The 103,438-nt window shown below is 46.3% G+C and overlaps 1 protein-coding gene across 1 annotated transcript; it reads left to right on the top strand.

Annotated features, from left to right (window-relative positions):
- The first annotated feature begins 25,692 nt into the window (after positions 1-25,692).
- On the top strand, positions 25,693-81,408 carry mfsd4aa (major facilitator superfamily domain containing 4Aa). The gene is given in 12 exon segments (XM_055654869.1): positions 25,693-26,377; positions 50,117-50,165; positions 50,168-50,205; positions 50,207-50,295; positions 52,130-52,392; positions 58,143-58,302; positions 69,551-69,666; positions 72,368-72,541; positions 74,030-74,177; positions 76,241-76,311; positions 77,887-78,010; positions 79,379-81,408. Coding segments are annotated over 12 exon segments (1,527 nt in total). The 5' UTR covers positions 25,693-26,135; the 3' UTR covers positions 79,432-81,408.
- The last annotated feature ends 22,030 nt before the right edge of the window (positions 81,409-103,438 follow it).

Below are 103,438 nucleotides of genomic sequence, written 5' to 3'. Positions count from 1 at the left end.
AATCACAGAGTGACAAAGTGTGGAAATTGGCCCAACTTGACCACACCAGCCAACATGTCCCAGCTACACCAGTCCCACCTGCCTGCGCTTGGTCCATATCCCTCCAAACCTGTCCTACCCATGTACCTGTCTAACTGTTTCTTAAACGTTGGGTTAGTCGAGTCACGTTATTCACATTACTCCATTATCACGTATCCGTACATTGTGGATGAGTCGATTGTAATCATGTATTGTCTTTCTGCTGACTGATTAGCACGCAACAAAAGCTTTTCATTGTACCTCGGTGCACGTGACAATGAATTAAATTCAAACTCAAACTCAAGGAAGATCCCTATCTAAAACGCCACCTATCCATGTTCTCCAGAGATGCTGCATGGCCCGCTGAGTTACTCCAGCACTTTGTGTCTTTTTTGTGTGAAGTGGCACCTGTAGTTCCCTGCGTCACCTTTACCTTTTCCTCCTTCTCAGAGAAAAAGGACTCTCTGCAAATTCATAGCAAAAGGATTTGAGTATAGGAGCAGGGAGGTTCTACTGCAGTTGTACAGGGTCTTGGTGAGACCACACCTGGAGTATTGCGTACAGTTTTGGTCTTCTAATCTGAGGAAAGACATTCTTGCCATGGAGGGAGTACAGAGAAGGTTCACCAGACTGATTCCTGGGATGTCAGGACTTTCATATGAAGAAAGACTGGATAGACTCGGCTTGTACTCGCTAGAATTTAGAAGGTTGAGGGGGGGATCTTATAGAAACTTACAAAATTCTTAAGAGGTTGGACAGGCTAGATGCAGGAAGATTGTTCCCGATGTTGGGGAAGTCCAGAACAAGGGGTCACAGTTCAAGGATAAGGGGGAAATCTTCTAGGACCGAGATGAGAAAAACAATTTTCACACAGAGAGTGGTGAATCTCTGGAATTCTCTGCGACAGAAGGTGGTTGAGGCCACAGTTCATTGGCTATATTTAAGAGGGAGTTAGATGTGGCCCTTGTGGCTAAAGGGATCAGGGGGTATGGAGAGAAGGCAGGGATGGGATACTGAGTTGGATGATCAGCCATGATCATATTGAATGGCGGTGCAGGCTCGAAGGGCCGAATGGCCTACTCCTGCACCTATTTTCTATGTTTCTATGTTTCTAAAACAGGGGGGTCTCTTATGAGGGCATCGCTTGTTAACAACAAGAGGATAAGAGTTTAAGGAGAAAGGCTAAGAACCAAAGGCCACTGACACTCCATAACTTGGAATGCACTGCTGGAGATAGTGGCATAGTGACGTAGAACTGGTATCTCCCTGCCCTTTGTACCTGTGTTCAATCCCGACCTCTGGTGTTGTCTGTGCTGACTTTGACTGTGTCTCCCTGTGACTGTTACTATATTTCTCCGGGGTGTTCCCATTTCCAACCACGTCCCAAGACATGCAGATCGCTAGGCAAATGGGCTCCTGGAAATCACCCTTTGTGTAACAGCTGAACGGTAGATGATGAGGAAAGTTGATGGAAATATGTGAAGAATAAAACAGTGTCAGTGTAGGATGGCTGTTCCAGACTTGATGGGCCAAAGGGCCTCTTTCCATGCTGTATAACTCGGTGATTCGGTACAAAGTGACAACCAAAATGGAATTGGAGTGGACAAAGACACACTTTGCGCAGATTTCGCAGTGGAGTGGAGTGATCAGTCTGAAGAAGGGTCTCGACCAGGAAAGTCGCCCATTCCTTCTCTCCAGTGATGCTGCCTCACCCGCTGAGTTACTCCAGCATTTTGTGTCCAAAATGGAATTGGATATTTACTGAAAAGGCAAAAGGGGGTCTGGATGAAACAGCAAGGAGTCAGACAAAGTGGAGAACACTTTCTATGGCCTGCCTCAGTCCCAAGGCACAAAATAGCCTCCCACTCTGGCATTTAACTCCACAGACAGGATAATCATGACCCAGTCTGGCCGGGATAGATACAAATATGTGAGTGCCTCGTGCATCAATTCTGCCTACAGGCTAATTTCACTCCTCAAGGATCTATATCTGGATCCTTGTATCTGTAGATAGTGACAACATGCTGGAGTAACTCAGCGGGTCAGGCAACATCTCTGGGGAAAAGGAATAGGTGACGTTTCAGAAGATGGGTCTCGCCCCGAAACGTCACCTATTCCTTTTCTTCAGAGATGCTGCTTGACTCGCTGAGTTACTCCAGCATTTTGTGTCTATCTTTGGTGTAAACCAGCATCTGCAGTTCCTTTCTACACATTGAACCTACATTAGTCTGATTCCCTCTCTCATAGCCGGTCCTTATAAACGTTAATATTCCTTCTTTAATATATTTATTTGATTTAATTTTCTTAAAAGTCAAGATCACGTACTTTATGTAGAATGATCATTGCATCTACAGTTCCTTCCTGCATTCCTTGTCTCTGTATCCAGCTATCACTTGCCAGTCTGAAGAAGGGTTTCGGCCCGAAACGTTGCCTATTTCCTTCGCTCCATAGATGCTGCTGCACCTGCTGAGTTTCTCCAGCATTTTTGTCTATCACTTGCCAGTCTTTGTCTGCACTCACTTCTCTTTTCCAGCGTTTTCCCCTCAGACTACTATCAGTCTGAAGAAGGGTCCAGACCTGAAGCCTCGTCTGTCCAGTCTCTCCACAGATGCTGCCTGGCCGGCTGAGCTCCACCAGCATTTTGTGTCCTGCACAAACTGTCCAGCAGAGGGCATTGAACAGTAACAAGGGTAGAGGCACAAAAAGCTGGAGTAACTCAGCGGGACAGGCAGCATCTCTGGAGAGAAGGAATGGGTGATGTTTCGGGTCAAGACCCTTCTCTCGACCCGAAACGTCACCCATTATCCAGAGATGCTGCCTGTCCTGCTGAGTTACTCCAGCATTTTGTGTCTATCTACGGTGTAAACCAGCATCTACAGTTCATTCCTACACAGTAACTAGGGGAGGAATTTTTTCAGCATCAAACTCCACCTATTCCTCTTCCCATTTCCTTTGCAACCCTCAAACCTGATGCCCAGCATCATTTATTTCCACACGGAGGGCTGGGTTTCCGTCTGGTAAAGCACTGGGGTGAGGTGGAAGTTTGGCAGAGGTGATGTGTTGTCCAGCCTTCCTTTCCCTTCCTCTCCCTTTGTTTTCCCATTGTTTTTGTTTCATAAAGAGTAATGCTAAGAGAAAATAAAATAATTGATCGATTGGTCGATTGATCGTGGAAGCAGGCCCTTCAGCCCACCAAGTACGCGCTCATCATAGTTCATACTAGCTCTGTGTAATTCCACTTTCTCTCTACTAACTTGGCACAATTTACACAGGCCAATTAACCTGCGAACCCACGCATTTTTGGTATGTGGGAGGAAACCCACGTGGTCACAGGGGGAACGTGCAAACTCCGTACTGACAGCGCCAGTGGTCAGGATTGAACTCAGGTCTCTGGCGCTGAGAGGCAACGATTCTACTTTGAACTTTCCAAAAAGGGAATTGATTAAAAAGAAATACCTCGTACAGGTTTAATAATAAAACGTAACCGCAGATGCCTCAACATATTACAGAGTAAAGCGTCTGAATACTTATGTAAATGTGATATTTCAGTTATTTCTTTTTAATCACTTTGCAAAAATCTCTAAACACCTGTTTTCACTTTGTTATTATGGGGTATTGTGTGTAGATTGATGATAAAAAAAGGAAAGAATTTCATCCATTTTAGAATAAGGCTGTAACGTAACAAAATGTGGAAAAACGGGTCTGAATATTTTCTGAATGCACTGTATGTATTAATCTAGATCCTGTATTTGCAGTATTAATTGATGTGTTTGTGCAACGTATTATCTGTTCCTATTACCAACCTGACAGGAGAGTAGGGTGAAAGTTTGTAGGATTACTTTTATAAATCACACGATAACATAGCACCAGAGACCCGGGTTCGATCCCGACTACGGGTTTTGTCTGTACAGAGTTTGTGCGTTCTCCCCGTGACTGCGTGGGCTTTCTCCGAGATCTTCGTGTTCCTTCCACACTCCACACTAACTGGCTTGGTAAAATTGTAAATTGTCCCCAGAGTGTAGGATAGTGTTATAGAGCCTCAGCATTACATCCCTGTTTTTGTATACAAGCCCCATTGGGTGTGTGTGTGGGGGTCGCTGGTCGGCGCGGACTCGGTGGGCCGAAGGGCCTGTTTCTGCGTGGTATCTGTAAGCTAAACTAAACCCCATCATATCCCCAAAATATCCTCATCAGAAAAATGATCATTGTGTACGATTCAATTTCTTCATAATTTCCACTTGTCAGATTTAGTTTAGTTTAGAGATACAGCATAGAAACAGGCCCTTCGGCCCACCGGGACCATGCAAACCATCACCTGTTCATGTTAGTTTTAGTTTCTCACGTGTATCGAGGTACAGTGAAAAGATTTTGTGGCGTGCTATATACTCAGCGGAGAGACAACACATGATTACAATCAAGCCATTTACAATGTATGATACATAATAAGGGAATAACGTTTAGTGCAAGGTAAAGCCAGCAAAGCCCGATCAAAGGTAGTCCGAAGGTCACCATTGAGGTAGATCGTAGTGCAGGACTGGTCTATGTTATCCCACTCTCGCATCCACTCCCCATACACTCAACTAACCTACAAACTTGCATGACCCTGGGATGTGAGAGGAAACCGGAGCACCCGAAGGAAACCCACACAGTCACAGGTAGAATGTGCAACCTTCACACAGACAGCGCCCACGGTCAGGACCGAACCGGGGACCCTGGCGCCGTGAGGTAACAGTTCAGCCAACTGCGCCACTGTGTGCCGATCATGTGATACAATACGTTCCGTGTCCTCACCTCCGGCATATTATCTCATGACATTGGAGCATGTGCCATGTTATTCTGAGTCATTTCTTTACATAGGAACTGATTAAAGGCAGGTTTATCACTCAAGATCAGCCTAGGCTATGGGTGATTCATTCACCCTTGGGGAAAGTGACAAATACCTGTTTACCTCCAAACTAGTACAAGTGAAAGTCGAAGGACTTATTTTTTGATCACCTCAACTGACTTGCACAGAAATGCTAAATGCAGTCACTAGGAGCTACAGCGGCGCGACTTGGTAGAGTTGTTGCCTTACAGCACCAGACCCAGGTTCGATCCTGACGATGGATGCTGTCGGGACGGAGTTTGGACGATCTCCCTGTGTGATTTTCCCTCCGGGTGCTCCAGTTTCCTCCCACACTCCAGGGACCTACACGTTCGTAGGTTAATTTGGCCTCGGTAAAAATTGTGAATTGATCCCATATAACCATATAGCCATATAACAATTACAGCACGGAAACAGGCCATCTCGGCCCTACAAGTCCGTGCCGAACAACTTTTTTCCCTTAGTCCCACCTGCCTGCACTCATAAATAACCCTCCATTCCTGTCCATATGCCGAATTTTATTTTTAAATGATACCAATGCCTCCCACCACTTCTTCTGTGGCAGATAATCCCACAGATTCACAACCCTCTGGGTGAAAACGTTCTTCCTCATCTCAATCCTAAATGGCCTACCCCTTAATTCTTAAACTGGACTCCCCCAACACCGGGAACATTTTTCCTGCATCTAGCCTGTCCGATCCCTTTAAGCAGTTCCCAAGTATCTCCCATCTAGCCTGTTACTTAAATACAAACTTATTTTTCTAATGTTCCTTTTAGCGAGCCGCTCTCGGACGGTCGGGTAATATCAGAGACTAGTTTTGTTTGTCTTGAACGTTGAGTAAGTACCTGCCATCGGATTTGAAAGGGAGATTACTTTTGCCCCATGAAAGTAAATTGTTGTTCCCCTTGGCTGCACTGTTTTTGCACAAGTCTCTGTTGTTATTCAAAAGAATAAATCACTTAACCTTTGCTGCTACTCTGAAGGTAAACTAGCGTGCTTGGTTCCACTGTGGAGGCACTAATCAGTCCCTCTCTCTCCATCCCTCCCAGTTCACCCACCAGTCCGACACTCCTCCTGATTGAATGTTATCTCTGTATGCTTCGTTGTCACCTTCCCCCGGCTAACAATTCTGCATTTACCTTGATCTTCGCCCCTTTTAAACCATGTTTCACACCTTACCCTTCCATATCTCCCTCTCCCCTGACTCTCAGTCTGAAGCAGGGTTTTGACCCTCGTCTGTACGGAGTTTGCACGTTCTCCCCATGACCACGTGGGTTTACTCCGGGTGCTCCAGTTTCCTCATGTGTGCAGGTTTGTAATGTTAATTGGCTTCTGAATCGTCCCAAGTGTGTGTAGGATAGTGTTTGTGTACGGGGTGATTGGTGGTCGGCACGGACTCGGTGGGCCGAAGGGCCTGTTTCCGCTCCCCATCTCTGTAGTCTGAAAGGCCTATGAACCTCGCCCAGTGTCAACAATATTGGTGCCTTTGTCTAAGGGTCTTGACCCAAACTATCACCTATCCATGTTCTCCAGAGATGTGCCCTCACCTGCTGAGTTACTCCAGCACTTTGTGCCATTTTTCTGTTTTTATAACGTACACTGTCATCTGTGTTTTAAGATACAACGTCATAGTGGAATGGGTTACAGTTTGATTTGGACACCACTCTGTCCACATGAAATTGAAAGAGAGTTGTTTTCGCAACCAGGTCCATCACACAAACCAGCCTTGCTGTGCCCCCAACCACCTTCCCCTCCCCGTCAACTCCATCTACACCACACTACCTCACAAAAGCAGCCAACATAATCAAGATCCACTCACTGGTCCTGGTCACTCCCCCTTAGTTTTAGCTTTTCACTTCCTATTAGAAATAAAGTGAGGATACAGGCCCTTTGGCCCACCGAGTCCGCACCGACCAATGATCAACCACACACTAGTTCTATCCTACACACAAGGGACAATAAGCGAGTTCGGTATTCCGACTGCGCACGCCCAGGTCATAGGTCACTCGCGATAAACATTCACGGCAGCTGAGCTGCTGCGTGTGAACAGACCTGCGTTTCATCCTCGATGTCGGCTCAAACCCGGGTCTCTGGTGCTGCAAGCGCTGTTGAATTGCTACTGGACCATCCACGTCCCCTCTTGAGTGTCCCATCCCTGTCCGGGGTGACCCTGGACTGACGGGACACTGGCCCGGAGCAGTGGCGACCCCAGGCTTACAGCCAGCGTGGACCGTCAATCCAGGGCCAGAGGGCGGAGCTTGAAGCCGCAGATGAACTTTTTAAAGTGGAGATGAAACAGACCTGGCTGTGTGGCTTTAACACTAACATATGCCCCAGTCCCACTTAGGAAACCTGAACGGAAACCTCTGGAGACTTTGCGTCCCACCCAAGGTTTCCGTGTGCGGTTCCCGGAGGTTGCAGGTGGTTGCCGGAGGTTGCAGGTAGTGGAAGCAGGTAGGGAGACTGACAAAAACCTCCGGGAACCTCCGGGAACGGCACGGAAACCTTGGGTGGGGCAGAAAGTCTCCAAAGGTTTCCGTTCAGGTTTCCTAAGTGGGACAGGGGCATTAGGCCTAGCTCTGGTATGTGGTGTGTCTGGCACTAACACCCAGGAGTTTACTTGTGAAAAAAAAAGTATTCACAGAATTGGCCCCAAAATATCTTCGAGAAAATAGTTTACATCGAGAACAATACTTTGCAACAGGACATGCAAGGTTCCCACAGAGTTGAATGCACCTGCCATTATTTGACTGGGCGCTACTCCAGGAAGGCCTTACCCCTTACGGGCACAAATCTCAAGGTAGTCAGACAACAGCAACACAGGGAGAAGAAGGCGATGGTGGTGGAAAAATTTCATAGGAATCTGAGGGGTGTCCTTTTCACACAAAGGGTGGTGGGTGTATGGAACGAGCTGCCAGAGGAGGTACTATTGCAGTGCTTGAAGAAGCAATGATACAGGTACAAGGAAAGGACAGGTTTAGAGGGATATGGGCCAAACTCAGGCAGGCGGGACAGGTGTAGTAAGTGGGACGTTGGTCAGAGTGGGCATGTTTAGTTTAGTTTCGAGTTACAGCGCAGAGACAGGCCCTTCGACCCACCGGGTCCGCGCCGACCAGCGATTCTTGCATATTAACACTACCCTACACCCACTAGGGACAATTTTTACATTTACCAAGCCTATTAACCTACAAACCTGTACGTCTTTGGAGTGTGGGAGGAAACCGAAGATCTTGGAGAAAACCCACGCAGGTCACGGGGAGAACGTACAAACTCAGTAGGGGCAGCGCCCGTAGTCGGGTTCGAGCACGGGTCTCCGCCGCTGCGTTCCCTGTAAGGCATTAACTCTACCGCTGCGCCACCGTGCCGCCCGCCCATACTGGGAGGCATCCACCTGTACCACCATGCAACCCCCTCCACTAACCACACACAGCCAGCGTAAGTTTAGGTTTAGGTTCATTATTGCCACGTACAGAGAGGTACAGTGAAAAGCTTCATTTTGCATGCAATCCAAACAGATCAAATAAACTATAGATAAGTACAATCGTCAAATTCCTGCAATAGGTAGGGGAAAGGGGAAAGGGGAAGATGCAGAGAGCAGAATATAGAGAACATAGTTCTCAGCATTGTAGCACAGCAGTTCAATGTCCATAATGGGGTGGAGGTGAATCGGACAGTACTCTAGCTTATGGAAGGACCGTTCAGAAGCCCGATAACAGAGGGGAAGAAGCTGTTCCTGAGCCTTGTGGTGCACACTATCAAGCTTCTGTATCTTCTGCCTGGTGGAAGCATGGAGAAGTAGAAATTACTTTGGTAAAATTGTAAAATTGTCCCTAGTGTGTAGGATAATGCCAGTGGACGGGGGTCGCTGGGTGGAGTGGACTAAGTGGCCTGAAGGTCCTGTTTCTGCACTGTATCTCTAAACTAAACTAAACTAAACTAAACTAAACTAAACTAAACTAAACTAAACTAAACTAAACTAAACTAAACTAAACTAAACTGGACTGGGCTGGGACTGGACTGGACTGGACTGGACTGGACTGGACTGGACTGGACTAGAGGACAGCAGCTTCGGCGGCTTCGACCGCCCCCGGCCGTGGAGTTTGAACCGGCCCGTTCGCGGCGTTTGGATTCAGCCGCGGGGCTGTCATTACTTACCATCGCCCAGCGGGGTCATAACATCTGAAGCCTGGATCGCCTCGGCGCAGAGGAAGAACAAGGAGGGAAGAGACAAGGACTTTAAGGCTTTTGCCTTCTATCACAGTGAGGAGGTACCTGGTCAACTCACTGTGCTGGATGTTAAATTTGTGTTTATTGTGTGTTTTTGTCATTTTTATTATATGTATGACTGCAAGGCAACGAAATTTCGTTCAGACCGAAAGGTCTGAATGACAAAAATAAAATTCAATTAAACTAAACTCTAAACTAAACTAAACTAAACTAAACTAAGCTAAAAAGCTCCTTTGTCATAGAGCCATACAGTACGGGAACAGGCCCTTCGGCCCAACTCATCCATGCCGACCAAGTCGCCCCATCTAAACTAGTCCCATTTTCTCGCGTTTGGTCCAAATCCCGCTAAATCGTTTTGATCCATGTATCTGCTCATTGTTAGATCTGAGTTGACATTGAAACATGTTGAATGCAAGGAGCATAAGCCTCATTTATCTGTTTGTATAATTCGGGGGGGGGGGGGGGGGGGGGGGGGATTGCTTGTTCTGTAAAGTGATCAGGAAAGAAAGTAAAGACTGCTCGTTAATTGAAGTGCAGAGACAAAGAACTGCAGGTGCCGGTTAATGTACAAAAGGACACAAAGTGCTGGAGTAACTCAGCGGGTCAGGCAGCATCTCTGGAGAACATGGATGGGTGACGTTTTGGATCGAGACCCTTCTTCAGCACTTGATTTAATTGCCCTGGTTCTTGATGTATGAGTATTGAGACCACACCTGGAGTATGAGACCACACCTGGAGTATTGCGTACAGTTTTGGTCTCCAAATCTGAGGAAGGACATTATTGCCATAGAGGGAGTGCAGAGAGACGGTTCACCAGACTGATTCCTGGTATGTAAGGACTGTTTAATGAAGAAAGACGGGATAGATTGGGTTTATACTCTCAAAAATTAAGGAGATGGAGGGGGGATCTTAAAAACCCGTAAAAAATTCTTAAGGGTTTGGACAGGCTAGAAGGAAGATCCCGATGTTAGGACCTAGCCCAAGGGGTCTGCTTAAGGATAGAGGGGAGAAAAAAAGTAAAGAGAAGAACTTCGTTACATTGAAGTGCAGAGACAAAGAACTGCAGGTGAGGCCGGTTAATGTACAAAAGGACACAAAGTGCTGGAGTAACTCAGCGGGTCAGGCAGCATCTCTGGAGAACATGGATTTTTGTATCGAGACCCTTCTTCAGCACTTGATTTAATTACCCTGGTTCTTGATGTATGCTCTGAAGAAGTCCACCATCTCTCAGTCTGAAGAAGGGTCTCGACCCGAAACGTCACCCATTCCTCTCCAGAGATCCCGCTGAGTTACTCCAGCTATTTGTGTCGATCCACCATATTTACATTGGCAATACATTGCCCAATTCGGCTCCTATCACTTGTGACCTTGGAAAGGAAAACACAACATCACAGAGAGAATGTGCAAAATCCACAAAATGAGTGCCAGAGGCCAGGCTTGAACTCCAGGTTGCCGGTGCTGTGTGACAATAGACAATAGACAATAGACAATAGGTGCAGGAGCAGGCCATTCGGCCCATTGAGCCAGCACCGCCATTCACTGTGATCATAGCTGATCATCCACAATCAGTACCCCATTCCTTCCTTCTCCCCATATCCCTTGACTCCGCTATCTTTAAGAGCTCTATCTAACTCTCTCTTGAAAGCATCCAGGGAATTGGTCTCCACTGCCCTCTGAGGCAGAGAATTCCACAGATTCACAACTCTCTGGGTAAAAAAGGTTTTGCTCATCTCCGTTCGAGATGGCCGGCCCCTTATTCTTAAACGCTGGCCCCCGGCTATATTAGCCGTGCCACCACGCTACCTCTGTGACTCTACATTCATAATATTTGCCTGGTGTCATGTTTCACTGCGTTGCACCTTGCTAAACATAAGTTGTCTGCCACGTTGTCTAACTTGCAAATGCGGAAGCACATTCTGAAGTAATTGTAATGAAGGTTTTGAAGTGATGAAATGTGCTGTCAATTTAAATGTCTTTCTTCTCCTTCTGCATATACTTTTACTTTCGTACTTCAGAGACGCAGTCCGGAAGCAGTCCCTTCGGCCCACCGAGTCTGCGCCGACCAGCGATCACCCCGTACACCAGCACTAGCCTGGGGGCAATTTGGAGCCTTACAATTTTACCGAAGCCAATTAACCGACAAACCCGTACGTCTTTGGAGTGTGGGAAGAAACCGGAGCCCCTGGAGAAAACCCACAAGGTCACAGGGAGAATGTACACGGTCACTGAAGATGGACACAAAGTGCTGGAGTAACTCAACAGGGTTGGCAGCATCTCTGGGGAGAAGGAATGGATGACGCTTTGGACTGAAGAAGGGTCTCGACCCGAAACATCACCCATCCCTTCTCTCCAGAGATACTGCCTGCCCCACCGAGTGACTCCAGCATTTCGTGTATATGGGCTGTGCAAACATTCTATCTACCAGGCAAAGAGATTTACTCAGGGGAGAGAGGAAAAAATTCAAGGATTAGACTTTAAATTTACAGCGTGGAAACAGGCCCACCGAGTCTGTACCGACCAGCGATCCCTGTACACTAGCACTGTCCTACACACTAGGGACAATTTGCAATTTTTACCGAAGCCAATAGACCTGCAGACGTGTACATCTTTGGAGTGTGGGAGGAAACTGTGATCTTATGATCTTATCCTTCCACATCACAAATACTAACTGGTAATCAGGTTAATTGGCCACTGTAAACGACCCCTAGTCTAGGTGGCTGGTGGAAACATAATGGGTAAAAGTGGACATTGCCTGAGGAAAAAATTAGCTCTTGGAGCTAATGGAATCAAAGTATATGGGTATGGGGAAAAAGCATGAACAGGGTACTGATTTTGGATGCTCAGCCATAGAAACATAGAAACATAGAAAATAGGTGCAGGAGTAGGCCATTCGGCTCTTCGAGCCTGCACCGCCATTCGATATGATCATGGCTGATCATCCAACTCAGTATCCTGTACCTGCCTTCTCTCCATACCCCCTGATCCCTTTAGCCACAAGGGCCACATCTAACTCCCTCTGAAATATAGTCAATGAACTAGCCTCAACTACCTTCTGTGGCAGAGAATTCCAGAGATTCACCCCTCTCTGTGTGAAAAATGTTTTCCTCATATCGGTCCTAAAAGGTTTCCCCCTTATCCTTTCATAGCCATGACCATATTGGCGGTGCTGGCTCGAAGGGCCGAAGGGCTTACTCCTGCACCTCATTTTTATGTTTCTAAAATGAATATTGGAATGGGATAGATGAGATTGCACTGAGAGCAGGTATAGGTTCAATGGGCCAAATGGCCTATATCAGCACAATAAAGAAATACAATCACAAGGTAGAATTACTTCACCTTGAAGTCAGCGCACCCAAATTAAAGCTTGGTCCTTTGTTGGAGTTTCGATTAGAATTGTTTAGTTTATTGTTATGTACACCAGGATGCAATGACGTTTTTACACATGAAACTCCCAGAGTAAACAGTGTAGGTACAGTAATGGTACATACAGCATAAAATACAATGTTGAATGTAAGAGCAGAATGGTGACACTAGTAGGGCAAAATCTGAAAAGTACAACAATGGAATAACCAAATTAAGTGGAGCACTTTTGGGAATGGGGTGTGGAAAAGGTGATGGCTTCAGGACCAGGGGAAGTACAACGGGATCTGGGGGGTCCTTGTACACCAGTCTATGAAAGTAAGCATGCAGGTACAGCAGGCAGTGAAGAAAGCAAATGGCATGTTGGCCTTTATTACAAGAGGAATCAAATATAGGAGCAAAGAGGTCCTTCTGCAGTTGTACAGAGCCCTAGTGAGACCACACCTGGAGTATTGTGTGCAGTTTTGGTCCCCTAATTTGAGGAAGGACATTCTTGCTATTGAGGGAGTGCAGCGTAGGTTTACAAGGTTAATTCCCGGGATGGCGGGACTGTCGTATGCTGAGAGAATGGAGCAGCTGGGATTGTACACTCTGGAGTTTAGAAGGATGAGAGGGAATCTCATTGAAACATATAAGATTGTTAAGGGTTTGGACATGCTGGAGGCAGGAAACATGTTCCCCATGTTGGGGGAGACCAGAACCAGGGGCCACAGTTTAAGAAGAAGGAGTAAGCCATTTAGAACGGAGACAAGGAAACACTTTTTCTCACAGAAAGTGGTGAGTCTGTGGAATTCTCTGCCTCAGAGGGTGGTGGATGCAGGTTCTCTAGATGCATTCAAGAGAGAGCTAGATAGGGCTCTTGAAAATAGCGGTGTCAGGGGATATGGGGAGAAGGCAGGAACGCGTACTGATTGGGGATGATCAACCATGATCACATTGAATGGCGGTGCTGGCTTGATGGGCCGAATGGCCTACTCCTGCACCTGTTGTCTATTGTCTATTGACCATAAGACCATAAGACATAGGAGCATAATTGGACCATTCGGCCCATCAAATCTGCTCCACCATTCAATCATGACAGATCTATTTTTTCCTCACACCCCCATTCTCCTGCCTTCTCCCCGTAACGTTTGACATTCTCACTAATCAATTCCCGTTCTAAAAACACCCAATGTCTTGGCTTCTACAGCCGGATGTAGTAATGAATTCCACAGATCCACTCTGGCCAGAGAAATTCCTCCTCATCTACATTCTAAAGATACATCTTTTTACTCGGAGGCTGGGATCCCTGGATCTAGACTCTCCGTTATTGGAGTCAAAGTCAAAGACAAATTTATTCGTCACGAAGCATCTTTTCCGATCGAACTCTACCTCGATCTTTCATTGTTCAGGAGGTTTCAATGGGATCAACCCCCACCCTTCTAAACTCCAGCAAGTCAGGCCCAGATCCTTAAAATGCACATCATATGTTAACCCTTGGGTAATGCTTGGGTAGTTTACACCCCAGCAGTATGAACATTGACTTCTCCAATTTCAGGTAGTCCCTGGTTTCTCCTTCTTTCCCCTCCCCTTCCCAGCTCTCCCAAAGTCCACTGTCTCCGCCTCTTCCTTTCTTCTTCCTGCCCCCACCCACTCCCACATTAGTCTGAAGAAGGGTCTCGACCCGAAACGTCACCTATTTCCTTCGCTCAATAGATGCTGCCTCACCCGCCGAGTTTCTCCAGCATTTTTGTCTACCTTCAATTTTCCAGCATCTGCAGTTCCTTCTTAAACACCATATGCTAACCCACTCATCCCCGGGATCATTCTCGTAAACCTCTTCTGGACTCTTTCCAAAGCCTGCACATCCTACATCAGAAGATAGGCATAAAAAGTTGGAGTGAGTCAGAGGGACAGGCAGCATCTCTGGAGAGAAGGAATGGGTGACATTTCGAGTCAAGACCCTTCTTCAGACTGGTCAGGGGAAATGGAAACAGGATATGGACGATAATGTATTGAGATAAAGAACAATGAATGATAAAGGTCCCGACCCAAAACATCACCCATTCCTTCTCCCCAGAGATGCTGCCTGTCCCGCTGAGTTACTCCAGCTTTTTATGAATATCTTCAACTTTAAACCAGCATCTGCAGTTCCTTCCTACACATCCTTCATCAGATATGGGGTCCAAAACTGTTCACAATATTCCAATTGTAGCCTCACCAGCACCTTATAACCTCAGCTCATGAGTCTCAGGAGTCGGATAGCATAGGGAAGAAGCTGTTCTTAAGTCTGGATGACCTAGCTTTCAAACTCCTGTATCTACTCCCAGAAGGTAGAAGAGAGGAAAGGGAATGGCCAGGGTGACTGGCATTCCAGATATTTTCCATCCATCCTGATTTATTGCTATGTTTCAGTAGAATTAATCCAAGACGTGGGGAATTTGTCTTTAATGTTTAAGATATTAGCTCTTATCAGTAAAGTGTAAACTGTAGAGAAAATATATAATTGGGTAAAGATTAATGTAGGGCATTTGGAGTTCATTCTAGGTACATGGAATGTAAAAAATTGCAACACATGATAGTATTTTTGAAAACAGATATTCCTTGGGGTGACTAAAGAACGATAATGAAGCTAACTTCAAAGGGATATGTCACGTGTCTGTTTCGTGCCTGTGTTTCTCTGAGTTCTGAAGATAATTGAAATATTCCAGGTGAAATGATTGATTCAATTTATTGTCATTGTCAGTGTACAGTACAGAGACAACGAAATGCATTTTTAGCATCTCCCCTGAAAGGGAGACACAGGGCGTCGCGGTGTGCCCGCGCCTGCCGCCGTAATTAAATAAATTTGATTCAGTCGAAGAGGGGTGCTGCGAGAAGGGAGAAAGATTTGGCATGGGGGGGGGGGGGGGGGGTCACTGAGAACTGAAGAGGGGGGGGGGGGGGGGGGGGAGCCACCCGAACCACCAAAAAAGGGGCCATTGGGGACTACATTGAACAAACACTTTGTAACTTTGTCTGTTCCCTTTATGTGGCAACTCTTTGCATACCTTGTGAACGGGGCTCAGAACAAGGATTCCACCGTGACGTGTCACACGTGATGATAAAATATCAATCGATCAATCAATCAACCAAATTCCTTGTGCGGACAAAATGAAACTATTTTTCCTGGGGTTGTGGGTGAGATGGGGAGGGGTGAGGGGGGTGATCAGTGAGGGATCGCTTGGTGGAAGGGTACCAGTAGGCACCACTGTCAGACACTCCTGAATAATGGAAACGCAAAGAACTGCAGATGCTGGTTTACAACAAAAAGAAGACAGATGAAGATGCAGGGTCCCCTCCATGTTGATTGGGATCAGGTGTGATGTAGAGGAGTGAAGTTAAGGGCCTGTCCCACTGTACGAGGTAATTCAAGAGTTCTCCCGAGTTTCCCCTGATTCGAACTTGGAGAATTACGGTAATAGCCGCTCGTAGGTACTCGGGGCTCTCGTGGACATTTTTCAACATGTTGAAAACACCTCACGAACTTACCACGTTTCCCGAGTACCTGCCGTTAGCGTTACGAGCTGCTAAGGGACGTCCCGAGCTCTGATGTACTGGATGTAATGCTGAGGCTCTATAAAGCACTGGTCAGGCCGCACCTGGAGTACTGTGAGCAATACTGGCTCTGGAGAGGGTCCAGAGGAGGTTTACAAGACTGATCCCAGCTATGAGTGGGTTAACTTATGATGGGCGCTGGGCCTGCACTCGCTGGAGTTTAGAAGGATGAGGGGGTACCTCATTAAATCGTACCGTATAATGAAAGGCCAGGATAGAGTGGATGTGGAGAGGGTGTTTCCACTGGTGGGAGAGTCTAGGACGATCATAGCCTCGGAAAGGACGTTATTTTTTGTAAAGGAGACAAGGAGGAACCTCTTTAGTCAGAGGGCGGCAAGAATTTCATTGTCCTATCAGGGACACATGACAATAAACTCTCTTGACTTGACTTGGTGAATCTGTGGAATTCTTTGCCTCAGAAAGCTGTGGAGGCCAACTCAATGGATATATTTAAGGCAGAAATAGATAGATTCTTGATTAGTACAGGGGTTATGGGGAGAAGGCAGGAGAATTGGGTTCGGAGGGAGAGATAGATCAGCCATGATTGAATGGCGGAGTAGACCTGATGGGCCGAATGGCCTAATTCTGCTCCTATCACTTATGGCTTTATGACTTTATGATCAAGCAGCTCACTGTTTAGTTACCTAGCAGCAGACAGTGTCGTTTTTTTTTGCTCTGTGGCTGCCTGTTATAGCAGTGCCACGTCGTACACCACTGGTCTGGGCCCTCCTCCCTCTGTTCATGCATTGTTTGATCCTGCAACAGGGAAGTGCTTCGGAGAATAAAAGAATCCCGCAATCTGTCTTACATGTTTAACAAGGTTGCACAATGACAGACGTGTGTGAAAGTTAAGGCGGAGCGGAGGAATGTTAGCTGCACGAGGTTGCTGGTAGGCTGCTATTGGGGCGTGCTCAGTCGTACTGTGCCTGAAGCAAATGGAGTGGTTGCTAGGTTGCTATGGCATTTGAACAAGCTCTCAGTGACCTTGGCCGCCCATGTTTGGCCATTGAAATTCTTGCAGCAATCAACTCAATTGGGGATTTTACTCCATGAGTGTAGGAAGGAACTGCAGATGCCAGTTGAAACCGAAGGTAGGCACAAAATGCTGGAGTAACTCAGCGGGGCAGGCAGCATCTTAGGAGAGACGGAATGGGTGATGCTGCGGGTCAAGACCTTTCTTCAGTCTAAAGAAGGGTCTCGACCCGAAACATCACCCATTCCTTCTCTCCAGAGATGCTGCCTGTCCCGTTGAGTTACTACAGCATTTTGCGTCCATCTTTGACTCTATGAGATTGTCTGGATGGATTCCCATCTACTGGTGAAACACATGCAGATCATGGGTGAACTAGCATACTCCGTGAAGACAGCACCCTGTAGCCAGGATCAAACCCAGGTCTCTGGAGCTGTTAGCACTGTAGGGCAGCAACTTTACTGCTGCACCACGTTGCCGCCCAGCTCATCTCTCCCAATTTGCACTCCCCTACCTTAAACTCCAATGCATGATCTGAACATCTCATAAGGCACTCTCTCCCATGCTTTGGTGTATTTACATGTGTGGGTTTTCTCCGGGATCTTCGGTTTCCTCCCACCCTTCAAAGATGTAGTTCAGAGGTTAATTGGCTTGTTATGAATGTAAAATTGGCCCTCGTGTGCGTAGGATAGCGTTAATGTGCGGGGATCGCTGGTCGGCGCAGACTCAGTGGGCCGAAATGGCTGTTTCCGCGCTGTATCTCTGAACAAAACCAAACTAAACCCACACTAGTTCTATATTATCTCACTGTCCCGCTATACCAGGTGGGGGAGGGGGTTGCATGGCAGATGCGTAGGGTAAGTGCTTAAAGCTAGAGATGAAAAGTAGACAAAAGAGTGTTAGATAAGGAGGAAAATAACGCCAGAGAGAGGGATATAGGTGGAAAGGGACTGCGTGGGAGGATGAGGGTCTGGATATACAAAAGCAGGGATCTAATGCTGAGGGTCTATAACTAAGATATTAGAGCGGATCTTTGGTCTACAAGGCGCTGGTCAGGCCACATTTGGAATACTGTGAGCCAATTTAGGCTCCGTATCTGAGGAAGGATGTGCTGGCTCTGGAGAGGGTCTAGAGGAGGTTTACAAGAACGATACCAGGAATGAGTGGGTTAGCATATGACGAGCGTTTGGCAGCACTGGCCCTCGTTTTGAAGGTTGAGGGGGGACCTCATTGAAACTTACAGGATAATGAAAGGCGTAGATAGAGTGGATGTCGAAAGGATGTTTCCACTGGTGGGAGAGTCTAGGACCAGCGGTCACAGCCTCAGAATTAAAGGGCGTTCTTTTAGAAAGGATGTGAGGGGGACCTTCTTTAGTCAGAGGGTAGTTAACCTGTGGAACGCATTTCCACGGAGTGCTGTGGAAGCCAATGATTGAATGGCGGAGTAGACTTGATGGGCCAAATGGCCGAATTCTACTCCTAAAATTTGTGAAGTTGTGGCTAGTGGGAGAAATGGGTGTGGACTGAGGTTGGGGGCCACAGGAAAGGGAGCGAAAGAAGGGGGGAGGTGGGGGAGATTACTTAGAATGGGAAAATTTAATGTTTCATACTATTGAGGTCAGATACCAAAGTGGAATATGGGCTGTTCCTGCATTTTGCATATGGCCTCACTCAGGCAATGGGGGGGGCCCAGGACTGAAAGAACGATACGTTAATGAAAAGAGGAGTTAAAATGGTTAGCAATCGAGAGCTTTAGCAGGCCTTGGCGGACTGAGCACAAGTGTTCTGTGAAATGGCCATTAAAACATTGTAAAGACAGCACAAATATGCCGTTAATGGGCACTGTGTAACTGGGCATTCACAACGATAACCTTTATTGTCCTCATTTTGTAGTTTTTATTCATTTTCTCTCTCTCTCTAAGTCTCTCTTAGACATTGAGTGGATGACCTCTGCAAGTTTTCCCAAGGCAATCCTGTTCTCTCTCCACCGGGAAGACCAGAGGACACAGGTTTAATGTGAGGGGCAAGAGATCGAGGATGAGAGGGTTGTTGCCGTCTAGAAAATGCTGCTTAAGTGGGTGAGCGGCACGGTGGCGCAGCGGTAGAGTTGCTGGCTGACAGTGCCGGATACCCAGGTTGGATCCTGAGCACGGGTGCTGGCTGCACGGAGTTTGCACGTTCCGCCCTTGTTCTGCGTGGGTTTTCTCTGGGTGCTCCGGTTTTCTCCCACATTCCAAAGCCACGTAGGTTGGCTGGTTAATTGGCTGCTGTAAATTGAAAATCGTCCCTAGCGTGCAGGACAGTGCTCGTGTACGGGGTGATTGTTGGTCGGCATGCACTCGTTGGGCTGAAGGGGCTGTTTCCACACTGTATCTCTAAAGCCGAAAGTCTAAAGTAATTGGTAGGAATTTCATTGTCCTATCTGGGACACATGACAATAAACTCTCTTGACTTGACTTGACTTGACTTGGTAGAGGCAGAAATCCTCACAACATTTAAGATCTGCACAAGTACTTGAACTACCATGTGCAAGTAAATTGGATTAGTGTAGATCTATTTGATAGTTAGATAGACACAAAATGCTGGAGTAACTCAGTGGGACAGGCAACACCTCTGGAGAGAAGGAATGGGTGACGTTTCGGGTCGAGACCGTTCAGACTGATGTCAGTGGAGGGTTTTTCTAATAGTTATTTGACAGTAAGCCAACTATTTGATAGCATAGACTCGATGGGCCGATGGGCCGTATGACTCTATGATCTAAATGCTCCCTAACTATCCCTCCTTTACTTATGCCACAACTTAAAATTAACTTATTTTCTCTCCATCCCAATTCTTGCATTGGCCTGAAAAGTTAACTCTGCTACTCATTGCACAGATGCAGCCCAACCTGCCGAGTGTTTTTAACAATGGGGCGGCACAGTGGTGATTTCCAGCGCCAGAGACCCGGGTTCGACCCTGACTACGGGCGCTTGTCCGTACACAGCTCGCACGTTCTCCCTGTGACTGCGTGGGTTTTCACCGGGTGCTCTGGTTTCCTCCCACACTCCAACAACGTGCAGGTTTGTAGGTAAATTGACTTCTGTACAGTGTCCCAGGTGTATGGGATAGTATGGGGTGATCGCCGTTCAGCGCGGACTCGGTGGGCCGAAGGGCCAGTTTGCACACCGTATCTCTGAAAGTAAAACTAAATGTTATGTTTTTCAATCCTAATCTTCCATTTGTTAACCCTCTAATTTAGCTCTGTTACCCGACCCTTGAACTCATCCCCATTTGTAAGATCCCCCCCCCAGTAGAACGTTGGCGATAACACATCGTACATCACACTAGTGGTGGTCGTGGCCTTAAGACTGAGGAGTTTCCTGGCTCAAATCCTGGTCAGTTTGAAACAATACAATACAATGCGGTTTTATTCGCCACATTGCACATAAAGTGCAAGTGGAATGAATTTGCCAGCAGCGGTACAATGAGAAAGAACACACAAAAACACAATAAAAATTGAACACAAACATCTACCACAGCATTCATCGCTGTGGTGGAAGGCACAACATTTGGCCAGTCCTCCTCCATTTTCCCCCGTGGTCGGGACCTCAACCCTCCGCAGTCGCCGCTGCAGGCGTCCAGATGAATGAAAGTCACGGTAAGTCCTGAATCAGTGCCTCCCCCACCGGAGACCGCGGCTGCAGATTGGTGTAGACCGCAGGCCAGCGGTCGGTGATTTAGAGTTCGCGCCGCAGCCAGAAGCACGCGACCAGGTAGGTTCGAATCCTGGCAAGCCGCGAGTGACTGGTGTGGGAGTTTTTTGGCGGCATGGTGGCGCAGTGCTAGAGCTACTGCCTCACAGCGCCAGAGACCCGGGTTCAATCCTGACAATGGGAGCTTATCTGTACGGCGTTTGTACCTTCTCCCCGTGACCTGCGTGAGTTTTCTCCGAGATCTTCAGTTTCCTCCCACACTCTGAAGACGTACAGGTTTGTAGGTTAATTGGCTTGGTATAATTGTTGCCAGTGCGTGTAGGTTGTGCGCGGGGAACTCTGGTCTGGGTGGGCCGAAGGGCCTGTTTCTGCACTGTATCTGCATGTAGGGTAGTGTTTGTGCGCGGGGATCGCTGGTCTGGGTGGGCCAAAGGGCCTGTTTCTGCACTGTATCTCCAAACTAAACTCCGCTCCGTAAACGCGTTTGAATTAAATCCAGATCATTTCAACCTTGCTCATTTCGCAACGAGTAATGATTGACTGAACTGAACATTTCCACCTCCTGAAGTTAAAAGTTATTCAAGGAAGAAGATTTAATCATCAGTGTTTATGGGTAAGGTAATATCGTTACAGAATGATGATCCATGTGCAACACCAGCGGACAATGGGTACATTTTTTGGTAACTCAGTCACAATTAGGAAGGTGCCAACAGTTAATCTCTAATCCAGAGTTAGGTGTATACGCCTGCCTCACAACCAAAGGCAGGATATGACACATGTCATCTGCCCTGCACTCCCTTGTGCCAAGTGGACCTAGCGAAGAGCTGCAACGTCAATGGAAGAGAGGCCTTGTACCCTCTATGTGTAGGAAGCGAACTGTAGCCACTGGTTTATTGCCAAAGATAGACACAAAGTGCTGGAGTGACCCAGCGGGTCAGGCAGCAATCCTGGAGAAAAGGAATAGGTGACATTTCGGGTCGGAACGTCACGTCGGTAGAAGGCTATCGACCCGAAACGTCACCCATGTTTTTTCTCCAACGATGCTGCCTGACCCGCTGAGTTACTGTAGCATTTTGTGTCTATTTTCAGTATAAATCAGAGTTCCTTCCCACACAGGAAATTGGAGTACTTGAGGGAAACCCACACCATCACAGTGAGATTGTGCAGACTCCACACATTTGGCTTCAGAGGTTGTGTCCATAGTAAAAAGTTTACTTAACACAAATCTTAGGTGTTTGCCCAACTCTCCTAAATCTGCTGTTCCATCAGTAAGCCTTGGTGAGCAGGTTTCGAACAGGGCAAGGTTTACCCACAGTTAGTTTCTACCAGAGGGACCTTCATGGCATCCCAGAATGTAGCTCAGATAAAACTCAAACCATGTTACATATGAGCTCTTAGGGCTAAGGGAATCAAGGGATATGGGGAAAAAGCAGGGACAGGGCACTGATTATGGATGATCAGCCATGATCATATTGAATGGCGGTGCTGGCTCGAAGGTCCGAATGTCCTACTCCTGCACCTATCCTCTATGTTTCAATGTTGAACACTTGTTTTCTGAACAAACTGTGCAATGGGCTACATAAGGTCATAGGTGATAGGAGTAGAATTAGGCCATTCAGCCCATCAAGTCTACTCCACCATCCAGTCATGGCTGATCGATCTCTCCCTCCTGACCCCATTCTGCCTTCTCAAATGTGAGATATACTCCACTCTATTAATGAGTCAATTAGACAAGGATAAATATGCATCTATATTGTGCCTCAGGTTTCAAACAATGAATATTTGCACTTGGCCCGCCAAGGCCTGCTGGATCTCTTGGATGCCAAGCCTTTCAACTTCCCTTCCCTTCCCAAACCAACCATTCTGTTCTGGGATTCCTCCATTGTCAGAGTGATGCCACAGCTAAACTGGAGGAACAGTACCTCATATTCCCACACTTGGGTAGTTTACAACCCAATGAAGATATTTTTCTCCAATTTTAGGTAATCAATCTACAAACAACTCTTCCCTGGCGTCCACCTGAAATCACACCCATTTCTCGCCTTCTACCTGTCTTCCTTGTTTAGTTTGTTTAGAGATAGGGCACGGAAACAAGCCCTTTGGCCCATCGAGTCCGCACCGACCTGCCATCCCAATACATTAGCACTATCCTACACACACATACACACTAGGGTCAATTTGCACTTATACCAAGCCTATTAACCTACACGTCTTTGGAGTGTGGGAGGAAACCGAAGATCTCGGAGAAAACTCATGTGGTCATGGGGAGAACGTACAAACTCCGTACAGACATAGCACCCGTAGTCGGGATCAAAACCAGGTCTCTGGCGCTGCAAGGGCTGTAAGGCAGCAACTCTGCTGCTGCGCCACCGGGCCGCCCTAGCTTCATATTCGCACCTTATCCCAGACCCTTTGTCTCTTAATCTCTGGCTTTTGTTCAACTTTCTGCCCATCAAAAAAAAGTTGCTGCCTTACAGCGCCAGATATGAATGTACGGATGCCGTCCGAACGGAGATTGTATGTTCTTCCCGTGATCTGAGTTGGTTTTCTTCGGGTGCTCCGGTTTCCTCCCACACTCCCAAAATTAATTGATTTTCTTTGGTAAAAGAAAACTGTAAATTGTCCCAGTGCTGGTGTACAGGGTGATCACTGGTTGGTGGGCCAAAAGATCGTTCCCGATGGAAGTCCTGCGCTTTAACTTTAAATTAAGGGAAATCCTGTAAAACCACCTATCACTTTTTTCACACAGAGAGTTCATCTCTGGAACTCTCTGCCACAGCTTTCTCAGGCCAGTTCACATATTTAAGAGGGAGTTAGTCCCTTGAGGGAAGGGTCCTTATCCGAAACATTACGGGATACTGAGTTGGATGATCAGCCATGATCATTTGAATGGCCAGGCTCGAAGGGCCGAATGGCCTACTCCTGCACCTAGTTTCTATGTTTCTATGTTTCTATCCTTCCTCTTTACCCGTTGAGTTACTCCAGCACTTTGTCTCATTTTGAAGTGAAGTCATTGTTGTAACATTAGAAGCACAATCCACAGGAAAATCCCACAATTGCTAAATGACATATTATGTTAAACACAAAAGGCTGGACTGATCTCAGCGGGACAGGCAGCCTCTCTGGAGAGAAGGAATGGGTGACGTTTCGGGTCGAGACCCTTCTTCAGAATAGTCTGGGGAATGGGCAACGAGGGATATAGACAGTGGTGCAGAGAGAAATGAATGAAAGAAATGCAAAAATGTAACAATGGTAAAGGAAACAAGCCATTGTTAGCTGATAACAACCAACCAGCATCTGCAGTTCCTTTCTAAACGTATTAGTTTAATCTGGAGACACAGACCATCAATCACACCTTCACGCTACTCCTATCTTTTCATACACTAAGGGGAAATTTTACAGAGGCCAATTAACCTACAAACCCGCACGTGTATGGGATGTGAGAGGAAACCTGAGCACCCGGAGGAAACCCACGCGTCACAGGGAAACATGCAAATTCAATATTCAGAACTGAACCCATGTTTCTGGCACTGTGGGGCAGCGGCCCCTTAACTGGGCTGCTCGGTGACGCACAGGCCAGGGATCCCGGGTTCAATCCCAACTACCGGTGCTGCCCGTGACCTGCATGGGTTTTCTCCGAGATCTTTGGTTTCTTCCCATATTCCCAGTTGGCTTAGTATGAATGTAAACGTATCCCTAGTGTGTGTGTAGGATAGTGTTAAAGTGCGGGGATCGCTGGTCGACGCTGTATCTCTAAACTAAATTAATTAAACTTAATAAACAAAATTAAACTGGTATTGCACAAACTGGTATTGTATTTGTTGAAAGGAATAGTTTGATGACATTTTACAAGGAGACTAACGGGATCAATCATAAACGAATGAAACTAATCATAAACGGGACCATCATAAATATAAACTCAGGGTTTTACTTGCAAAAGATAGTGAAAGATGAGAAACGCCAATTCTTACTGGGCTAACTAGGAATTTTAAAATTTAAACTGGTACTTGGTCGGGTAGATTGACACGAAAAGCAGGAGTTAAACTCGTCAGGTCAGACAGCATCTAGGGGGAGAAAGGGAATAGGTGACATTTTTGGATTGAGACTCTCAGTCTGAAGAAGGATCTCGACCCGAAACGTCGCCTATTCCTTTACTCCAGAGATGGTGTCTGATCCGCCGAGTTACTCCTGCTTTTTGTGTCCATATTCGACTTAAAACAGCACCTGCAGTTCCTTCCCTTTGCTTGTACAGGTGCATGGATAGGGACAGTTTAGATAGATATGTGCCAAGTACAGGCCAGTGGGACTGGCTTAGATGCATAGTGGCCAACAAGGACGAGTTTCAGCATGGAAACAGTCCCTTCGGCCCATCGAGTCCACGCCGACCATCCATCACACGTTCACACTACGTTCTAAATGATCCGACTTTCTCACCCACTCCCTGCACACCTGGTCTATCGGTTGTTCAAGGTTATCGTTGTTACTTTAAGCACATATTTCATTCATTGTTCTTTATCTCTCTACATCGTCTATACCTCTCGTTTCCCTTATCCCTAACTTGTCTGAAGAAGGGTATCGGCCAGAAACGTCACCCATTCCTTCTCTCCCGTTCCGCTGAGTTACTCCAGCATTTTTGTGCCTATGAGTTAAACCAGCATCTGCAGTTCCTTCCTGCACAAATGCAATCTGAACTTCCTTGCATCCACAATGGTTTACCCCTGTAGCCGTCTAACCGTGGATTGTAAAACAGTGCTGTCGACACCGTGGCTGTACCTCAGTATCGAGGCAAGATTTGGGGTAGTCCCTACACCAAGCGGCGAACCCACACACCTAGTGACTCACACGAAGCCAACACGAACACCTGACGTCCTGAAACATTCCCTTCCCCTTGACTGACTTCGCTTCCTCCTTGAGAGAGGGGAGGGAGGGAGGGGGAGGGAGGGGAGGGGGGGGGGGGTGGATACATGTTAACCATTACACCAGAGTTTAACCCAAACTGGCTAACATTTGATGAAATGCGCGTGGGGGGGGGCAACGTTTGAAGTCTTGCTCAATACCTATAACCCCATGGTCAACGATTAATGCAACTTCTTCCAAATTGGGGGCGAATGGCTTTGAGATTAATTGGGCGCAAAGTTTAATCGCCAGGCATGGGCGGGGAAAGAGTTAATCACCTACAGCGAGGAGTGTATAAACGACGCTCTGACGGCGCAGTCAAAACCTCCTGTATGTGCGTTTGTGTTTTAAGAGGTGGCGTCTGGAGTTGTTAGGAGACCAGGACACAAGTACCTGCCCAGGAGAGAGTGTATTCCGCCTCCTAACACACCGTGTGGAACTGCGAGAGCCTCCACCAGCTGAAGTTAAGTTTAGCAGAAGTTTCACTAAGTTAGTTCAGTGTCAGTCCCAGCTCGCTGTGTGTGTGTGTGTATGTGCGTCTCCGAGATGTTTGAAGATCGCCGCTGGGGTCTCTTCAAACGCAACCTGCAGCCCACTCTCACCCTCTGGAGCGCCTTCTGCTCTTTCGGTCTCTGCATGGCTTTCCTTGGACCAACCTTGCTGGACCTTCGCTGCCAGACCCGCTCCTCGCTCAAACAGATCACCTGGGTGTTCTTCGCCCAGAATTTCTGCGTCTTGGTCGGGACCATCATCGGCGGACTCTTCAAGAAAACGTGAGGCTTTTAAAAAAAAAAAAAAAAAAAAAAATCTATCAGAATTTGTGTTGGTTTGGTGTTGCAATAATCCATAGACTTGCGACCATTCATACATACATGTCTAGGTATCTTTGCAGACCCCCCTCTCTCCCCCCCCCACTGTCTGTCACTGTGTGTCTGCTCGTGTTACATTCAGTTCACAAACATCAGTGGCGGGACTAGTCATAAACGTTACAAACATTGCTTTCATTCCTGTTTAAGGAGGAACTGCAGATGCTAGAAAATCGAAATTTCACCCGCTGAGTTTCTCCAGCATTTGTGTTCACCGTTGCTTTAATTCCGATGCATTCGGAATTCTTTTGAATTTTTTTTCTTAATTTTCGCGACTATTCTTAGTTTGGTTTAATCTACGTGTTTTGAGGGATTATAAAACCCGGCCAGGCGAAAGGAGGAGTGTGTTATTGGGATCGCACTGTGTAATCTAGACTGGCGGTGGGGCATTTTTTTTTTTGCATCTGTGATACTGTGTGGATGACAAACTTCATCTCATAAGGTTGTGAAGCGTAATTTTAACGTTAAAATGTCCTTGGCGCTTTAGTTGGAAACGAAAGGGTTAAACAAATAACCGGCGTTTTATACAGACACTTGTGTAAAGTGCTTTATGGCTAAGGAGATAATCTTGAATTGTGGTCACCGCTATGATATGGAAAACAGGGCTGTCGATATGGGCACAACACCCTCCCACAATCAGTCAGCGTCGCGATAATGACCGGAGATTATGTTTTGAATTGTTGATTGGGCAAGTTGTATTGGGCGGCATATCAGGGTGAATATTGGACCGGTCTCTGGGAATAGTTTAGTGCCCCGACGTGTGTGAAATCACGAGAGGAATAGGTCGTCGAGTAGATCTTGCCCAGAGTAAAGGGGGTCGAGAAACAGAGGGCATAGGTTTAAAGTGAAGGGGAAAAGATTTAATGGGGATATGAGGGGTAATTTTTCCGCACAAAGGGTGGTGGGTGTATGGAACAAGCTGCCAGAGGAGGTAGTCCAGGCAGGGACTATTGCAATGTCTAAGAAACATGTAGACAGGTACATGGATAGGACCGGTTTGGAGGGGTATGGGCCAAACGCAGGCAGGTGGGACTAGTGTAAATGGGCCATGTTGGTCAGTCATAGAGAGATGCAGCGTGGAAACAGTCCATTCGGCCCAATTTAACCCCACAGACCAACATGTCCCAGCGATGTGGGCAAGTTGGGTCGAGGGGCCTGATTCTATGCTTTATGACTATGACACTTTGGAACAGTGCCAAGGGTTCCCTTCCCTCAACCAGAACATAGGCAGCAATACACAGATCTGTTGATGGACGCAAAATGCTGGAGTAACTCAGCGGGGCAAGTAGCATCTCTGGAGGGAAGGAATGGGTGACGTTTCAGGTTGAGACCCTTCTTCAGACTGATGTTAGGGAAGAGGGAGGTACATAGATAAGGAAGTGTAAGGTGTGAAACCAGGACACAGGGGATAGAGATCAAGGAAAATGTAGACTAGCTCAAGGTTAGCTGGAAGAATTCTGGTAACCCCATTGATGCAGGTCGAGGTCATCTTTGGTCAGATCCTGGAGTTTTTTTACCTTTAGTCCTTGGGATCTTTAACTTCCAGATGGGAGAATATTCAGAGTCGTGGTACGACCTCAGGCCCTAATCAAGGCAGCTCCTCCAACAACACAGCACTCTCTCAGCACTACACTGGGGTCTCATCAAGGAGGATGGCCTCAAGTTCCTGGAGTGGGTCTGCAGCTCACCACTTCAGAATAAACGGTGTACCTTTGGAAAGGAGATGACGAAGGATTTCTTTAGTCAGAAGGTGGTGAATCTGTGGAAATCATTGCCATGGACGGCTGTGGAGGCCGTTCCAGGTATCCCAAGCTGCTGAGAGGGTTCTCCCGACGCCGGAGCACCATCACCTGGCGAGAAGGGCCTGAAACATCGGGCCCCGTAGTGGCGTCTGTGGAGGCCTCAATAGGCCCGACTATGGGTGGACAAGGGACTGGAGTTTGTGCCTTCCCTCACAGGGGGAACCATTGTGGGGGGATGTTTTTTTGTTGTTGTTTTTTTCTAATATTTTTATTAGAAGCAAACATATTATGCTAAAGTATAGTTACATATTATAGTAAAAAAAGTATTTTCATATGCATCAATCATTATTAAAATTTTCAATTGTCGATTAATTCTGCTTCTAGTGTTTTTTTATATAGATAGAAAGATAGAGAGAGAGAGAAAGAGAAAGAATTACACAAACCAAAAAAGGGAAAGGTGGAATGAATTACTTGTAATACGTCATTGGTTCGTAGATTATAAAGTATAACTTTTCATCTAATCCTGAGTTCAAGCTTCAGTTGGATTTTCGTGCTGGGCCAATCTATCCCTTCAAATAATTAACGTGCGGGGATGTTTTTATGTTTATTGTTAAATTCTTTAATGTTGTGTCTTATCTTTATTTGTGTGCTGCAATGGCAAGTCAAATTTCACTACACCAATTGGTGTATGTGATAATAAATATCCTTTGTATCCTTGTAAGTCCAAGTCAATGGATATTTTCAAAGTGGAGATTGGCATGGTCTTGATTACTACGGGTGGCAAACGTTGGAAGGAGAATGGCCTTGAGAGGGGAAGATAGATCAGCCATCATTGTGTGGCGGAATAGACTTGATGGACCGAATGGCCTAATTCTTCTCATATGACTTATGGAGTTATCAACTTCAACACAGAATGACGAGTCTTTCCAGCTTCATTGAATCTGTTGGTTTAACATCATCTGAACGAGGGCACCTCCATTTCTTTTTAGATCTGATGCAGAATGTGGCCTGAATTAATATGGTGGAATGTATGAGAGTGGCTTGAAATAATATGGACAATGTATATTAAATATACAAAATTGTGAGGGGGCATAAATGAGGTGAATATCTATAGTCTGTTCCCCAGGATAACGATAATCGAAAACTAGAGGGCATGGTTTAGTCTAGTGTTTAAGAAGGAACTGCAGATGCTGGAAAATCGAAGGTACACAAAAATGCTGGAGAAACTCAGCGAGTGCAGCAGCATCTATGGAGCGTCTGAAGAAGGGTTTTGGCCCGAAACATTGCCTATCTCCTTCGCTCCATTGATGCTGCTGCACCCTCTGAGTTTCTCCAGCATTTTTGTGTAGCTATGGTTTAGTCTAGTTTAGAGATACAGCAAGGCAACACTTTGTCCCACTGAGTCCGCGCCGACCACCGATCACCTATTCGCACCAGTTCAATACCATCCCACAATCGCATCCACTCCTGACATTTTACGGACAATTTTGCAGAGGCCAAATAACCTGCAAACCTGTGCATCTTTGGGATGTGGGAGGAAACCGGAGCACCCGGAGGAAAGCCTCACGGTTACAGGGAGAACGTGCAAACTCCGCACGGATAACATCCGAGGTCAGGATCAAACTTGGGATTCTGGTGCTATGCGGCAGCAGCTCTACCCGCTGTGCCACTTGGTTGCCCGCTAAGGTTTAAGGGGCTTAAAAAACATAGTGGGTGACTTGTATTGAAAGAACTGCTCGAGGAAGTGGTAGAGGTGGATGTCATTATGACATTAAAAATAGATAATGGGTGCAGGAGTAGGCCATTTGGGCCAGCACTGCCAATCACTGTGATCATGGCTGATCATCCACAATCAGTACCCCGTTCCTGCCTTCTCCCCCCATATCCCTTGATGCCGCTACCTTTAAGAAATGAAGTAACTAATTTACCGAGACGGGATCCTATAAACGTCAATGCAGTGTAAATAGATCTGTTTTACTACTGACGTTGATAATTGGTGGCTGAGTGGTGCAGCAGTAGAGCTGCTGCCTCACAGCGCCAGAGACCCGGGTTCGATCCTGACCCAAGGTGCTGTCTGTGTGGAGTTTGCACATTCTCCCTGTGTCTTGTGTGGGGTTCTCCCACCTCTCAAAGACTTGCGGGTTTGGAGGTTAATTGTTCCAAGTATGTCGGGAGATGATGCAAAGGTGGAACAATACAACCAGAGTGAATGGGTGATGAATGGTCGGCATGGGCCGAAGGGCCTGTTTCCATGCTGTACCTTTCAGTTCAGTTCAATTCAATTCGTATCTTGGTTGGAACACAGGAAAGAGTTCCATTATTTTTTTTGGATTGATTCTTGGGATCTTGCATGCACTGCAGGGAGATAAGATAGTGTAACTTCTCATCTAAAAGTTAACATCTCCATAAATACAGATACATATCTCTCTGCTGCACTGAGTTTACATATGATAAGATAGCCTAAAGTTCCTGGAAAGGGACTGTAATCCATATCCATCTTGAAACACAGAAACGAGACTGAACACTACAATTGCTGCAAATGCGTTTGGTGCTTCGATGTCAGCTCATAACATAACCTTTTACAAATTAATAAATCTTTTGCGTTCAAAGTTAATTTCAGTTTTACTTATCCATTCTCATAACTGTGCAAAACCTAAATGAGTTCAGTTTTAGTTTAGAGATACGGTGCAGGAACAGGCCCTTCGGTTCACTGAATCCGCGCCGACCAGCGATCACTGCACAATAACACTATCCTACACACGCTAGGGACAATTTACATGTGCAACAAGCCAATTATCCTACAAGCCTGTACGTAGTTGGAGAGTGGGAGGAAATCAGCGCATCCGGGGAAAACCCACGCAGGTCACGGGGAGAACGTACAAACTCCATACAGACAGCACCCGTGGTCGGGAGCGTACTCGGGCCTCTGGCGCCGTGAGGCAGCAACTCTTCCGCTGTGCCACCGTGCTGAGTCTGTTTTTGTGTGGGGTTTTTTGGCAAACTTGTCAGAGGAAAATCTGGGCAAATTTCTTTCCCCGAGGTGAACATTCGGGTGAATCAACTATTTGTTGAGATTAAAACTTGGTTAAAATAGAGTGAAATTGGAAGTTGCATGTGATGGTTTGAAATAGGGTAAAAAACATTATTCAGTTGAAAGTATCAGACGGCAATTGATTTAAAAAGTAAGGAATTCCATTTCTATAGTGTACCTGCATTGACGCTAATGGTGTTTTGAAAATCCATTTGCTTTTTCAGATTAGAGATCAGTTTATTGTCATATGCATCAGGGCGGAATAAAGTTCATTGTTTACTTGAAGCTCATAAAATAAACATATGCAGTGATGACAAATACACCAAGAAATATTACAATGAGTGCATAACAGAGGGACAGAGCAAGATTGTAATGCAGGATTTTGGAACAGTGAGATATACATACTGGCACAGTGGCACAGCTGGTAGAGCTGCTGCCTCACAGCGCCAGAGACCCGGACTTGATTCTGACCTCAGCTGCTGCCTATGCTGAGTTTGTTTAATTTAGTTTAGTTTAGAGGATGCAGTGCGGAAACGGGTTATTTGGCCCACCCAGTCCGCACCGAACAGTGATCCCCACACATTCACTCTATCCTACACACACTGGGGACAATTTACACTTGTATCAAGCCAATTAACTTACAAACCTGCACGTCTTTTGAGTGTGGGTGGAAACCGAAGATCTCGGAGAAAACCCACGTGGTCACGAGGAGAACGTGCAAACTCCATACAGGCAGCACCCATAGTTAGGATCGAACCCGGGTCTCCGGCGCTGCAAGTGCTATAAGGCAGTAATTCTACCGCTGTGCCACCGTGCTTTCTCCCTTCACCTTAAACCTATGCCCTCTGGTTTTGATTTCCCCAACTCTGGGCATCTACCAGATCTATTTTATACACCTCTATAAGACCGTTGTGGATTGCATTCATGCATCATCATTGAAAACATTAGTGACGCAGTGGTGCTGGTTTCCAACGGGAATGGTGACGGACGCACCGCACATCTCTGTCCTCCAGTTCCTGCGGACTTCCGCCGCTGGAAGTCTAGTGTGTGTGTGTGTGTGTGTGTGTGCGTGCTTTATCATCGTTCCTTACAATGCTCTTGTATCGCAACTTCTAATGAAGTGTGGATGGCCATTGGCTCGCTAGAAGCTCATCCGCCCTTTGACAGGTCTTGCTTTTGGTCCTGCTGGGGGTCCACAGCCCCCTCCTCATCCGGCAAACCAGGTGGGGGAGACGGTTTAGTCGCCGACTATCCGATAATGAAGCCGGTAGCACGGGATTACATGGTACCCGTGGCGGGGGGGACCTGTGGATTGAGCAGCAGCTAATTTGCACAGAGCAAGTTTCTGCAAACAGCAATGTGAGAAAGGACCAAGTTACAAAGTTGCTTTAGAAATGTGGTTTGGTGGGTATGTACGAACAAGGACTCAAGAATGTTGTTGTATATAATTGATCGTTACAGTAAAAGGGAATTTCCACCTGTAATAGGTAGGTGGAAGGCAGCCATTTAACTGTATTGGCCTGTTCCACCAATCTCAGCCACGGTTGTTATGGATTTCTTCCATTTTCCTGCTTTGCTTCATGTCCCTTGACCTAATAATAATGTATGTTAGTGGAACCAAAGAACTGCCAATGCTGGTGTAGACCAGAGGTGGACACAAAGTGCTGGAGTAACTCAGCGGGTCAGGCAGCATCTATGGAGAGAAAGGATGGGTGACGTTTTGGGTTAGGACGCTTGATCAGATCAGCCATGATTATTTGCCTTGAATCCTCCTGTTGTTCATTTCTCCCCCAACCTATTGAAGAGAACTCGAGCATCTTGAGCTGTCATTCCTCATTACCACTAATGCATAAGTTCATTCGTGATAGGAGCAGAATTGGGCCATTTGGCCCATCGAGTCTACTCAGCGATGCAATTATGGCTGATCTGCCTTTCCCTCTCACCCCCACCCCATAGCCAATGAAAGTAAGCATGCAGGTACAGCACGCAGTGAAGAAAGCGAATGGCATTTTGGCCTTCATAGCAAGAGGAGTTGAGTATAGATGCAAAACGGTCCTTCTGCAGTTGTATAGGGCCCTAGTGAGACCACACCTGGATTATTGTGTGCAGTTTTGGTCCCCTAATTTGAGCAAGGATATTCTTGCTATTGAGGGAGTGCAGCGTAGGTTTACAAGGTTAATTCCCAGGATGGCGGGACTGTCATATGCTGAGAGAATGGAATGGCTGGGCTTGTATACTCCGGAGTTTAGAAGGATGAGAGGGAATCTTATTGAAACATATAAGGTTATTGAGGGTTTGGACAAGCTAGAGGCAGGAAACATGTTCCTGATGTTGGGGGAGTGCAGAACCAGGGGCCACAGTTTAAGAATAAGGGGTAAGCTATTTAGAACGGAGACGAGGAAACACTTCTTCACACAGAGTTGTGAGTCTGTGGAATTCTCTGCCTTGGAGGGCGGTGGAGGCAGGTTCTCTGGATGCTTTCAAGAGAGAGCTAGATGGGGCTCTTAAAAATAGTAGTCAGGGGAGAAGGCAGGAACGGGGTACTGATTGGGGGTGATCAGCCATGATCATGTTGAATGGCGGTGCTGGCTCGAAGGGCCGAATGACCTACTCCTGCACCTATTGTTTCTACTGGGGGAAGGAGACTGAGAGAGCGGCACGGTGGTGCAGCAGTGGAGTTGCCGCCTCACCGCGCCAGAGATGTGGGTTCGATCCCGTCCATGGGTGCTGTCTGTACTGGAGTTTGCATGTTCTCCCCGTGACCGCGTGGGTTTTCTCTGGGTGCTCCAGTTTCCTTCGACACTCTTAAGACATCCAGGTTTGTAGGTTATTTTGGTTTCGGGAAAAATTGTAAATTGGTCCTAGTGTGCAGGATAGTGCGAGTGTACGGGGTAATCGCTGGTCGGCGCAGACTCGGTGGGCCGAAGGGTCTGTTTCCGCTCACTTTCTCCAATAGAGGTCTAGGTTACAGCGCCAGAGACCCGGGTTCGATCCTGACTACGGCTGCTGTCTGTACGGAGTTTGTACGTTCTCCCCGTGACTGCGTTTGGTTTTCTCCAAGATCTTCGGTTTCCTCCCACACTCCGAAGACGTACGGGTCACTCTACACCTCCATCCCCCACCAGGATGGCCTCAAAGCCCTCCGGTTCTTCCTCGACCAGAGGAGCAACCTATACCCAGCCACTGACACTCTCCTCCGCCTAGCGGAGTTGGTCCTCGCCCTCAACAACTTTACGTTTGACTCCCCCCATTTCCTCCAAACACAAGGCGTAGCTATGGGCACACGCATGGGCCCCAGCTACGCCTGCCTCTTTGTCGGGTACGTTGAACAATCCTTGGGCCCCATCCCCAACCACTACCTCTGTTACATTGACGACTGCTTTGGGGCCACCTCCTGCACCCACACACAACTGACTGACTTCATCCACTTCACCACCAACTTCCATCCGGCACTCCAGTACACCTGGACCATTTCCAACACTTCCCTACCATTCCTTGACCGCACCATCTCCATCGCAGGGGACAAACTTCTGACCGACATACACTACAAACCAACTGACTCACATGGCTATCTGGACTACACGTCTTCCCACCCTGCCCCCTGTAAGGACTCCAGCCCCTACTCCCAATTCCTCCGCCTACGCCGCATCTGTTCCCAGGATGAGGCGTTCCACACCAGGGCATCGGAAATGTCCTCGCTCTTCAGGGAACGGGGATTCCCCTCCACCACCATAGATGAGGCTCGCACCAGGGTCTCATCCATACCCCGCAACACTGCTCTCTCTCCCCATCCCCGCACTCGCAACAAGGGCAGAGTCCCCCTGGTCCTCACCTTTCACCCCACCAGCCGGAAAATACAACAAATAATCCTCCGCCATTTCCGCCACCTCCAACGTGACCCCACCACTCGCCACATCTTCCCATCTCCCCCCATGTCTGCCTTCCGCAAAGACCGCTCCCTCCACAACTCCCTTGTCAATTCTTCCCTTCCCTCCCGTACCACCCCCTCCCCGGGCACTTTCCGTTGCAACCACAAGAAATGCAACACCTGTCCCTTCACCTCCCCCCTCGACTCCATTCAAGGACCCAAGCAGTCGTTCCAGGTGCGACAAAGGTTCACCAGTATCTCCTCCAACCTCATCTACTGCATCCGCTGCTCTAGATGTCAGCTGATTTACATCGGTGAGACTAAGCGGAGGTTGGGCGATCGTTTCGCCGAACACCTCCGCTCAGTCCGCAATAACCTACCTGAACTCCCGGTGGCTCAGCACTTCAACTCCCCCTCCCATTCCCAATCCGACCTCTCTGTCCTGGGTCTCCTCCATTGCCAGAGTGAGCAACACCGGAAATTGGAATAACAGCACCTCATATTCCGCCTGGGTTGCTTGCGTCCGGATGGCATGAACGTTGAATTTTCCCAATTTTGCTAGCCCTTGCTGTCTCCTCCCCTTCCTTAACCCTCGAGCTGTCTCCTCCCATCCTCCCGCCCTCGGGCTCCTCCTCCTCCCTTTTTCCTTCCTTCTCCCCCCACACCCCCCCCCCCATCAGTCTGAAGAAGGGTTTTGGCCCGAAACGTCGCCTATTTTCTTCGCTCCATAGATGCTGCTGCACCCGCTGAGTTTCTCCAGCATTTTTGTGTACCTTCGATCTTCCAGCATCTGCAGTTCCTTCTTGAACACGGGTTTATAGGTTAATTGGCTAGGTATAAGTGTAAATTGTCCTTGGTGTGTGTAGGATAGTGTTAGTGTGCGGGGATCGCTGGTCGGTGCGGACTCGGTGGGTCGAAGGGCCTGTTTTGCAATGTATCTCTAAAACTAGAGACTAAAAGCATCTTTACAGGTATTTGAATGAGCTGGGGATAGAGTGGTACAGAATTAATGGAGACAAGTTTGCTTGGTATACATGTGGTGGGTGAAAAAAGATAGTTCTATAACTGTAAGGTTCCGGACACCACCTTCCCCTCTGTATCAGGCTTCTGAACGGTTCTTCCATAAGCTAAGGTTCGGTCGAATTCACCTCTACCACATTGTTGATGTTGAACTTTTACTGATGGAAGTGATGCTTTACAATACTAAGAACTATATTTTGCCCTCTGTATCTTCCCATTTGCCCTATCTGTTCTATTTTAGTTTGACTTGATTGTATTAAAGATAGACACAAAATGCTGGACTAACTCAGCATGTCGGTCTGAATCTCTGGAGAGCGTGGATAGGAGACATTTGGGGTCGAGAATCTTCTTCAGATGGCTCGACCCGAAACTTCAACTATCCATTTTAAATTCTTTTCAATTACAGTTTTTTTTTTTCTTTTATCTTTTTTTTCCCCACTGCCACTCCAACAATCGGTCTGAAGACCGATCCCAACCAGAAAAGTAACCTATCCAGTTAAAATCTCCAGAGCCGCTGCCTGAAGCACTGAATTATTTTGACTAGATTATAGTCACAGAGTCGTACAGCGTGGAAATGGGCGCTTTGGGCCACCTTGCCCACGCCAACCAAGGTGCCCTATCTTGGAAGGGGGAAGAACAAAGGGGGAACTGACGCGAGGGGGGGGGGGGGGGGGGGGGTAATTTGTAACTTTGTAAGTGCCCTTTATGGGCGACTATTTGCATACCATGGCAAGGCATTCTTCGGCCCCCTTCGGTCATGGTTGAAAATGAAGGACTGCCCAAGAACAAGGGCAGCCCAGTGGCACAGCTGGTTGAAATGCTGCCTCGAATCGCCAGAGACCCGGTTCAATCCCGACCTCGGGTGCAATCTGTGAGGAGTTTGCACGTCCCTGCTGTGACTTTGCGGGCTTCCTCCAGGTGCTCTGGCTTCCTTCCACTTCTCAAAGACCTGCGGCTTGGTTGGTTAAGAGAATGGCCTGTGTAAAATTGCCCCTCGTGTGGAGGTAGTGATTGGGGAAAAGTGGGATAACAGAACTAGCGGGAGCAGGTGATCGATGGTCGATATGATCTTGGTGGGCCGAAGGACCTGGTCCGTGCTGCATCACTAAACTAAGCGACTATCATCAAAACTGCATGAAAGCAATTTACTGCCGTGGCATTAGAATAATCTACCCACAAAAAAAAACCGGTTTCACAACCTTCAGAGTGAGATATAATCAAAGGGGTGTTGGCTGGAAACTTGGCTGGAGCAGTGAATGATTGTCAGGTGGGACATGGAAGTTGGTCGCTCAGGTGCTGGAGGGTGAAGAGTCGTGTAGGGCAGGTTGCTGGATTCCTCCATAAATAACGTGAAATGCATCTGGCTGAATCTACTAGGCCTTGGCACGTTTACTCAACCTCCAAGAAGGGTCTCGACCCAAAACGTCACCCATTCCTTCTCTCCAGAGATGCTGCCTGTCCCGCTGAGTTTCTCCAGTATCTTCTTTCTATCTCCCATGAGGCTTCTTGGTGGTGGCAGACATGTTTGGTCAGCTGACACTCGGGCAGAGGCTTTATAAGACGCCGGTCGGATCGCATTTGGAGTATCGTGAGCAGTTTTTGGGCCCCATATCCGAGGAAGGATGTGCTGGTGCTGGAGAGGGTACAGAGGAAGTTTACAAAAATAATCCCGGGGATGATTGAGTTAATGTATTTTGATCATTTGACGGCACTGGGCCTGTACTCACTGGAGTTTAGAAGGATCAGGGGACACCTCGTTGAAACTTACCGAATAGTGAAAGGGCTGGATAGAGTGGAGCTGGAGAAAATATCTCCACTGGTGGGAGAGTCTAGGACCAGAGGGCTTAGCCTCCAAACAAACGAATGTACCTTGAAGTGGAATTTCTTTAGACGGAGGGTGGTGAATCTGTGGAATTCATTTCCACAGACGGCTGTGGTTGTGGAGGAATTTGAGTAGGATAATAATTTTAATATTCTAGATTTTGTGACGCTGGAGCTGTATCACAAGATCGAGGTAGTTCGCCAATTGGCCTGCAAACCAGCACATCCTTGGCGTGTGGGAGCAAACCGGGGATATCGGGGAGCACGTACAAACTCCGAGCAGACAGCAACCATAGTCAGGATCGAACCCGCGTCTCAGGGGCTGTGAGGCCGCAGCTCTACCGTTGAGCCACTAGTTATGACTAGAGCAGACGCAAGGAACTGAAGATGCTGAAATCTTGATCAAAACACAAAGTGCTGGAGGAATTTGGTGGGTCGGGCAGCACTAGCGGAGGGAATGGACAGGCAATGATCCTGATCTGACGTCTGAAGAAGGGTTTCGGCCCGAAACGTTGCCTATTTCCTTCGCTCCATAGATGCTGTTGCACCCGCTGAGTTTCTCCAGCATTTTTGCGTACCTGACGTATCACTTGCCCATTCCCTGCATGGATGCTGCCTGACCCACTGAGTTCCTCCGGCATTTTGTATTTTGATTCGTTTAACTTAGCGATACAACGCAGAAACAGGCCATTCAGCCCACCGAGTCCGCGCCGACCAGCGACCCCCGCACACTCACACAATCCAACACACTAGAGACAATTTACAATGTTGCCAAGCCAATTTAACCTGCACACCTGTACGTCTTTGGAGTCAAGTCAAGTCACTTTTATTTATATAGCACATTTACAACGTAACTCTTGTTGGCCAAAGTGCGGGAGGAAACTGGAGCACCCCCATAGAAAACCCATGCAGGCCACGGGGAGAACGTACAAACTCCGTACAGACAGCACCTGTAGTCGGGATCGAACCAGGGTCTCTGGAGCTGTGAGGTGATGGAACGGCTGCAACCACCCTGCTGCCATGTAACGGCACACAGGAAGCAGTGGTTTCACACATGCTTGATGTGGGGAATGATTGAAAGATTAGTACAGCATGGGAACGGGCCCTGGAATCCACTCCGCCCATCGAAGAAGTATCTCGACCATGAGAGTCCTGATTGAGTGACTATCATGGGGCGATCAAATGTTCCTCAAAATGACAATAGCACCTCGCTCAAACGTGAGGAAGTCTCGCGTGAACTCTGACTGTGTCTAGCCTCCTTTGGTTTCATTGGCGGTTTCATTGGTGGTGATGTATAGTGTCACCTGTAATATTCTTGTGGTAGGGCGGCATCGTGGCGCAGCGATGAGCATGGAGTTCCTGCCTTACTGCGCCAGAGAACCGGGTATCAAACCTCTCTACGGGTGCTGTCTGTACGGAGTTTGTACGTTCTCCCTGTAACTGCATGGATTTTCTCCGGGTGCTCCAGTTTCCTCGCACGCTCCAAATCCGCGCAGGTTTGTAGGTTCATTGGCTTCGGTAAGAATTGTAAATTGTCCCTAGTGCGTAGGATAGTGCTAGCATACGGGTTGGCCGCTGGTCGGCATGGACTTGGTGGGCCGAAGAGCCTGTTTCTGTACTTCATCTCCAGTCTAATGCGATAACTGGTAATTAGTTCACCTGAAATGAGAACAGAAAATGCTGGAAGAAGGTCAGGCTGCATCTGTGGAAAGAAAAACAGCATGTCATATTTTGCTTGGGTGGTTTACACCCCCCAGCGGTATGAAGATTGACTTCTCCAACTTCAGATAGCCCTTGCTTTCCCACTCTCTCTCCATCCCCTTCCCAGTTCTCCCACTAGTCTTACTGTCTCTGCCTACATTCTATCTTTGTCCTGCCCCCTCCCCTGACATCAGTCTGAAGAACGGTCTCGACCCAAAACGTCACCCATTTCTTCTCTCCAGAGATGCTGCCTCACCTGCTGAATTTGTGTCTACCTTCGATTTAAACCAGCATCTGCAGTTCTTTCATACACATTCTGAAACGGTTCATAGTTTGGGTTGAACACTTATCACCGTATGTTCTACCTGACCTGCTGGCTGTTTCCATCATTGTCTGATGTATTTTGCCAATCATTGTTGTATGTGTTTACCAAGTAAAATGTGCAACCAGCGCTGCAGTGGCCACTTCACTGAACGAGGCACCAATGTTCAGAACCAAGACACCGATACATGATTTCAAGTCCTACAATTGATCCAGGAAATTTAAATTCAGTGAATTTAACAAATGTGGAATTTTACACTGAGTTGGCCTTTGTAATGGTGGCTATCAAATTATTATCTAGACTTTAATTTAGATGTTAGAGTTACGGTGGGGGAACAGGCTGGTCAGCAAAGCGATTCCGCGCCAACCGTACACTAGCAGTATCCCACACACTAGGGACAATTTACAATTTTGCAGAAGCCAATTAATTTACAAACCTGTACGTTCTTGGAGTGTGGGAGGAAACCAGAGAACCCGGAGAAAACCCACAAGGTCACAGGGCGAAGGTATACAAACCGCACCCATAGACAGGATAAAACCCGGGTCTCTGGTACTGTACCGCTCCAACTCTACCACCGTGCCGGTAGTTGATGGAGCCCTTGCATGCATTTTCTCCATTTCCTACACGTCTGCTCTCACCTTCTCTCCCCGACAGAGCATGCTATGTATTGGCCAGAGCAATAACAACAACTGAGCAAGTCGCTTACTAACTAACATCAAACATCGTTCATCACCCTAAGCTACATAAAAATGGCTGCCGCCTAAACCTAACAAACTGTGTCCCCGCAGAAGTCCCGTGTCACCGTCCCCTGGATGGCGTTCCCAATCTGCTGCTCACACCCACGCCCGTGATGCTAATGGCCGTCGGAGATGCCGGCATGATCCGCGCAAGATGCTGGCGCACCTACGCCGAAGCTGACCGGGCGTTTATGGACAGTTGAGAGCAGGGATAGAGTCCCTCTGGTCCTCAGCTTTCACCCCCACCAGCCTCCGCATCTGGCATCGCATCGGTTGCCATGTCCACCAGCTCCAATGCGTTTGCACCCACCGCCTCATCTTCCCCTCTCCCCATCCTTCAGCGGGAATAACCCTCTCTGTGATTTACTGGATCGCACATCCTTCCCCGTCCCCCGACATTCACCCATGTCACTGCAGAGGGAGGGGAAGTGCAACACTTGTCTCTTCACCTCCTCCCTCACTACCATACAGCGACCTAACCAGCCTGTGTTTAGAAGTCTTGCTCCTATTGCCTCCAGCTACAGAATCATGTTTCATTTTGTACCAATTTTCTATTCGGCTTCATTAACCTGGTCGGTTCTTGGAGTAGGATTCTGTCGGCATAGAATTAAAAAAAACAAAAAACATTCCTTCCTATTGTTTATTATGGTACTAGGAACTGGATTATAACTGGTTAAGCTCATTTCATGGAAACTTAAACAGCCAGCAGATAAAGGATATGTTCGTCCCTAGCTCTGATCGCAGAACTCTTATCTCTGGTGTTAAACCATCCCATTCCTCAAAAAAATGTTTGGTACATCGTAGGAGTTATTGTGATTGCACCTTTTTGCTCCGTTCACCTGTGCTTGAACTGTCTCTTAATGGAAATTGATTATTTTTTTAATCATTTTCTGGGAATAGTAGTATTATTTATTTTTGAATGTCTACATTGTACAATCTTGTTATTGATGCAATACCCGGAGAAGGAAAAATAATTGAGTTTGATCTTGATCAATGGCTAAATAGATAGCGCCATGCAGAAGTTTAATTGTTATTTTGTTGAACGCATTGAACAAAGGTTGTAAAATCATCCTCCAGCATTTAGTGCTTTATGGCAGCTGGTCATAAGTGCGTCATAAGATAGGCTAATCAATACCTTGTCGTTAGCAGAATGAATATTGGCAATTCAAGGAAGAAATGGGCGAGTGTAGAAACTGAGTTGCCTTTCGTGTTATTCTTGATACACTTTCATCATCTTCTTTCCCAAAGTACTCTGCTTCATTGGGATGCAAGGTAACAGTAGCCAACTTACATGTCATACACCGCTATTGCCATTCGGGGGCAGCACGGTGGCGCAGCGGTAGAGTTGCTGCCTTACAGCGCCAGATACGTGCTGCCTGTACGGAGTTTGTATGTTCATCCTGTGACCTTGTGGGTTTTCTCCAGGTGCTCCAGTTTCCTCCCACACTCCGAAGATATACAGGTTTGTATGCTAATTGGCTTTGGTAAATGATAAATTGTCCCTCGTGTGTAGGATAGTGCTAGTGTACGGGGTGATCGCTGGTCGGCACGGACTCGGTAGGTTCGAAAGGGCTAGTTTCCCCGCTGTATCTCTAAAGTAAAGTAAGCTGCTCTAATAAACATATAAGATTATTAAATGTTTGCTAGAGGCGGGAAACATGGTCCCAATGTAGGGGGAGTCCAGAACCAGGGGCCATAATTTAAGAATAAGTGGTAAGCTATTTAGAACGGAGATGAGGAAAAACTTTTTCACACAGAGTTGTGAGTGTGTGGAATTCTCTGCCTCAGATGGCGGTGGAGGCTGGTTCTCTGAATGCTTTTCAAGAGAGAGTTAGATAGAGCTCTTAGGGATAGCGGAGTTAAGGGATATGGAGAGAAGGCAGGAACGGGGTACTGATTGTGGATGATCCGCCATGATCACATTGAATGGCAGTGCTGGCTCGAAGGGCCGAATGGCCTCCTCCTGCACCTGTTGTTTATTGTCCTCTTTTCAACAAGTATTATTATTAATCGGGATACAAGGTAACAGTCACCAAAATGTCATCGCCCACCACTGCCGAAGATTAGTCATGTCAGAACGGAGTGTCAGAAGGGTCCTGCCCCAAATCATTACCCATCCTTTTCTCCAGAGATGCTGCCTGACCTGCTCAGTTACTCCAGCACTTTGTGTCTATTGTGTAGGAAGGAACTGCAGGGTGCTGGTTTAAACTGAAGATAGATACAAAATGCTAGAGTAACTCAACGGGGCAGGCAGCATCTCTGGAGAGAAGGAAATTGTGACATTTTGGGTCGAGACCCTTCTTCAGACTATTTATTGGTCAAATTTTGGTTCGTGTTTGAAGAAGCATTTAGGCTTTTAAGCAAAGCAAGAATTTCATTGTCCTATACAGGGACACATGACAATAAACTCACTTGAACTCGGCTTATCACATCCATATCAGCGTTTACCGACCGTGTGTGTGTGTAAGCAGCTCCAGACAAATTGTCGTATCATTTTGACAATCTCTTCCCAGTCATCCGTCTCCCCAACCTGTAATGTTGATGTTGTTTCTGTTACCGGCTCCTGATTAGATCCCTTCATGACTTTGACTTTTCTTCAACTTTGACTTCCCAGGGCCTTAAAGCCCTAGTACGTCCTTCGATTCTGGTCTCTTGAACGTCCCATGATTTGTTCATTGATGGACGTTCCATCAGCCGAGTAGAGCCTACCCTCTGATATCCCCCTCGCTTAACCCCCCCCAGCCTCTTCTTCCTTCGTTGCTTAAATCCTCCCCCTTTGATCAAGTGTTTCGTTGAGAGATACAGGGGCCCACCGAGTCCGTGCTGACCAGTGATCCCCGCACACCAACACACACTAGGAACAATTTACTATTATCTCAAGCCAGTTAACCTACAAACCCGAATGCCTTTGGAGTGCGGTAGGAAGCCGGAGAACCCGGAGAAAACCTACGCCGGCCTCAGGGAGAACGTGCAAACTCTGTGCGGACAGCGCCCATAGTCAGGATCGAACCTGGGTCTCTGGCGCTGTAAGGCAGCAACTCTACCGCTGGGCGTCCGTATTTCGTCATCCATTCAAATGACTTGGGATGGTGTTTAGAAATGTTACGATAGTCATTCAAATTGCAAATGGACGTGGAGAGAATGTTTCCACTAGTGAGAGAGTCTAGGATCAGAGGGCACAACCTTAGAATAAAAGGACGTTCCATTAGAAAGGAGACCAGAAGGAATTTCTTTAGCCAGAGAGTGGTGAATCTGTGGAATTCATTGCCATTGACTGCTGTGGAGGCAGTCTTTGGGTATTTTTACAGTGGAGTTTTGACAGGTTCTTGATTAGTAATGGCATCCATGGTTATGGGGAGGGCAGGAGAATGGAGATGCGAGGGAAAGATAGATCAACTGTGACTGAGATTCAATGGGCCGAATGGCCTAATTCTGCTTCTATGACTAGATCTATAGTGTGGAAACAAGCCCTTCGGCCCCGACTATCTTGAAATTAACTTGACTGGTCTTGTACTAAATGTTATTCCCTTTATCGTGTATCTGTACACTCTGGATGGGTCAATTGTAATTATGAATAGTCTTTCCGCTGACTGGTTAACACTCACCAAAAGCTTTTCACTGTACCTCGTTACATGTGACAATAAACTAAAGTAAACAGAGTCCATCTTGACCAGCGACCAACTGGACCTGAGCATATCCTACACACTAGGGACAACTTCCAATTTACAGAAGCCAATGAAACAACCAACCTGTACATTTTTTGGAGTGTGGGAACAAACCGGAGCGCCCAGAGAAAACCCACACGGTCACAGAGAAAACGTTCACAGGATTTTGTACGTTCTCCCCGTGACCTGCGTGGGTTTATTCCGAGATCTCCGGTTTTCTCTCTTTCCAAGGACGTACAGGCTTGTAGGTTCATTGGCTTGGTATAAATGATAACTTGTCCCTAGCGTGTATAGGATAGTCATAAGTCAAGTCCAGTCACATTTATTTATATAGCACATTTAAAAAACAACTCTCGTTGGCCAAAGTGCTTTACATTTGTTATAAGAATTGTATAAACAAACAAACTACATACATATATACATATAACCCTCGCTCAGTGGACGTCAGGAAAGGCTTGGGAGTATAGATAAGATTTTAGTCTTGGCTTAAAGGAGTTGATGGAGGGGGCAGTTCTGATGGGAAGGGGGATGCTGTTCCACAGTCCAGGAGCTGCAACCGCAAAGGCACGGTCGCCCCTGAGCTTATGCCTAGACCGCAGGATATTCAGCAACCCCAAGTCAGCCGATCTGAGGGACCTGGAGGTGGAGTGGTGGGTGAGAAGACTTAATGTAGGAGGGGGCAAGCCCATTGAGGGCTTTGTAGACATAGAGGAGGGTCGTGAAATGTATATGGAATGTATAGGATAGCAGTAGTGTGCGGGCATCGCTGGTCGGTGTGGGCCGAAGGGCCTGTTTCTGCGCTGTATCTCTAAATGAAACGTCCAAACTCCGTACGGACAGCACCCGTGATCGGGATCGAACCCGTGTCTCTGGTGGAGTAAGGCAGCAACTCTGCCGCTGCACCACCGTGCGACCCTGTACTGTGCAGGTTCCTTAACTATTTCTGCTGGATCCTTGTGTCGATCCTCTGATTCCCAGAGTATCTCCTGTTCCCAGGTGCATCCTGTGCCAAGTCCTTGCCTTGACCTGTGCCAGGTTTCTCCGTTCTAAACAATGCGAGTGTCTCTTTGTTCAATGCTGTGCACAGGCCGGCCCCTCTAAATCCGTGTGGGGGGGAATAGAATAGATGCGGAATGTTTGTTTGTCTCGATGGCAGTCAGATAATTTCTTCCTTCACCACCCCCCCCACGTTCTCACCATGAAAACATAACTAAATATAACATATCCTTCAATTGTCCTTTAAGGTGATGTGGTCGCAGTTCCCAGCTGATAAGGGACTTATTCTTGATTGTTGGTTTAACTGCACATGACTTAACAAATAAAATAGTAATAGTTTCCATTGTGTTACACATAACCTATGCCACAACATACACACGCCGTTAAAATTCTTGACATACAAAATGTCACTTCAAACTCTGACTATTATTTTCTTTTTTTAAAGCGAGGATAAGTCCCATTGAATTAATTGTTCACATGAGTGAGTCACGGTGGAGAATTTCGACGAATGGTTTAACAATAGCATTTATTTTTTTCCACAAATTTTGTCCTCTGTGAATCTTTCGGCACCGACAATCTCCAGTGAAATTTTGACTCCCTTGCGTCGTGGGATAATTGCAGTGGCTGGCGTGAGGGGGATGGAGGGGAAAACCAGACAATAAGGGGTCAGTTTGTCGTGTGTTTTGGTTCCCACCATAGCTCAGTTAATTTTAGATATCATTTTAGACAGCTGAGTATATGGTACGGGTGTCGGGGGTTAAGGGGAGAAGGCGAGAGAATAGGGTTAGGAGGGAGAGATAGATCACCAGCCATGATTGAATGGAGGAGTAGACTTGACGGGCCGAATGGCCTAATTCTGCTCCTATCACTTATGATCTTATGGTATACGTTGAGTTGCGGAGAGCTATCAAATTGTACAGTGGGGGTGCCGACCAGCTGCAGAAACGGACAGAGAAACGAAGGATGGAGTTTGTTCTGAGCAACTGTGAGGCGTCATACTGTGGGAGGTCGATGGGAAAAGTATGCTGTTAATGGCAAGATCCTTCACAGCATTAACACCCTTAACATGCGGCACGGTGGCGCTGCAGTATAGTTGATGCCTTACAGCGCCAGAGACCCAGGTTCGATCCCGACTACGGGCGCTTGTCTGTACGGAGTTTGTACGTTCTACCCGTGAGCTGCGTGAGGTCTCTCCGAGATCGTCGGTTTTCTCCAACACTCCAAAGACGTACAGGTTTGTAGGTTAATTGGCTTGATGCAAATGAAAATTGTCCCTAGTGTGTGTGTAGGATAGTGTTATTGTACGGCAATCACTGGGCGGTGCGGACACGGAGGTCCGAAGGGCTTGTTTCCGTGCTGCATCTCTAAACTAAATCAAACTATTGATGCACAGAGGGATCTTTGAGTCTAAGTCCACAGATCTCTGAATAGGCAACACAGGTTGATAGGGTGGTAAAGAAGGCATTGGGTATGCTTGTCTTCATTGGGTGGGACATTGAATATAAAGATTGGGAAGTCATGTTGCAGATTTATAGAATGGTTAGGCTGCATTTGGAATATTGTGAGCAGTTCTGGCCTCATTGCTGGAAGGATGTGAAGACGTTTGCGGCGATGTAGAATTGGTTTGCCAGGTTGCTGCCTGTATTACAGGGTATTAGCAAAAAAGGTGGCCTTAGCCAAACTTAGATTGCTTTCTCTGGAGCATTGGAAGCTGAGGGGAGACCTGTTAGAATTATATACAAACATAGAAATCAGGTGCAGGAGTAGACCATTCGGCCCTTTGAGCCAGCACCGCCATTCAATGTGATCATGGTTGAACATCCAAAATCAGTACCCCGTTCCTGCTTTCTCCCCATATCCCTTGATTCTGTTTGTCCTAAGAGCTACATCTAGCTCTAACTCTCTCTTGAATACATCATATATATAAACATATGAGAGGCATAGATAGGGTAGACCATCAGAACCTTTCCCCCAGAGTGGAAATGCCAAAGACTAGAGGGCATAGCTTTAAGGGGAGAGAGGAAAAATGTAAAGGGAATGTACAGGGCAAGTGTTTTATACAGAGAGTGGTGCCTGCAATGTGCTGCCAGAGCTGGTTGTGGAGACAGATAGATTGAGGTATTTAAGAGGCTTATTAATAGGCACAAGGACATGCAGGTTATTTGGGTCAGGGGGGTAGGGTGGGGGGGGGTTGTGGTGGGTTCAGCGAGAATTCAAATCTGAAGTTTCAGTCTGAAGAAGGGTCTCGACCCGAAACGTTGCCCATTCTTTTCTCCTGAGATGCCGCCTCACCCGCTGAGTTGCCCCTGCATTTTGTGTCTACCTTCGATTTTAAACCAGCATCAGCAGTTCTTTCTTACAGATTTCAAATTGTCCTGGTTCCCATTTTGACCGCCAGTAATTCACCACCACAGGTTTATCATTCTCTCATCTTCTCGTACTTGTGCAAGGGCCAGCGTTGAAGGGGAAAAGCTCCTTAAAAGCCTGCACTAATTATCCCTTTGCCCCACAGAGAGAGCACATTCCTACTCCTGGGGTATGTGTGTGTCCTTTGCTATTTGTTCCATTGTCGAATGTTTAGTATAAATACGGATCCTGATGTGTCGACCAGTTTCTGACTGGCTTGTTCTCTGTAACCACAAAGGAATAAACAGTTTACTTCCCTGCCGAGATATTGCAACAAGAGGGCTTATCATCTTACTCATTATCTAATATAGTGACAACAGGTTGCATGCATATAAACACGCTCAAACTCGTAAATCATCCCTAGGTATCTCACAGGCAAAATATAGTTTTGTTTATTTGTCACGTGTAACGAGGTACAGTGAAAAGCCTTTGTTGCAAGATGATCGAAGATAGTCCGGGGGTCCCCGATGAGGTGGGTAGTAGAAATATTGCAGTGAGGTAGAAAAAGGGATATTGGGACTGGATGACCTAACGTCAACGAGTTGAACATTAAAGAATGACTTAAAAGAGTCTGAAAGGTGGAGGGGTTAAGGGAAAGAATTCTAGAGCAGATAGCATGAAGGCAAGGAGAATGTGGATAGGTGATATCTCGGGTCAGGACCCTTCTTCAGACTAACAAAGTGCTGGAGTAATTCAGTGGGGCACAAAGGGCTGGAATAACTCGCCGGTTAGAGAGACGAGCAGAACTTCTTCAAAGTAGGCATACCTTGAGGAGATTTTGGAGTGGTTTGGAAAGAAGGGTCCCGACTTGAAACGGCAGCTATCCATGTTCTCCAGAGATGTTGCCTGACCCGCTGAGTTACACCAGCATTTTATATCTGTTTGGTGTAACCCAGCATCTGCAACTCCTTGCTGTTAGATTTTTTTTACAAAAGCACAAGTCCTTGTGAAGTGGGTGGAAAGCGGAGCATCCGGCAGAAACCCAGGCAATGACATGGTGAACGTGCTAACTCCACGCAGACAGCACCTGAGATCAGGGTTGGACCCGGGACTCTGGTGCTGTGAGGCAGTAGCACTACCAGGTGCACCACTGTGCCGCCCATTAAGGGAGTGCTAACTTGCCCCAACAGCATTTAAAGTTAGACACAAAATGCTGGCGCAACTCAGTGGAACAGACAGCATCTCTGGAGAGAAGGAATGGTTGATGTTTTGGGTTGAGACACTTGTTCAGACTGAAGAAGAGTCTCGACCCAAAACGTCACCCATTCCTTCTCTCCTGAGATGCTGCCTGTCCTGCTGAGTTAGTGCCAGTCCCACTTTCCCGATTTTTCCCCTTGATTCAAACTCGGAGAATGTCCGTAGGAGTCCATAGCGAGCCCATAGGTGGCTGTAGGAGTGTGGGTATATCGCAGTGGCTCGTTATGCCATACGTAGGTATTCGGGGCATCAGGTAAGCCGTAAGGTTTTTTCCAGCATGTCAAAAAAGTCCATGAGTAAAAAGATAGTCGGGAGGAACTTCGCCCACAAAAAATCTTCATTTTCTTTTTTAGACACAAAATGCGGCGCAGGACTCAGTGGAACAGACAGCATCTCTGGAGAGAAGGAATGGTTGATGTTTTGGGTTGAGACACTTGTTCAGACTGAAGAAGAGTCTCGACCCAAAACGTCACCCATTCCTTCTCTCCTGAGATGCTGCCTGTCCTGCTGAGTTAGTGCCAGTCCCACTTTCCCTTGATTCAAACTCGGAGAATGTCCGTAGGAGTCCATAGCGAGCCCGTAGGTGGCTGTAGGAGTGTGGATATATCGCAGTGGCTCGTTATGCCATACGTAGGTACTCGGGGCATCGGGTAAGCCGTAAGGTTTTTTTCCAGCATGTCAAAGTCCATGAGTAAAAAGATAGTCGGGAGGAGGAGTTCGTAGATCACAAAAATCTTCAATTTTCTTTTTTAAGGTCCTTTCAACGTGGCAGAGGACTCAGGGGGGAAAGTGGGACAGGCCCTTTACTCCAGCATTTTGTGTCGATCTTCGGTTTGAACCAGCATCTGCAGTTCCTTCCTACACTTGTGGAGTCAAATCCAAATTTGGTTGCAAGAATCCCCATTGGGTTACTGCAAGAATTTCAATGACCAAACATGGGCAATCAAGGTCACTGAATGGTTGTTCAAATACCATTTGCCAGCTACCACTCCACTTGCTTCATGCACGGTTCGACTGACCACACTGCAATAGTAGCTCGGTAGAGTCGGGGATCTTAGGGAGACACAGGGGCATGGTTAAGGGAAAGTTAGTCCCCGAAAGTGCTAATAGGTGCTTGCAATAGGCTTCGTCCTTCTCCAGGTTCTCCATGCTCAATGTGACTGGCCTGATCATCTCCACAATCCTGATCTCAGTTCGTGCTTCTCCATCATCCCCCTCTGCAACAATGTTTATCATCCTTATCAAGCTCACTCTGGAAAGTATGGAGAACCGGCCTCCCATGGGCTGCATAGACACCACAGCTAACCTGCAACTGGTCCGCAGGAAACCAGAAGGATTCGCCCATCTCCCTAACAGGTTGGCAACAGTTTAGAAAAGGGATCGGTTGAGATGTATTTATTCGAGATGATCTACATTGGCCTTTACACCCAAGGGGTTGTGAATGCAGAAGGCATGGGGCCAATTCACTGGGCTTTTGTGTTCGACTTAGCTCTTTAGAGGGATATGGTGAGAAGGGGAATGGGATACTGATTCTGGATGATTAGCCATGATCATATTAATGGCGGTGCTGGCAGGAAGGATGTCCATCCTGCAATAGACAATAGGTGCAGAGACAGAATAGTCCATTCGGCCCTTACAGCCTAATGACCCATACCTTGAATGTGATCATGGATTTTCTCATCCGACAATCAGTACATGTTATAGGGCCAGTGTCAAAGGTGAACTGCTTGCTGGGGTCGTATGTAAAACATAAAAGGCTGGAGTTACTCAGTAGATGAGGCTGCACCTCTGGAGGACATGGACAGGTGAGGTTTTGGGTTGGAACCTTTCTTCAGACAGATTGTAGCGGGGGAGGGGGGGGGGGAAGAAGCAATTGACTGCCCCCACCCATTTTAAGACATTGGACAATCGTCAGTCAGGGGAAATAATCTTTCAACAACTCTCATTTAATTTACCCCAAAACTGTTCCATCTTCCTTTAAGAGCACTGCACATCTCCAGAGAACATGGGTCATTTTCACTCAATATCTCCAAACTGAAAACTCCCTTGTTCCACCAGTCAATCCTGGACCTCTGTCTCATTCCATCTCGGGCTGGAAACAGACCCTTCGGCCCAACTTGCCCACTCCGACCATCATGTCCCATCTATACTAGTCCCACCTGTCTGCGTTTGGCCCAAATCCCTCAAAACCTGTCCCATCCATGTACCTGTTTAATTGTTTCTTAAATGTTGCGATAGCCCCTGCATCAACTACCTCCTCCGGCAGGTCGTTCCACACACCCGCCACCCTTTGTGTGGAAAAAGTTAACCCCCAGATTCCTATTAAATCTTCCCCCCCCCCTCACCTTAAACCTATGTCCTTTGGTGCTCGATTCCCTTACTCTGATCAAGAGACTCTGTCAATCTACCCACTATTCAATCTATTCCTCTCATGATTTTATACACCTCTATAAGAAAACCCCCCCACCCCCATCCCCCTGCACTCCACGGAATAGTCAAGAGACCAGAGTGTTTAATTGCCATAAAACGGAACAATGATATTCTTACTTGCAACAGCGCACCAGATATGCAAACTCAGTGCATAATGTAAAACAAACCCTTGTACATTGATGCCCACACGGTCCTGCAATGCCGAGGCACATTGGCACTGTCCCCTGAAATACTCTGGATGGGAGTGTACAGTATTAGCTGGTTGAACCAACTTGGAATTTTGTTTTTCTGGAGCATCAGAGGATAGTCAGCAATGGAAATGTATCAAATTATGAGAAGCGTCGATCAGGCAGATAATCAAAGTCTTTATCCCTGAATCGAAATGCCACCTACAAGAGGGCCTATGTTTAAGTTGAGATGGGGAAAGATTAACAGATACTGTATGTGCGGGGCAGGTTTTTTTTACACAAGAGGGCTGGTGCCTGGAATGTGATGCTAGGGAAATGGCAGAAGCAGCATTTAAGAAGCATTTGAGCAGGGAATAGAGGGATTTGGACCATGTGCAAACACATTAGGTTTAGTTTAATGAAGCATTAAGTGATCAGAGCTGATAAGGTGGGTCAAAGTGCCTGTTCCTGTGCTGTACTTTTCCATGTTCAATGTAGCAAGTGACCTTTTTAAGTGATTGATTGTTGGCAACTTTTATTTTGGCTTTGATGTCAGCTTGTTTCATCTTTTGCCAGGTCCTCCATTTCTGCGTTGGTTTTGGTGCTTTTCTCAGTCCAATGATAGCCGATCCTTTCCTGTCGGAAACAAACTGTATGCTGACCAACCTCACTGCCAACGGCACTTCGACCGACTTGGCGCACACCCGAAATTCCTTGGCGCACCCGCACATGGTGAACGGGAGCGATGTCTTTCTGGAGCCCAATGGGATTTTCATCTCGAATGTGTCGTATGCCTTTTGGATCATGGCTCTGATCAATGTAAGTAAGATATGACGTAGGGCCTTGAGTAACATTTGGCGGTGACCAAGGAGGCGGGGAGGGAAGGGGAGAGTAGAGGGATGTCGGATGCCGCTCCATAAGACCAAACGCGCAGACCGGACTTTGGAAATGACAATAGACAACAGGTGCAGGAGTAGGCCATTTAGCCCTTCGAGCCAGCACCGCCATTCAAGGTGATCATGGCTGATCATCCCCAATCAGTAACCCCCCCCCCCCCCCCCCCCCCCCCCCCCCCCCCTTTCCTGCCTTCTCCCCATATCCCCTGACTCCACTATTTTTAAGAGCCCTATCTAGCTCTCTTGAAAGCATCCAGAGAACCTGCCTCCACCGTCCTCTGAGGCAGAGATTCCACAGACTCACCACTCTCTGTGAGGAAAAAGTGTTTCCTCGTCTCCGTTCTAAATGGCTTATTCCTTTTATCTTAAACTGTGGCCCCTGGTTCTGGACTCCCCCCACATCGGGAACATGTTTCCTGCCTCTAGTGTGTCCAAACCCTTAACAATCTTATACGTTTCAAATGGCGACGGACCTGGAGATTCAAAAGAATTTCACTGGGTGACATGAAAGCACTATTGAACTATTGATGAAATACCCATCAAGTTTACTTCACAAGCGGCACGGTGGCGCAGCGGTAAAGTTGTTGCTATACTGCATCTGAGACTCGGGTTCAATCCTGACTACGGGTGCTGTCTGTACGGAGTTTGTACCTTCTCCCCGTGACCGCGTAGGTTTTCTCCGGGTGAACATGTGATTGCTGGTCAGCGTGGACTCGGTGGGCCGAAGGGCCTGTTTCCTTGCTGTATCTCTATTTTAAAAAAAGGTTAACTGGTTAAGATTCAGGGTTAAATGCTACTTCCTCATCTCTCTACTCTGATAGGCATATCATCTGCTTGAAGACAAAAAAATCCTGTCATTATGTCACTACGGGTGCTGTCTGTACGGAGTTTGTACACTCTCCCTGTGACCACGTAGGTTTTCCCCAGGTGCTCCGGTTTCCTCCCACACTCCAAAGCCATACAGGCTTGTAGGTTAATTGGCATCTGTAAATTGTCCCTTGTATGTGGGATAGAACTACTGTCCCTTGGCAAGGCAGGTACATTTGGGCAGCAATATGCAAGAGCTTGTTTTTTTACTCGTGGGAAGGACAGTGGTGCAGTGGTGGAGCTGCTGCCTAATAACGCCAGAGACCCAAGTTCAATCCTGACCGCGGGTGCTCTCCGTGTGGAGTTTGCATGTTCAAGAGTCAAGAGTCAATCTCACAGAGAGTTGTGAGTCTGTGGAATTCTCTGCCTCAGAGGGCGATGGAGAAAGGTTCTCTGGATGCTTTCAAGAGAGCTAGATAGGGCTCTTAAAAAAAAATAGCGGAGTCAGGGGATATGTGGAGAAGGCAGGAACGGGGTACTGATTGGAGATGATCAGCCATGATCACATTGAATGGCAATGCTGGCTCGAAGGGCCGAATGGCCTGTCCTGCACCTATTGCCTATTGTCTATTGTCTATAGCCTATTGTCTATTGTGTCTGTGTGGATTTTCTCCGGGTGCTCCGGTTTCCTTCAACATTCCAAGGATGTGTGGGATTGTAGGTTAATTGGTTTCTGTAAATTGCCCCTCATCATGGTCATGTAATGTGGAGACTTGCCCTTGGACCCAACTTGCCCACACCGACCAGCACATCCCATTTACACTAGCCCCACTCACCTGCATTTGGCCCATATCCCTCCAAACCTGTCCAATCCATGTCCCTGTCTAATTGCTTCTTGAACATTGCGATAGCCCCTGCCTCAACTACCTCCTCTGGCAATTCATTTCATACAGCCATCACCTGTTAGTGTATAGGATAGACCTGGTGTACAGGGAATACTGGTCGGCATGGACTCTGGGCTGAAGGGCCTGTTTCCACGCTGTGTCTCTAAATCTGACTCTGCCCTAGTATTGGAACACCAGGTACCAAAGAAATGGTTTGATTTTGCCCATCACGTCTGTGCTTCCCTCAAAGAGATATCAAGTTAATTTCACGATCCTCGCAACTTTCCTCGTGAAAGTTACTGAAGAATCTGTTTCTAGTTTTCCCTGCACAGCGGTCGTCTGATCACAGACGTCTGAGTGTAAAAATAAAGCCCAAATCTCCTCATCTCCCCTCTGGTCCTTTCGTCAATTATCTTGAATCTTTATTCTGTGGTCACAGCCCCAGCCGCCATAGTTGAGTTTCTCCCTTGATCCAAGCATGATGTTGCAATTACTGACGAATATCAGCGAACGGGATCAAAGCATTCCTCGTATTTGCTTTGAATATTCTAATCCTCTGATTATGACTCGATGACAAAAAGCTAAATGCTTGATGTAAAGAGCTATCCCCGGATATTACTGTTCAAGAAAGGGTTGTGGCATTCTAGATTCACGATTCAAGAGTTTATTGTCTTGTGTCCCAGATAGGACAATGAAATTCTTGCGTTGCTTCAGCACAACAGAACATAGTAGGCATGACTACAGAACAGATCAGTGTGTCCATATACCATTATATAAATATATACAGACATGAATAAATAGACTGATAAAGTGCAAATAAATAGATAATGGGCTATTAATGTTCAGAGTTTTGTCCGAGCCAGGTTTAATAGCCTGATGGCTGTGGGGAAGTAGCTATTCCTGAACCTGGTCGTTGCAGTCTTCAGGCTCCTGTACCTTCTACCTGAAGGTAGCAGGGAGATGAGAGTGTGGCCAGGATGGTGCGGGTCCTTGATACTGCATCATTTGCCAAGGTACACTGTAACCTCACGACTGAAACCGTTCACCCCTTTCATCGTTTAGACGTTCACCCGTTTACTGCCTGATTAAAATTGACTTGTGGTCAACCAATGCTTTGTTCAAATTCTCGCCTTTGTTTTCGACTCATTGTTCCTCCCTACCTCCAGAACTTCTAATCCTCTAAAGGGCCTGTCCCATGATGCGAATTCACCCAAGAGCTCTCCCGAGTTTAAAAAAAAAAAAAAAAAAAAAAAAATCAAACTCGTGTTTTTTGTTTTACTCCTGGAAATGTTTCACGCTGTTGAAAAAACTTCACGAGTTTCCGCTTTTCCCGAATACCTGCCGTTAGCATTACGAGACATCCACGAGCTCCGACATACCTGCTACGTACATTCTACATGCTTACCACGAGTTTGATTTTTTTTCGGGACCTGATACGTCAAAATCGCTAAGAGGGACAGGCCCTTTAATAATCATATATGTTTCAATAAGATCCCCTCATCCTTCTAAACTCCAGAGTATACAAGTCCAGCCGCTCCATTCTCTCAGCAATGATAGTCCTGCCATCCCGGGAATTAACCTGGTGAACCTACGCTGCAGTCCCTTAATAGCAAGAATGTCCTTCCTCAAATTTGGAGACTAAAATTGCACACAATACTCCAGGTGTGGTCTCACTAGGGCCCTATATAACTGCAGAAGGACCTCTTTGCTCCTATACACAACTCCTCTTGTTATGAAGGCCAACATGCCATCATTTGCTTTCTTCACTTCCTGGTGTACCTGCATGCTTACTTTCATTGACTGATGAACAAGGACCCCCCAGATCCTGTTGTACTTCCCCTTTTCCCAACTTGAGACCATTTAGATAATAATCCACCTTCCTGTTTTTGCTACCAAAGTGGATAACCTCACATTTATTCACATTAAACTGCATCTGCCATGCATCTGCCCATCCACCCAACCTGTCCAAGTCACCCTGCATTCTCATAGCAACCTTCTCGCAGTTCACACTGCCACCCAGCTTTGTGTCATCTACAAATTTGCTAATGTTACTTGTAATCCCTTTCATCTAAATCATTAATATATATTGAAAATAGCTGCGGTAAACATGCAAAGTGAGTTTAAGCAAGTTTTTCCAATTCAGCCAGAAATCTTTGATGTAAATTGGCGCAGAGATTGACTGTTCCTGCTTCAGCCCGAGTCTTGTGGTCTAAACTATCCAGCTCCAGTTTGCGTTTAGTTTAGTTTAGAGATACAGTGCCGAGTCTGCATTGACCGATGATCCCCACACACAAGCACTGACCTACAGATATAGCTCTTGAGGCTAATGGAATCAAGGGATATGGGGAAGAAGCAGGAACTGGGTATTGATTCCCGGATGATCAGCGATGATCATATTGAATGGCGGTGCTGGCTGGCAGGGCTGAATGGTCTACTCCCGCACCTATTGTCTATGTTTCCATGTTTCCTACACACTGGGGACTATTTACATTAATACCAAGATGATTAACCTAAAAACCTGTACGTCTTTGGAGTGTGTGAGCTAAAATGGCAGTAACTCTACCGCTGTGCAGTAACTCTACCGCTGTGCCACATGTGAGCAAGTCTGTGCGGAAACTGAAAGGAGTACTGAAGAACAGAATGAAATCAAGATCTACTCTGCCATTTAATCATGGCTGATCTATCTTTCCCGCTCAACCCCATTCTCCTGCCTTCTCCCCATAATCCCTGACACCCATACAAGTCGTGAATCTATCAATCTCTATCTTAAAAATATCCATTGACTTGCCCTCCACAGCTTTTTTTTGTGCCAATGAATTGCACAGATTCATCACCCTCCTCATCTCCTTTCTAAAGATACATACTTTTATTCTGAGACTATGGCCTCTGATCCTAGAGTCTCCTACTAGTGAAAACATCCTCTCCACATCCACATTCTCCAGGCCTTTCACTATTCCACATGTTAAGTCATCCTTCGCTTGTGCTGTATGTTGCATAGAACATTGCAAAATGCAGCACAGGAAACAGGCCCTTCGGCCCGCTATGTCAGTGCTGAGCATGATGCCAAGTTTAGCTAATATCATCTGGCTGCACGTGATCCAGATTCCCCCTCCATCCCCTCCCATTCCCTGGTCCAAATGCCCATCCCACCTCATGGTTCCCTGCATGAGTTGCAAGAGAGAGTTCGGACGGCTTGGGAAGAGCTTAGAATCTTCACCAAAGTCAAGAGGATATTTATTGATCCGCCCTGGCTCAGTCAGTTCCTTGAAAGAGCTCCGCAATTAAAGATTCTTTGTTTCAACTTCCCCGGGGAAAAACCCAACCATACCATACTGTCCCTCCAGCCGAGAAAGGGGATTCAGATTAGGGCATTAATACTATAACGGGCGGCACGGTGGCACAGCTTTAGAGTTGCTGCCTCACAGCGCAAGAGACCCGGGTCATCATAAGGCCAGTAGGAATAGGAGTAAAACTAGGTTATTCGGCCCATCAAGTCTGCTCCGCCATTCAATCATGGCTGATCTATCTCTCCCTCCTAACCCCATTCTCCTACCTTCCCCCCCCCCCCCCCCCCCCCCCCCCCGTAACCTCTGACACCCGTACTAATCAAATCCTGATTCGATCCTGACTATGGGTGCTGCCTGTACGCAGTTTGTACATTCTCCCCGCGAACTGCGTGGGTTTCCTCCGGTTTCCTCCCACACGCCGAAGAGTTGTAGGTGAGTTGGCTTGGTGACTTATAAATTTTGTGTAGTGTAAAGTGTGTAGAACTAGCGTTAGTGTGCGGGGATCGCTGGTCGGCATGGACTCGGTGGGCCGAAGGGCCTGTTTCCGTGCTGTATCACTAAACAATAATACCACATGAAGAATGGACCATTGGTCTGTATAGTTCAGTGCAGGCAAGGTACTTGATGACTTTGGAAATTTTTTTTTTTTTTTTATATCTTCATACCCTGATTTATTTATTTTTTTCTCTCTGCAGTTACCGGTGCCTGTGGCTGTGCTTTTCCTGATGTGTAAACAGGGATTTGGGGGCTGCTGCAGAAGGAAAAATTCTCCCCTCTTGCCCGCTGAGGAGCTCCCTTCAGACCTGCAGATGGACAGATTATCAATGGGATCGGAGAAGACGCTGCAGGAGAAAGGTGTGTAAGATACAACTGTGACGTTGTTAAGCATCATTGTTAGTTGATGTTATTAGGGGCGGCACAGTGGCGCAGCTTGGTGGAGCCACTACTTCACAGCGCCGGGGACCCGCGTTCAATCCCGGCCCCGGGTGCCGTCTTTGCGGCGTTTGCGCGTTCCTTCCCCGTGACCGCGCGGGTTTCCTCCGGATGCTCCGGTTTCCTCCCACACTCCAAAGACGTGCGGGTTTGTAGTTTAATTGGCTTCTGTAAAATTGCCTTTGGTATGGAGGGAGTGGGTGAGAAAATGGGATAACTTGGAACTAGTGTGTTGGAGGCCTCTGTAACATTGACCCTGGTGTGCAGGAAGTTGGATCAGGTAGAATCAGGGTTGAAGGGTGATTGAAGATCGGCGTGGGCTGAAGGGCCCGTTTCCCTGCTGTGTCTTTAAACGATACTAAACTAAACACTGTTGGCATTAAGTGCATGAGGAGGTGTTGTCACATGTGGAGATATCGATATAGATATCATCGTTGAAAACATTAGCGACGCAGTGGCGCTGGTTTCCGATGGACACGTTGATGTAGGCCCCACACATCTCTGTCCTCCATGCAGCTGGCAAGCTCCTCTTTTGTCTCTACAAATGAGTCTTCCATCAACGTCTTACTTGGCCGTCCCGGGTCACCTCTTCCATGGGTGGGTTCCCGCAGCGTTTGCTGGCGTTTCTGGCTGGCGGTGGCAATGACCAGCGAGTCTCATCCTTCTCCACCTGATCTTCTCGGTCAGAGGTGGAATCTCCCCATAGAGCTGGGAGTTGGTGATGTGGTTCCCTCAAAATCGCATGATGACATGGGATTATTCCAGCCGTAAGGGGCACATTTGACCCGCCGATCGGCCACGGAAGTCCCGATGAGGTCGAGGTCGGCCCCCTCACCCAGCCTAAGCGCCATGTTTTAAGAGGAATACAAGAGGAATAGATCGCACAGAATCTCACACCCAGAGTGGGGGGAATCGAGGACCAGTGGACGTAGGTTCAAGATGAAGGGGAAAATATTAAATAAGAATCTGAGGGGTAACTTTTTCACCCAAAAGGTAGTGGATGCATGGAACAAGGAGGTAGTTGAGGCTGGCACTATCCCAATGTTTAAGAAACAGTTGGACAGGTACATGGATTGGACAGATTTGGAGGGATATGGACCAAATGCGGGCAGGTGGGACTAGTGTAGCTGGGACGTGTTGGCCGATGTGGGCAACTTGGGCCGAAGGGCCTTGTTGCCACGCTGCACCACTCTATGACTGGATGATCCATAATAGTCTCGGTTTCTCATCCGAATTTTCAAGTGCGTTCTCGTGGTTTTGTCCAGGTTGAAGGAGGTGCCGGACTACTACCAGTTACTGCAAAATCGGTCGGTGGTGAACCTGTATTAGCTTTGAGATGTTCCATTCATCATGGTGCTTCAATTGAAAATAAGCCTTTGTTTGTGTGAGGCAGTGAGAGAAATTAATTAAAAACATGGTTGATTATTCCCTGAGGAAGGAAAACAAAGAGACTTAGATCAGCTGTCCCATTGCCATGTGGATTATTCCCCAATAATCATTATTGTATAACGCTCCTAATTGATAGCAATGTAAATAAGTATGGGACATGTAGACTGGGGATGCAAATACCTTGTCCTCCACTTTTGTATTTAAACATCAAATCACCTCGGCCAAAACTTGGCTCCCTGAAAGGAGACACAATTAGCTGGAGTAACTCAACAGGTCAGGCAGCACCTCTGAAGGAAAGGTATAGGTGATGTTTCGGCTCGAGACCCTTCTTCAGCTTCTTCAGACCCTACTTTGCCGATTCCTTTTCTCCCGTGGTGCTGTCTAAGTATTTCTGTCTGCTTCTCCTAACCAACAATGATCTACTTTACATTTGATCTTTTTGATTTATTTTTTCCATCTCTTTTGTGGTCTACTTTTTTACACCTTGTGTGTCCTTATCTCTGTGTCTCCCTCTCCCCTGACTCTCAACCTGAAGAAGGGTCTCTACCCGAAACGTCACCCATGCCTTTTCTCCAGAGACGCTGCCTGTCCCGCTGAGTTGCTCCAGCATTTTGTGTCCATCTTCGGTGTAAACCAGCATCTGCAGTTCTTTCCCGCAGGCTCTCTAGAACCCTGCCAGCATCTCCTGATTGCAGAGTTGGCTATTGAGAGCACAGACTGACTATCATTGGAGCCCCAAGGACTAGAATTTAAATAGAATTAACTATTTAAATAATGCTCTTTGCATTTTGGTTACTAAATCTATGCCAACAAAAGCTACAAACCATCTAAGACACTTTAAGACACTGATGGGATTGTCTTGCGTGTAACATTTAGAGAGTAACTTTGATCAGAAATGTTTTGGGTAGCACTGTGGTGCAGCTAGTAGAGTTTCTGCCTTACCACGCCAGTGCCAGAGACCCATGTTCGATCTCGACTAATGGTGACGTCTGTACGGAGTTTGTACGTGCCCTTCGTGACCGCGTTGTTTTTTCTCCGAGATCTTCAGTTCCCTTCCCACACCCCAAAGACGTACATGTTTGTGGGTTAATTGGTTTGCTCTCAGTGTAAATTGTCCCGAGTGTAAATGTGCTGACTCGGTGGGTCGAAGGGCCTGTTTCCGCTCTGTATCTTTAAACTAAACTAAACCTGGGTTCGATTCCGACCCCGGATGGTGTCTGTGTGGAGTTTGCATGTTCCTCCTGTGACTGTGGATTTGCTCCGGATTTCCTCCCACATCCCGGGAATGTGCGAGACCAGCGATCCCCGTACGTTAACATTACCCTGCAAGCACTGGAGACCATTTACAAATGTACCAAACCAATGAACCTCCAGACCTGCACGTTTTTGGAGTGTGGGAGGAAACCAGAGACCCCGGAGAAAACCCACGCAGGTCACTGGGAGAAAGTACAAACTCTGTACAGACACCACCCGTTGTCAGGATTGAACCCGGGACCCTGGCACTGGAAGGCAGCAACTCTACCACTGTGCCACCGTGCTCCCTAACACCCCCACCACACTTAATGTGCATTAACATTCCTGCTGCGCTTTTTGTTGTTGCAACAAATGGGAACTGATGAGGCCAGAACTGCATGCGATAAGCTCTTCGTTGATGGGCCTGGAAAGGTGAATGAGGCTGATCATCTTGAAACTTGTTTGCAAAATACCTCCAGCATATTTTGTCAATAGCCCTCGAATATCTGTCGTCTTCAAATGGCAGTGTTGTTACATGCTGTATATAACACTAATTAGTATGGGTGTTGGGGGCTGTGGGGAGAAGGCAGGAGAATGGGGTTGAGAGTGGAAGATAGTTATAGAATGAGGAAACAGGCCCTTCGGCCCAACTTGCCCACACCGGCCAACATGTCCCAGCTACACTCAGTCCCACCTGCCTGCGCTTGGTCCATATCCCTCCAAAACTGTCCTATCCATGTACATGTCTAACTGTTTCTTAAACGTTGGGATGGTCCCAGCCTCAACTACCTCCTCTGGCAGCTCGTTCCAAACTGGTGCGTGTGTCCGCCACATATGTCCATTGTTGTCGCTTCTCCTGCAAGTTTCTCTTATTGATCCAAAGTAGTCGTGTTGTTGAGCACATCCATTGTAAGGGTGTCGGGGCGAAGGCAGGAGAATGGGGTTGAGAGCGGAAAATAGACCAAGCATGATTGAATGGCCGAGTAGACTTGATGGGCTGGACGGCCCAATTCTGCTCCTAGAACCTATCTATCCTTAACTATTTCGTGTGTGAAGAAAACTCAGCCCTAGATTCATCCTCTTTCCCATTTTCCCTTCTACCAAGCCCAGGGATATCTATTACTGATAGTTGAATATAGAGCAAAAGCAGGCCCTTGATCCTATAATGCCTCTGCCGAACATGACGCCTAGACCATCATTTATCTACCTGCACTTAACCCACTATAGAAACTTACAAAATTCTTAAGGGGTTGGACAGGCTAGATGCAGGAAGATTGTTCCCGATGTTGGGGAAGTCCAGGTCAAGGGGTCACAGTTTAAGGATAAAGGGGAAATACTTTAGGACCGAGATGAGAAAAACATTTTTCACACAGAGAGTGGTGAATCTCTGGAATTCTCTGCCACAGAAGGTAGTTGAGGCCAGTTCATTGGCTATATTTAAGAGGGAGTTAGATGTGGCTCTTGTGGCTAAGGGGATCAGGGGTGTATGGAGAGAAGGCAGGTACAGGATACTGAGTTGTATGATCAGCCATGATCATATTGAATGGCGATGCAGGCTCGAAGGGCTAAATGGCCTACTCCTGCACCTATTTTCTATGTTTCTATCCCTCCATTCCCTGCACATCCGTGTGCCTAAACAAAAGTATTTGCAATCCTTGGTCTAGCGTCATTCTAAGCAAATATTGCTGACTTTTGCCGATCGTCTTTAGAACTGCAGTTTGGAAACAGGCCCTTCGGCCCTGTTAGTCCGTGCTAGCTAGCGATCACCCCGTACACTGGTTCTATCCTGCACACTAGGGACAATTCCCGGAAGCCAATTAACCTACAAGCCCACATGTTTACGAAAAGTGAGAGGAAACCCCGGAGCACCCGTAGAAACCCCATGCGGACACGGGGAGAACGTGCAAACTCCGTACAGACAGCACCCGTGAAAGGTGCAATATAAATATACTTTTTCTTTAAAACAGGAAAGAGGTGCACAAGTCTCGATAACAAGGTCATTTAGGTCCCGTGCAGGAAAGGTTGGAGGATTAGTGTAAGTGTGGACCTGTAAAATTTAGACCCACCCTCTAAACACAGCACCAGGTGATTAAAGCTACATGTCCTCACAAAGTAAATACGCCCTGTTCGTACTGAATACATCACACCTGAAGGAGTGTCAATATCATAGCCATAAAAATAACCTGGCCTCAATAATAAATATTATTTTATGCAATAATTTGAAAATTGGTCAGTGAATTTTGAGCACCATATCTGAGGAAGGATGTGCTGGCACTGGAGAGGGTCCAGAGGAGGTTTACTAGAATGAGTCCAGGAATGAATAGGTTATCATTTGATGAGCATTTGATGGCACTGGGCCTGTACTCGCTTGGAGTTTAGAAGGATGAGGGGGAAACCTCATTGACACTTACCGAATAGTGAAAGGCTTGGATAGAATGGAAGTGGAGAGGATGTTTCCACTAGTGGGAGAATCTAGGACCAGAGGCCAAAGCCTCAGAATTAAAGGACATTCCTTTAGGAAGGAGATGAGGAGGAACTTCAGTCTTCAGATGGTAGTGAATCTGTGGAATTCATTGCCACAGAAGGCTGTGGAGGCCAAGTCAATGGATATTTTTAAGACTGAGATAGATAGATTCTCGATTAGTACAGGTGCCAGGGTGTTATGGGGAGAAGGCAGGAGAACGAGGTCAAGAGGGAAAGATAGATCAGCCATGATTGAATGGCAGAGTAGGCTTGATGGGCTGAATGGCCTAATTCTTCTCTTATCGCTTAAGATCTTATGAATGTTCAGCTCTGTTTCCGAAGGTTTGTGAGTTGATAATATATTTGAAATGTTTGGATATTTGATCATGCTCTTGTTCTAAGAGGTGTAACCAAATAAATCATAAGGAAGTGCCACGATCTTCAGGAGAGGGAGGAGTGTATAGGGTTGTTGAGAGAGAGAGAGAGGGGTATTATGTGGAAAGGCTGGAGTTACGATGGCACCTATTTACAGTAAATAATCCACCTGGAATGATGAGGTATTGGTGCCTCTAGTTAGCAGATATTTTGCAACAAATATACGCAGGTCTTATGAGAAACCTCCTGCCCAACTTTCTTGGTTTATTTAGCCCACAGTGGCGTGAATGCCTGATCAGAAGGAGATTTAGTTTGGGGAATGCAGCATGGAAACAGGCCCTTCGGCCCACCAGGTCTGCACTGACCAACAATCAGGCGCGAACTGTGTGAGACTATGAGCGGGTGAGGGAGATGAATAGGTTGCAGTGCATGAGAGGGGGAGGTGGAGGAGGTACAGTGTGTTTTAGTTTAGACATACAGATTAGAAACAGGCCCTTCAGCCCACAGAGCCTGTGCCGACCGACAGTCGCCCATAAACGAGTTCTATCCTACACACTCGGGACAATTTACAGAAGCCAATTGGCTTACAAAGCTGCACGTCTTTGGTGGCACAGCGGTAGAGTTGCTGCCTTACAGCAAAATGCAGCACCAGAGACCTGGGTTCGATCCTGACTACGGGTGCTGTCTGTATGGAGTGTGTGCGTTCTCCCTGTGATCTGCGTGGGTTTTCTCCGAGATCTTCGGTTTCCTCCCACAATCCAAAGACGTACAGGGTTTGTAGGTTAAGAAGTAACTGCAGATGCTGGAAAATCGAAGGTACACAAAAATGCTGGAGAAACTCAGCGGGTGCAGTTGCCTATTCCCAAAACGTTGCCTTATTTCCTTCACTCCATAGATGCTGCTGCACCCACTGAGTTTCTCCAGCATTTTTGTGTACCTTCAGGTTTGTAGGTTAATTGGCTTGATAAAAATGTTAAATTGTCCAAGTTGGCGATATGCAGAGAACTGCCCTGTCGACTACAACATTCAGAAGGAATGTGGGAGGAAATCGGAGCACCCAGGCCCAGGGAACAATTTTACTGAAGCCAATTAACCTACGAACCTGCACGTCTTTGGAATGTGGGAGGAAACCGGAGCATTCGGAGAAGACCTGTGCACGTCACAGGTTGAACGTACAAACTCCATACAGACAGCACCCGAGGCCGGGATCGAACCCGGGTCTCCGGTGCTGTGTGGCAGCAACTCTTCCGCTGCGCCACTGTGCCGCCTCTGAGGGAGGAGGTGAGTGAGGGGTGAAGTGCCTAGTCCACACACGTGGATAAGAGGCTGAATAGCCTCAATCGTCTATGGTTCTGTAGCCAGACCATGAACGCCTTTGTGATGCAGTTTTTAAATGTCATGGCTTCCGGGCAAGCGTTTCAAAACTAGTTTGTCCTATGATTGCAAAATCAAAAACACAAACATTCCATCAGCTTCACATTCTAATCCCAGCCAGAGCCACACCCAGTTTAACATTGTAAATAAATAAATCTCACATTTCATATGGGACAACATGATCTATCTTTCCCTTTCAACCCCATTCTCCTGCCGTCTTCCCCCATCACCCCTGACTCCCATATCTATCAATCTCCGACTTAAACATATCCAATGACTTGGCTTCCACAGCCATCGGTGGCAATGGATTCCACAGATTTACCACCCTCCGTTTAAAACTCCTTCGTAGCAAGCAATACTGGGAGTTAAGGGTCTGTCCCACTTACGCGGTTTTTCCGGCGACTGCCCGCACCGTAATAGTTGCAGCAGGTCTCTGAAAATCTTCAAAATGTTGAAAATCCAGCGGCGACCAGAAAAAGGTACGACTCTTTGGGCGACTACTCACGAAATGCTGCGACTGTGACGGATGCCGGCAGTTGCCGGAAAAAAATCACGCAAGTGGGACAGGCCCTTTAGCAATCGCATACAAGTTAATGTAAATTGTCAAGGCGTTTTACTTGAAATCTTACTAATAAAGTCACGAGCGGTACGGTGGCACGGCGGTAGCGTTGCTGCCTTACAGCACCAGAGACCCGGTTTCGATCCCGACTACAGAGTTTTCTACGAGATCTTCGGTTCCTCCCACATTCCAAAGACGTACACGTTTGTAGGTTAATTGGCTTGGTGTCAACGTAAATTTGTCCCTAGTATGTGTGTGGGGGTGTGTGGGGTAGTGTAAATGTGCGGGGATCGCTGGTCGGCGTGGACTCGGTGGGCCGAAGGGACGGTTTCCCCGCTGTATCTCTAAATGAAACTGAACTAAAACTAAACTTTGCGACCTTTTACTTAATAATTCCACGTTAAATGATAGGAATCTTGTATGATTTATTCGGCTGCTGTTGTTGTGCATTAGGGAGAGTCAAAGTGAATAACCTAAATGGATTTAAAGTGCTTAGATAACTGCACAAGGGAGGAAGGAATGGAACGATAACGCCTTGAGGAGCAACTTGTTTTTGAGCAATGATTTATTGCAGTTACAAGAGTCCAAATCTTTTCAACAAAGAACAAATGAAATGGGAGGACTATTTGGTATTGGTATGTTATTATCACGTGTACTAAGATACAGGGAGAACTTTGGTTTGCGTGGTATTCCAGCAAATCTTACCATGCATACCATACAAGTAGTGCAAAAATACAGATAAACAACATGCAGAATATTGTGTTACAGCTACAGAGAAAGTGCAGACAAAAGAACTGCAAGGGCCCCAATGAGGTAGGTTGGAGGTTTAGCACTTAGTTTAGTTTAGAGTTAGAACGTGGAAACAGGCCCTTCGGCCCACCAAGTCCGTGCTGACCAGTGATCCCTGTACACTAGCACTATCCTGCACACTAGGGCCAATTGTACAATTTTTACCAAAGCCAAATTCCCTACGATGTCTTGTGGTCTTGCCATATCAAGCTGTGAAAATGGAAGTAGTCATTAGTAGGCCAAAGGAGCTCTGAACTAGCTTCACCAGTCATTAAAGATAGACACAAAAGCTGGAGTCAATCAGCGGGTCATTTGCCTGTTCTCCCTGTGACTGCATGGGTTTTCCCCGGGTGTTCCAGTTTCCTCCCACTTCTCGAAGACATGGGGGATTGTAGGTTGATTTTAGTTTTAGTTTTCATTTGGAGATTCAGCTCGGAAACAGGCCCTTTGGCCCACGGAGTCTGCACCGACCAGCGATCCCTGCACATTACCGCTACGCTACACACACTAGGGACAATTTACATTCATACCAAGCCGATTAACCTACAAACCTGTAAGTCCTGTGCCCCCGTGGTCGGGATCGAACCCTCGTCTCTGGCGCTGTAAGCGCTGTAAGGCAGCAACTCTACCACTGTGCTACCGTGCCGCCACCGTGCTCCCTGTAAAATTGCCTCTAATGTGAAGGGAGTGGATGGGGAAAGTGAGATAACAGTGAACTAGTCTGAATGAGTGATCGATGGTCAGTGTAGACTCGTTGGGTCGAAGGGCCCGTATCATCGCTGTATCTCTCAACTAAACTAAACTAAACTAAAGTGTTGGTAGGCTTCAGGACATCGGGGTGGTATTTTTATCTTGTTGCCACGTCAAACGTTAATAGTTCCCAAGAGTTGCAATTATAGATTCTGTCTTTTCAAATATGAGATTTGCGTACGTGCAGCTCTGCTGGACGAGGAACCACTGTAGGTCAGCTATCATATCACTGAACGGAGATTTAGTGAGTCGGGATATGCACTGCAAAGTTTGATTTGCGTTTAGGTTTATGTTAAGTTGGAGGACGCTATGGACACCAGAGATACATTGGGGCAGTGGTCTATGGTCTACCTTCAGCACAGAGGTAGACCATAGGCCGAGGCAGGATTTAGGGCTTAGATTTTGAGTTCTGTGATACACTTTGGAAAGTACTTACACATGTGTTACATATGTCAAAAAGGGGTATATCAAGCGTACACACAGTTGCCACGTTCGAAAATTGGGTGTTAAGGTTTAACGGCCAAAAACAAAGAAAAAGTTAAACTTGGTTGCTAAGGACATATTTCTCCTTGGCAACGGTGACATATGTACCTTTAAATCACCTAAAACTATGCTAGATTTGTTTTTCGAGTTCATTTTAAAATTATTTTATTTGTTTTTAAATCATTGAATGGCCTCGCCCCGCCTTACCTCTCTGAGCTGCTCCACCTATATGCTCCTACCCGGTGCCTCAGGTCAGCGGATCAGCTGCTCCTTGAGGTACCAAGGTCTAAGCGGAAGCTCAGAGGGGATAGAGCCTTTTCTGTTGCTGCCCCGGCACTCTGGAACACCTTGCCGCTGCAGATCAGACAGACCCCTTCACTGTCCATCTTTAAATCCTCCCTAAAAACTCACTTTTATTCACTGGCTTTCGACACTGGCTGAGATATTGTTCCTGTTTTAGTGCTTTTAATGTCTTTTAAATTTTTTTACTGTTTTTATAGTCCTGTCATCTTAATGGTTTTAGTAGTTTGTAATAACTTTTTGTTGATTTCCCATGTACAGCACTTTGTGGTAACTGATGTTGTCTAAAAGCGCTTTATAAATAAAGTTATTATTATTATTATTACAGGTAACACCAGGATGTTGCCTGGATTAGACAGATAAAGTTACAAAGTGAAATTGGATAGGCCAAGTTTGCTGATTGAGAAGGGACCAGGCCAATGCAGATAAATAGTTTAATTTACTTTAGACTTTTGAGATACACAATGGAAAGGAGCCCTTCGGCCCACCGAGTCCACGCCGACCTGTGATCACGCTGTGCACTAACACTATCCTACACACTAGCGAACAATTTACAGAAGCCAATTGACCTACACACCTATACGTCCTTGGCATGTGGAAGGAAACCGAAACACCTCGGTGAAAACCCATGGGGTCAGAGTGTGAACGTGCAAACTCCATACAGACATCACCCGTAGTCAGGATCTAACCCAGGTCTCTGCACTGTAGGGTAGCAGAGTAGTGCAGCGTAGGTTAATTGCCGGAATGGCGGGACTGTCATATGTTGATAGAATGGAGCGGCTGGGCTTGTATACTCTGGAATTTAGAAGGATGAGAGAGGATCGTATTGAAACGTATAAGATTATTATGGGATTGGACACGCTAGAGGCAGGAAACGTGTTCGCGATATTGGGGGGAGTCCAGGACCAGGGGCCACGGTTTAAGAATAATGGGTAGATCATTTAGAAAGGAAATGAGGACAAACTTTTTCACCCAGAAAGTTGTGAATCTGTGGAATTCTCTGTCTCAGAAGGCAGTGGAGGCCGATTCTCTGGATGCTTTCAAGAGAGAGTTAGATAGAGCTCTTAAAGATAACGGAGTCAGGGGATATGGGGAGAAGGCAGAAACGGGGTACTGATTGAGGATGATCAGCCATGATCACAGTGAATGGCGGTGCTGGCCCATAGGGCCGAATGGCCTACTCCTGCAACTATTGTCTATTGTCTTTTGCCACTGTGCTGCGCTTAAAGTAGTTAAAGATAATAAAATTTGTTATGGGGAGCTGGCAGGAGAATGGGGTTAGGAGGGAAATATAGATCAGCCATGATTGAATGGCGGAGTAGACCTGATGTGCCAAATGGCCTAATGGCCTACTAATTTGTTCCACATTTTGTGATTTGCTTGTGTGACCAGTATAATTTGCCATTCTAGCTCCCTGAATCAACTCAGTTGATCAATCTTGTTTTCAATTTGCAGATCCCGACAGTTTCTCCAGTTGCCTCAGAGCCCTGTATCTTCAAGAATCCCCTTGTACCTTTGTTGTTGTCCACATTGTGGGCGCCACTGTCCTCTTCATGAGCGATGGGATCTTGGTGAGTAGACTTGAAGACTAGATGGACATGCCCCTCAGAAACATCCCTATTGTTCACTTTTGTCACTAAAAAATGAAGGAAAGGCCTTGTTAACCTGGAGAAGATTCATGAGGATGTTGCCAGGACTCGAGGGCTTGAACTATAGGGAGTGGCTGAGCAGGCTATGACTCTATGCCCTTGGAACACAGGAAGATGAGGGGTGATCTTATAGAAGTGTACAAAATCGGGGTGATCTTATAGAAGTGTACAAAATCATGAGAGGAATAGATCAGGTAAACGCACACAGTCTCTTTCCCAGAATTGGGGAATCGAGAGGACATGGGTTTAATAGATTTAAAAGGTCTAAAAAATTTAATAGGAACCTGAGAGGTATATTTACCCAAAGGATACACAAAAATGCTGGAGAAAATCAGCGGGTGCAGCAGCATCTATGGAGCGAAGGAAATGGGCAACGTTTCGGCCCGAAACGTTGCCTATTTCCTTCGCTCCATAGATGCTGCTGCACCCGCTCAGTTTCTCCAGCATTTTTGTGTACCTTCGATTTTCCAGCATCTGCAGTTCCTTCTTGAACACTTTACCCAAAGGGTGGTGGGTGTATGGAACGGGCTGCTGGAGGGGATAGTTGAGGCAGGTACTATCACAATGTTTAAGAAATATTTAGACAGGTACATGGATAGGACGGGTTTAGAGGGATTTGGGCCAAACGCAGGCTTGTGGGACTAGTGTAGATGGGACTTGTTGGTCAGTGTGGGCAAGTCAAGCCGAAGGGCCTGTTTCCCACGCTGCATCACTCTATGACTCTATAACATAGCTGAACTGAAGGTGTAAGTGGAGGAAATAGAACTGTCTCTGCAAATTGGATGAAGTCATATCTTTCTGCAAGTCCTTTATTGTGTGAAGTATGTATATCAATTTCCACCATATACATGCCATTAGCATGGGTGTCGGGTGTGGTTTTAACTGGGGTTACGAGTAATTACTTTGCAATAAGTAAGATATGTCAGCTGCTCGACAACTAATAACTAGTAATGTAAGCACCTTAGGCCTTATGTTTACGGAGAGCAGGTTGGGATTGGGTTGTGGGCAGGTTTAGCTGAAGGCCGTCAATTAAAGTCTCTGTTTTCTGGTCTGCTCTGGGCCAGGGGTTTCATTCACAGTAGGCTGGGTCTCTATTCCCTGGAGCGCAGGAGGATGAGGGGTGATCTTATAGAGATGTATAAAATCATGAGAGGAATAGATCGGGTAAATGCACACAGTCTCTTGCCCAGAGTAGGGGAATCGAAGACCAGAGGACACAGGTTCAAGGTGAAGGGGAAAAGATTGAATAGGAATCTGAGGGGTAACTTTTTCACACAAAGGGTGGTGGGTGTATGGAACAAGCTGCCAGAGGAGGTCGTTGAGGCGGGGACTATCATAACGTTTAAGAAACAGTTATACAGGTACATGGGTCGGACAGGTTTAGAGGGATATGGGCCAAGCGCAGACAAGGTGGGACTAGTGTAGCTGGGGCATGTTGGCCGTTGTGGGCAAGTTGGGCCGAAGGGCCTGTTTCCATGCTGTATCACTCTATGACGGAAGAGGCATTCACATCAGAGATAGGGGGTCTTCCTTCATGGGTCATGCCTTGATGTCAAGCAGAGGCTCCATTCACAGCGGCTTTAAGATGTTAAATAGCATGGTGATTTGTAGAAGGGGGTTGGACTGTGTTTTATGGTATGGGTTCACGGTTGGGCTTGATTGTTCTTCTGAAGTCAGGATCAATGTGGGGTGGGGGAGGGGGGGGAGAAGAGTGAAATTGCCAATCCATTCAGAACTTGGACCTCTGTTGATATTGTTGAGGAACAAAAGTGGAAAGATTTGTGCTTCGATTTAGGCTTAGGTCTATTATTGTCAGGTGTACTGGGTTACATAGAAACATAGGAATTAGGTGCAGGAGTAGGCCATTCGGCCCTTCGAGCCTGCACCGCCATTCAATATGATCATGGCTGATCATCCAACTCAGTATCCCGTACCTGCCTTCTCTCCATACCCCCTGATCCCCTTAGCCACAAGGGCCACATCTAACTCCCTCTTAAATATAGCCAATGAACTGGCCTCAACTACCCTCTGTGGCAGAGAGTTCCAGAGATTCACCACTCTCTGTGTGAAAAAAGTTCACACTACAGTGCTACACTTACAGTGCAAAAGTTCACACTTACAGTGCTAAGCATGCAATACAAAACAGACCAGACATAGATGCAATCTAGTCAATAGGTAGAGTAAAAGGGGCAGATACAGAGTGTAGAATATGGTTGTCCACCCGTTCCATAGACAAGGTCCAATGCAGTAGAGTTCAATCGGACAGTACCCTAGCTTATGGTAGGACCATTCAGAAGCCTGATAACACGGATGAAGATGCTATTCCTATGTCTCATGGTGTGCACTTGGAAGCTTCCATACCTCCAGCCAGACAGGAGCAAGGAGAAGGAATGACTGGTGTCGGAACAAGTCTTTGATTTTGCTGGTGGCTTTTCCCAGGCAACGAGAAGTGTAGATGGAGTCATTGGTGGGAAGGCTGGTCCTTGTGATGGGCTGTGCCACATCTTCATCTCCTGAATAAAACTCCCTGCAAGTCAATTGGTTTCAGTTTAGCTTGTTGTCACGTGTACTGAGGTAAAATGAGAAGCTTTTACACACTTGTGTTGTGCTTGATCTCATACAGGGCGAGTACTCTGGATTTGTGTACACCTATGCCGTCGAGAAGCCACTCTACATTGAGCCCAGGGTAGCAGGTTACCTCAACAGCCTCTTCTGGGCCTCCATTACTCTGGGGAGGTTGGCGTCCATTCCAGTGTCTGGGAAATTAAGACCTGCGACCATGGTGTTCATAAACTTGGTGAGTACTTTTGCCACTCCATGGTTCATCTTGATAGCTTTCTTTAATCTTCCTATTCCACTGTGTCAGATGATAGTCTTCAGGACCATGTGTGTGGTCCTTCACCAAGCGAAAGGATCATTTGCCTTCATCAGTTGGAGTATTGAGTATGGACGTTGTTGGCAAACTTCTACAGGAGCACAGTAGAGAGCGTGCTGACCGGTTGCATCGTGGCTTGGTTCGGCAACTTGAGCGCCCTGGAGAGGAAAAGACTACAAAAAGTAGTAAACACTGCCCTGTCCATCATCGGCTCTGACCTTCCTTCCATCGAGGGGATTTATCGCAGTCGCTGCCACAAAAAGGCTGGCAGTATCATCAAAGACCCACACCATCCTGGCCACACACTCATCTCCCTGCTACCTTCAGGTAGAAGGTACAGGAGCCTGAAGACTGCAACAACCAGGTTCAGGAATAGCTACTTCCCCACAGCCATCAGGCTATTAAACTTGGCTTGGGCAAAACTCTGATTATTAATAACCCATTATCTGTCATTTGCACTTTATCAGTTTATTTATTCATGTGTGTGTATATATTTATATTATGGTATATGGACACACAGATCTGTTTTGTAATAAATGCCTACTATGTTCTGTGTGCTGAAGCAAAGCAAGAATTTCATTGTCACATACAGGGACACACTTGATAATAATAAACTCACTTGAACTTGAACTTGGGGGGGGGGGTCATCTTGCAGTTATAGAAGATGCTGGTGAGACCACATAAGTCCATAAGCAAGAAGAGCAGAATTAGGCCATTCGGCCCATCAAGTCTACTCCGCCATTTAATCGTGGCTGATCTGTCTTTCCCTCTCAAACCCATTCTCCTGCTTTCACCCAAGTAACCACTGACCCTCGTACTAATCAAGATTCCATCATCTCCGTCTTAAAAATGTCTATTAACGGCCTCCCCCAGCCTCTGTGGCAATGAATTCCACACAATCACCTTCCCCATTGTCTTTTTTCCTCATGCTTTGGCCTCTGGTCCTAGACTTTCCCCCCTACATTTCGAGTATTGTGTTCAGTTTTGGGCACCGTGTTATAGGAAAGATGTTGTCAAGCTGGAAAGGGTGCAGAGAAGATTTGCAAGGATGTTGATGGGACTCGAGGGCCCGAGTTGTAGGGAGTGGTTGGGCAGGGTAGGAATCCCTTCTTCAGACGAGTCAAGGGAAAGGAAAACAAGAGATTTAGACGGATGTAGAGAGATATAGAAATAATGAATGAAGAAGAGTCTCGACCCGAAACGTCACCCATCCACGTTCTCCAGAGATGCTGCCTGACGCGCTGAGTTACTCCAGCACCTTGTGTCTTCTTTTGCAAACCAGCGTCTGCAGTTCCTTGTTCCTACATCCAATTCTCGCGACTGTTTCTCAGCGCAGAATAAAACCGATTTCATGTAATCTTTGAAATGTTGCTTTGATGAGATATTTCACGTGGTGTATTTGCGTTACAGGGTGGAATAATCGGCACTTTTGTCCTGATGCTGTGTTTCCCAGTCAGCATTGTTTGCCTTTATGTGGGAACGGGACTTCTAGGCTTTTTCCTGAGCAGCACCTTTCCAAGTATGTTGGCTTACACCGAGGATATCTTGAATTACCAAGGTTAGTAGACTTTGCCTACTGTTATGCCCTCAATCTGTTGTGTCCTCTCAAGCATGTCCATCCCCCCCCACACACAAAAATATCACATTAAATTAGGCCCGGCATAGAATTACATTGAAGCAAGGTATTCAGCACAACAAGTGTATACTCCATACGCTTAGTTTAGAAATACAGCGTGGAAACAGGCCCTTCGGCCCACCGAGTCCGCACCATCCAGCGATCCCCACACACACTAGGGACAATTTACATTTATACCAAAGCTAATAAGCGAGTTCGGTATTCCGACTGCACATGCCCAGGTCATAGGTCACTCGTGATAAACATTCTCGGCAGCTGAGCTGCTGCGTGTGTACAGACCTGCGTTTCATCCGTAGCCAAGATCGAACCCGTGTCTCCGGCGCTGCAAGCGCTGTTGAATTGCTACTGGACCGTCCTCGTCCCCGTCCCTTCCCGAGTGTCCCATCCCGGTCCGGGGGTGGCCAGAGATGTCTGGGGTGACCCTGGACTGACGGGACACTGGGAAGGAGCAGTGGCGGCCCCAGGCTTCCAGCCAGCGCGGAGAAGAAGCGCTAACTCCACTGCTCCGGGCCGGTCTCCCGTCAGTCCAGGGCTGTAGGTTAACCCAGCGGGACAGGCAGAGTTGAGCTGGAGTTAGCGCTTCTTCTCCGCGCTGGCTGTTACCACTGTGTTCGCCTGGTCAATACTTGACCATAACCAAGCATCATTATAAACAAGACAATCTCATCAATCTAATCAGGAGCAGCTTATTGGGCTTCGGAATGGTCCATCCATAAGCTAGGGTACTCTCCAATTCACTGTTACCCCATTGCGGACATTGTATTTTGTCTCTAACTTGACGCGCTATTATTCTGCACGATTCTGCACCACGGTATTTAGAGCAGAGACTGGCTGATTCTTGATTAGTGTCAAGGACTATTGGGCAAATGTAGGAGGATAGGGAAATATAGATCAGCCATGATGGAATGGCGGAGTATACTTGATGGGCCAAATGGCCCAAGATCATAAGTGATAGGAGTACAATTTGGCCATTCGGCCCATCAAGTCTACTCCGCCATTCCAACATGGCTGATCTATCTCTCCCTCCTAACACCATTCTCCTGCCTTCTCCCCATAACCCCTGACACCCGTACAAATCAAGGTCTGGAGAAGGGTTTCGGCCCGAAACGTTGCCTATTTCCTTCGCTCCATAGATGTTGTCGCACCCGCTGAGTGTCTCCAGCACTTTTGTCTACCTTCGATTTTCCAGCATCTGCAGTTCCTTCTTAAACAAGAAATTAATCAACTAATCGAGGCCTAATTCTGCTCTGAGAACGTATGAACATATTCGGCACTCTGTATGTCCCCCTTTGCTCGACCTGTTGAACTTAAGTTTGGCTTGATTGTATGATGTTATCTGATCTGATTAGATAGCATGCACAAACACACTTCTCACTGGCCTTGCTACATGTGACAATGGGAAGCCTAAATCTAAAACTCAGTACCATTTTGCTGCATGTTTTTTTTTTGTTTTTTTTTATAACCAAAAATAAATTTAATTAAATATTACAAGAATAATATGTACAATATAAAACAATACCAACAAACCCGCCACTATAGTACAAGGTACATGAAATATTATTAAAATACAATTTCCTCATCCTCATTGAGGATGTATTGCACCTATGTGCCCAGCGGTCCCAGAAATCTCCAGGTCGCCCATGAACAGCACATATTCCCTCTCTAGTACCACCCAGGCACGGATGTAACCCCTGAAAAGAGGCAGGCAGCCGGCTCGGGCACTGCCCACTTCCGCCTGGCGCGGTGACCGCGGATGGCCAGCTTGGCCATCTTTCTTCTTTCACTTCAATAGTGCTGACACTGCAAATTTCACTGGTTGTACAGCATCCAGGGGCATCCATTAAAATGTTTCTATGGTTATTCATGTTTTTTTCCTATTTTTGTATTTATTTATTTCCCACCACCAGCATGTATCCTGAATGAAATGTGTATAACTTGACATTTTATTTAATGTGTGTTTTTTTTCCCCCTTTTGTTTTGGATAGGATGTGCAACAACTGTACTGGTGACAGGCGCAGGAGTTGGGGAGTTTGCTCTCCAGATGCTGGTGGGATCAGTGAGTATTCTGTTTCTAAGTTCCAGTGAATGACGAGGCTCTGGGCAGTGTTTTAGAGCAGAGGGATCCAGGAGTGCAGGTACATAGTTCCTTGTTCATAGCAAAAGGATTTGAGTATAGGAGCAGGGAGGTTCTACTGCAGTTGTACAGGGTCTTGGTGAGACCACACCTGGAGTATTGCGTACAGTTTTGGTCTCCTAATCTGAGGAAAGACATTCTTGCCATAGAGGGAGTACAGAGAAGGTTCACCAGACTGATTCCTGGGATGTCAGGACTTTCATATGAAGAAAGACTGGATAGACTCGGTTTGTTCTCGCTAGAATTTAGACGATTGAGGGGGAATCTTATAGAAACTTACAAAATTCTTAAGGGGTTGGACAGGCTAGATGCAGGAAGATTGTTCCCGATGTTGGGGAAGTCCAGGACAAGGGGTTACAGTTTAAGGATAAGGGGGAAATCTTTTAGGACCGAGATGAGGAAAACATTTTTCACACAGTGGTGAATCTCTGGAATTCTATGCCACAGAAGGTAGTTGAGGCCAGTTCATTGGCTATATTTAAGAGGGAGTTAGATGTGGCCTTTGTGGCTAAAGGGATCAGGGGGTATGGAGAGAAGGCAGGTATGGGATACTGAGTTGGATGATCAGCCATGATCATATTGAATGGCGGTGCAGGCTCGAAGGGCCGATGGCCTACTACTGCACCTATTTTCTTTGTTTCTATGGAAGTAGCGTCACAGACAGATAGTGTGGTCAAGAAGGATTCGGAAGGAAACATATAAAATTATTAGGGGATTGGACAGGCTAGTTGCAGGAAAAATGTTCCCGTTGTTGGGTGAGTCCAGAACTAGGGGCCACAGTTTGAGATTAAGGGGTAGGCCATTTAGGACCGAGATGAGGAAAAACTTTTTCACCCAGAGAGTTAAGGACCTGTCCCACTTGGAGATTTTTTTTTTTTCAGCAACTGCCGGCATCATTAACTGATTGATGGGCAGCACAGTGTCGCAGCAGTGAAGTTGCTGCCTTATAGTGTCAGAGACCCGGGTTCGATCCCGACTACGGGTGCTGTCTGTGCGGAGTTTGTACGTTCTCCCCGTGACCTCTGTGGGTTTTCTCGGGAGCTCCAGTTTCCTCCCACACTCCAAAGACGTACAGGTTTGGAGGTTAATTGGCTTTGGTAAAATTGTAAACTTTCCCTAGTGTGTGTGTGTGTGTGTAGGATAGTATTAAGGTGCGGGGAACGCTGGTCGGCGCGGACTCGGTGGGCTGACGGGCCTGTTTCCTCACTGTATCTCTGAACTAACCTAAAAATTGTGACTATCTTTCCTTTGCACTATTGGCAGTGGTGGATGTCTGGGTGCAGGCTGCCAGAGCAGGTAGTTGAGGCAGCGACTGGCCCAACGTTTAAGAAACAGTTAGACAGGTACATGGATAGGACAAGTTTGGAGGGATATGGACCAAACGCAGGCAGGTGGGACAAGTTTAGCCGGGACATGTTTGCCGGTGTGGACAAGTTAGGCTTCCACACTGTATCACTCTATGACTCTATGACTAATTCACCTTGTCACTTCTTGCAGGTTATTCAGTCACCTGAGGCTGATATATTCCTCGTATGTGGCCTGACGTTTGGTTGTCTCGCTCTTCTGTTCTACCTGGTTCTTCTCATCGTCCACAGATTACACAATCTTCAGAGCATGAAAGGTAAGTAAGTGGGTGAAGCCTGGGGAATGGGCAAACCTGGCCGAGAGTCAGTAGATGTTGGGATCGAATACAAGGGCCGTAATGCTGAGGATAGACTGGAGTGACTCAGCGGGACATGCAGCATTTCTGGAGAGCAGGAATGGGTGATGTTTCGGGTCAGGTCCTTCTTCAACTCTAAGGCACTGATCAGGCTATTTGGAGCTCATTCCTTACACCACCATGCTTTGTGTAAAAGATTATGTTACCCCTCCGGTTTCTATTAAATCTTCCCCCCCCCCCCCCCCCCAACCTCAAACCTATGTTCACTAGTTCTTGAATCCCATTCTCTGGTCATGAGACTTTGGAATGTGGGAGGAAATTGGAGCATCCGGAGAAAACCCACACTGTCACAGGGAGAACGTGCAAACTCCGTACAGACAGCGCCCGTAGTCAGGATCGAACCCGGGTCTCTAACACTGTTAGGACAGCATCTGTACCGCTGCACCACTGTGTTGCCCTTAAGATGGTGGTTGAAGCAGATACGTTAATGGCATTTAAAATACATTTGGGCAGGCATATGGATTATATGCAGTGAATGGAAGGATGTGGATTATGTGCAGGTGGATAAGTGACGGGTTTGGCATCATGTTCACAGATATTGTGGGCCGAATGGCCTGTACTTTTGCTGTACTGTTCTATGTTCTATGAAAGAACTGAGCGTATTGTAGCCAAATTTACTGATAATACAAAGAGAGGTGGGAAACCATGCTGTAACAAAGGATTTGTAAAGGATGTAAACAGGCTGAGCCAGGGGGCAAAAATGATGAATGAAAGAAGGTGGGAATAAAATAGTTGTGGGGTAAGAAAAACCGGACCAACCGTCAACTTGAGGGCCTGTCCCACTTGGGTGTCATTTGCGTGTCATTTACGCGACATCCTAAAAATTGGTTGGCTCGTGGTGACGTGCATGGTGTGCGTGATGCGCGCATGGCACGTGGTGAGGTGTGGTGGCGTATGCAGTGACGCGCGGTAGCGCACGGCGCTCCAGGATTTTGGGATTCTCAAAATCCTCACGCACCACCTGTGTGATGTGTAAATGAAGCCCAAATGGGACCGGCCCTTTAATGAACTGTGGAACTAGTTCGGGGCGCGTATGATAATGGTCGAATCTGGGTCTCTGGCGCAGTGAGGCAGCAACTCTACCGCAGGTGTCAGGATTTACGGGGTGAAGGAAGGAGAATGGAGTTAGGAGGGAGGGATAGACCAGCCATGTTGGAACGGCGGAGTAGACGTGACTGGCCGAGTGGCCTAATTCTGCTCCTGTTACTCACGGCCTGATGGCCTAGCGATCGACTAATTTCCAACTCCGACTGTGTTTATTTCCTGCAGGGCCGTCGAAAACGCCCACGATAGCGGAGTCCCAGTTTTCGTACCAGAGCTGAGGTTTAGCAAGCGGCCAGCCACTGCCCACGCACAGGAGTTCTGAACGGATCCAGAGCCACGTCGGAACGGACTGATAACCTGTGCGGACTTTAACGATGGACTTTTTGCTGCGACAATCTACGAGCAGCCTCCCCGACCATTTGAGAAGTGGCTAGGTCGCTTTTGTCTCCGCTTCTAGTTAAACTGACGTGTCACACCGAAGTCTTCGGCCGACAATAAAACCTCCTTCGAGAGCGGACGTTTGAACGGATAAAGTAACAATGATCGTCTTAATCAGCACCGCACGGGACCTGAGTTAACAAGCGTGTTTTTATTTTTTAAAAAGTAGAACAGTTTTCTTCAAAAGCAAAACATTCGATTTGTTCAGGTTAATGATTTTCTTGATTTTTTTTTTTTTTTTTTTTTTTTTTTTTTTTGTCGTTTGTTTTGAAGCAAAATGCCAAATGTTTCAGGTGAGAAATCAACTGTCTCATTCCAAGTTCACTCGAGGTGATTATGAAGGCCCTTATAATGGGAGCCCAAGCACACAGAGGTAGCAGGCATCTGCCAAGCACTCCCGTTCCTCCCCTATGTTAGTGAAGAGTGCAGTTCAGTTTCACTTTAGTTTATTGTCACGCGTGCCGAGGTACAGTGAAAAGCTTTTTGCTGCGTGCTAGCCAGTCAGCCGATGAATGGGTCGCATATCTCTGCCAAAGTTAGACTACATTCTGATGGATTGATCGATGATACTTTCTTGATACTTTCTCGGCACTTGCACGTGGTACATGTGCAGAGAGATTCTTTGTCTCGCATACAGTACAAGTTATGCACTTGAGGCCACGTAAAGGATACTGACAAAGTTACAAAAGTAGTCTATACAATATAGTCCCCCTTGCTTCTTCCCCAGTCCCTCTCTGTTCTCAGCCTCCACCCCCATGCCCATTCCCTCTTTGTTACAAGGTCATAAGGTCATAAGTGATAGAGGCCTTCTCCCCATTAAGTTGTTCTCGGCGCCCCCCCTGTTCTCGCTGAAGTTGTTCTCGCCAAGTCCCCCTCTGTTCTCGCAGCCTGCCTGAGTGTTGTGTGGCACAGGTTGGGTCAGCTTCAGTCGCTAACCTTGTGGCATGTCGACACTTTCTGGAGCATCCCAACCGCACTGGGAGAGCCAATTCCATATTCCCCTCCTTCTATAGTTGGGATCGGGCACCAAATGTCAGCTGCACCAGCTAATTGTAACCCAGATTATATCAAAGGAATGATAGACAGATGTAACCCAGACCGGTATGTAACACAACACATTCACTGGAGGATATGAGTAACGCACAAGGGTTTTCCAACACCCTTTGTGGCCATTCCTCTTTCACTGTGCACTCGTTTTCAGGGCAAACTTTCCCAGATTTATAATTTTGTTCGATTTTGCGTCCTTCCATGCTGGGAATTGAACTCACAACTGGTGGGCTAAGAGCCGAGTAGAGAGGAGCTATGTCACGCGCAAGCTGTTTGTGCCATTGGAGATAACAACATGAAGGTTTGCTGTATTAATCCTTATGGACTTCTCTCGGAAGAATCTCAAAGTATATCAACTACAATGACACACGGTCCCAGGTCTAATGTGGGGGATGCAATATTAAATTGATGTACTTAATTAAGCACTTAATATGCTAGTTAATTTATTTTTTGTGTCATTTGGTAGATGATGGGATTGTTGGCCAAGTAGCTGAAGGAGGGTTATTTGCCAAGTTAGCAAAACAACTCCTTGTTTTTCATCAGCTCAGTTCAGTTTAGTTTGTAGCCACATCTAGCGAGGAACAGTGAAATGTTTTTGTTGCGTGCTCACCAGTCAGCGGAAAGACAATACATGATTACAATCGAGCCATTTGCAGTGTATAGATACATGATAAGGGAATAACGTTTAGTGCAAAGTAAAGCCAGATCTAGGATAGTCCGAGGGTCACCAATGAGGTAGACAGTAGTTGGTTCAGTTGCCTGATGACAGCCGGGAAGTAAACGACTCTTTGCAGCTATTATTCCAACACTAGTTCAGGGCGGTACAGTGGTAGAGCTACTGCCTCACAGCGCCAGAGACCCAGGTTCGATCCTGACTGCGGGTGCTGTCGGTGCGGAGTTTGTACGTTCTCCCCGTGACCTGCGTAGGTTTGTAGGTTTTCTCCAAGATCTTCGAATTCCTTTCAAACTCCACAGGTTTGCAGGTTATGGAGCTTGGTTTCAATGTAAAAAACTGCCTCGAGTGTGTGTAGGGCGGTGTCAACGTGGGGGGCATCGCCTGTTGGCGCGGACTCGGTGGGCCGAAGGGCCTGTTTCCGTGCTGTACCTCTAAAGTAAACTAAACTAAACCTGATACAGAGTAGGAGACCCTCAGTACGTTACTGGGATGGTGGCTCAATTGATGTACGATGTAGCTGATTTTAGCTTGAAGAGACACCGCAATAAGCTAGTGGGTTGCAATTGGAAGCTAATGGTAACACATAGGATCAGGAACAGAACGGTTCGATTGCAAGATGCTCTTCACTTTGGCACTGTCTGTAATAATTCACACTCTGTGTCACTGATTTATTTTTTTTTGTCTGTAAACTATCAATGTGTAACAATCATGGAAAAATGGACCTCAATATTCCTTTCTCCAAAGTTATGTTTTGTCACTTTCAGGTGGAATTTCTATTTATTATTAACTCACCGCGAGATTGTATTAAGTCCGTATTGCAGGTCAAATTATTAGTATTCACTTCCTGAGTTTAGTTTATTGTCACGGGTACCGAGGTACGGTGAAAAGGTTGTAGCATTTCACATCAAATTGAATTACAGGCAGCTGAATGTAAATTAATTAATCTCGTTCAAGAAAAGATTCCAGGAATGAATGGGTTAGCATATGATGAGCACTTGACAGCACTGGGCCTCTACTCGCTGGAGTTTAGAAGGATGAGAGGGGACCTCATTAAAACGTACAGAATTAAAGGCATAGATAGAGCGGATGTGGAAAGGATGTTATCACCGGTGGGAGAGTCTAGGACCAGACGCCAGAGCCTCAGAATTAAAGGGCGCTCTTTTAGAAAGGAGGCGAGGAGGAACCTCTTTAGTCAGACGGTAGTTAATCTGTGAAACTCATTGCCACAGAAGGCTGTGGAGGACAAGTCAGTGGATATTTTTAAGGCAGAGCTAGACAAATTCTTGTGGCCATCATCTACTCCGCCATTCAATCATGGCTGATCTATCTCTCCCTCCTAACCCCATTCTCCTGCCTTTTCACCATAACCTCTGACACCCGTCTTAATCAAGTTCGACCACCTCACCAATATAGTCCTCACTCCAGTAAAGGAAAATTGTAAACCCATTTGTTTCAAATCCTTTAAGAGGCTCGCTGGTAATCAGGGGAGCTGATGTTACACGAGGCAAGAGTAATGGCCTCGTTGATCTCATGAACTCCGAAGGCAGAGGTGAGTCCTTTGCAAGGTACTTCAGAAGAGTGGCCACAGATTTAGAGCGGCATGGTGGCGCAGCTGGTAGAGCCGTTGCCTCACAGCACCAGAGACCCGGGTTCAATTCTCACCTCGGGTACTGTCTGCACGTTCTCCCAGTGACCACGTGGGTTTCCTCTGGGTGCTCCGGTTTCCCACTCACACCTCAAAGACGAATGGGTTTGTAGGTTAATTGGCCATCTGTAAATTGTCCCTAGCGTGGAGGGAGTGGGTACGAAAGTGGAATAACATAGAACTAGTGCGAGCGGGTGATCGATGGTCGGCATTGACTCGGTGGGCCAAAGGGCCTGTCTCTGTGCTGGGTTTCTAAACTAAACTGAAAAATAATTAAGAACTGAGCCATTTAAGAAAGACCGGGCCCGAAATTGTTATTGAATATGCACTTTGGATCATCCATTTAAGAAAGTGTTTGAGGATTTAAACCTTCACGATTTGGCCCCTATCCTGTGACAGATCCCTTTGGCCAACAAACTAACTTCATAAGTTCATAAGTCATAGGAGCAGAATTAGGCCATTTGGCCCATCAAGTCGACTCCGCCATTCAATCATGGCTGATCTGTCATAGAAACATAGAAAATAGGTGCAGGAGTAGGCCATTCGGCCCTTCGAGCCTGCACCGCCATTCAATATGATCATGGCAAATCATCCAACTCAGTATCCTGTACCTGCCTTCTCTCCATACCGCCTGATCCCTTTAGCCACAAGGGCCACATCTAACTCCCTCTTAAATATAGCCAATGAACTGTGGCCTCAACTACCTTCTGTGTCAGAGAATTCCAGAGATTCACCACTCTCTGTGTGAAAAATGTTTTTCTCATCTCGGTCCTAAAAGATTTCCCCCTTATCCTTAAACTGTGACCCCTTGTTCTGGACTTCCCCAACATCGGGAACAATCTTGTGTCCTGTACCTGCCTTCTCTCCATATCCCCTGATCCCTTTAGCCACAAGGGCCACATCTAGCTCCCTCTTAAATATCTTCCTCTCTCAACCCCATTCTCCTGCCCACTCCCCGTAAAACTCCCTGACACTGACGCTAGTGCCAATCAGAGACTTTATAGAGATGTTGGTGACGATTTCTTGTTACGTGAAGAGACTATTATTGGAGGCTGGATTCCACAATTAATTTATTAGTCCGTTTACGGACTGGCTCGATGAAGAGTTGTCGACTGATTGCAGCGATTACTCCCAATGTGCATGTGGAAGGAGCATTGAATGTGGTGTCATTGTTGCAGTAAATATATCAGGTGGCATTATGCCCCGAGTCGTGTGCCAAAGCAATGAACAGCCTGCAAATACATCTCTAAGGACATTCCCGAGCTGTTATCTAATTTAGTATCTGTTTCATTCTTTAACTGTTCAAGAAGGAACTGCCGATGCTGGAAAATCGAAGGTAGACAAAAAATGCTGGAGAAACTCAGCGGGTGCGGCAGCATCTATGGAGCAAAGGAAATAGGCAACGTTTCGTCCCGAAACGTTGCCTATTTCCTTCGCTCCATAGATGCTGCTGCACCCGCTGAGTTTCTCCAGCATTTTTTGTCTACCTTCATTCTTTAACTCTTGTAGTAATGTTGAACGATGAGTTTTTATTTCTGTTTTGCCTGAAAATGAGATAATTTGGTTTTATTATTTAAATATGTTGTCTGTGAAAGCTATTTTTGATTGAATATCTCCTGCGGCTGGATGTTGATCAGCTGAATAATCTGTGCTCAATGTGCGCTGCACTTGTCTGTGTTCTGACAACCAAAGAAATGTTAGATAAAGTATATTAAAAATGCTACGGAATTTCACTAACATATTTTTGTGTCGATTCATGGGTGTGTGGTGTTATAGTTTAGTTTGGAGATACAGCGCGGAAAACAGGCCTTTCGGCCCACCGGGTCCGTGCCAACCATCGATCACCCCGTACACTAGCATGAACCTACACACACACACACTAGGGATCATTTACAATCTTTACCGAAGCCGATGAACCTACAAACCTGTACGTCTTTGGAGTGTGGGCGGAAGACAGAACACCCGAAAAATCCCACGCAGGTCACGGGGAGAACGTAAAAAAAAACTCCGTAGTCCAGATCGAATCTGGGTCTCTGGCGCTGTAAGGCAGCAACTCTACCGCTGTGCCGCCCTGCGCCATTGTACCAGTCTGTGCTGGTTCTGAAAGCATTCACGCTCTTTCACTTAATTCCTTGTAGCTAATTTTTTTTGCACATGCCACTAACACTACTTGGTCCACTCACCCGCCATCTACACAAGCCAGGGTTTACAGTGGCCAATTAACTGAGTACTCAACATGCCTTTGGGTGGTAGGAGAAAATCCGACAATCTGGAGGAAGCAAACAAGGTCATAACGAATAGGAGTAGAATTAGGCCATTCGGCCCATCAAGTCTACTCCGCCATTCAATCATGGTTGATCGATCTCTCCCTCCTAACCCCATTCTCCCGCCTTGTCCCCATAACCCCTGACACCCGTCTAATCAAGAATCTATCTCTCTCTCTCTCTGCCTTAAAAATGTCCACTGACTTGGCCTCCGCAGCCTTCTGTGGCAAAGAATTCCACAGATTCGCCACCCTCTGACTGAATAAATTCCTCCTCATCTCCTTCCTAAACGAACATCCTTTCATTCTGAGAGTTACCCCAGAGTCGGGATCGAACCAGGGTTGGAGAAGACTTGAGGCTGTAGCATCATTCATTGTGATGGGGTATGTTCCTTTCCTCAATATACCGAATAGTGAATGGCCTGGATAAAGTGGATGTGGAGAGGATGTTTCCACTAGGACCAGAGGCCACAGCCACAGAATAAAGGGACGTGCCTTTAGAAAGGAGATGAGGAAGAATTGGATCAAATGGCTTAATTCTGCTCCAATGATCTATGAATATCTTAACGTTATTTGTTTTGGGTCCGTTCAGCAAGTAAACACGTTTCGTTTACAACCTACATCCATCTGCACCAGCAGCAGTGGTTTTCTTGGGACCAAACCTGGCATTGTCTGAAGAAGGGTTTCGGCCCGAAACGTCGCCTATTTTCTTCGCTCCATAGATGCTGCTGCGCCCGCTGAGTTTCTCCAGCAATTTTGTGTACCTGGCATTGTCAATGATGGGTCTGCTCTGGCAGCAAGAATAAACTGCAGGTGCAGGAAACATAAAGGAAAAAGAGAGAGGGTGTTTGTTGCAAGCTGTAGGTGAGACAGCAGCGGGGAGGAGAGAAGCTGGGCTGATGTTTTATATAATCGGAACTGGACGAGTGAGAAACATGTGCAAACAGTTCTGGCCGTACAGCTGCAGACAGGTTGCAAATTAGCTGGAAAGGATGCAGAAAAGATTCATGAGGATGTTGCAAGGACCGGCGGGCTTGAATTAGAAACGGCTGGTACATTTTTGCCCTGGAGCTGAGAGGTGACTTTGTAGAGGCATAGAAAATCATGTGTGGTGTAAATTGGACGGCACAGTATATTTCTCAGGGTAGGGTAGACTAAAACCTATTATGCAAGAAGGAACTGCAGATGCTGGTTTAAACCGATGATAGACACAAAAAGCTGGAGTAACTCAACGGAATTGGCAGCAGAAGGAGAGAATCTCGGGAGAGAAGGAATGGGTGACGTTTTGGTTCAAGACCCTTCTTCAGACACCTTTCGCCCATTCCTTCTCTCCAGAGATGTTGCCTCTCTCGCTGAGTTACTAAAACTTATTATTATTAGTTAAGTTTAGTTTATTGCCATGTGTACCGAGGTGCAGGGAAATACTTCCGTTGCGTGTGAACCTGTCAGCAGAAAGACTACACCTGATTATAATCGAGCCATCCACAGTGTAGATACATGATGAAGGGAATAACGTTTGGTGCAAGATAAAGTCCGATTAAAGATAGTCTGAGAATTTCCAGCGAGGTAGATAATAGTTCAGGACTGCTCTCTACTGGGTTGAAGGTGAGAGGGATAGATCTAGGAGACCTGAGGGGAAACATTTTTCACACAGAGGATGGCGTGTAGATGGAACAAGCTTAGTTTACTTTAGAGAAACCGGCCCTTCAGCACACCGAGATCCCCGCACATTAACACTATCCTACACACACTCGGGACAATTTACACATACACCAACCCAACTGACCTACATACCTGTACGTCTTTGGAGTGTGGGAGGAAACCGAAAATCTCGGAGAAAACCCACGCAGGTCAAAGGGAGAACGTACAAACTCCATTCAGACGTGACCCATAGTCGGGATCGAACCTGGGTCTCTGGTGCTGTAAGGTCTATCGCTGTGCCACCATGCCGCTTGAGAAAACTGTAGAACTATTGAGGCCAACTAACCTGTACAATTACAATGCTTAGACGGCATTTTGACAGGCCGGTGGATTGAAAAGGTTTGGAGGCCTGTACTTAGAGCAAATACAGTCAAATGGGAGTAGGTTGGTCAGACATCTTAATAGGCATGCATGAGATGGGCCGAATGGCTTATTTCCATGTCAGTGGTGGAGCTGCTGTCTCACTGCGGGTTCGTCCTTGGTCACTGTCCGTGTGGAGTTTGCACGTTCTACACGTGTCTACATGGGTTTCCATCCAATGCTCCAGATTCCCCCAACATCAGGAAAAGACATGTGGATTTGTAGGCTGATTGGTCTCAGGAAATCAACCCTCGTGTGCAGGAAGATGGACCCAAAATGCTGGTGTAACTCAGCGGGTCCGGCGGAATCCCTGGAGGATAAGGATCGGTGACGTTTCGGGTCAGGACCCTTGTTCAGACTGAGAGTCAGGGGAGAGATAAACTAGAGGCGTGGAAGGGCAAGGTTTGAAAGCGACAGATCAAAGCAGATGATGATCAAGGAAATGTAGAATGTTGCATTGTTGGCTGAGGGGAAGATGACAACGAGGTAAACAAACAGTAAAATTAATGGTACACAAAATTGCTGGAGAAACTCAGCAGGTGCAGCAGCATCTATGGAGCGAAGGAAATAGGCGACGTTTAGGGCCGAAACCCTTCTTCAGACTTAAGTAAAATTAATCATGAGGAGTGAAACTAGTTGAAGGACTAGGGTGGGGGAGGGCGGAGAGAGAGGGAAAGTAAGATTATTGAAGTTAGAGAAATCAATAAACATGCTGCTGGGCTGTAAGCTGCCTAAGCAAAATATAAGGTGCTGTTCCTCTAATAGCTTGTTCGATAACTGAGATTGTGCAGCTGCTGGCCCCAAATTATTTATTCCAGAGAACTTGTGATGCTGGGCAAACCGGTTTGAGATTATAAAATGAGTGTTGGTAACTAATTAAATTGGTTCCAGCTCACCTCTCTGGCTCGGATAGATCCGGCTGTCAAGAATTTACTGATTATGTGCATTGTTTAATCTGTGATGAGTTTGCTGTTAATAGCGTGTGACAAGTTGAGGCCTACGCCTGGCTAGGTGTGCGCAGTTGACTCACGCATGAACCGTTTGGTTTGTGTCCCTTCGTTATCACCTCACCCCCAGCCAAGAATGGACCACTGTGGGCTTGTCCTTACCCGAGTCATTGATACAGGCTCTGCTTTGTTCCGTACCTTCCCCTCCCCCCAGTGTCCCCCTCCATGACTCTCAGTCTGAAGAAGGGTCTGGGCCCGAAACGTCACCTATTCCTTTTCTCCGGAGATGCTGCCTCACCCGCTGAGTTTCTCCAGCATTTTTGTCCACCTTCAATTTTTCCTTTCTTAAACGCTGAGTTACTCTGGCATCTTGTGTCTTCCTTCGCACATGTGCAATCCATTATTTACTATTCCCTTACCAAAACGTTATTCCCTCATCTAAATGTTATTCCCTTATTTTTTTTATTTTTATTTTTTTTAATTTTTATTAGAAGTACGGTAAATTACAATACTACACAACACATATATCTTAATACATTTTTTGTACCTCTTCATTTTTTTTTGAGCTTTAAGAAAAAGATAGAAGTAAGGAAAGTAAAGAAAGTGCGCAAGAGTCGTGAAGTGCAAGAGTGTTGGGAAAAGAAAGCCCCTTAGAAAAGAAGTTAGAGAAGGAAGTAAAGTGAGAAAATAGACCCTAGAAAAGAAAGAAAAAGAAAATAGGAACAATCGCTCTATTATAACATTAAACTCCGCAGAAAGGGGACTACCAACCAAGTCTGTTTTTGTTGTTTTACCTCCCGTTACCAGGTTCTGATACCATTTATTTATTTATTTATTTATTTATTTATTTAAATTACTATTGCACCTCATACTTGTAATAGGTCCAGAAACATAGACCAAATTAATATTTTTCAAAATTAATCAAAATAAAACTGGTACCAAAACCAGAATGGATTATCTTTGGAATATCGGAAGGTAACCCTGAACTAAACGTGTTTCAGAAGAATTTATTTAATTACGGGCTAATAATGGGAAAAAAGCTTTTACTTAAATTCTGGAAAAATGCGCCCACACCAACAATAAAAATGTGGATATCAAATATGTTTGAAACATTACATCTGGAAGAGATGAGATTCCTCTTAGCAGGTAAAGCAGACCAATTCCAAAAGACGTGGTCTATGTTTCTGGACCTGTTATTCCCTTATCTAATCACCATTCCCTTATCTAAACGTTATTTCCTCATCAGGTATCTAGACACTGTAAACGGATCAATTGAAATTGATTCCTGGGATGGCGGGACTTCCATATGACGAAAGACTGGATAGACTTGGCTTGTACTCGCTAGAATTCAGAAGATTGAGGGGGGATCTTATAGAAACTTACAAAATTCCTAAGGGGTTGGACAGGCTAGATGCAGGAAGATTACTCCCGATGTTGGGGAAGTCCAGAACTAGGGGTCACAGTTTAAGGATAAGAGGGAAGTCTTTTAGGACCGAGATGAGGAGAACATTTTTCACACAGAGAGTGGTGAATCTCTGGAATTCTCTGCCACAGAAGGTAGTTGAGGCCAGTTCATTGGCTATATTTAAGAGGGAGTTAGATGTGGCCTTTGTGGCTAAAGGGATCAGGGGGTATGGAGAGAAGGCAGGGATGGGATACTGAGTTGGATGATCAGCCATGATCATATCGAATGGCGGTGCAGGCTCGAAGGGCCGAATGGCCTGCTCCTGCACCTATTTTCTATGTTTCTATGTCTATGTTTCTATGAAATCATGTACCCTGTATTGTCTTTCTGCTGACTGGTTAGCAAGCTTTTCACTGTACCTCAGTACATGTGACAATAAACTAAACAATCCTGCTCGGCTTAGCGACTGTAACTAATAATATATACTCCCCTCCCCCCTCCCCAATATTTGCACATCCCCAATCCTGGACATTCCACTCATCACTTTATTTTCATGTTTCATGCATCTTGTTGTGTTTTATGACTGTTGGCAGCCCAATTTCCCTCCTGGGATAAATAAAGTCCTATCGTATCGTACAAGAGCCATATGTGTTCACGACTTCGCCATGGGTGTTCTAATCACTATCTCCCCCCCCAGACTAAACAGAAAATTAATGAGAATGTCAGGTATTTTCAAATGACTTTCACCGTGATTTACTTTGAAGATTTTCAAGTTCGCGCAGAGACTTCATAACGCTACGCTAAACAGTAGTTATTGCTTGGCGAACATCTTGCCCCTGAAAATTAATTTTATTACATTTATTAATTATTATGCTTCATGTTAAATTAACAAAAGAACACAAGGATCTGGAGTAACTCGGACGGTCAGGCAGCATTTCTAGCAGACAAAATGTGAAGGAAAGAATTGCGGATGTGGTTTTATACCGACGATGGACGCTGAATGTCAAGCGCCTTCTTCTTTGTCTCAATGAAATTAAAATAATTGAGAATTCTCCTCAATGTTATGGGTTTTGTGTCATCCTGTAAGATAATAGAATACACTCCAAATGTGCACATCCATATAGAAATGAAATGATACAAGACCATAATATACATATATATATATTTTTTAATTCAAATATACAACAAAAATAGCCACTTTCTTTGATTGTCCACACATTTTGCCAAACCAAGTAGTATTAATTTCCATTTCGGTTGGGCTCAATTTTTATTTCAGAAAATATACCTTTGATATATTCATTTATTGTTGAACTATATATTCAACATATTCGCCATAGAGATTATTTTATCATTTCATGATTTCCAAAAGTACTTTGTCTAGTTTAGAGAAACATCATGGATACAGGCCCTTCGGCCCATCGAGTCTTACCTATTGTAAGAACGAGGGGTGATTATGGTCATTTGCTATATGGCACTCCTGTTGAGATCGGATCTCCCTAGTAACAGGCCCACTCTGCTCAAGATGGCTGCCATTGCTGCTCCAGTTCCAAACAGTTACTGATCCAGAATTTGGCTCATCAATCACATTGTAAACCAGCATCTGCAGTCCCTTCCTACACAAATTGCGTCATCCTGACCTTTCCCCTCTCACCCTGTTTACCCATGTTGCCTTCCGGACTTTAGATAAGTTCATAGGTCATAGGTGCTGAACTAAGCCAGTTGGCCCGTCAAGTCTATTCCGCCATTCAACCCTGACAGGTCTATCTATCCCTCTCAACCCCATTCCCCTGATAATAAATAAACCATTGAACTAGGTTACTGATGGAGCTCCAGAGAAGGTCTCGGCCAAAGTGTAGGATAAATTGGAAGCCTTAACAATACTGCCTTCATCTCCTCGTCCTGCAAAAAACTCTTCAATACCCATGAGGATGTTGGTTGGAAAATAACTCCTGATGCAAAACATAAGTCATAGAACATAGGAAATTACAGCACAGGAGCAGGCCCTTCGGCCCACAAAGTCTGTGCTGAACAAGATGCCAAGAAAACTATTATCTGCCTGAACATAGTCCATACCCCCCCCCTTTGCTTCCATATTCTTAAGCCTATCTAAAAGTCTCTTAAATGCCAGTATCGTATCTGCCTCCAGCTCCACTTTGGCCCACCGTGTCCGTGCCAACCAGCGATCATCTCATACACTAACACTGTCCTTCACACTGGTGAAAATTATATAACTTGCAGAAGCCAATTAACGTACAGACCTCACGGTGGCGCAGCGGTGGAATTGCGGTCACGGTGGCGCAGCGGTAGAGTTGCTGCCTTACAGCGAATGCAGTGCCAGAGACCCGGGTTCGATCCCGACTACGGGTGCTTGTCTGTACGGGGTTTGTACGTTCTCCCCGTGACCTGCATGGGTTTTCTCCGAGATCTTCAGTTTCTTCCCACACTCACACTCCAAAGACGTACAGGTTTGCAGGTTAATTGGCTTGGTGAATGTAAAAATTGTCCCTGGTGGGTGTAGGATAGCGTTAATGTGCGGGGATCGCTGGTTCGTCGTGGACCCGGTGGCCGAAGCGCCTGTTTCTGCACTGTATCTATAAACCAAACTAAACTAAACTAAACCTGCACGTCTTTTGAATGTGGGGGGGGGGGACTGGAGAAAACCCTCCATAGAGGCAACACCCATTCCCGGGGTCAAACCTGGGTCTCTGGCGCCGTAAGGCAGCAACTCTACCGCCATGCCACCGTGCCACCCCGTGCTAAGTTTTGACTCGGAAACCAGTGCGCTCGTCACTCAAACTTAACAGCGAGATTGACTGTGCTCTCATCGAGGCAGGCAGGTAGGTAGCTTACTAATCAAGACTTCGAGAGGGCAAAGTTAAGAAATCCCTCCTCCTCATCTCCTTCCTAAAAGAACGTCCTTTAATTCTGACAGTTACCCCAGAGTCAGGATTGAACCAGGGTTGAAGAAGACTTGAGGCAGTCACATCATTCATTGTGATAGGGTACGTTCTTTTCCTCAACACACCGAATAGTGAATGGCTTGAATAAAGTGGATAGACAATAGACAATGACAATAGACAATGGGTGCAGGAGTAGGCCATTCGGCCCTTCAAGCCAGCACCGCCATTCAATGTGATCGTGGCTGATCATCCCCAATCCTGCCTTCTCCCCATATCCCCTGACTCCGCTATTTTTAAAAGCCCTATCTCGCTCTCTCTTGAAAACATCCAGAGAACCTGCCTCCACCGCCCTCTGAGGCAGAGAATTCCACAGACTCACCACTCTCTGTGAGAAAAAGAGTTTCCTCGTCTCCGTTCTAAATGGCTTACTCCTTTTTCTTAAACTGTGGCCCCTGGTTCTGGACTCCCCCAACATCGGGAACATGTTTCCTGCCTCTAGCATGTCCAAGCCCTTAACAATCTTATATGTTCTTAGATGTGGAGAGGATGTTTCCACTAGGTCTAGAACCAGAGGGCACAGCCTCAGAATAAAGGGACGTGCCTTTAGAAAGAAGATGAGGAGGAATTGAATCAAATGGCTTAATTCTGCTCCTATGATCTATGAATATCTTAACGTCATTTGTTTTAGGTCCGTTCAGCAAGCAAACATGTTTAGTTTACCACCTACATCCCTCTGCACTAGGAGCAGTGGTTTTCTTGGGACCAACCCTGGGCATTGTCAAGGATGGGTCTGCTCCGGCAGCAAGAATAAACTGCAGGTGATGGAAACATAAAGGAAAAAGTGAGAGGGTGTCTGTTGCAAGCTGTAGGCGAGACAGCATCGGGGAGGAGAGAAGCTGGGCTGATCTTTTGAATAATCAGAACTGGAAGAGTGAGAAACATGTACAAACAGTTCTGGCCGTACAGATTGTAAACGAGCTGGAAAGGATGCAGAAAAGATCCATGAGGATGTTGCAAGGACCACAGGAATGTACCAGGCCAGGACACAGGCCTGGTACATTCTTGCCTCAACAGCAACTCACATTTTCCCACCACCTTTAATGCAGCAAAATGTCCGAAAGCATCGTAAAAGTGAAGCCAATGAATATTCAAGGAACCACATGTGTATGAAGGGCGAGGGCCAACATTTTTTGGTCAAATAAAAGAGATTTAAGGAACGTCTCAAAGGAGGAGTGAGGATTAGAGAGATTTAGGGAGGGAATGTCAAATATTCCATTCAGCACTTATCATCGGAGAGGTCTGAGCCTTCCGTCAGTCTGTGGAAATATTTAAAGCTTGAAAATTAAAAGAAATAACTTGATAAGTAAACAACAGATATAGAGGCGGTGAGGGGGGGGGGGGGGGGGGGAGGGGGGGTTGGGGAGAGATTATATAAATGTGGAAAACATCACACAGCTTTCTCCGAAGTGCCTCAGCGTAGAAACAACAGCCATGACTCATCTTCTTGCAGGATAACACTTCAGTTTAATATAAGTGGAGTTAAGAGACAGCGAGGATTCGCATCACTCCCACACCGCAGCTATTTTCTCGTCCGATTTAGCTGTGTTGTGTTCACCAGACTCCAATGCAATGGGACCAGAATAGAAGTCTCACAGCACTAACCGCTCTTCCCGCTAAATAGGCACTAAATAATTTAGTGGGAATCTGAGGGGTAACTTTTTCACACAATGGGCGGTGGGTGTATTGAACAAGCTGCCGTAGGAGGTAGTTGAGGCTGGGACGATCCTAACGTTTAAGAAACAGTTAGACAGGTACATGGATAGGAGAGGTTTGGAGGGATATGGACCAAACGCAGGCAGGAGGGACTAGTGGAGCTGGGCCATGTTGGCCAGTGTGGGCAAGTTGGGCCGAAGGGCCTGTTTCCATGCTGTAGCACTCTATGACTCCAAAAAGCTGGAGGAACTCAGCGGGTCAGGCAACATCTCTGGAGAAAAGGAATAAGTGAGACTCTTAGGGTTTCTGGTCGAGACCCTTTTTCAGACTGAGAGTCAGGGGAAAGGAAAACAAGAGATATAGAAGGTAAGGTCATAAGGAATGGGAGTAGAATTAGGCCATTCGGCCCATCAATTCTACTCCGCCATTCAATCATGGCTGATCTATCTCTCCCTCCTAACCTCATTCTCCTGCCTTCTCCCCATAACCTCTGACACCCGTACTAATCAAGAATCTATCTTTGCCATAAAAATATCCACTGACTTGGCCTCCACAGCCTTCTGTGGCAAAGTCTTCCACAGATTCACCACTCACTGACTAAAGAACAAAAGGTACAGAGAACAAATAAATGAAGGATCTGCAAAAAGCAACAATGATCAAGTCTGAAGAAGGGTCTCGACCCGAAACATTAATGCCTCAACTACCTCCTCATCCCATATACCCACCCTTTAAGTGAAAAATTCTATTTAATCTATTATCCTATAAATCTTATTAAATCTTGCCCATCTCATCTTAAACCTATGTTATCTTCATGTGATAAGAGTAGCATTAGGCCATTCGGCCCATCAAGTCTACTCCGCCATTCAATCATGGCTGATCTATCTCTGCCTCCGAACCCCATTCTCCTGCCTTCTCCCCATAACCTCTGACACCTCAACTATTTAATTACTAATTTATTAGTCAAGCCTCTGATTTATCAGACCAATAATATGCCTGCCACCTGTCAGGTCAGAACAGTGGTAAAGGAGCAGATACAAGGAACTGCAGACGCAGGTTTACACAAAAGGACACAAAGTACTGGAGTAACCCAGAATGGCTCGGGCAGCATCTCTGGAGAACATGGATCGGTGACGTTTTGGGTCGGGACCCTTCTTCAGACTGACTATAGTAAGGGGGGAGCGGGGTGGGGGGGAGAAGAAAGCTGAGAGGGAGGATGTGTGGGATGTATTATGGACACAACGAGGCCCGTTGGACATTGACTAAAATCCAGGCCAAATCCTCAGTCTGTGGTCCGCCAATGAGAAGTGACAGACCAAGACTTAAAACCGTGTGGGAATATGACAATATTAATGTAGCAATAGTTGCTAGGCAACCGTGAGCTCGAATTTTTATTACTCAGTGGCTTACAGGGATGAAAGGAAAGCAAAGGAACTCGAGAATCAAGGAGTGCGTGAGTGGGTTGCAAATGGAACCGACAAAAATCAGAATTCATTTTAACAATGTGTTACCAAGATTTGATTAGTTGAAAACCTGATCATCTCCCCGCTCTTTCTTTGATATCTCTAAATCTCCCAGTGGTCACATGGGCTCTCGCACCCTCTCTCCACTCCCCACTCCCTCAGTTTCCACCTTCAATAGGCTCGTGCTCATCCCACCCTCCTCTGCTCAAGTCCTCCCTTAGACCAAGCCCATATCAGTGTTTGTTGCCCTACATTTGTGGAGTCACACAGCAGGGAAACAGGCCCTTCAGCCCAACTCGCCTGTGCTGAGTACTTTTAGTACTTAGTACATTTTAGTACTTTAGTACTTTTTAGTACTATACTTTAGCATTATAGCCGCGCGGAAAAGAAGCAGGTCCTTCGACCCACCGAGTCCACGTCGATCAGTGATCACCCCATACTATTCTACACATCAGGGACAATTTACAATTTTTACCAAAGTCAATTAACCCTACAAACCTGTACATGTAAGGAGTGTGGGAGAAACCGGAGCAGCCGGAGAAAACCCACGCAGGTCATGGAGAGAACATAAAATCTCCGTACAAATAGCACCTGTAGTGAGGATTGAGCCCAGGTCTCTGGCACTGTGACTCTAACACTGTGCCACTGTGCCAACCTAAATCCAAGCTAGTCCCATTTGCCTGCATTTGACCCATATCGCTCCAAACCTTTCCTCTCCATGCACCCATCCAATTGTCTTTGAGTGTTTGACCCGCCTGGTGAAAACAAACTGTGGCATTTCTCATTTCTCATTTGCTCCTCTCTCAGGATATGGGAGATACAAGCCAGATCTGAAGAAAGGTTCCCGACCCAAAACATCACCTATCCATGTTCTCCAGAGATGCAGAAACTTAGCCTGACCCGCTAAGTTGCTCCAGTGCATTGTGTCTTTCTTATCCAAATAGCAAAACACTTGACAGCCTTCTCAGTACTTTCGATGAGTGGAAATAAATATGGCTAGAAATCTGCACGCATCAAATGCCTGTGGAATAGTTCTGCCTGCAATTGTTACCTGGGCTCCTGGTTTCTATGCCTCGTTCTGTAAAATGACCTTGAAGGTTGCCTGATGTATACATAACACTGTGGTAGGATAGTGTGGTTTGTTCTGCTTCACACAGCTATTAGCTGCAGTCTTATCTTGTACGTGCCATCAGGAACTGCACTCTTACTCAAAGACAAATAATTACCTGATCAGAATAATATAGCCGTGGTTTAAAGGGCCAAATAGCTCTTTCAATGATGCAACAATTCTGTACTTCATTCCATAACGCAACTCAGTTCAACACAGCAAGAACATTTAAGTTCATATGTTCTCGGAACAGAATTGGGTCATTTGGCACATCAAGTCTATTCTCCCATTTAATCATGGCTGATCTATCTCTCCCACTCAACCCAATTCTCCTGCCTTCTCCCCTTAACCTCTGACACCCGCACTAATCAAGAATCTTTTCAATGCCCGCCTTTGAAATATCCATTGACTTGGCCTCCACAGCCTTCTGCGGCAAAGAATTCCACAGATCCACCAGCCTCTGACTAAAGAAATTCCTCCTCATCATCTTCCTAAAGGTACGTCCTTTTACTCTGAGGCCATGGCCTCAGGTCCCAGACTCTCCTGCTAGTGGAAACATCCTCTCCATATCCACTCTATCTAGGCCTCTATCTAGTCAACTCACGAGTTAAGAAATTCCTCCTCATCTCCATTCTAACAGATGCATCCTTTTATTCTGAAGCTGTGTCCTTTGGTCTTAGACTCTCTCACTACTCCCATCATCTCTGGACTTCATCTAGTCCCATCCACTGAAGAGCAGGAAGGTCAACAGCAAATATCCCGTTCAATTGCCAGCACCTCTGAAGATGCAGGAACTTTTCTGTACTACATTGGGAGCACCATTCTGGATTATAAGGTCAGGTATTAAGACCAGCGTGTACAATGACTTACAATCTCAGTAGCAAGAGATTCCCATAACCATAAATTAACACTTGGGTAAAATCTTGAATATAAAACGATGATTACTCCCTTTCACGTTAAATGTTTACAAGGCGATTAAAATAGGCTGGTTGAAACAACTCTTCAAAAGCCCGTGGATAATAATCTCTTGATCTTTCTTACTTTCAAGAAACATAGAAACATAGAAAATAGGTGCGGGAGTAGGCCATTCGGCCCTTCGAGCCTGCACCGCCATTCAATATGATCATGGCTGATCATCCAACTCAGTATCCTGTACCTGCCTTCTCTCCATACCCCCTGATCCCTTTAGCCACAAGGGCCACATCTAACTCCCTCTTAAATATAGCCAATGAACTGTGGCCTCAACTACCTTCTGTGGCAGAGAATTCCAGAGATTCACCACTCTCTGTGTGAAAAATATTTTTTCTCATCTCGGTCCTAAAGGATTTCCCCCTTATCCTTAAACTGTGACCCCTTGTTCTGGACTTCCCCAACATCGGGAACAATCTTCCTGCATCTAGCCTGTCCAACCCCTTCAGAATTTTGTACGTTTCTATAAGATCCCCCCTCAATCTTATAAATTCTAGCGAGTACAAGCCGAGTCTATCCAACAATGAAGATGTAACACATTGAGTATTGCACTGTAATAGCCCTCCTCCATCTCCCTTCATCCCGAGAAGCATTGGATGAGAGGACATCTCGGATTCCATACGCAACCAGAAATCTCTAACACCTGGTGGCGACCAGAACAGTATTGAACCTCGGATAGACACACAGTGCTGGCGTAACTCAGCGGGCCGTGCAGCATCTCTGGGGGAAAAGGATGGGTGACGTTTTGGGTGAGGACCCTTCTTCAGACTGCAAGTTTTCAGTCTGAAGGAGGGTTCCAACCCAAAACATCACTTTTCATACGTTCACAAGTGATAGAAGCAGAATCAGTCCACTCCGCCATTCAATCATGGCTGACCTATCTTTCTCTCTCAACCCCATTCACCTGCCTTCCCCCTATAACCCCTTCTTTTCTTTTTTCTCCAGAGATGCTGACTGATCCGCTGAGTTACTCCATCATCTTGTATCTATCTTTGGTATAAACAAGCATCTGCAGTTTTTATTTATTCTCCAGTATTGAACCACAGTTCTCAAAACATTTTCTTTGTGTATTTAAAAGGTTGCGGCTTTAAACAATGCTGAATTTCCACTGACCATTTCAACTGTTAGCTCCCTTCAGCAGGTAACTATCTTAATTAAACAAGCGGAAAATAAAAGTCACTCTTTGTATCACCAATGTACGAGGATCAGAACAATCGATCGATTTTACCTCCGTTTTAACCATCCTACTGAGAGAGGGGAGGATGAGTAACATTTCTCTTCATTAGGACTTCAGGAAGACCAAATATTCCAATTTATGAGCCATTGTGGATTTTGGTTCAGTAGAAGAAGAATGTATAAGAAGGAACTGCAGATGCTGGTTTAAACTGAAGAAGGGTCTCGACCCAAAACATCCACCCATTCCTTCTCTCCAGAGAGGCTGCCTGACCCACTGAGTTACTCCAGCATTTTGTATCCACCTCTGTAGTAGGATGTAGCTTCCGCCATTCCCCATCAACCTCCCAATGGCGCCCTCTACTGGCGTTTTTACGCCATGTTGAAGAAGTCCTGAAGCACTCCTACACACTAGGAGCAGAATCAGGTCATTTCACCCATCAAGTCTACTCTGCCATTCATTCATGGCTGATCTATCTTCTCCTCTCAACCCCATTCTCCCCACCCACCTGACCTCTCAGTTGGATGATCAGCCATGATCATATTGAATGGCGGTGCAGGCTCGAAGGGCCGAATGGCCTACTCCTACACCTATTTTCTATGTTTCTATGTTTCTACACCCGTGCTAATCAAGAATCTCTCATTCTCCGCCTTAAAAATGTCCATTGACTTGGCCTCCACAGCCTTCTGTGGCAATGAATCCCACAGATTCACCACCCTCTGACTAAAGTAATTCATCCTCATCTCCTTCCGAAAGGTACGTCCTTTTATTCTGAGGCTATGTCCTCCGGTCCTACACGCTCCCACTAGTGGAAACATCCACTCTGTACAAAGATGCTCAGTTAGTGTTGCTCTGTGACCAAACATGGCAGCCAATCTGTGCACAGTGGGGGTGGGGTTCCAAAGGTTTAAGATAACGTCTCAATTGGGTTGTTTGTGTTTTCTTTTAAATGAAAGTGTTGTCGTTTTGGGAAAATTAATTTCCATGCAGGAGGCACCTTGTTCGAAAAAATATATGGTCGTAGGATCATTTATGTCCATCTGAGATGCAATATGAGGCATTGGTGGCATCCTGACCTCTTGGCTCAGATAGCAAATGTCCTGACATTTAGTGACACGTGGGCTGAAGCCTATCGGGAACTCCAGTCACCTTGAAAGTCTTTTTTATAGCCACCGTTACTCTGGGCAAGTTTCTTATTCATATAGATTTGGCGTCATACGGCTTAACAAGGGGAGCAGATTTACTTTGCAACACAAAGCTAGAACATTTTGGGCGATAATCAACGAAAGGTTAAAATTCAACAGTAAGGCTTTGACATTTTGCTTCTTCCTGGTTTGTCACATGAGCCAAATTGCTCTCTTGGCTTCTAACACCACTTTACAAGATTACAAAAAAACAATATTTTTGTTGCCATTTTTGCTGAAGTGTTCTCTAACAATGAGGTACATAGAGGTTGGGTGGGTACATTTGACCATTCCAGGGCCACAGACAGATTACATTTCTGCCCCAATAATCTGACCCAGTGCTCAAATATCTTTACCAGATTGATTAGTGTAAGCATTTTTTTTTGTCCCCATTCTAGAAGTCCTTGAGATTATCATCGTATATGTGTTTGTATTTTTTGCATTGTAGACATTCATCACAGAATCCATTTCAAATAGCACACACATCGGAGAAAATTCATCAAAATTGCATTAGACTAGATTGGATTCCAGTTTGGGTCCAAAAAGTAGAGGGATAATATTCCAACTAACCACACCACCCAGATCACAGAAAACAGTATACAACTACACAACCCAAGTCCCTGTAAGTGTAGCTTCACTGATTGATTGCATTGAACTTTTGTCCTGTTTCACACATTGACCCGAAAAATTAGTCCCACTAATAATGAACCCAAAGGGGTTGAACTCAGTGTGACATCAGTGACCAAACGACAACGTTCTTTGGTGAGACTGGAGAAGTTCAGATTGTTTTTTTTAGTTTTAGCTTTCGAGGTAGCCCTCCAGCCTACCAAGTCTGCGTTGACCATCGATCATCCATTCGCTCTCGTTCTACATTATCCCACTTTCCCATCCACGCTCGGGACCATTCTCAGAGGCTGGTCAACCTTAAAAAAACGCATGTCTTATAAATGGAACTCTTCGATGGAAACTGGAATTGGAAAAGTGAATTGAAAGGGCTGAGGAATGGCAGCAATTGAGTTTGATCTCTGAAATAGTCACAAGCACGATAGTCTTCCTTTCTTGCCTGCAGTTTCCCTCACCCCAGACTCTCCCGGGAATGGCCAAGGAGATCGATGTAACTTAAATGCAATTCTGATGTCACGGAGATTTCAACTCATTGGTTTCAGATATGGCAGAGGTGTGAACGTAATTAAAAAATTCAACGCATTGCACCTTCACATTAACCATGTAGTTACACAGCACCTATGTACAGTATTCCACAAATCACCAGCCAATTTGAAGGCATGAAAAATCAATAACTGTAGTGCCAACGTCCTCGGACCACTAAAACCCCTTAGACCGATTCTAAGTAAATGGAGGTTAATCCATGTTAAATAAGCCCTGTTTGGTCAAATAAATGTTCATTATATAGATGTAATAATGGCTCTTTACACATTTTAGATATTTTTTTTAAATCAATAAACATGAACATTTTTAAGACTTTTCCCTTTTGAAATCCAAATAGCAAAGAAACCCTGTACAATAATATGATTGTGTCTCACCATCTGTTCAGCTGATCTCTCGATTATAGTAAAACTGCAGCATCCAAAGAAGGTTCTTTCCAGTTTTAAGGCTATTGAAGGTCAGCCACCTTTGAGCGAGATGATGTCAGGCAATTGTCGCCCAGAGTTGAAAACGATACAGCTCTTTGCCCTTGTCTGAAAGGATGGCGTCGATGCTTGCGACGAATTGTTACTGTTTTAAAAGAAATCCTTCTCAGACAGAGGGAAAACCAACTTATCCCATCAGTGAAACAGCCCTTTTTCTCAAAATAAAAATCTTTCCAATAGTTTTGTAACTAAAGTATGCAAAGAAAATGCAAAGAAGAGACTGATTTTTTTTTCTCAAACTACCCTTATTTCCCCCCCTCCACCCGTTTACACCATTCACAACTGAGTCAAGGTGATAAATCCATAACTCTTGGCGATTCCCAGATGATCGTAAAAGGTTGGCGTATTTTAGACGAATAACCGCGAAAGTGCTTGTTGGCATTGTAAATGGCTAACAATGGTCACAGCGCCAATATTCAATGTTACAGCGCTATCTGCCAATTCTACATCCGAGAAAGCTCATAGTTTAAAATAAACCTTCACAAGGCTCTTGGTAATAAATGCCGTGGCCGCTTCCACAAACTTGAAACAAATTTTGGCTTAAGAAATATATTCTTCTTTTCCCCTATTTTAATTCGGCACCGGTTTCCTATCCCGTATTTCGAGTAAATGTTTATGATTTATTTTTAATATAAATGCTTTAAAAATAAGCAAATCAGACACCGAGAAAAAGTTTGACTTTAACCGTTCTTTTCCTCCTAGTACTCAGAAATCTTCTGATCTGAAGTTCTGAACGAATGGAGCAACAAGGAACTGCAGGCGCTGGAAAAGTGCTGGAGGAAGTAACTCAGCGGGTCAGGCAGCATCTCTGGAGGACATGGGCATGTGGTGTTTTGGCTCGGTGATGGGGACCCTTCTTCAAACCATTCCAATAACGGTTCAGTGTTGTTCCTGTGCATGTGCTGTAGACACCTCTCATGTGCGCGATTCTGAAAATATCACAGATGGAATTACAAGTGGTGAATTTCACAGCCCTATCACATCTTCTGGCCCTTCTGTGTTCGAAGATTCGGAGAGATCTTAGTCCCAACTTCCACACAATCGGGAAGAGAGATTTTTCCCTACAGTCTCCTGATTGCCAAAGAATTAGAATTGAATTGCAAGAACCACCAGCAAAACATTCGCTCACAGACTGCGTAAAAGCCTTCAGAATGGTTCTTTTACAAAGGTGACGCAGCGCTAGAGTTGCTGCCTTACAGCGACAGAGATCCTGACCAGGGGAGTACTGCATGCGTGGGTTTTCTCCGGGATCATCGGTTTCCACCCTCACTCCAAAGATAGTCAGCTTCGGTAAAATTGTAAATCGGTTGTAAATGCACGGGGGTCGCTGGTCGGCGAGGACGCGGTGGGCCAAAGGGCCTGTTCCCTCGCTGTATCTCTAAACTAAACCGAAGTGAAGAGATGAGTCTTGCCTTCCCATTGCAGATCACTGTACGCCAACAGTCACGGTGGCGCAGCGGTAGAGTTGCTGCCTTTACAGCGAATACGGGTGCTGTCTGTACGGAGTTTGTACCTTCTCCCCTTCTTTCTTCGGCTTTCTCCGAGATCTTCGGTTTCCTCCCACACCCCAAAGACGTACAGGTTGCAGGTTAATTGGCTTGGTTATTTTCAAAATTGTCCCTAGTGGGTGTGGGATAGTGTTAATG

This window comes from Leucoraja erinacea, chromosome 24 (genome assembly GCF_028641065.1).
Source record: "Leucoraja erinacea ecotype New England chromosome 24, Leri_hhj_1, whole genome shotgun sequence".
Taxonomy (NCBI): Eukaryota; Metazoa; Chordata; class Chondrichthyes; order Rajiformes; family Rajidae; genus Leucoraja; species Leucoraja erinaceus.
This window is presented reverse-complemented; position numbering and strand designations above follow the sequence as displayed.